Source organism: Aplidium turbinatum, chromosome 7, assembly GCF_918807975.1.
Source record: "Aplidium turbinatum chromosome 7, kaAplTurb1.1, whole genome shotgun sequence".
Classification (NCBI taxonomy): Eukaryota; Metazoa; Chordata; class Ascidiacea; order Aplousobranchia; family Polyclinidae; genus Aplidium; species Aplidium turbinatum.
In genome coordinates this window covers 21,298,807-21,415,971 of record NC_137478.1, presented here as the reverse complement: position 1 = coordinate 21,415,971, position 117,165 = coordinate 21,298,807, and the positions used below count along the sequence as shown (strand labels likewise).

At 37.6% G+C, this 117,165-nt stretch overlaps 4 protein-coding genes and 1 pseudogene across 5 annotated transcripts; 3 read left to right on the top strand and 2 right to left on the bottom strand.

Moving 5' to 3' along the window:
- Positions 1-17,129: 17,129 nt before the first annotated feature.
- LOC145774319 (transgelin-2-like) lies at positions 17,130-30,841 on the bottom strand. Its single transcript, XM_082585534.1, has 6 exons — positions 30,769-30,841; positions 28,047-28,249; positions 27,381-27,485; positions 27,042-27,131; positions 26,242-26,424; positions 17,130-20,035 (listed from the first exon to the last, which is right to left on the bottom strand). Exons 2-6 carry the CDS (start codon positions 28,227-28,229, stop codon positions 19,955-19,957), a joined length of 642 nt encoding a protein of 213 aa, XP_082441660.1. The 5' UTR covers positions 28,230-28,249; positions 30,769-30,841; the 3' UTR covers positions 17,130-19,954.
- A 6,866-nt stretch (positions 30,842-37,707) lies between these two features.
- Positions 37,708-46,058, top strand: LOC145774227 (testis-specific expressed protein 55-like). Its single transcript, XM_082585407.1, has 2 exons — positions 37,708-37,932; positions 44,530-46,058. Exons 1-2 carry the CDS (start codon positions 37,735-37,737, stop codon positions 44,662-44,664), a joined length of 333 nt encoding a protein of 110 aa, XP_082441533.1. The 5' UTR covers positions 37,708-37,734; the 3' UTR covers positions 44,665-46,058.
- An 18,839-nt stretch (positions 46,059-64,897) lies between these two features.
- Positions 64,898-66,494, top strand: LOC145773836 (uncharacterized). The gene is made up of 3 exons (XM_082584962.1): positions 64,898-65,027; positions 65,449-65,609; positions 66,242-66,494. Exons 1-3 carry the CDS (start codon positions 65,010-65,012, stop codon positions 66,492-66,494), a joined length of 432 nt encoding a protein of 143 aa, XP_082441088.1. The 5' UTR covers positions 64,898-65,009.
- A 5,629-nt stretch (positions 66,495-72,123) lies between these two features.
- LOC145774247 (cell adhesion molecule 2-like) lies at positions 72,124-93,840 on the top strand. Of its 2 annotated transcripts, XM_082585436.1 has the most exons (11): positions 72,124-72,293; positions 83,310-83,514; positions 83,863-83,993; positions 84,380-84,488; positions 84,735-84,937; positions 85,317-85,538; positions 86,015-86,143; positions 87,199-87,240; positions 88,338-88,370; positions 90,443-90,571; positions 92,838-93,840. In XM_082585436.1, the coding sequence occupies exons 1-11, from the start codon at positions 72,239-72,241 to the stop codon at positions 92,969-92,971; spliced, it is 1,392 nt and encodes a 463-aa protein (XP_082441562.1). In that variant the 5' UTR covers positions 72,124-72,238; the 3' UTR covers positions 92,972-93,840. The 2 variants fall into 2 exon arrangements, with proteins under 2 accessions (XP_082441562.1, XP_082441564.1); XM_082585438.1 differs by lacking the exon at positions 88,338-88,370.
- A 3,210-nt stretch (positions 93,841-97,050) lies between these two features.
- On the bottom strand, positions 97,051-102,065 carry LOC145774583 (poly [ADP-ribose] polymerase 2 pseudogene; annotated as a pseudogene).
- Between the last annotated feature and the right edge of the window lie 15,100 nt (positions 102,066-117,165).

The following is a 117,165-nucleotide window of genomic DNA, read 5'->3' as shown; positions in this document are numbered from 1 at the left end:
CAAATTTTCTGTAGATGGAAGGACAGGGGGAGCAGTGGTGCCCTTTAAAGGTCATGTAAGCAACTGTACATTTTGCAATATAACAATTTCTGCTATTTGCTTTTAGCCTAATTATAATCTTTCATTTTTGCCTCAAAATAATATTGACGCACAATCCTGCCCTCCCCAGTCAAAAATCGTTCCGGCGCCCCTGGTGCTATGGCAGTTGCAAACATGTTGACTGTGTGACCACAACGTGGAGTATGTTTCCAAACGCCTGGAAAGAACGTGTCCTTTTCGCTCTCCTTTACAAAATGTTTTCTGAATAAAATAAGTTATTTGTTTGATCTCACGTTGACATTTCATGCAAACAGTTTGCATGTAGGCTAACTTGTTTAACCTACCAGTAGGCCTACTGCAGGTTTTAGAAAAAAATTTTGCTTACCCAAAACGATTGTTTTTCCCCAAAGAAAGGTAATTCAAAACGTGTTTTTATTTCAAACAGACCAATTGCTTACAACAGGTAAGCTACAAAGAAAGCTTGATATATTTTGCAGAGCACCGCAATGTGAAGAAGTAAAGGAAGAGGTTGGACGAAAGTGTTTCATTTTTCAAATAAAAACTCTTGTTCTTGAGAGTGTTGAAAGTTGACGTGCGAGATCGTGCAAATTACTTGCAACATTAATGTTAAACAATGTCAAAAATATCCGCCAAACTTTTGTTGAGCTGAAAAATGCGGTAGGCCTACACGTTTTCAGCAAGGTTGCAATAAGCTGAAAGTGCTACAGTGGCTCAAAATTACTCATGTCGTCAGGAAAACGGAAAACAAGCTATTCAAAGCTTGCTCAAAACCCTTTCATATCGCTTAACATCTTTCTTATTGCAGACATCAATATACAATGTTATAAAACAAACGTCTGCATTCGTTGAAGCGATGTAAAAAGGAGACGTTTAATGGCTGAGATGCATTTCCCGCAGAGGCCTTTCTATGACAAACTACCTATTTTGCATTTACATCAAAAATAAAACCTTTCAGTGGAAAATTACTGGACAAAACATGTCTCAAACCTGAAGTCACGAACATTGCACGCTTCGTGAGCAAAATCAAGCAAACCGGTCCAAATGCAGGAAATGATTAATTATTTGACTAATGTCGGTTATGAAATATCGAATCGTTTTTGCAACTATCTCTTGTGCGCTATCTGGTCTGGTCATGCCACGCCTATAGCAATCAAACCAACCATACCACAAATCTGCTCTATGTTTGGTAAAAGCGAATTCTTCGCATGCCTTAACAACTGTGTCGATAAGCGTTTCAACTTTTCTCTTTGGTACATCAGCTCTATTCTGAATTGTTTCAAACACTCCAGGCCAACTTTAAATGGCTTACACAAGCATCGCTAACTTGTTTGAAGAACTTATAACTTTTTAGATAAAATGGGATGCAATCACAAACAAACAGTAGCGTATTCAGAAATACAAGCAAGACAACTCTACATACTGATATTCTTCCAGCTCCACCTGCCATATAACCACACTTGGACTACTACAGCATCAAAGAAACGTAGCACATTGGTATGATGGAACACTTTTAGCAAACTTGAGAGTCTACTTTGAGAACTGAAAAAGGTTTACCACAGCTAAGCTGTTTCCTTCTGACCATATATCGCTGTCCGAAATCATAGCTAGTAACAAACACTCGGTTACTGTTAAATTCCACAATGTTCAACTTCTTTTCACCAAAAGCGGTTAAAAAAGACAAATTACTGTATTCTAAATTGAACTTTTGCTATTTCTGGTCGGCACGTAAGTACTTTACTACATTACCTTTACTAGTTGGGGAAATTTTCAACTAGGCGTTTCTAGCTATGTTGGCTGCTTGGCTGTGCAGACAATATATCAACAACATGCCATCACTTCCCAAAATTACTTCGCACCATATTTGGAGCTCTGTAAAATCGGTTCTTTTTTCGTGAGGTTAGTTTTTGCCTCCTTTGCTCGACATGCACGGCTTAACTTCGAGCAAACGGTTCTGCAACTGAAAAGCGAAGGAACATGTACGTATGTATCTAACCCACTCTCACTTTAGATCTCATTATGGTAAATTTGCAGTAAAAAGCTTTGGCCAATTATTAAGTTTTTGAACTCAATCAAGCTTTGAAACTAAAACAATACTTTTTAGCGAGGGAAAACTATTCTGAGGTCCTGTGAGCTGACTGCAGTTTGTTGCACAAATTACGTCAAACCATGAATCACCTACAAACCGTGCTCTTAGTCAACATAAAGTTAGGTTCAATTATCAAAAAACTTCTACATCACGCTCTCGTATATCAAGAATTGTTGATAGGCTACTTGTCAACTGCAATATTTTTACCATAAGCTTATGCTATAAGCCTACCAGCCTACTACTGCGAAAGGTCAAATAATTTCAATCATCAGCCAAGAGGCTTCCAAATACCACTTCACTTCAGCTGGCTTCGTTTGCAAATTTAGTATCATCACCTTTTCATTTTATAGCAGAGTCATAAACAAAAATATTATTTTCTTGCTGTCTGCTCCTTATAACCCCACTACTGGTAACATTGAAAGCTGCAAATCCCCCTGCCACAACTAATTAAATATGGGAAAGTTTTGGTTTAGATTTAGTTCATAAAATTTCACAGCAAACATACAGCAGTTCATAAAGTCTCACAGGAGTTCATGAAGTTTCACAGCATAAAGTCTACAAATTAAAATTTTTATAATACTTTTAAAATATGTGTCAAAAAACCTTGCTGTATGCAAAACTTTGAAGAAAAATTTAGACAAAATCTAAACGCAAATAAGAAAAATCCCAAAAGCAGACTTTCAGGCATTGACGAGGGCAACTAAAATGTCGAACTTTTACTAAGAATGAGAAAAGCTCTGTTCCATTTCCCAATGCAGTTGTAAGCTTCTGCTTTGAAGCATATCTTGATAAAACTGTCAACCGCAGAAGGAAGGCTAAATTTGAATCAGTTAAGGTGAAACTAAAGCAAAGTTTGCGAAGTCTGGTTCTTGCTTCCATCTTTTATATAATGTAGCGTCTGCTAATTACTTTCACCCTAATTAGACTATTACTTGAAACGTTAAATATGTAATTTTCTAATTTGTTCTTCATGAGCTCACTTAGGTACAGGCCCACTCTATGCAAGCACTCCTTTGACGTCAGCAAAGCACTTCAAGCCAGACAATGTATAGCTCATTTCCTACCAAACATGGAAATTCGCAGCCACGATTTCTTTCATTACGTAATGCAAGTTATGCGGCATTGGACGTTCAAAGTTTGTAACAGAACCAGTAACATAAACTGCTTTAAGTAGAAATACTCTACCACTTTGTATGTTAGTCATAGGTAGGCACAATGTGCTTTTTGTAAACCTTTACGCTAGTTTAGATTTAAGTTTAACCACTGCCGTGCTTTTTATGTTTAAAATTATTATTTGTACGTTGTATTACGGTAAAAAAACCTTGCGATATTGCTACTGCTGTGTTGACTCGCCCCAGGGCTCTTATAGATACCGTATAGCTTGTTTTAATCTTGGACTTAAATGGCTTATTCAAGAACTTTCACGAATCACAAAGACACCAAAATCTACATTGGATGTCAATCTGTTCAGAAGGTTTGGACTAGCACGGCAGGTTTCCTGACACACATTCTAAAGTAAAGAATACCCTAATAGCTACAGTAGATTTCACATTTCATTGCATGATGCAATAAAAACGACAAACACTTTGAACCCTACAACAAACACATAACTCGTCAAAAGAATAAACTAAACAATACAGTACCGTACATATGATGAAAACATAGATAACCCTAGATAATATTATAGGCTACTAACATGAGAAATACCACTCACAAAATTCGCAAGCTGACTGCAACAACTTTAGAAACATACACGTCAGCTTCCGGAACTACTCTGTTGCATGTTATTTACCAAAAGGTAGTCAAAATTGTAAAAAAAAATGTAGCATTGAAACCATGATAGTTCGTTGCTGAGACCATAGCACTGAGACTATGTAGTAATGATGTTAGTTTATTGCATCGTTTGAATATGTTATTCAATCCCATCAATTTGTTGTCTCGTTTCTGTTTGTTGTAATGTAAAATTGCTTCTCTTCCAAAGGCTATATATCCAACAGACAGTACAAAGCATCAAAATCACTACAAAAATATTAAATATTGCAGTATAGCTTGCTCCCCCAGGTAAAGAAATTCTGGTCTAAGCAATAAGAATCATAACTGGAGCAAACACACCCATTAAAGCGACCAAAACAAAGCAAAACGTGTCAAAATTGTTTTGGTAGGAAAGGCCTTCCAAACCACCCTAGCGTACTTTATAATTGATTTTTAGGCTACCTTTTCAGAACTCAACTTTTCGATAAGCATCCACTGAACAATGGTGCAAAAACTGCTGAGTTATGTAATTCACATTGACAACTTTGCTTGCTTCAACATTTAAACAAACGGCTTTCAGTTTGCATAAAACGGAAAATTCGACGCTTCAGAATGCATTGAAAGATTTTTGGTAGGTCTCCAGAGTTATTTTATTTCGGTTATTTACAAAACATTGTGCAGTGCTTTGTGGATTGGAGAAATAGCCTACTTTTAATGCGTTTTATTTCGATAAGTAATTCAAATCAAGTACTACATTTTCATAAAGCATTTTCACGTTTTCCCAGATTGCGTCATTCTGAAAACGGAATAGTAGGTTGCTGGCACATAACAAGCATTATGTCATCGTGTTTATTTTTCATAAAATTAAGGCAGTGGGCTATTTATGTTTGTATGGATGAATACCCCAAGCACTAAGTAGCCTACGGTTGAGTATTTTGCAACGTTTCATTTCGATTACAAAAAAAACACTTCTCAAGCATGAAAAGCCACTTCTGCCAAATAGCGACAGCAAAAAGGAAAATGAATTGATAAAAAACGTGCGTACGTATGATGTTGGCGAGATACCGATACTACAACGTCTGTTGTTTTCTATTTAAAGAGCCAGATTGATTGTCATGCAGTCATCAATCTTTCACATACGTCAGGTTTTAAGTTAGTCAGATATGATGACGTAAAACCGTAGTTGACCTACACCACAGCAATTACTTCATCTGAGGTGTAACAGCCAGCTGAAGCTTTAAGTCCAAATAAGGTCATTTCCATATCATGATTTCATATGATTTCAACGTTTGCATACGTTGAATCAATGCAAAAAACTATTGATTTTGCTGTCTGGATATGCTATAGCTTTCAGGATTTATGCACAAACATATTTTTCTGATAAAGTGGAAAATTGTTTATGTGTGTTGTCCCCAGAATACTTTTTGTTATAGGGTTACGTCTGTAGTGAGCTGCTGCACGACCCTTATAGCAACATTATGTGTAAATGGTCTTCTTATACATTTTTAGTTGAGTTTAGTTTTGCATTGTACAGCAGTATAGTCAAGGACTAGGTATTTAACAGTTTTCAATAATCGGAAACCAATAAAAATTATTTATGCTAAAAAAGTGAATGATAATAATTGTCTCCATAAGAAACGTTATACAGTGGTCGAAATCTTTCCTACTGAAAATGTGCAGAAAACTTCAGAATGTAGTTCTTCCTCCATGGCACTGAGTTCAAGCCCTCCTCGCGGGCAATCAAATTACATCTAGGAACATAGATGTTCATTGTTCAAACTAAAACTCACTGTTATTGAAAGGCCTAACGTCATACAGTAGGCTATGTTGCATATGCGAGATCTAGACTTGGGGTTAGGAGGGCGAATATTTGGAGGAAAATCACCAAACAATAACTTATATCTAACTGACACATTGATAGAAATAGTCCAACCTTGCAAATCTGCAATATTTTGCACTGCAGCTTAGCCTATTTGTTGTTGGCGTAATCTTTTTTTCCAAATACAAGTCTTTAAATCTTACTTTATGGTTTGGTGCTACGGGATTGTTTATTGCTCATAAAACATATTTCAATATGCCCTAGGTAATGACATTCATAAAAAAGGTCCATCAAAAGCAATTACCGGTACTTAAAAAAGCGGTTAGCATAATTAGCACTTATAACTCTTCCTGCATTTACGCATATGTTTTTAGCTTCAACTTAATTATAGATGTTTGTAAACACCATAGCCTACACTACGGTAAGATTTACATACTGATCTTCATCACAAGCAATGCAATAAACGGTGAATTTAACAACCCTCTCTGTAAACGTCGGTATGTAGGCTAAGCTGCAGAAAAAAATTCAGTTTTAAAATAGTTTAGATTGATCACACAAATGCACTTATTTAGTTACAGATACACAACCCTTTCCCAATCAGAAGTATGTGATTTGAAGTATCTTACATAGTATGAATCTATTTCGTCTTTCGTATGAGACAGGATTGTTCAAATTTCAGGGCAGGTGATGGAAAGCCAGGTGAGTGTAGCTTTTCTAGTGTTGCTATGCCATGCTTTCCATTCAGTGCCTTGTAAATGGGACATTCAAGAATGACACGGTTAGCAGCTTGTTCCTCCGCGCTGCATTAGTAGGCCCATGAAGGAGGCCAAACCCCACTTGTAAATGTTGGAATGAAAGCGGCCTACTCTTGTTCTTATTCTGTTAAGCTTAACACAAGTCGGCAGGGGCAGATCCATACCAGAGGGGTGGGCCACCGGATGAGGTATAAAACCATGGAGTTTGGTGTCGACGGTACACCATACTGCATCCTTAGTGTCTTCCATATAATGTGCTGCGCAGATGGTATGATCGCTAAATGATTCTAATAATTTAGCGGCAGCTGGTACAAAGGGGTGTCTTGATTTTAGCCGTCGGAGGGATTCCTGAGATGGGACGACGTTGAGTTTTGAGTGGAGCAGATGGTTGAGATCTTCTGCCCCGCAAGCCAGATGTATAGGTCTACTGGCTTCCTTTCGGCGAAGCTCAGCAGGTTGGATGCTTGCATTGGATTGGTAGGTAGGCTACTCTGTTGGAGTTGGGCGCAGGCATCCAGTTACATTCGCAATGCTTCGTTGATTGGCAGGTCGATGAGGCAGGTGTGGGTACTGCAGCACCAGGCAGGGGCACAGTATTCAGCAGTGGAGTGAACCAGAGCCAGGGTTGCAGTGCGCAAGGTGTCAGCGCCTGCACCTCACGTTGTGCCTGCCAAGCATTTTAGCAAGGCGACGCGAGATGAGTTTTTTTGCATAGTAACTGTTAATGGTGGCGGTATTTGAGTGACCTGTCAAGGGTAGCTCCAAGGTATGTTGGCTCTGGAGTCTGGACGAGACGACAAGATCTTGCCGTTGATAGTCACTTTCAGGTCTCATTGAGCCTCACTGTTGTTGAGATGGAAGGCTGCCGTCACCATTTTACTTTCGCTGAGCTTTGGTTTTCATTGATGGAAGTATCCTGATATGGTCATCATGTCTTGGCTCAACGTCATTTCTAATAATTGCCTGTCTTTTGCAGTGTGAAAGCAGGGATATCTATAACTACGGGATTGGAAACACTATCCAGTGCTATACATCAGTAGGGTCATCACATTACTACAACTACAGAAAGATTAACAAAACAAAATACCGACTAAAAGATATACAAAATTCGATTTTACAATAATAATACAAAATGTACACTCATATTAAAACTTAATTGATTATAAAAGTACATTTACGCTGCTAGAAAAAAAACGATGAATACAAAAAAGGAATGAATGCAACGAGTCCAAAAACCGCCTACTGTTGTTCTTTAGCTTTTTGCGTGCTGCAAGTCCGATCAGAAATAAACGAGGAGTGTTCAGCAATCAGTGAGATATGCTGTTGTATCATCAACTTGTTCATAGACCAATCTAGTACGAAACCAATACGTTCAAGATGTCATCAGAACTATAACCAATAGTCATTCTGGAATTTTTTTAAGCAGCAAACAAAATACAACATGACTACGCTAATGGAATACGAACAAATAAACAAACCAGGCAAGCGTAGACCTTACAATTTACAACAGGTGAATTGATTGTTACACTTTTGGTCGTTCGTTTAGCCTACTACTTGCTGCCCTTTGTGGTCAATTTACGTGATTATTTATCACAGCAGCGCACAAAGAAAAGTGACCCTACTGGTGTATAAAATGGTTTTCAGTTCCACAGAGTTTCCAATCCCGTAGTTATAGATATCCCTGGTGAAAGTCAAGTCATCAGTGTATGCATATTTATCAGATGATGTAGATGGTAGGTCATGCATATAAACGTTGAACAGAAGGGGTGCCAAGACTGATCCCTGTTGGACACCGTTTATGAGACGCCCCAGTCTACTAGATTTTCCATTTCCGGTGGTAAGGGTTAAACTCCTGTTGTGGATGAGCTCCATGATCATTTTAACCATGTGTCTATCAGGGAGTAGCTAGTAGACTACAGGTACACTACGGTGCCAGACGGTGTCATAGGCTGCTGTTAGGTCAACAAACACAACCTCCGCTTTCTACTCTTTTCACCGTTTATTTGACATTATCGAGTTTTCGAATGTACAGTAACCTACTTGTGATAGTTTCTAAATTTTCTCTTTTTTCAACATTGAACGTTCTACCAGACCATGTGTTTTCTATTTTAAATGTAGTAGCCTAGCAGAAATTTTCAAGATATGCTAAACTTGAACCGATCTACCTGAATTCAAAAAATACAAACTACTGTAGCCTATGTCAAGAATGGATAGAAGCCCAGGGATTTATATCAAGTCGTATAAATTTTCATACTTGTATAGACTTTGACCACTAGCGCAAGCTCGGTTATCAAAGTGAAAGAGTAAATTTTTCATTTGTTGTGTGGCGTTGTCTATAAATTATTTCACCCACAAAGTAGCCTACCGATAAATGAAGTGCTATAATATTGTCGCTTCTTTCACAAAACCTTTAGTTCAGGCCCTTAGGGGAATCTTTAGGCTAAACGTGTTACACGTTGTTTTTTTGCATATTTTTGCAGTTGATCAACCCAACTTTGATTTTAGTGGGTGCCGCAACTTTTTGGGTCACGTGATCACCCCCAAATCGGGGATTTTCCCAGAAATCACGTTTCAGCTCTTTTTACGTCATTTTTGTGCAATTACATATTTGATTTTTGTATATTTTAACTTAAAAAGCACATACAAATAAGTGAGACAAAATAAACACAAAATAATTTTACTGATGACGTCATTGTGACGTCATCACATATATTTTTTTGCTTTTTTAACCTATTTTGGTCGTTTGCTGTTGGTTTTAGTTGGAGTACCGGTTACTAAAACCATTTCACAATTCCTAAAAGTAGTTTCGTCATGATTACATCTTTTATGACGTCATCATTACATTATTAAAACTAGACAACTTCAAATTCAGGAACCAAAGGTAAGTTTATTCCGAAAAAGGCGATCAAATACTCTCATTATAAGTTTTGCAAATGCTTAAAATTTTACAATTGCAAGCAATAACAATAATTCCAGTACAGTATGACGCAATAACGACGTCATCAAGGGAATAACCAGAAGAGCAGCTACCAGGGGTGAATTTCCCTTTTGGTCATGCCACTTTAAAATTTAAAATAATATGTAGGCCTAATTATGATCTACAAATCAAATTAATACACGACCCCAGATGATGCAATGTCAGAGTCTTAACACTGTTAATTCAAGATGAAAAAACTAGCGGTTTTCGATGTTAAATTTCTACCATACGTAATTTGATGTTAAAAAAATTCGTGTACGACAAGTTTTTTCAAGTTACAAGATAGAGTTTAGAAAGTCAAAAGCATTTCTTGAATGATCAGTGTGGATTGGAGATGAAACGTCAATGTGGATTGAAGATGAAACATCAGAGAGGATTGGATATTTTGTGGTCGAATTGCATGTTTCGTACTCGCATGAACAAAGACTTGTGCATTTTATGGATTTTTTCTTACAGGAACATCGAGAGCCACAAGTAGACTGACAAAACGGAACAAGCTGATTTGCATCATTATGCTTCCAACCCCAAGCTAAAGGAGAAGGTAGTTGCTGAACATTTACGAGGCTTGATTTCCGTATTTCAGCTTGATGTATCGCTCTGCGTGTATGTTGCATCAGAGCAGCTGACGTTGGTTGCAGCTTTTCAATAGTGCAACCATTGGTAAACATCAAATAACGGCATTCGTCTACATCCGTGATAGTAGGACTATTGCCTAAAGTGCTATGACATACTTTTGTATGTCATTTATAGAACTAGATGAGCTTGAGAAATTCAGAGTGTTAAATAAGCCACACATTGCGGTAAGATTAAGCTTCCAACAATCCCAAGCCTTTTTTTCCAAAGACGAAACAGTATCACAGATTGTGATAGTATAAAACAAAGGCAAAGAAGCGCAAATCATCGGAGATTGAGGTGAAGATGAAACAATATCATGGATTGGAATGAAGCGAGTTTTTTCTCCAACTCCAAATTCAACCCATAGTTTACAGATTTCTAACTTGTCAAAACACGAAATTGCAATAACTACCACATCAGTATCTACTGTTTTGACTATGGCATCGGATTTTTCATGTTTTACATGGAGAAACATACGGGTGTCTGCCTCTTCGTGATCACATGGGGAAACCTCAGACATGTCCAATGTTTGATTGTTAAGAGCTGTATCTAACGATGTTACAACAATCGTAAACAAGTTTGGATCGACTGGAGTTATCACAGCTTGTTGAACCAGTTGATATCACGTAGTTTTGTTGCTGTCATTTCCCAAAAACTCAGGCCAGTTGAGAGGAAGACGAGTATTACTTGTGACAGCCACGTAACACCCAGACCCTGTTTCTTGCAGAAGATAAGCCTCAAATACCTACTGCCATCACAGAACATGCCAGCAGTGTGATGTCAGCTGATTATGAAGTAGTGAAAGAATCTGCCTCGAAAACCGATCACTACGTCCTTGATGGAGGGTTCTTGTTGCATCGAGTGCCATTGAAACTGGAGACAGTTATGGGTCTATTGCACAGTCGTATGCAGATTTTACCATTCGTCATTATCGCTTAGCAACGGTGGTCTGTGGTGGATATGGTGGTCCGTCTATCAAAGACAATACCCATCAAAGACGCGGCATGAACGTCCACCCGGTTGTTCACTTTACTGTAGACACCAAGTTCATTGGAAAGAAGGAGCAGTTCTTGCCTCGAGCTTCCAACAAGGAAGGATTAACTTCTGCTCAACTGAGGAATAGAAGCTGCAATGTGAGGAACGCTCCAGGTGATGCAGATGTTGACATCGTCAAGACGGCAGATGGACAGCCCTCATCGACATAGTACGACTTTAATTGGTGAAGACACGGACCTTTTAATATTGATACTACGCTATGCTGACACTGACCCAGACATTAAAGACCTCTACTTCCGCTCCGAAAAGGCTTACGCAACCAAGATACACGACATCAACAAACTTAAAGCAATCATCGGACCAGACATAATTATGCTCACAACTCCTCTTCATTCATGCATTCACCGGTTGTGATTTAACGTCAAGGATATTTGGTATCGGGAAGAAGACGCTTTCAAGAAACTAGTGAAAAGTCAACCAATAATCAAAGAATGTGCAAATTGCTTTATTCTCCCAAATCAGACAGACCACATCATCTTGGAAACAAAGCTATGACCGTTACGTTTGGCAACGATGGCAGTAGTAACCTAGAAACACAGCGATACAATACATTGGTCAAGAAAATTAAAACAGCCAAATCCTTTGTTCACCCTGAACTTTTGCCACCTACATCATCCTTTACCAAATTCCACTGCCTCAGAGTTTACTACCAGATTATGGTCAGGATGGGTAGGTTACTGAAGATGGTATGGATGCTCTAGACTGGGGATGGAAAGTAGACAATAATCAGATGGTTCCAATCATGACGGACATGAAAGCTGCCCCGGACAACCTACTGAAAATGATCACTGCATTTGCGAATCGTGTTCACCTCACTGTAGTTGCCGGAGATATGTGCTACCATACCATGCTGGATGTGGACCATGCCAAACTGGTTCATGTGTCCATACAGCAATCACATAATTACAGACGATGACATCGAGAGTGACAGCGATGAGCATTAGTAATACTTGATCCATTTGCTTTCTTTACGCTGATTATGTCAAGAGTCTACATGACCACATCGTATGAGCTCTTTATGCCTGCTCAGTTAACACAAATAGGCTATACAGGGTCATCAGTATTTATCGTTACAACTTAAATTGGTTATATTTATGAAATGAAAGAAAATTTAGAATTTTGGCAAATGTATTATTGTGGAAAAAGCAATAGAGAATTAATACACAAAATATTATTCAATATGTCCTCCATCTGCGTCAATAACTAGTTGAAGACGTTTAGGAAAAGCCTTGCATGTGTCACGAATTACTTTCTAAGGGACTTTGGCCCACTCCTTCTGCAGTTTCACCTTCAGAGCTTCCAAACTTTGATGGTGAGTGGCCGAGACCTTGCTCTCAAGGTATGACCAGATCCCAAAATCAAGGGGATTCAGATCGGGAGAAGATGGGGGCCATTCCTCTTTGAGAATGAAGTGCGGGACATTCTCGGAAAGCCACTCCTGAGTATTTTTAGCCCCATGTGATGGTGTAGAGTCCTGCTGAAAAGACCCAGGGACGTTTTTTGAAGTGCTTGTGGGCCCAGGGCAACAATGCGCTAACGAGGATGTCATCTCGATAGTTTTGCTGGTTCAATTTCACCCCCTGGTCAACGAAAAAGAGGGGTCTTTTACCGGACTCTGTCACGGCTGCCCAGACCATCACTGAGGTGGCACATTGTTTCCTTGTTACCACTCGAGATGCTTCATCCCATCCCTCGACCAAACCCGATCGTTTTGGGTGTTAAAGTTGTAACATGTAGCCTACCATGTTTTAAATAACAAATTTATATTTTAACATTTAACCGAAATTTATCAGTATTGCAAAATGCATTTCAATGCTGCAAATTCAAAACCTATCGTTCTCACAGAACATAAGTCAAGCTTCCTGTTGACAAACGCCACTCACACAGAATCTAGCTCAACACATCTGTATTTCTAATGCGACATAACTATGAAACCGGTATAGCATTTCCCTTGATTCTTACGATAGCTATTATTGATGAAAAGGCTCTACCGGGATATTATGATATAAGCGGGGAATTGAAAAATGAAAACGCTCAGACATTGATTCGAAATTAGACTGGCAAAACGAACGGACTGAATTTTAGAACGAGAAGGTTAAATTCACGCCGGGAGAATGTCACTCATCCGACACCCGTCTCAATAAACTAGATTAGTTAGTCAAGTTTCTCAACTCCCCGAATACTAAAACTTGTAATATTGATAAACAATAAAATGTATGATTCTATTTAATTCGTTTGCCTTTTGTAGGAAGTCATACAAAGTGATGTTCAACATCAAATTTCTTCTCATCACTGAAAACGAGATTTGGTAGCATGCCATCCTGAATGCAGGAAAGACGAATCTGGGATCTTTGGAGTTGTTTATCAACAACTTGAGCAGAAAGTTGTTGTTTCTTGACATGCTTGAATGGAGACATCTTCAGGTCCTTTCGGAGTAAAGTTGACATGGTCCCATACGACACTCTCGACTCTTTAGCCAGAACCTCGATGGATGAAATAGATTGTAACGCTAAATATTGATGACCCTGTATATAGAAATCCCTGTGATAGAAATTTACTGGGTTGTTTAATAAACAATACATTGTTATTGTACATTTTTAATTGTTTTGGCAGCCATCTTGGATTGCCATATTGAATTTATAGGCTATCAGATAATTTAACAATTCTGAGAATGGTCTCATTGACTTCACAAGGTATAAAAACCTAGATATAGACACCAAAACTACACGTTTTGGTCATATGATAACCTAGTTATGGTCAATTTACTGTTATTTTAATGGTTTGGCGGCCATCTTGGTTTGCCATATTGAATTTATAGGCTATCAGATAATTTAACAATTCTGAGAATGGTCTCATTGACTTCACAAGGTATAAAAACCTAGATATAGACACCAAAACTACACGTTTTGGTCATATGATAACCTAGTTATGGTCAATTTACTGTTATTTTAATGGTTTGGCGGCCATCTTGGTTTGCCATATTGAATTTATAGGCTATCAGATAATTCAACAATTCTGAGAATAGTCTCATTGACTTCACAGGGTATAAAAACTTAGATATAGACACCAAAACTACATGTTTTGGTCATATGATGACCTAGTTATGGTCAATTTACTATGTTATTTTAATGGTTTAGCGGCCATCTTGGATTGCCATATTGAATTTATAGGCTATCCGATAATTTAACAATTCTGAGAATGGTCTCATTGACTTCATAGGGTATAAAAACCTAGATATAGACACCAAAACTACACGTTTGGTCATATGATAACCTAGTTATGGTCAATTTACTGTTATTTTAATGGTTTGGCGGCCATCTTGGTTTGCCATATTGAATTTATAGGCTATCAGATAATTCAACAATTCTGAGAATAGTCTCATTGACTTCACAGGGTATAAAAGCCTAGATATAGACACCAAAACTACATGTTTTGGTCATATGATGACTGAGTTATGGTCAATTTACTGTTGTGTTCAATGGTTTGGCGGCCATCTTGGAAGCTATCTTGAAAATAACCACTTTCCGGAAGTTGGATTCCTTAACATTTTGAATATGTTAGTACTGACACTCAATACTAATCAAATCAGTTGAAAAACCATTGGTAACTTATTGTAACCAAAAAAGTAACACCAACAACAAACAAGCGACTACAATAAGAAAAAAACAAGCAAAAAATTAATACATGACGTCACAATGACGTCATTAATAACATAATTTTGTGTGATTTTTATCTCGTGCATTTTTTAGTGGCAGTCAGTCCAAATGTAAAAAAATAACGTATCTAATTGCATAAAAATGCCGTGAAAAGAGCTCAAAATTGACTTGGGGGGGTGATCACGTGACCCAAAAAGTTGCGGCACCCACTAAAATTGAAGTTAGATTCATCAACTACAAAAAAATGCAAAAAAACAACGTGTAACACGTTTAGCCTAAAGATGCTCATTTTTGCCCCTAAGGGCCTGCACTACTTGCTAAGTTAAGCGACTCAGCTATCGTGGCAAAAAAAGAAAAAAGTTTGCTGAGACCAGTTTTGTGGAAGCAAAGGATTTTTGCCAGAACTATACGAAATGTAATCAGTGAAGAGGTAAAAACTGTTGGAAGGTTTAGAAGGCTCAACCAGAAACGTAGGCCTATAGCCTACTCTCATTAAGATCTAGACTTACTACTGAACCCAGCTAATATGTGATCGCACTGAAGTATATGAGTCTTTTTCACTGAGGAAACGTTAATGGGGCGGATGTCGGTGCCATAGATAGTCATGAAGCATGCTGCTTCCCATTTGCGGCAGATTTAATCACCCGCAGGATCCTTTTTCAGCTTTAGTGGCTGACATAACACAGTCAACGGAAACGCTCGTATGAAGATGAACTTTGGAGAAGAAAGGTTGGCTTCAGTGTTCGTCGCCCACGAAAAATTCTTTTACGTAAAAGTATCAATTTAGAAAGGTAGTCTAAGGTTTTGTTTGTCTTTGTTACACATTCCCCAAACTTGTAAATCTTCTGATCGCTCAAGCTCGCTACCTAGCGGAAAATTTTATTGAACAATATTTATGGAACAAACCAATCATCAATTAATCACTAGTGAATACAATATTATGAGTGTCATCTTGGCTAAATGCAGGCAAGAGAACACTAGTTTTACTAACTAAGTCAATCGCGTTGCTTTGGATAAATTATAAAAGTGGTGGCGACAGAGAAAGACAACAATTATTGCTGTTCCGATCCGGGACTTTTTCCGAGCTCCGATAAAAGTTAAACGACCAACAAGTTCAAGTGTTTATTGACTTTTATTTTGCTACCAGGGCCTCTTAAGGCCGGTGAGGGTGTTCATACCAAAAGCACGTCTTTCAATTTGTTTTTAGCAAAACTTCATAGCTCTTTGCATTGCTTTGGAAGCAAAGATGGTATTGGTCCCAAAAGATAGTGGAACCAAAGTAGGATGCTTTCAATCCGAATTCACAACCTGTGTATAGACCTTGCCTAAAGCACAACGGAAGTGCCATGAATAAGCTAAGTTAAAGCACATTGAACCATAAACACTAAAAAAACGGGTTATGGTTGGCAGAAAGTTACTGCCTTGTCTACATATTAACTACGGTATTCTTTTGTAAGGAACGTGAAAAAAAAATATTCTTTGTTAAATTTAAAAAAAAGCCTGGTCTTCATCACAAAACATCAGGGTAGACCAGTACCATGTTAAAAAGTTTATTCCTTTAAGTAAGGAGACAAGGTTTCACAACATGAATGTATCTTACTAACAAAAAAGGGATCAATTCATACTTGATCGGCGTAAAACAGGTCAGCTTTTCGTACAAAGCTTCATCATTAAATCGCAAGCACTAAGTATTCACAGCAAAAAGTGGATTTGGCGATAGTGAAGTTGGCACTTAGCAGTGCAGCTAACAAATCATGCAATAACAGGTAACTCGAGAAAAACATGCTCAATAGCGCAGTCATGCGGTCATGCAAATAACGAATTTGAAAGACAATGAGACCAAAAAGATAACATCCAATTAAAAATTTTTAATTTTTCCTACTAGGCCTACATTGAAAAAGTTTGTGGCTCTAACACAGTGCTCTTCAACCTTTTAGTCAACACGGACCCCTCGTGTACTTTCGCGTTTGCACCGGAACCCCACTAACAAAAGCCAAATTAGAGTTAGCTTAATGAAACAAGTTAGAGTCTAACCTAACCCTTCCGTTTCCCATTTTGAACAAGCCCATGGTTTGAGAAACACCATCGCAAATCATTATGGATGGCGTCACAAAAAATAGGAGCCCTCCCAGTGGGTTTCAGGGGAGGCTCGAGATGGTGCTCACACAGCACTGATTGTCAGCCAAGACTTTTCCCTGTCAACTAATGGTAAAACATCTACCATCTCAGACAGCAAACCAATGTACAAAAAGGTTGCTTTGCTGTCTGGGATGCTCTTCTTTTGAAGTTTGGAGGAATTATATAAAGTTCTATCAAGCTTTATAACCCCAAGACCGACAAAATTGAAACGGTGCAAATGGCTAGATGTGTATATTTTTTTAAACAAACAAAATACAAAGTAAGGCAACAGTTATACTCAGAAGCTTGAAGTAAACGTAAAGATCAGCGGAAAAAGCAGAGTCGCATTTCATTGGTGAGTTATATGGCGGAACAAAACTACAAGCATTTCAACATCGACCCATGTCTGTGAAATGCGAGCTAATGCCCAAAACAAATGGGCCAATATACTGTGTATAATCAGGAACCCCTGCCTTTCTCATAATTTCTTTTATAGTCGAAATAATGCTGTTGTGTAAATGGAAATAGCGGCAGCACACCGAGCAATTGACATAAGCCGACAAGAAGGGTTTTAGTTGTTAAGACTACACACGACGAACTACAAATGTAAAGTGTCTGAAAAAAAATCGAGATCAAGGTTAACTGAAAAAAGATTTGGCTTTAATCTATGTTGAAAAACGACTGGAACACATCACAATAGAAAATTAATTGTCAGATAAGACAGCCAACAAATTGAAAATTATAAACTAACAAATCAAAGATAATTTCACATAAACGTAACGTTTACAAAACCTAAAAGAGCAAGAAATGTTACAAAATGTCCAACTGGTGAAAATTTGGATGAAAAGGTGACTACATCCTTTGGAGCATATTTACGCACATATCTCCGAACACACAGTACCGCAGCTTAAATTCAAAATATAATGAAAGCTTGGAATAAAGAGATTGGTAAAGACGTTGGCGCAAAATGGATAGTTTTGCATAAATGGGAATGGAGTTTAGTCGAGGCAGCGACAAGATTTTGGTGAAACATCGTGAAAAGTTACAAGTACAGTTGCGGTACGACGCATGAACCCAGACAGAAAATCTGTCATTTTACATTGAATAAAAATGACGGATTTTGCTTTTTGGGAAAGTGATCAAAATACACTTTGTGCGAGTCGATTGTGCACCATACTTTTCCGGTTCGCAACGTCTGGTGACATTGAAACGATGTTGAAGTGGCGTCTTTGCTGGATGGAAAAGCTATGATTCCGTCTTCGTGAGCTAATATACTTCAACGGCTATCAACACATCGTGCAAATTATGTAAACCAGGTGATAAAGCATTGATTTGTGTTGCGTTGTACGGAGAAGTTGAGGCTGTGTCAAAATAGATTGATTTGTATCAGAAGTGATGTTGATAAAACATGAAATAACGTTGTTTTCGTGCTGTCAGTGCTAACCAACGTCGTTTCGCGTTCATTTTTCAACAATCGTGGAGATTTTGCATGCTGTGACAACCCAATAAACCTTTGGAGCGTGCAACACAATCATGGAGCAGATGACAAGAACTTGACACTGTTTTGGCCAAGCCAGTCGGGCATGGCTGAAAGATTTGTCAGCAAAATTCGTGGCTTGTCGTTAATTCTACATGTTCAAGAACAAAACTTCCAAACTAGTATCATGGCTGCACGATTTGAATTGGAAACCACAGCCTTCTGCCATTTCAACATCGAATCTCGGATGAGATTTTTATCAAAAATGTTGGTGACACTACGAATAAAAAATGATAATGAGAATAAAGAAAAAGTTATTAGTCGTTTCATTTTACCACACAAACGTTTGTAACCATGCTTTGACACGTTTGTTATAACTAAAGTACAAGTTTTAAATTGGCGCTTTAAATAAACTATTAAGATCAATCCAGCTCAAGACAAAAACCATAACATTTTGACAAATTTTGAAAATTAAGTTTTTCAAGAAAAATCCGATAAAAATACATAATTGTACTGACAAAAAATAACAATAGAAAATACACAAGAAATATCTCAAAATGTGATCTTGATACGTGGAATGTTCACGATATAGCACCATTGAAAATGGATGTGAAAACATTTGCAACAGACCGTTTAACTGCAACGTTTAACTGCCTTGTAAAAAGGTTTACTACTCGCTCAACTCGCAATTTCTAAGTACCACCAATCAACTCTTCTCTAAAAGGGTTTAGCCGACGCCCGACAGTGCAACCGAAGTGGCAAAATTGTCGCGGCATTTCGGGTTAGAAGATTTAATCCTCTTGAATGTTTTTTCTGTTGCATAAAAAGTTGAAGAAAGAAAACTTTGTTTTCAAGCATTGGGCAACAACTGCCATTTTTGTTCATGTTATTGTCAAATTAAAACATTTCAGAGACGTTGGTAAACGTTAATCAAAAATACAAAAAAGCAAGAAACGTCATGTGAAATAACAGCCATAATATTCGGCGTATCGTCACCAATGCACAGTAGGTGGGGCAAAAGGTCTCGGCTGTTACTTGTCTAATGTCTACTCACGCAAAAAGCAAAACACAATTTGAAACAATGCGATGATGCATTTCCAAATGGTAACAGTTTTACAACTTCAAAGCTTGTGAAAGCTAAATTCTATTGGGTCTTGAACGGCTTTCATAAAGGAATCTCGTTCAGTATAAAATTAATCTTCATTCAGCAAGAAAAAAATACATTTTTACATCATTTTAACATGACTAGACGTTGAAACAATGTAAAAACGGCATTTTTGTTGACAAGGAAGTTACACGTACACGTCAAAACAAGCCTAAATTCTAACTCAAACACAAAAGCTGAGTTTTGGATTGGAAACTAATTTACAAAAAGTCGTCCCACAAGGTCAATGGACGTGCATTACAAAAAATCAATCTTCTGTTTCAGTCCGTGCAAAGAAGTTCTAGTTTTCAAACAATCTCGCGTTTGCAAGGCCGCATTGCGTTGTAGTATATCAGTGAGGTATATTTGTGGTTACGAAATAACATTATGATGAAAAGGTGTCCGCCAGCTTGAAGAGATCTCCCTGATTTCCATCTCCTCACTCAATTTTGGTGACCATCTGCCTCCCCAGACCGTAAGGAGTCATTCCTCTCTGCGAAGCCACCTGGTTAGTTCCCATCTGAAGAAACGAAACAAAATATTTTTTTTTTGTTACTTACACAAAACAAGACGTGCGCTTGATTTCCTATCACATAATCCTGTATCGTCACCCGGTTAAGGTAGAGGGTTGAAAAAAAAATTGCTTCTTCTCAGGTTGTAAAAAAAAGGCGACAGGAGTAAGAAATAGGGTGTGCCACTTTGTAACTTTTTTTTCATAACCAAGGTCTCAACCCATTTTGGGGTTCCTTTTAGGACCAAAACTATCCCAAAAATTTTTGGGGAAAAATATTCGAATTTAGTGGCGCCACAGAGCACTTCGGAGCAAATTTGGCCAAAATCGCTATATCTGACTGACCGGTAAAGATAGAGAGTTGATTTTAGACTCTATTAAAAGGTAATCATCATGTTTCTATATGCTTTAAAGGATCATTTTTCTCTAAAACAAACAGAAATTAAGTTATTGCCAAAAAACTGATTTTCGCTGAATTTTTGGGCATTTTTACTGTATTACATAGTATTGCCTTACACTTTGTATAGGTTTTAGCAGATTGTTTTATTGGTAGTTTGGTGTTATACAATACATGTTAATAAGTAAGTTTATTCTTATCAATGTATAGTAATTTCGTTCTCTTCTCAAGATCATATCGCCCTTGCTAAGCTAAGGCTTGTCAACGAATGGTACTATGTAAATAAAAAAATGTGCATGTTTTTTACTAAAGAGAAATAAAACAAAGTAACTTCGTTTTATTTCTCTATGATTCAACAAAGCAAACTCTCTACCAAAGCTTTTTTTACTAATTAAAACAAAACAAGAAAGGATAATACAGCACAGACGATAAAGAAATTTACAGCAGAATCATAATATCTTAAATTACAGTCTAGATGAAGTGGAAGCAAGATCAGTATTTAGCAAAATTTCTTTCTTTAGGTTCGGAACCAATCTTCTTACTTCTGGGACTGTTTAAAAAAGTGCAGATTTCTGCGCCTTGTTCTGGGTTAATTTGTTATATGTCTTTGCTAATAAAATTGCCCTTTCTGCAGCGTCATTGACTACATGCATATGCTCAAGTGAATGTTTAGCAGCTATATAGGAATCATATTTGCTCCTTGTTCCAGCATGTTTTTCAATGAAAGCACAATCTATCTTGCTCCTGTGTGGAATGAGCCAAGAATCTGGTCCAAACAAGTTAGACTGTTAGACTAGTAATTAGACTGTTTAGACTAGTAACGGTTAGACTTGAAAATCATATTGGTCAGAAATTGTTGCATGTATATTGTCGTCATCATATTTATGAGAAAGTGATGGGTGATATTGCTGAAACCGTTCTTGGTAAATCAAGCTCTCCTGAGACTGGCCTTTACAAAATTATGAAAGATGTATGGCTAAACATCAGAGTAAATGACTAGTTTCCATTTTTAACATTTAGCAGAAGCCTTGACTCATATGTAAAACATTTTGTTGAATTTGCAACAAATGCATTAAAAAACCTCCCACTAAAGGATAACTATCAAGAGGTTCTTGAGTATTCTTTGCTATTTCTTGCATCATATCCCCATGACATGATACTGTAGCCCCTATGATCAAAAGCATTGGTGCAGTGAGCCATGCACGATGGATGGCCAAATTACTGTGTGAGTTAAAGCTTGCTCTGTATTTTCTTCAGTTTGTTCAACTCAATAAAATTACCGAGGAAGAAGCAAACGAGCATAGATCTCTTTCCTTGTTTTTGATATTATTTCATGTTCCTGCATTGATAACCGCACCTGTTCCATTTGATGCTCCATATAACGATCTCCATCTGCTTAAAACTCTTCTTCAACTTAAAAAAAATAATGACCTTCCAGAATCTTTTTCAAAGTTTATTGCAGCAATGATAAACCGTCTTATGCAACATCTGTGGTATCTTAGTGAACCATTTGTATTTTTGGTATTGTTTTCTGCATTATCGTCTGTGCAAGAAAAGGAAAAATGTCGTAAAACATTGCTAAAATATGAACCAGCTTCAGAATCATCGTTGAAAAACTTGAAAAAATTAGTCACACATGCAGAAATAACAATGTCAACCAACATGAATAACTTGTTTGGACCAGATTCTTGGCTCATTCCACACAGGAGAAAGCTAGATTGTGCTTTCATTGAAAAACATGCTAGAACATGGAGCAAAGATGATTCCTATATAGCTGCAAAACATTCACTTGAGCATATGCATGTAGTCAATGACGCTGCAGAAAGAGCAATTTTATTAGCAAAGACATATAACAAATTAACCCAGAACAAGGCGCAGAAATCTGCACTTTTTCAAACAGTCCCAGAAGTAAGAAGATTGGTTCCGAACCTAAAGAAAGAAATTTTGCTAAATGCTGATCTTGCTTCCACTTCATCTGGACTGTAATTTAAGATATTGTGACTCTGCTGTAAATTTCTTTGTCGTCTGTGCTGTATTATTCTTCCTTGTTTTATTTTAATTAGTAAAAAAACATGCACATTTTTTTGTTATTTACATAGTACCATTCGTTAACAAGCCTTAGCTTAGCAAGGGCAATATGATCTTGAGAAGAGAACGAAATTACTATACATTGATAGGAATAAACTCACTTATTAACATGTATTGTATAACACCAAACTACCAATAAAACAATCTGCTAAAACCTATACAAAGTGTAAGGCAATACTATGCAATACAGTAAAAATGCCCAAAAATTCAGCGAAAATCAGTTTTTTGGCAATAACTTAATTTCTGTTTGTTTTGGAAAAAAATGTTCGTTTAAACTATTAAAGCATATAGAAACATGATGATTACCTTTCAATAGAGCCTAAAATCAAGTCTCTATCTTTACCGGTCAGTCAGATATAGCGATTTTGGCCAAATTTGCTCCAAAGTGCTCTGTGGCGCCACTAAATTCAAATATTTTCCCCAAAAAATTTTGGGATAGTTTTTGGTCCTAAAAGGAACCCCAAAATGGGTTGAGACCTAGGTTATGAAAAAAAAGTTACAAAGTGGCACACCCTAGTAAGAAACCATCACTTCATTCCAAAACTGAAAGCAATGATGATCCTGATTATTTTGTCACCGCACACGTTCGGTAGCCAAGTATGAGACCATCTTTGCTGATGTGTTTCTAGATTATTTATTCAAAGGTGAATAAGCACAGATGAGCTGACAGATCACGATGCTCGTAGAAAGTTCACTATTTAATTATAAACAATGATTGATATTTGTAAAAGAGCCAGACTAACGAAAACGGAAAAACATGTTCGGTTTGGAAAAAAGAAATCTTTTTTTGTCTGTGAGGTGGTAGCAGTCATGTTATTCCACCCAGGCGCTGCAGTCATGGTTTTATTATTAAGAGGATTTTCTTTTGAGGTCTGTAGATAGGGCAGTGATGGATGATGTGTTGTGCGATTTGGGGTCTAATCTACATACACTGGGTGGCGATTCACTAAGACCTCATTGAAACATGTTATTGTTAACACGTCCAGGCCAGTGCGAAAGCAGTTAAGCTTTACCCAGTCTTTTTGGGGTAGCATTGATCCTGGAGGAAATGTGTTTTGGGGGTAATATCAACTGTCCTGGTTTTTTAGTTTCTTTTTAATTATTACTACAATGTCTTTGAAGGCTAAAAGCGGAGTACAAAGGTCTGTAGCCCACCAGGAAGAAGTGTCGATGAGATTACAGGTCCGGAGACCCTGCCCCGAGAATCATCTGATTTAGAGAATGTATATCGTCCAGTACAGCTTACTGCGTTAGCTGGTACACTAAATTGTCTCTTCGCATGTTGGATGGGGCAATCTCTAACAGCGCAGGTAGAAAGTCAGTAGGAGTGGAGCGAAGACAATCAAGAATCATCCTGATGGTGTCATTGAAGGTAACATTGATGGCTGCCACACCAGACCGAAGCAGCATATTCGGCTGTGCAATGGTGTAAGTTAAATCTATAAAGATTCCACTCCAGTGATGCACAACAACTCAACTGGCATAATCCGACCCTCAGACATTAATCCAAATACAATCAACACAACACTAATGTAGGCCGTGCACTAACGTATTTTGCTCGCTTGGCTGTAAGAACAGTTTTATTTGTATTCCAACGGATAAAGGAAGATTGCCATCAAAGAATTGGTCTGAAAACTATTAGAAAAAGTGGCGATTGTGAAAGTCACGGTTGGTACCCACAAGAAAGCGTCCAATAACAACCGCATGATAAGCAAACTGAATTGTTGTGATATGAATACTACTGTCATTTTTGCACCACAAACGCGTAATACTGAGTAACGAAGTCAACATTACGATGCTGACGTCATGTTTGTTCGAAATGTTTCAATGAATATCAAATAAATAAGATAATGTTAGGTTTGAAAAACTAAGTATCAAGATTCAAGGCAAGTTGGAATAAAAAGACATTTTCTGTACGGGCAGCGGAGTGTGAACGGTGTTGATGTGTCTGTGCATAAACAACTGTCAATCCAACCCATGCTCAATACTTTTCAAAACAACAACACGCTTTTACCACACGAACGCTAAAATTTTGAAAGTGCCATTGACAAGAGAAGTAAATACCATTAAACGCAAAATCATGATAAGACGCCATTGCGTGGGCGCACTCAATGCTTTCTGCAACTTACGTAGACTTGTCTGTCATGTCACGATGACAATTTAGAAACTAGATAGGGGCGAATAAATATATTGGGAACACCGCTCTGTTTGTAAATTAAGATCAGTACGGGAACATAAAGCCAGTGAACTGACGATGCTACAAAAAAAACTTGAGGATTGTAAACGTACTTGTAACAAATCTTAGTCTTAATATGTCGAATAAAACCAGGCATGTAATTACGAAACTTCTTGCGTTTTTTTGGTGCCTACATTAGGTTACTTACAGGCTAGGCTGCCACAAGATGATGAAATAGACCTGGTTATCTTTTTCAGCAATTCGTGTTGGTAGCCTTGTCTGAAGTCACCAGAAGAACGCAAGAACTTTCATAAGTGTCGGCAAAAGACGAGAAACTTGAATTTCCTTTTACTTCCTCCGCAGAAGTTCAACTTACAACAATTTTGTAAACGAATATTGACAGTGTATTGATTTTATATTTGAAAAATGACTTGGAAACGTTACTTCAAGCAGCTTCAATGTGAACATGATACCAGGGTATTTGATAGCAGATTATACTCTAATTCAAAAGAAACCTGAATTGGAGCTGTCAATGGGATTTTTCATTGTATCGTGCCAGCAACACGAGAGTGTGACGTAACCAGGATTTGAGTGAAAAAGCAATTTTCGGCTTTTATGGGCACGAAAGCTTTTGGCCGTTATTCGTGTGTGATCAATTAAGTACTTTTGTTACAGCATTTTGGGCACGGATGTCGTCGTTGTGTGGGAAAATAGCAATTAATAACTTGCTTTAGGACAAGGCAATGGGCCATTGATGAATGGCGCAACCAATGATATCAATGTTTGCTGAAACAAAAAGTTTTGTTGAGAAATCACTTCATCACAGCTGATTGCAGTCGACTTTGTGAGACCACACACCCAGACATCAAATTGGACTTTTTACATTCATTTAACGTTTGTTGACGCTAAATCAACATAAAATGATTGATTTGGTGGCTGTGACAGATTTCAAATCCATGAGCGGCAGCGGAAGTTGTTGACTTGAACAAGTTCCTTATCGAAGAGTTACATTCAGTCTGAGGTATCAATCAAAACCGAAAAAGCAATTCACGTGCTTGCCAAGCAAACAAATGTAACACGCGTTTCCACTGAAGATGACAAGGAACAAAAGCAAATATTGACTAAAAAGAACGTAACTGAACCGGTCACGGAAAAACAGGTAAATTTTTTTCAAAACAAAATTCCTTACAGTGTGCGTGGATTCTATAAATGTTTCGTTTGTGCTGTGATGACATTGAAACATTAGTGGGATGAAAGGAATTTCATTGATGGTGCATGGGGTGACTGAACTCAAACTTTCAAAGGTTGGCTCATAAATCAGAGAAGCATTTGATGATTTCCACAGATATGTATAGGTTCAGGTCACATTCTTTAAAGATACAGTAATTTATTACAGTTTATAACATCATAAACCAAAAACGCATGATTAAAAAGTTGATGAAACATTGGCAAAAGAACACAAACCTAGTTCTTTCTTTGTCACCAGCAGACGACTGAGGATATGATCTAAAGCTGCTATGGCACACAATCGTCGTTCAAGAAAAAAAATGCTACCTGTAATCCAATGATATTCTTTCCTTCCTTCCCTAATCGGTCACTAAACTTTCGAACATTCTTGTCAGCAACTTTGACGCCAATCACAGGGCCTTCAAAACCATTCTTCTGAGCAACGGAGCCGAGTTTGTAGAGGGTAACCTGGACTTGTGCCAAATCCCGAGACTCGTACAAGTCAATGGTCTAGGGAAATAAGTTGATTTTGATATTCAATTAAATCCAAGGTTAACCAAGCAAGGCCGACTATCCAGACAGAAAATCAACCATTTTTTACATTAGTTCAACGTCTGACGTAACTGAACTAATGTAAAAAACAGTTGATTTGCTGTTTGTATCTATGAACGTAGAATTAATGTAAAAAACGGTTGATTTGCTGTCTGTGTACCAGCATGTATTTAACAGACTAACAACAAGGACAAGTAGAACCATTTGAACAATAACGCAATTCCAATACAGTACATGCAATAACACAACATAAGGCAAAAAATTGAAAATACTAAAAAAATGTTATTCAGACACTTCTCGCCCTATCAAGCAGTTCAGTTGAGGTTTCAACGCCATTGCTACACTAATACAAGGCATTCCAACAAAGACATTAGTCATATTACAAAACCCATGGAAAAGGGGTGCAATAATCCAGATAGCAAAAGTTGCCGTTTTATATTATTGTTGTCACAGCAATGAAAAAACAGGCAACTTTTCCGCAGTGTGAGTTTTTCTACTTGGTGGTGAGCTACATCAACTGTCCGTGTGAAACAAAAGTTTTAAAATCTGTCTAGAAATTACAACTACAGGGTTACCTGAAATAAATCAATTACTTTCACTCCATAACGTTCAGCTGCTGACAAAAATATGCCAATGTTATTCATCTCAATGCTTTTCTTCATTGCCTGAAAGCAAATGAAAATGAAAGTTACTTTAACTTTTCAAACAATAAACAGACTTGAATCTTTGTGTACAAAAAATTTACAACAATAAAAAGAATTCAGTGTAAAGTTTAAGATGCAAACTTAGTGCAAGTTTTTTATATCCTAAAAAAAATAAGGTTGGATGTATTTTTTACTTCCAAAAGTGTTAATGTGACTAAGACTATTATCAGCAAGACTAGTCATGCAAATTTGAGCCAGATTTTGCCTTACCTCCAGCTTGACTCTGTTCGTATTTTGAAACTTACAACTTCCTGGACAGAGCACGTTCATCATGTCGCACAAAATCTTCCCATTTGAAAGCCATGCTTGAAAAGCCTATCAATGTACATCATGATTGCTTAGGTATGTATATATTATATAGCAGATTGTAATTATAACTAACTGTAATAATTGTAACTGTAACTAATTGTAATAATAACAGAATTGTATCTTGGTAACTTCAAATATGTATGATCAATAAAAGATAGTGCCTCAGACAAGTTTTTAGCACAAAGTAGCTAAGTGGCTAAATACTTACAATTTCACTTGTAATCTTGTATTATACAGTGCTCAATCACTAAACACAGGAAAATGTGACAAATCGGGCCAGATACTAGAGGGGGGCCATGACACTGCAATGTTGATTTTACTTGAGAAAACATTTATCTGAACATGTAGACTGTGCATAGAACTGTTGCACCATAAATTCTAAAATGTGAGCAAAAACACTGGCTTATGTCATAAATACATGACTTACCCAATCAAGCATCAAGACAAAATGCAATAACAAAATGAAAACAAACTTATGCTGTTTCTACAACTCAAAGTTACAATATGTTGATTTAAAAATTGAAGTTACTCATATTCTATCTAAGCAACACAAGGTATATATATTACTTTTTTTCCTTGACACTCTGGCACTTCTATGTCGCAGTCTTCAAAGTCTTGCTTTCCTTCTCCGTACATAAGCACAGAAACAATCCATTCCACAATTTCATTTTCATCATCAAGAGAATATTTTTGTTCAGTTTTTTGTTCAATTTCACGATCCATCCCCATCGCTCTCACACGGTAAGACATTTTAAAACAGGATCAACTAACTTCTCAAAAAAAAAAATGATATACTAATACACTGTAACAAAGAATAAACAATAATTATGTAAATTAAATGAGGCTGCTCATTAGGCATTTACTTTAATAATATGATACGTTTTTCTGGTGTAAACTAAGCTACTGTACTTTATAAAACTCCCAATGAAATCCAAAAACTAAAATCAACTACTGCCTAAAAATAACATTCAGCCTAGTCTAGTTTTTGCATGCTCATTGCTCATAGATACGGTACTGTGAGAAACACCATACTGTAAAGTGTAAAAATTACTACCCTAAAAAGTTCTTTCAAAAATTTTGTGAACATGATGTATACTTTTTATGCTATAGTTTATTTATCCTATCATATGAATTTCCTAGCCTACAGCTACCGCAAAATGACTTCAGACCTTTTTACCAAAATTTACGCCAGGTTTGTAGCTATGCGTTTTACATCAGATCATACCACTAACAATAAGCATTGTGACTAACAATGCAAAGATTGTGAAAAATATGAAGAAGGTTATAATAATGCAATATGACAAATTATTAAGAAAGGTCGACAGTTTTTATTAAAAAATTTCATTGTATACAAAATGCTTGTTTTTCTTGAAAATTTAGAAAGGTCCGAAGTCATTTTGCGGTAGCTGTATGTGTCACGATGCCTTAATCATGTTAAAATTGAAAACCAGGTCAAAATCATTGCAGTATTCAAGTTTTACAGGATGCTTTATTATGTGGTAGCCAATTCAAACTTAACTCATGCAAGTGTCTTAGGGTAAAGCTACGGTTCCTTAAATTGCTTGAGCATAACTCAAACATATATTTTTGTGAAACCTAAGTTCACGCATGCATAATTTAAATAAACATAAGAATAAACCAATAAAAGATAAAAAATGGCAAAAGCAAAAAATATATAAATTAGTAGGCTAGCAGTGTTTGTGCAGCTACTAAACTTACTCATTAGCCTAAGAGTGAAAATTACGTGAACACATCCACACAATCAGTTATTTCCTTGAGCTAGGCTAGGAGATAAGATAACTGTACTTTGTAAGTCACTAGTAACACAGCATTTGAATGACTGAAGCAAAACCAACAGTCGTGTGGTAAAGGTTGCATGCAATTTTGTTGAGCAAAAGTGATGACATCCCCTTTTGGCAGTGGAAAATTCACAACTTCCAAAACAGTTGAGAAACTTCAGCAATAGAATTATACTACTCACAATTAAAAAGTGCATTGAAACCAATTACGGTACCATTTAGAAAAGGTAGAATGAAATAATACCGTGCAAACATAAAAAACAATTACAAATGCAGCTCTAAACACAATCATCGAATGAACTGCTTCGAATTTGGTTCAAGTTTGCAAGGAAAGCACATTCTTGTTGTTTCAAAGGTCTGAGGTCCTATAAAACCCACTAGCTATATAATTATAGCAATCATAGCTAGGCTACCATATCAAACGGATGCAACCTAATTCGTACTATGAACAATTTGTACCGTCAGTTCGAACCTTAGAAAAAATTTAAAAAGCCGAAGTCGCCGATCGCGGTTTCGGCAAACATTTTAAAAGGGTTAGGTATCAGTATCCGCAAACAAACAAACTGAAAATATCGAGAGAAAAAATAGAACATTGGTGATCGCAGCTTCTGTTTTTCCGCAGTTTCCGCTAACAATTTAAAATTTCCGGTAATGATGGTAAAAGTTTGCCGAAGTCGCTGATCGCAGTTTCCACAAACAATTTAAAAGAGTTAAGGTTGATCGGAGTTTCTGCAAACATTTTAAAAGGGATAGGGTTAGGGTTTTACCGCAAACAAACAAACTGAAAAGATTGAGAGAAAAAATAGAACAATGCCGAAGACGTTGATCGCAGTTTTCGCAAACATTTTTAAATTTCCGGTAATGATCCTAAGAGTTTGCCAAAGTCGCTGATCGCAGTTTCCGCAAAACATTTTAAAAGGGTTAGGGGTTAGGGTTGATCGGAGTTTCCGCAAACATTTTAAAAGGGTTAGGGCTTAGGGTTGATCGGAGTTTCCGCAAACATTTTAAAATTTCTGGTAATGATCCTAAGAGTTTTTGTTTGTTTGCCGAAAATTTCAAAATGTTTGCGGAAACTGCGATCAGCAACTTCGGCTTTTTTAATTTTTTCTCCCGATCTTTTCAAGGTACGAACTGACGGTACGAATTGTTCATAGTATGAATTAGGTTGCATCCATGTCAAACAACATAAAGCTGTGCAATGTTCATGTCATTTAAGTGCTGTGGGCAGTTAGAAATGGTAGAGTAGCAGCTGCTTAGCTGCAACACCTCAATCTATTACACGCAAATTGAAATTGTGTATCATACAAAATACACTTTAGGAGTAGGCTAACGACCTAATGTTTCAACAGCATCATAAACTTGGCCTTAGACATTAGCCTACAAAATGCATGCAGTTGCCCAATTTTTAAGATATTAGCTCATCTCTTTTTTTTTCAAGTTATGCTAGAATGTCCCAAGCCCAATTGGCCTCAAATACACGATTAGCTCACCTGTTCAATATTCACAATTGAAGGCTCAGTCAAGTTGAAGGTGAGCCTATGTATGCCCTTCGACTCGAGGCGAAGTCAGCAGAGCAAAGAGCAAAGACACAGCCGTTAAGTGTTGCCAAATGCCGCCCGATAAGTTTTCCCATGGTGGCGCGCAAATTTTCCAAACACAACCTCATAGATTGTCCTTTTCAACAACGTTATCGAACAAGTTCTCGATTATTCCGAGATGACGGGATCTCTATAGATAAAAAGAGTGTTTACCTGTATTTTTTATATCTATTTCAACGTGTCTGTAGCGCCTTCTACGCTGTACGGGCGGATGCTCCAGACAATTCGACATGTCTTCTAAAATTATAAAAAACATTAATCCACTCTTACACCATGTCATGTCCTCTGATTGCTATTGTTATTATTACAATTCCACATTTTTCAATCACTGCAACAGTATTTTGTATGTTGTTTGACGTAGTCTGCATGGTGCTGGTTTTGTCTGATATTTTGTGTGATGGCTGTTAAGAATTTGAACTTCATGGACTTTGTGTCTGACGCAAATAAATAATAAAAATTAGGCTATAAATAATAGAAAAGTCCTTCCCTTCTTAGCAGCTAGTTCTGTTGCCCTTCCTTTGCTTAATTACTTTCCACTATTCAGTTCACATGCACTGCAGAGCAGTGGCTCCGAGAGGGGGGGGAAGTCGGGCCAGTTTCCCCCCTAGCAAAACATTGTAAAGGAAAGACGAGTAGTTATTAGTTTTTGCACTTTTGAGGGGGGCCCATTTTTAGTACTAAAGTAAAAATGTACCAACTAAACTAAACAATCAACAAATTCTTAAATGAAGTGCGTAGATCCAAGCATTTCTCAATCATTGTAAATGTCACTCTCGATGCTTCTCATCAAGAACAAATCATTTTCGTGTTAAAGTAGGCGATGTTGAACAGCTTCAAGACTAAAATCTGAAGCTGAAATGATTTATGTATCACTGAACGGTTTCGATTGTATTGATAGTGTCAACTTGAAAACTGGTGCTGTTTTAGCTAAGCGGGAACTATTCTTGCTTGACAACTGAACCTTAACTTCAAAATCTGCGTTGGCCAGGCATAGGATATTATATCCAACATAAGTTATCTGGGAAAGTTAAAGGTATCAGTCCAAGCACGATTAAAGAAAGTAAATCCTGTATATTTTTTGTTTATGGATCATCACCATCATCATCAGTCCTCATCTCCGCCTGCAGCAGATTGCGCATCAACATGAGTTATTTGCTTCCAAGAGTGGCGATTTTGAGCCAGCTCGCCCAGTGTCGCCAAGTTGAGTCCGGTCCATAATTGGACGTTGTTGAATTAAATCAGGGATGTCCAAAGTCCGGCCCCCGGGCCACCTCCGGCCCACGAGACGTTTTTGTATGGCCAGCGCCTGTTGTTGTACAATGTGTTATTTTTGGCCTGCAGACACACAAAAATCATATAAATTCAACTTGCAGTTTTCAGAAAAATTATTGTAGCTGTTGGCTCGCGAACACTTATTATCAAATCTGGCTCGCGTGGGAAAAAGTTTGGACACTCCTGAATTAAATGCTTAGTTGAACTATTTTCGTTGCCTGTAGGCCTATGGTGTGTTTACAAAGCTTTCTAGACAAAATACAGTAGTTAGCCTCAATGGCATTTTTGCTGCAAGTGTAATCCAGTGATTATTATGATTTTTACATTGAACGAAGTTCTTTTCATGCTGAGGAAAGTAGGCTAATTTCAGCTTAACACGAACATGCAACGCAATATTTGCTAAAAAATATTATGGGGCCCATTTTTCGTATTGTTTCCCGACCAGTGCTGACTTCTCTCGGAGGCTCTGACTATGACCTCACACATAGTGCATTGTGATGCGCATATTTTTGACAGGATATATAGTTTGGCCATAGATGACTTGGCGTTGTCTTGCAAGTCGGAGTTTTCCAAGCAAAAACCTCAAAAGTTGTGCAACAAAATAAAAATATGAAAATAAAACACAAAAGTAAAAAATATATTAAAAATGAAATTTTTATCTCTACATTAGTGGGGGGGGGGGGTAATTTTGCATTAGTTACCCCCCCCACTCCTATTGGTGGGGGGTAATCACCCCCGCGGCCCCCCTCTAACGGAGCCCATGCGTAGAGGGATGTTGATTCGTATGAACTTTGTAAACATATTTTTGTTTATTTCAATCCTATTCTTAGTTTCAAGATGTTTGTTTTGAAAATAAAAAGTTGCGTGAGCATAATTTTGTTTGGTAATATTAAAGCGTGATACACATCTTTTAAAGTGTCTGTATTGACATAATTTCTGAGTTGTAGTAACACTCATGAAGTTATTGCTACTTAATTTTTCTCAAATTTTATCTCAAATGTGAATAGCCTATACTCATTCTATCTACAAATGTTTCCAAAAGAGCTGCTCAAATCTATCTGCCTCCCTTTCGCCTTTTCTCACTTGGAACGTTAACGTTTTCAAAATCAAAATTCTAAGTTTTTTTCATAGGGGAAGCCTCCCGTAATCCCCCTCTGGGTGTGTAGGTTTTTGCCCGACAGAACATGTGCACTAACATGTGCACTAATAGGCTACTCATTTTCCTTCCAAAAAATTTGCTGGCTAGGCCCTTGTCTGCATGATAGTGAAGTCTTGGGTGTGAAAAGGATTGTAGATGCCCGCAGAAGATTTCGCTGTAAAACTTAAAAAAGTGTAGCAATTTCAAAGCTCAATCCGACCAACTATTGCTTTTTGTCACGATTTCTTTCTATCTCTTACCAGAAAAAAGACTTGGAAAGGTTCGATGACGTAGTTTAATGGGTTATAACCGAAAAGCAGTCAATTAAATGTCGAATATTTCTACTAGTGAAATGATAATCTGACTTCTTGAAGGACTTTAACGAACGGCTTCTCAAATAACTTTAATTTCGAACACAATTTATATCAGCACCAATTCTCATCTACTTGTATTCAATTACTTCAACTTTCAATCAACAATAATTTCTGCACCAACTACCAATCCACAACTCATAACACAACTCTCATAACCAACTCATAATAATCTCAGAATAATAATTACGCAAATTACGCCACTATTTATAGAAGGTGGCTTCGGTCTGGTAACATCGAGAAGGTTACGTAATGTCACATTGTTCTGTCAAGTTGCAATAAATGTCAACAAGCAGAAGCTTATAGAAGTCTAAAGAATGTCACGTTCGCAAGAAGATTCTTACATAATAACGATTTCGCAATCGGACATTTACTGATAAACAACCTTATGACGTCATGACAAACGACGCTCAGAAATCATGAAAAACAACAGAACCTTCCAGAGTTGCATATTTACAGACGATTCTAGAAATACGTTACATAATACAGATTTCTCATTCAAAGGTTACTTCAGGTCATAACCGATAATAACACATCGCACCAAAATTCTACAACCAAAACAACACGCTCGTTGAAAATACAAAGCTAGCCATCGCGAGGCATTGCACGTTGATTGTGACACTTTTTATTATTTTGTTAACTCCAGCAGGTTTTTTCGCAGTAGGTTACTGCACTTTTAAATAACCGGCAGATCGAAGCAGAGAGCAAAAACCACCATCAAGTCACGCTTGAAAGCCCATCTTTGAGCAAAGCCGCAAACCATAGCAACAATCCTTTCACTTGAACCACTTGAGACATGACGTAGTAAGAAAGCAGTTTTCGCTGTCTTGAAAGAAGTGAAGATCCGAGTGACTGTTTGGCTAGCCAGTAGTAACTACACACTTTTCTAAACATATTTAAACAATCAAGGATGAACAAAACTTAATATGTTTAAAACTCTTTGAGTCAACTAATGTAGGTCTATCTCTCTGAAACTTTGCAGCAATGTTCGTCAAATGTAGGCTAATGTTTCACCAAAAAAAATAATGATAGGCATGGATTGGTGAAGTTTCAGAAATTCATTGCGGTAGCCGGTAGCTGATGGCTAGTTGGATTATTCAATTGGAGTGCTGAGCTCTTGTGACTTGTGAGTGACTGTAGTAGTAGCTAGATAACTTTTTCTTTTTACAGCAGTTTCAATGGAAAAACAGAAGCGAAAAAGAATGAGAATCTTTTTGGAAAAAAAATCTGAGTGATTTATGTATTTAACTTCCGTCGATGAACAATATGGTTTGTGTTTTATTGTTGTTCATGGTTGCGGGTTGCGCAACTACAGAAACAGAGGAGTTGAAACAGAGCTTGGAAACGATATTTTTGCCCCAGATATAAACTAGCGTTTCTTTTCTCAAAAGAATTTAGTTCTTGCTTTTCTCTGATTTATTTCTTTTCACAAATGTGTTAGGTTTTGAAACTAAACTTGGACAACTAGAATTTTTGTAATCTTTCGAATTAGATTATAATTAGAAGAATTTAAGCTTTTACAAATTCCTCTAACTTAGGATTAGATTTAGAGCTACCCAAGTTTTCACAAATTAGAGTAGAATTTAAACTAGATTAAAATTAGTTGGACGCAGTTGTCACATATCTAATATTTTTTTTAGTTGGATAAAAACGCCAAAGGGCAACTCGGGATCAAAGTGTCATTCCACCATCACAGCGCCAAAATCACTTACGTGATTAGGCCCTACATCAAAATATACATTGTAACGTCAGTGAGTTGATGAATTAAACGACTTTTCATGACTTTGCTGCTCAAGGAATAAAATGACACTTTGATCTTGATCGTTTTATTGCATTTTCTTTGTATAATGTTGATAAGAGTGCAGTATCCTTCCATTTGCCAAAAAATAGTGTTGGACAAACTAATTTTTTTATCAAAACTGGAGATTGGAGAAGAACTACAATTAGAGCAAACAAGTTTTTACCGAATTAGATTAGAATTACCTACATTTCGCTCTAACTTATCGAATTAGACAACTAGAATTATCTATTGTAGAATATACTAGAATTATCTAGTTGTCCAAGTCTGTTTAAAACAGATGTTTTTTCATGCTAAATTGTTGTCCTTTGACATCGCCCCATTGGATTGAAACACGAGGCCTTTTGTTTTGTGAAAATGAGAAATAAAGCTAATCCATAGCCTATAAGTCAAATTGTATCCAATTTCACTTTGCTATGTTGTTGTTGTATCAGATACGAAACGGCAGTAAGCCCTTTGACTTTTTTGTACACTGACACTTGCTGTCTCCTTTTTGATTTGTCAATATTTGATCTATAAAATAACAAACGGCTATTTGTTTGACGAGACTGATGAATTCTCTGAAAGTACGGTAGGTTGAAGTCAAAAGCGATGTTGAAGCGTTTTATTTCAACCTACGAAACACAAAGATGCCCTTCCTATTTTCGAAACCCGTTGCTAAGTAGGGAGCAACACGTGAAGGCTATTGAAAGCTGATTGTCCGAACAAAAACAAAACTATTGCCAAAATCAAAACGCAAAGCTTTTGCTTCATACAGGGGCGCCGGAAGCGGGGGGCAGATGCCCCCCCTGCCCTCAAATTTTCTGCAGATGGAGGGGAAGGGGGGGCAATGGTGCCCTTTTAAAGTCATATAAGCTACTGCAAATTTTGCAATATAACAATTTCTGCTATTCACTTTTAGCCTAATTATAATCTTTCATTTTTGCCTCAAAATAATATTTACGGCACAAAATTTTGAAACACAGTACAGGCCTTAAAACTCGTTTTTTTTCGGCAGCCATCGTGGCCTACCGGGAGCTCCTTCTTGGTGACCAAATCTGCGTGCTTGGAGGTCAAAACCCAAAATAAAAATAACGATAGCACAAGTAAATAGAATTAAGCTTGCAACAATGCTAAAATGATCATTTAGCGTTGTTGAAGTCTGGGCCTGGGCGACGTCCTGCAATAGAATCGTTGTACCACGCAATAACTGCTTTATCGGGATTGTAATCCGGTAGGCTACTGCGGGACCATCTAACGACACTCGCACGAGTGTCTTAAATGTGGCTGATTTTAAAGAAGTTTGCCACTCCCCTAGAATTCTTTTTAGCAACGAAAAACAACGTTCGACATGTGATGACGATGACGGCAAGGTAATAAAATAAGTATTTCAATGATGTGAAGGACATTACTAAAAGAAGCATAAACTTTGCAATATATGATCAAAAAATGTTTTCCCCTCGGATGTCAACTAGCCTAGTTCTCCTTTATAACAACGATTCAATGTCCGACAACATCGAATCGACATAAAAACGACAATGCTGCCAGCCGATGTAAATTAGCACTTCGGATTAACACTTTGATAAAATAAACGTCGGGATTCCTACAAACAAGACTATACTACCGTACATATTTTCGACAGTTAATTCACGATCATTCTATTGCGAAATTAAATAATTGGCTAGAAGAGACCGGCGGCCAAAATTGGCCGATTGAGGAGGTAGCACCGGCGGTCATTCTAGCACTACTTACCGGCCATGGCCGCCGTCTGCTTTAAGGCTTGACAGTAGGTTACATCATTATAACACAGCATGATGCCCTTCTTTGTATACCGGACACTTGTAGGCTATCATTACTCAATACATAGTGAGCTAATAGATTAGAATTATCGCTATATCTTATCTTAAAACTTGAAAAAAAAAATTGGCCTTTTAGTAAACAAAAGTGCCCTTTTTTCGTAATCCTGCCCCCCCAGTCAAAAATTGTTCCGGCGCCCCTGGTTGCTTCATGATGTTGCAAGTAGAGCATCCCAAATAGCACTGTAAATTTCATCAATTTGCAAAGTCTGCTTGAGAAAGTGAACCTGATAGCCTATTCACGTAAGCTCGCGGTTTTATCTTGTTTTTTTAGCACACCTCGGCATTTTCTGCTTTTCTTTTTCTCTTTCTGCAAGTTCCGAAACTGTGGAGGAACTGATAGAGGATTGAGTAGGCTAATATAGGCTACAATGTGTTAAACTTACTATTTAGATTGCCGTTTGTTTTTTCAGTTTGTTGCAGTGCTGTAAGTTCAAAAAAAATATGACTTCTGAATCTTTTGTCGAAAAACCTGTGTTATTGACGGAAACCAATGACCCCGCAGCTGAAAGAGTGTCTCCTTCCAAAAGTCCAACTCATTTGGCCAACACCCCACATGTGGAGACTACTCCTCACTACGAAGATCCATACGATAAAGCTGTAAAGTACATGGAACAGCATCATGTGCTTCACATTTTCCGGGTATGTAATAGCCCGTGGCCGTGAGATAACTGTTTTTAGCTTCCTGTGTTAACCAATGTTTTGCTTCTTTGCTATTCTGTTGGGTTCCATGTTTTTATTAGCTTTGCAGCTTTAGTAGTGAAATCAAGGCAAGTTCTGAATTGCCGCTGTAGGCTGTAGGCTATACTAGTGTATAGCCCAGGGTTCCCAACCGGGGTGCCGCGGCACCCTGGGGTGCCAATTGCAATGCTCAAGGGTGCCGCGAGATATTTTAACTTTAACCCGTTAAGTGTGGAATTTATTTATTTATTTTAACTCTAATCCACGGTAGGCCTTTGTTTTCTCGCCCAGGAAAAACAGCGTGAAAGAGATTTTGACTCGTTGCTGTTCTTTCCACAAAAACGCTTGAAACGCATCATTATTGCCAGGTTTCCTGATTTTATTTTGCGTTTCACGGCGCACAAAGTCAAATTGCAGTGATGGATTATAGGATTGTGTGACCTAGCACGATTATAAAATTGCACGATTGTTTGCGAACCATTATAAAATAGAAACTTTTGCATGGGGAATACCATACCTGCGCATACAAACACGATAGCCTACATAGCTAATCGAGAAAAGGCTAATTTATAATTAATTTGTTCTTTATACTTATGAATATATTTTGTGAATTGCTTTGCGATTACAATTGGGTCTCCAAATTAGTGGATTTTCCGTACAAACGAACATTAAAACTAAAAACGAGAACGACTGCTTATAGTCGAGGTAGAAATGTGGGTGGCTTTGTCGAATGTGCCTCGAGATATTAAGGGACTTTGTGCAAGAAGTCAAGCCCAAATTTCACACTAACTTTTGAATAAATACATTTATTTTCGCACGCTATACTGTACAACTCATTCTGTGTTATTTCATACAGTTATTTGAAATGCTGATATCTCATAAAATTGACCCAGTTTTGCCAGGGTGCCGCAAACTATTTATTTCTTTGATAGGGTGCCGCAAGGTCAAAAAGGTTGGGAACCACTGGATAGCCAGGCGCGAATCTAAGAGTTTTTTTCGGGGGGGGGGGCCAGAAAATTTGAAAATCAATTAAAAAGAAAGAAAAAGCTAAACAGATATGAACAATGATACTACGACATATACGATATGCTAGAAAATAGACATTAAAACAACCATTTTCATCAATTGTGATGCCGAGGGACTAATATCAGCTGTTTAGAAGCATATCAAACCATTTGATGCGGAAACATACAATTTTTTACAAATTTTCGGGGGGGGGCCGGGCCCCCTGAGCCCCCCCCCCATAAATCCGCGCCCGGGTATAGCCTATTGTTCTTTAACAAACTTTTGTTGTACGATAACTTGTTTGGGTCGCTGTAGTGTACAGCGCAGCTTTTGCAGTTGATAGTGCGGTTTGATGTTTGTTTCTCCCATGCTGCGCCACATTCATAGAATGCTTGTTTCAGCCATCTCGCAGCCAAGTGTAACAATCTAATCAAACACCGATGCACAAATACTGTAAAGGCACTCTAATATTGTGAGAGCAAAATGTGGAAATCAAAAGCATGGCTTGCTTGAAGTTGCTTTGACTCTGTAATTCTTTGTGGCAACCATTTGAAGTAGCACCGCTATTAATCATTTTAAAACCTTTTAACAGATATTGTGTGGCAAGAACAAATAGCACTTGTTGACAGTTGACACTTTATTTTACCAACTTGTTGCAGTTTACTTATGTTCTTTGGCAGTGGCGGCTGGTGAGCTGTGAAAGTGGTGGTGCTGCGGACGGGCGCAGCCCGGCCGCGTCTTCGCCGAAGGCGAGTAAAACGGCGGGGGGTCTGGGGGCCCCCCCCCAGAAAATTTTGAAAAATGACACTTAATTTGGTGCATTCTGTGCGCATCTTCAGCTCTAAATTGCAATGAAAAGTTAAGATAAAACTTTCGCGATTTGAACTTTATTATGCAGATGCAAATGTAAAAAATTAAATTTCTGCACTTTGCATATCTATAATTGGCTAAATCGCTGCTAGGCTGTTAAAAATTACATACATACAGCTCAGAAAAAGTTAAGGACTTAAATATTTATCAACATATTCCCTGGCTAACTTCCTTTTCTCTTCTATATAACCTTGTGGTATGTTGCCTATATTGTAGCACTATATTAAACAGAACGCCAAAAAAGAAAAAGCAGAACATATGAAGAAAAATAGAAATTTATTGTTGCAGATCTTCTACTTGTGACAGCACTCATTTCACAGTGAAATACAGTGTTTTTTATGTCTTGAAAACGTCTTGTAATTAACTCTGGAGACGTAATGAATACGACGTAGCAACTCTGCGCGGTGTGCTGAGGGTCAATTTCGTATATAACGAATGAATATCGCTGGTCCCGACTTGTCCGTTGCTTATTTATTTGCTTCAGATATATATACAACATACATGTTACACATCCATGTGGTGATATAAGAAAAAAAGAAAAGAAAAATACACGTTCAGGTCAGAAAACTACAAACATAACCATAGGTGAAGCAAGAGAAAATCGCTGGACGATGACACTTAGTCTTTACCACTACTATGAGTACGAGTAGGCTGCATGTCAGTCTTCCTTGTACAACAAATTAGAAGCAACATCACAAAACTTCGATTTTTAAATGAACATCAGCATTTAGCATGATATTGAAATGAAATTATATACATTTTTTCTTAATATAATTGAATTCTTCACCCCTGAGAACATAGGAATAGACACTTTGTTTATCATAATTGGACAAGAAACTAGTGGCAAAAATGTAAAACTTTAAATTGCGATTACTTGAAAACGACACAAGGTATCAAAAAAATTCCAACAGTTATGAAAATCATTCTAAATTATGTACATACCAAATGTGTAAAAATGAAGAAAATCTAAGAGATGGTGGTGTTCACCATTTGTTGAATTATAATAGAATGACTCTAGAGCATCAATCGTTAGTACATTACAGCAAACTTGGTGAGTGCTCACACTTTCAAATCCACATAAACCAAATACACCTCTATATAACTTTTTGTAAGCAACTTTAAACTTTCTTTTCCATTTAACAGAGACATTGGTCCATAGGTGTGCGTTATAAAGAGGCATGCAATAAGCTCGAAATATAGCTTGTTTTATATCCACACTACAATGTTTGACAAACGAAGGCACATTATTAGCGGCACAATACAAAGCTCAGATTTGTTTTTTTACATCACTATTGTCACACAACATGTAATCAATAAGCACACCAATATATTTGGTTGACTGCACAAACTCAACGTGTTGACCTTGAAGGGTCACAACAGAATCACATTGTAAGTTCATGCGTTTGTTACTAAAGCAAATGCAATGTGTCTTTGATGCATTAAACATAATATCATGAGATTTAGCATATTCGGAGCAAAGTGACAAAATAGCTTGGAGAACTTTCAAACTCCGAGCAAAACAACACATATCGTTAGCAAACATAAGATTGTTTAAATCAAATATAGTTATTACTATCTGAATCCTTAACAGCCTGTTTCACCTCAAACGGATCATCAGAAGAGTCTTATTCAAATATAATCTTTCTATAATAGATTCTATTTGTATAGGACTCTTCTGATGATCCGTTTGAGGTGAAACAGGCTGTTAAGGATTCAGATAGTAATAACTATATTTGATTTAATTCGCTCTGCTTTGCTTTTTTGCTTAGCATTGAGCACTTTTTGTAGTATTAATAATAGTTTTCATTGTTTTAAGATTGTTTAAACATGCATGACCGATGTAGCAGCCTATTGATAATGCATTTAGTCGCTTTGTTAAGTCATCTACATAAACAGCAAAAAGATAAGGGCTTAGGATTTCACCCTGTCTGACACCGTGAGTAACTGTATGTGTACAGTGTACATGAATCAGGAAAGGTACCGTAGATCTCCAATGTTGTACTCGCATGTGCTGGTTGTGGAACCAGTAACTTACATGCAAGTTCTACTGTACAGTACAAGGTATGGTTTGTGACGGTGAGTGCATTACGTAGGTACAGGTACATTCACGCACTACGTCCTCAACATCAAGTCAATATCTTTTCTTGCTTTCAGTTTGCAATAGAGAAGGAAATCCTGATACGCAAACTCACTCAGACGCGAAAAGAAATAATAATGCGAAGAGCTTTTCTGTTGCTGCTGAAAAGAATCTTTCTAATCCAGAACTGTGAAAATACAAATTCCTCCAATAAAGTTTTTAAATTCCTCCTTGGTTACGTTTAAGTATCACAGTGGTATTCGGATACTGTATTATATTCATGATTCCGATATCCATCCAACTTCCAAAGTTCTTGAATTCACTCCAAATCCAGAAAAATTAGTATGATGGCATGCGTGTCAAGTTATTAGCATGTAGGCCTACTACATCTATGAAAAAATAGAGAAAATGTTAATGCATATTGAAATTGTACAGATCAAAAACGAACCAGAGTTTTATCAAAATTCACTGCACAAAAAAATTGCTTCTTTTGTAAGTCCTGTACGTTTCGTTTATTAGAGCAGCCCCTATTGCCTAGCTTACAATTTATAAACAGTTGAACAGCTTTGTGACCTGCATACATTAATTTAACAAACAATAAGAAATTTACTTGCCACATTTATTATGTATACTGTACAAAAAACTGTATGACAATAATAGCTTAATCTGCTGCTCAGCTTTTGTATCAACTCTAGCTAATTAGGTTGATCCATCTCAAAAAAAAAAACACATATTCAAATTCAAGTAGGCTTACAACACATACAAGTGAAACTGTCCTTTGCTGTACCAGTAGGCCTACAACCTACTGTTATTATTGGTCACAGCGGTAAACCATAATCTCTTCTTGGGAAAATTTTAACATAAAGTTCCCTAATCCGTTCGTCTGTATATAATGACCGAAGAAACACACACTTGAACTTCTTTTCAAACAGTGTATTCCTGTAAAATTAGCCCGAGGCTACCGAAAACGAGGGGGTGCAACGCCTACACCACTTAAACTGTCACTACACAACAGATTACTTGGATAAAAGACGGAACTTTTGTCCAGCTAGCAAGCACTAAGCCAACAGTTAAATGTGCGGCCAACTTTCAAACAATCATTTTACGAATGACCAGAATAGATAGCAATATCTCAAATTCACGTATGCAGTACTGTGACGCAATAATGAAAGACAATTATGAAGTCATTTCAACAGGTGTTTAAAGCTAATGTAATATTTCCTGTTTAAACAGGCCCAAACAAGTCCTAACAAGTTTGACACAAGTCTATGAACGATGGTGCAATTTTGGCACATTTTCTAGCAACTTCCATGACGTAATATTCAGTAGACTTGAACGGTTTTATATGACGTTTGATTTGTACAGAGATTGGCCGTAACAATTATATATATAATGTTTGGCGAGAGGCTCATTTTAAGATACATACGCAATATCTGTACCGGTGTGTAGATCAATGCATCATCACAGAATTTATTTTTTTCAGGTTTTCATTAAATTTTATATAAAAGGCAGCTCAGTCACAGAACTGAACAGTTTGGCCACAAAGTTCAAGTGTGCCCTGTCTCTAAATAATTGCCCAACCGGCTCACTCGCCCTAGCAGTTTGGGATATGCGCCTATGCCCATTGCCAGACTATCCACAGTAGGCCATACATAATACATACTTTTAATTTTATACTTTTTTCCAAAAAGCTGTAGCCCAGTAGCCCACTGCAGCCAACAACAGGTAAATCTCTCTACTTCGAAGTGTTGGTTTGGTGCTGAATCAAGGTTGCCAGATGTTTTTAAAATTCCCAGTCCAGTTGCTATTGAAAAGTAGCCCTCACAGGAGATGAAACAAGCCCAAAAGTAGCCCTAACTATGACAAATTCACGCAAAATGTAGTCAAAATCAAAAAGACATTAGTAAAAATATAACAAAACCAAGCAAAAAAAACCACAACTGCTAAAATTTTCCCGCGACTCTAAAACAAATATAATCCAATTCCGCGGGAAAACCGCAGAACTGGCAACTCCTGGAGCTGTCCTGACACAGCTCCAAGATCATCCCATCTTATCATTCTAAGGCAGCCAAACTACGTCATTGTCACATGACTTTCATTTGGTTCGTTTGCTTTGATGACGTCGGGGCCCTGGAGCTGTTTTAGTCTTTGCGCCAGCCAAAGCGTCATCAAAAAGCAGTCATGTGACAATGAGGTAGTTTCCCTATGTTAGAAAGCGTTTCCAGTTAACAAAGCGAAAAAGTTGGAAAGGTCTACAAATCTAAACGGATTCATAAAAATAATGAAAAATCACAACGTTTGCTACATTTCTTATAACGTGAAGAACGAGGGAAAAATTTGGTGGTGCTGCAGCGCCACAGCACCATTACACGAGCCGCCACTGTCAATCTTTGGTAATAATTTATTTAACTTAGATCCTTTTTCTCTGCAACTGTGCAGACTAAAATATGCTTTTTTTTAAGTAAAGACAAGTAATCGAACATTCAAGTGTTCTTTTTGTGATCATAAAGTTTGTCCATTGTTCCTTAACTTTTCTAAACTGCTGCAAAGTGCTCTCCACGTTGTTGCGTATCCAAGAGTTAAATTCTTGTCGATTTGCTTTTCAGGAAATTACTGAGCACATGGTTCACTCCAGACCGGATGATCCTTTGCGTTTCATGCTCAATGAAGTTCAAAATATGCTGAACGACCGGGAGAAGAAAGTAGCAGATATATTGAAAGCTTCTTCCAAGAAAGATTGATTGTTTTTTACCTTTTTTGCAATGTTTTGTTTAGCCTACATTCAAACTCTCAGTTATAAAAAGCAGTCTTAGTTAAGACTCTGATATAGTTCAAAAATGATTTTCAATTCATATTTAGAACAGCAACAAACAAAGCGTTTAGTAGGAAAATTTTTGAAGTATCGGTACATGTGTGCCCCATCAAATTTCATTACTGTACCGTGTATCATTGTTGTTGACCTGGTGATGTAGCCTAGCTGTGGATTGCATGAGCTAGGCTACTGCCCACGCAAACCAGTCGTTCATAACTGCCAAATTCATTTTTAACTAAATAAGAGAAATTTCGGCAATGTTATGTGTATAAACTGATGAATGCATGTAGGCTGCAGTAGCCTATTGTTAGTAACCCTATTGCAACCATGCAAAATCAGATTTGGAAAATGCGTAGCCCATGTGAATTTTGTTATCTGTTGAGTTGGATTTTTATACTTTGTCATAAAATTTTCTTAATCAAAAATGTAGCCGTGATTTTCCATCCGCACTGGGTAACTGAAGCCTATACATACGCTATGTCATTACACTATGTTGTGACTTTGCTTTACCTGGCTGTTGCATCATGACGCCTGTGCATATTTTCTGTTTTTTTTTGTGCTGTAAACACAACACTGTTGTTAATCAATTACCTTTTGAAGTCATATTTTAGTTCCACGTTCATAATCATTGTTTTTCACTGTATCTTAGCCTACACTGGTCTGAAAAATGTTGTTTCAAACGTTGTGGGTGAGATTTTTATACCTTTTTTGGCACTTTCATTTACAGAAGCTAATTTTTTTTTATTTACTGCGTGACAATTAGATAAAACTTAATTGAAATTTTGGCAAAGTCTTAGAATCGTAGATTATATTCTGCCACAAGGTGCTTTTGATGTGAAAAGTATTTTGCTGTGAAGCTATCACTTTGGCTTTGTTACGGCCAATCTCTGTACAAATCAAACGTCATATAAAACCGTTCAAGTCTACTGAATATTACGTCATGGAAATTCCTAAAGCATGTGCCAAAATTGCACCATCGTTCATAAGACCTGTTTGGACTTGTTTGGGCCTGTTTAAACAGGAAATATTACATCAGCTTGAACACCTGTTGGAATGACTTCATAATTGTCTTTCATTTATTGCGTCACAGTTACTTTCTACGTGAATTTGAGATATTGATATCTATTCTGGTCATTCGTAAAATGATTGTTTGAAAGTTGGCCGCACATTTAACTGTTGGCTTAGTGCTTGCTAGCTGGACAAAGGTTCCGTCTTTTATCCAAGTAATTTGTATTGTAGTGACAGTTTTTAGGTGTACGGCGTTGCACCAGTCATTTCGATAGCCTCGGGCTAATTTTACTGGAATACACTTTGAATAGACGTTTCGAAAGTGTGTTTATTTTTGGGTCATTGCATGCAGACGAACGGATTTGGGAATCTTACGTTACAATTTTCCCACGAAGAGATTATGGTTTACCGCTGTGACCATAAAAAATAAAAGACGATTCTCTGTCTAGTGTTTGGCACAGAAGCACTTAGAAGCAAAAAATAAAAGACGAAGTTGTTGGTTGGTAGGCTACAAAAGCAAAGAAATAATAAAAGAAGATCTTGTTGGTTGGTAGTCTAAAGAAGCAAAGAAAATTAAAGACATTTCTTCTCGGTAGGCAACTGAAGAACTTTAAGCTAAAAAGTAAAGACATTTCTTCTCAGTTTGGTACAGAAGAAAAAATAACTTTGACATTCATTGGCAAGAAAGAAGATTAAAGGCAATCCATCTGTGCTTGAAGATTCAAGTGGAAGAATCCAAGCAAGTTTTGTGGACGTTTGGACTTCACATACTCGTACAGCTACGGTATCGTGCATTTAAATTCTTTTTTGTATTTTTACGGTCTTGGCAGTTAAGTTTTTTATAACTACTGTAATTTGTGTGTTTGTGTAACTTAATTTTTTAATTGTTAAATTTAGCCCTAACATTTAATATGTCTACACTCGGTGGTGACAAGGACTCGACCGCCGTAGACTCGACTGAGTTTAAGCCTGATGATGTTCTTTGCGGTCGGGCAGGCCATTCTGGGGAGGGACCCATTAACGATGAGGCTAAGTCAGTTCGAGAGGCCCGGCATCTTAGACGGGATATTTTGACTCAAATTGGGGAACTTTCTGTAGCCCTAGGTTCTTTGAGTGATAAGCAGGAACTGTTAATTTTTCGATCTAACTTATCTACTTTAGAAGAGGAATTAAGGCATTTCCATGCTCTTTTGAGTAAAATTGTTAACTCTGCAATCTTGGCAGAACTTCGTGATAGGGTAGATCCCGAATTTAACTCGTTAAAAAATAACTTCGAACAAAAAGAAAGTGAGTTCTCAGATAGGTTGGATGCTGACATACATCCTGAGGATAGCGCCTCAAATGTAAGCACTAGGATGTCTGAGAGCTCGTCACGGATAGTTGCACAAATTAACCTACAGTTAAGACGAGAGGAGCTCCAGATCCAAGCTGAGGCCGAAGCAAGAGCTGCTGAGGCCATCGCAAGAGCAGAGGCCATACGAGCTGAGGCCGCACGAGCAGAGGCTGCCGCGAGAGCTGAGGCCGACGCGAGAGCTGCTGAGGCCGCACGAGCAGAGGCTGCCGCAAGAGTTGAGGCCGAAGCCGAAGCTAGAGCTGCTGAGTTCGCACTCAAAGACGCTCAGTTGAGGGCCGAACAACGTAAAGAGGCAGTTTTAGCTGAATATCGTTCTGAGTTGGGCTCCCGGCGTAGCTCTAGGAAGGGCTCTTCTAGGCATTCCAGAAGTGAACATCAATCGCAGTTTAATTTACCTAACCTTTTCCAGACGCCTGTTCAATCTGTAAGTGGACCAGTGCAATCCACACGTTTTCCAGCTGTTTCAGGAGGTCTCGGGGCCGCGGCTAAGGGTCTTCCGAAGGACCTAGTGCCAAGGCCTGCGAATTTTAGCCGAACTCTTCCCCCAGAGCGTACAGGTCACGGGGCCGCCATTAGCAGTAATGCTTTGCCCCCTTCAAAGTTTTCTGCGCCGCTAGTTGTTGATCGCCCAGCTACACGTAATTTGGGTGGTTGTGAGAGGCGTATCGTGTCTCCTGATTTTAACGTGTTTGAGGATCGTGATCGGGCTGTGCATGGGACTGAGCCCACTCAGCCCCTTAAGGGATATAGCTTGTCTTCTCCCGCTAAATCGAGTTCTCAACAGCAGGATTGCTTTTTTGAATACCAAAATAGTAGGACGTTCTTCGATAAGGCGGCCTTGATTGGTTACGATGGTAATAATATGCCATTTATTTTCTTTAAAAATCGTGTTATGGCCTTGATGGCAGCTTCGCCCTTTAAGGGAACTCGTTTGACTTTGTTACAAGCAGCTTGTGTTAGAACAGCTGCGCAAACGATTGCTAATTTGGTTTCCGACACTCCTGGCTTGTCAGAGGAAGACAGAATAGAAATGTCGTTAGCTCGCTTGTCCCAGCGTTTTGGAGTTCGTGGAGGTCTTTTTGCCGAACCAGAAATTAGAAAGTATCGCTATGGTAGCAAATTGAATTCGACCTCTTCCAGTGATCTGAAAGAGTTTAAAGATGAATTGTCGCAGTGTCTGCTTTACGCGCAAGCTTATGGTCAGCGTGACAAATTGGAAGGTCGTTTTGTTTTGGATTTGGCTAAGCGACTCCCGTTTGACGCTAAGCAGCGTTATCTTGACTTTTTAGGTGATCAGTATGGTGGCACTGATGAGCCTACTTTTCAGAGTTTGTTTGAATTTGTAGTACGGGAGGAAACGCGTAAGTCGACTGATTTTAGCATTATGCTAATGGGCGATTCTGGTGAGTCGCAGCAATTTAAAAAGTTTGGCAAAGGAAAATTGCCTTCATGTCCGGTTAGGCAGACGTCGGTAAAACCCCATGATAATGTGATTTCAGGGAGTTCGCAGTACTCGACTGCTGTTGGCGCACCGCGCGGCGGTGTGGCCAGACGTAGTGACATACCGGCATGTTTTTGTTGTTCATCACGTGGTCAAGTGGAATATCATTTTTTGTCTAATTGTAAAGAATTTTTGCGCTTGACACCTAAAGATCGGAGAGATGTCATTGTGAAAGCTGGCAAATGCTTGAATTGTTTGCGCCAGCATATGGTTAGAGACTGTAATCATGCAAATAACTGTCGTAAGTGTGGACCTACCAACGATAGGAAACACTATTTTCTTCTGCATGATTTTTATGTGACGTCACGTGATTCTCTGGATTTGGTCGGTAAAGATGAGGCTGGTGCTAGAGTTCCTGTGCGTAATGTTAAGATTGGAAATGTTAAAGCAGCCTTTAACCGCGTTACTGCTGCTCGTGTTTTGAATCCAATGACGGGCAAATCGAAGTTGGTGTATTGTCAGCATGATCCTGGTTCGCAGTTGACCTTTGTTTCGAGTGACTTGGTGTGCGAACTTGGTCTTAAACCGTATGATAAAGCGTCGTTTAAAATGGATACTCTGGCTGGTCAGAAACCTACTTGTGCTGACCTCGTTAAACTCAACATCCAGTCGTTAGAGACTGATGAACTGTTTTGTGATATAACCTCGGTGGTTAACCCAGCTTGGGCTGACGATGTTAAAACTTTACCCCATAAACAAGATTTAAGTGGTTTCCGTCATTTTCATGACGTGAATATGTTTCATTTGAATGATTGTAGTACTGTAGATGTACTGATTGGCAACGACAACGCTTATTTGATGTGTGCAAAAGAAGAGCGTGTTGGTGACAATCGTAGTGAACCGCATGCTTTGCTCACTCCTCTCGGTTGGTTGGCTTGTGGTGGTAAGTCACCCTTAGTTGAAAGCGTTGCTAAAGTGTGCAGAGTGCAGACGTCTTCAGAGTCGGATGTCATCTCTGGCTTTCAGCGTAAAATTGAGTCTCGCGATATGGAAATAGCAGACCTGAATAAAGTCATTCAGGATTTAACTTTGCAAAATGAAACCTGTGAATTGTCTCGCAATGATAATTTGGCTAGAGAACTTGTCGAACCGAATATTGAGTTGAAAGATGGTCGATTTGAGATACCTGTTCCGTTGAAGGAAGATATCGATCTACCTAACAATTTTGTGTTGGCGTCAGATAGAGCTGCTGCTTTAAGAAAGAAAGCTTTAAAACAACCTGAACTTCGTGATTTCCTTACTGACACCATGAAAGATCTTAAATCTAATGGCTATATTGAGCGTGCTGGTGAAGCAGGAAATGTCAAGGGATTTGAATGGTATTTACCATACTTTGTGACGTCACAATTAAAAAAGCGCATTGTTTACGATGGCAAGTCTGAATTTCGAGGAACTTGTGTTAATGATGTGATGTTTTCGGGTCCTGACTTGTTAAACCCTCTGGTAGATGTCTTGGCTAGATTTCGGCTTGGTAGATTTGGTCTCATGGCTGATGTGACTAAATGCTTCTTTCAAATAAAGTTACCTGAGTCGCAGAGGGATTTGTTTCGTATATTGTGGTTTGAAGATGATGACCTTGAAAATGGTAGAATGGTACCCTTTCGTTTTTGTGTACACCCTTGGGGAATAAAGAGTAGCCCATATATCGCTTGCTTGGCTATAAAGAAAATGATCGAGCAGAATCCCAGCGGTGCTGGTGACCTGACACTCTGCAATATTGCAAATAATATGTACATGGATGATTTTATATTTTCGGTTGATAGCTTAGAGGAAGCTCAGCAAATCACTCATGAATCAATTGCTTTGTTTGATAGCCGTGGGTTTAAACTTGTTAAGTGGAGTGCTAACAAGGAGGCTATGATTGTCTTGTCAAATTTGGATAATGAGATGCTCTCACCTTTGATTCGTGATGTGGACTTTCAGACTGAAAATATGACTTTGCCATCAGCGAAGACATTGGGTTGTGTGTGGCAAACCGAGTCTGACGAGATGCGTATCGCATGTTCCTTAAAGCCCTTAGCTAAACACACGCGCCGAAGTATGCTCAGTCAGCTTGGACAAAATTTTGATCCGCTAGGCTTTGGAGCGCCATTTTTTCTAAAAGCACGCCTTGTACTTCAGCAATTGGCGATAGACAAGTTTGATTGGGACACCGAGGTCCCTGATAGCTTTGTTAAAGAGTGGGAGTCGTGGCTTCGCTCTTTGGACCTGCTTAAGGATTTTTCGTTACCGAGATGGTATTTTGCAAACTCTGGTGTGTGCAGTCCGGATGATATTGTCTCATATCAATTGCATGGGTTTAGTGATGCTTCGAATCAAGCTTTCTCTTCTGTTGTTTACTTACGTAGACTGGTTAACGGAGTTCCGAGTGTGTCTTTCGTTCTGGGTAAATCTACCATTGTTGTAAAAAATCAGTTTTCTTGGCCGATAGCTAGGAAAGAGCTTGTTGCCGCTTTGAATACAGCAAGACTCGTGAAGCAGGCCTACGAGGCATTGAAGATGCCCGACTGCAGTAAGTATTTTTGGTGTGATTCTCGGACTGTGTTGCAGTGGGTTAAGAACCCTGATTTACGTTTGAATAAGTTTATTACGCGTCGAGTTGAGCATATTTTATTGTTGTCTGGAGCCCAGGATTGGCGTTTTTGCCCTACCGATATGAACCCAGCTGATGTTGGCACAAGGCCAAATCTTATTACAAAGAAAGAGTTTCGAGAGTTGTGGTTAAATGGTTCTAGTCTTCTCTATCAGTGTGAAGAAATTCCATCTGTAGAAAACCCCACTCCAGTACCTGTCCATAGCCTATATCTTCGTGACGAAGAGGGGTCGCTTGACGTTGCACAGGGTGGCCTTCACAGATTGATCGAGGCCGCACCTTCTTTGTATGTTATGAAAAAGAGAATTGCTTATTTGGTTGCTTTTGTTGAATTTTTGTGCTGTAAAACGAGAAAGCGTAGCTTTATGAAGCCAAAACTGGACGCCTCTTATCTTAATAGAGCCTTAGACTTAACTGTGAAGTTTGTTCAGAAGAGCGTGTATGGCGATGTGTTACAGTTAATGACCAAACGATCGCCGGATGCACTTGAGGAAGTGATAAAGCGGGGTAGTGTTGGCGCTTCGCAACGTGAGAAGGAACGCTTGAAGGAATTGCGTTCACTTAAGAAGTACAGACCTTGTGTAGATGATGCTGGTGTAATCCGCATTGAAGGGCGCTTAAGTAACTCTCCCGAGATTTCTCTAGAAGCAAAGCATCCGATTGTTTTGCCTTCGAAACACCCCTTCACTAGGCTTGTTGTACTGTCGCATCATAATCGAAATGCGCACTGTGGAGTACAGCACACTTTGTTGTCTACGCGACAGAAGTTTTGGATCGCTAATGGTAATGCTTCCGTGAAGAGGTATCTTAATGATTGTGGTGTATGTGCGATTGAGAAAGCTCGGCCTATAAGGCAGCTCATGTCTGATTTACCTTTGTCTCGCACAACTGCCCATAGGAAACCCTTTTTTGATTGCGGCTTAGACTATCTTGGACCATTGACCTTTGTTGAAGGTAGGAGTCACAAAAAAGCTTGGGGACTCTTATTCACATGTATGGCATCTCGCGCTATTCATGTTGAGCTGGTCACGTCATTGTCGCTGAGTGATTTTTTACTTGCCTTTACAAGGTTTACAGATTTACGTGGGCAGGTTAATGCTATCTATTCCGATAATGGAAGTACCTTTCAGGCAGCATCTAAGAAGTTACCCGAGTTGATAGAATCAGCTGAATTTCACAACGCCCTGAGACAGAGAGAGATAAACTGGGAATTTATACCTCCGTATGCTCCGGCGCAAGGTGGCGCCTGGGAGGCAATGGTAAAACAATTTAAAATCGCATTTTTTCACATTTTGGACTCTTCAATTCGTAAGCCCAATTTTATTGAACTGCTTACGTACACAGGCAGTGCCGTTCGGATCGTGAACGAACGCCCTTTGGTACCTTTGAGTGACGACCCTAGGGATTTTACTGTCATCACCCCTGCCTCACTTTTGACCCCATACTTAGACCCATACTGTGCTGTTGGGCAACCACATGATCGTGACCAATTAAGAAGGGATTATCGGTTCAATTTGTCACTTTCTCAGCAGTTTTGGAATAAATGGATCGATTTTTACTTGCCAGGTCTTCAGGGCCGGAAAAAATGGCTAAAAATGGCCGAGAATTTGGAGCCTGGTCAACTTGTAGTGGTAGGTTCTCTCCAAGACATTGGTAAACGTGGGAAGTATCAACTTGGGAGGGTGCATGAGGTAGTTCCACAAATTAGGAAAGGGAAGCCTGTGGTTCGTAGAGCCAAAGTTGCCGTCTGCAACTATGATGAGAGTACGGGGAAAGTGAAAGTAGACTACGTGTTGAGGGATATTTCGTGCCTCGCCCCCGTAAAGAACACCTAAGTGTTAGGGTTTGAGCCTGGTTTTGTCTGCGGTGGCCGATACTTGTCTGAGCCCAGAACAGTCGGTTATTATCGCAATAATTTATTGTATATAGCGTCATTTTAGCGTGTACCTATGGTACCAATTTCATGTATCGTCGCGTATTCTTATTGCTGTTCATTCTTTGCATGCCCTTTGTATTTGCGTATTAACTTAACGTGAGTGACTCAAGCAATTTGTGTATCATGTGTTTTATTCATTGGCTCACGATTGTCCTTCAATTCTTTTTTAGTTATGCCATGTTAGACTGTCATAACTAGGGGCCGCTATGTTACGGCCAATCTCTGTACAAATCAAACGTCATATAAAACCGTTCAAGTCTACTGAATATTACGTCATGGAAATTCCTAAAGCATGTGCCAAAATTGCACCATCGTTCATAAGACCTGTTTGGACTTGTTTGGGCCTGTTTAAACAGGAAATATTACATCAGCTTGAACACCTGTTGGAATGACTTCATAATTGTCTTTCATTTATTGCGTCACAGTTACTTTCTACGTGAATTTGAGATATTGATATCTATTCTGGTCATTCGTAAAATGATTGTTTGAAAGTTGGCCGCACATTTAACTGTTGGCTTAGTGCTTGCTAGCTGGACAAAGGTTCCGTCTTTTATCCAAGTAATTTGTATTGTAGTGACAGTTTTTAGGTGTACGGCGTTGCACCAGTCATTTCGATAGCCTCGGGCTAATTTTACTGGAATACACTTTGAATAGACGTTTCGAAAGTGTGTTTATTTTTGGGTCATTGCATGCAGACGAACGGATTTGGGAATCTTACGTTACAATTTTCCCACGAAGAGATTATGGTTTACCGCTGTGACCAGGCTTATACGGTACTAATAGACCAAGTTTTATGTTCTCTAGATGGTGTAAATGACTGATCTTCTTGCAAGATAAATTTTGAAACTGTGTAAGTTATTTTGGTTATTTATGGATCATGTCGAAAACAAGGCATTTGTAGCCTATGAGCAGTGGTGTCTATTTAGCTAACCTTTTCACCTGATGCAAACGTTTACTCAGGCAACTGACTAGGTCTATAGTTGTTGTTTGTAATGAATGATAACTTTTGACAGGGATTTTTAGAAGTAGCCTACGGGGTGTCAAATTACTTGCCAAGAAACAGCTTGGAGACTATAGGCCTACGCAGGGATGGAGGAACCATTTTAAAAGTAGGTGGGCCCAGAGGCGCAGCAGTCAAAGTCAATGCAACTTCTGGGGGGCAAAGCCCCCCAGACCCCCATAACATTGTTGCATTCCTAAAATTTGAAACCGTTCACACTAGCAGTCGGCAACCTACGGCCCGCCAAGAAAAATCATCCGGCCCGCCGCTCCTTTACAATTTATAGTAATATGTGGCCAGGCCAGTGGTTTATTACAGTATAATCTAATGGAAAAACAAGTAGGCTAAGTTACTTTTCATTACGGTAATCATTTTAGAAGGCCCACGTTTTTGATTTGCAGCGTTTCTGTTTGTATAAACAAAGCACTCAACATAAAGCGCCATTATGATACAAAACATATTATTTTTTCCAAGTTAATGAGTCAAACAAGGAACGGCAAAGTTAATCTACTCAAAAATAGCTTTAAAACAGCAAATTTCTCTGCTACAAAGGAACGAAAAACCAATGAATCAGAAAATCCTTTTGCTAGCTACAAGGTAGCACAATCAAACCAAAAGATAAGAAATCGTATAATGATGGAGAATTTGGGAAAAGGTGTAAGATGGATGTTATTGAAAACATATGTACAGAGAAAAAAACAAACCACTTTTTAGATATAGGCCTAAGTCTTTCAACAAGAACCATAACTCGACGAAAAGAAGAGATATCGGGGAACATAACATCTAGCAAAAAGTTATTGTATATCTACAGTTCTTCGCAATGGCAATAGATGAGAGCACAGACACGACAGATAAGCCTACAGCTGAGCTGGCAGTATTTGTGCGTGCAGTAAACAAATATTTTGATGTTTAAGAATTTGTTCAGCTGATTCCCGTCAACGATATTACTAGCCGATATTCTGAAGGCATTAGGCTACGTCAACGCCTTGAAATCATGCCTCTGAATCTATTAAAACTGGCATTAATAGGCTACGGCCCGCCAAGACCATGTAAAGTTTGGCTTTGGCCCGCTGCTAGAAAAAGGTTGCCGACCCCTGGTTTACACATTGCGTTTTCATAATTGCCTTTCGTGCCAACAGGTAAAATTTTTCATTTTTGGGCCGGATTTGGTCAAAAAATTTACAAAACTGTTGAATTGCTCTATAGCGCTGTACAAAATGTGGCGATGTACACACAAATAAAAAGGCAACAATACACACACAGTTATAATACCACCTGGGAGTAATAATATGCAGCATTATACAGTAGGCTACGTGCATATGTAATGATATCACCGTTCTAACCATAGAGAACATAAAGAATAATTATATTGATTGATAGGTTGCTCCACCAGTCACACGCAACCATACCCACACGTGCTGCACATCAATAATGGACTCAACAGAAAAGTTTGAAGATTAGATTTCATCATTGAGCTATCAAAGATAATCAAACCAGTGTGTATCAAATGAGTGACCTTTTTTTGGAGCTCCCTCTCTGATTTGGCGTTTTCGTTACCTTTTTAAAAAAAATTGTCTTCCAAAAGTGGGTGGGCCAGGTCCACCCAGAAAATAAAGTAGGTGGGCCCAGGCCCACGGGGTTCCTCCATCCCTGGGCCTACGTTATAAAAAAAAATTGCCAAATGTTTTTTAAAATCTTCGGCGAAAGTGTTATTTTACATAGTAGCCCTGAACTTTCTTACGTTCAGATACTGAGTGCATTAGGTTCTATAAACTTGATATTTCGGTTTTCACCGCGGCCTCTAAGCTTAAGAGCAACCAATGTAGCTTAGCCTTGAGACCCCTTTAAATATTTAAAGAAAGCACCTTCATGAAATCAGAATACAGCTTATTCGAAGCCAGTGCCTCATTGTGTAACGTAGCCTACAATGCATGCAGGGGCACCGGAACGATTTTTGACTGGGGGGGCAAGATTACGAAAAAGGGCACTTTTTTTAACTAAAAGGCCAATTTTTTGTCAAGTTTTAAGATATAGCGATAATGCTAATCTATCAGCTCACTATGTAAAGAGTAATGATAGCATACAAGTGTCCAGTATACAAAGAAGGGCATCATGCTATGTTATAATGATGTAACCTACTGTCAAGCCTTAAAGCAGCCTGCGGCCATGGCCGCTAAGTAGTGCTTAAATGACCGCCGGTGCTACCTCTTCAATCGGCCAAGTTTGGCTGCCGGTCTCTTCTAACCAATTATTTAATTTTGCAATAGAATGGTCGTGGATTAACTGTCGAAAATATGTAGTATCAAAGAGTGACGCAAAATTAGGTCAGCGAGTCATAATCGCCACTGTTGCATTGTGCGGGGATATTTGTTATTGATGGAATATATCCAGCTGCAATCACCAGCGCTGTAAGTCTTGTTTGTAATTCTCGACGTTTATCTTTAACAAAGTCTTAATCCGAAGTGCTAATTTACATCGGCTGGTAATATTGTCGTTTTTATGTCGATTCGATGTTGTCGGACATTGAATCGTTGTTAAAAAGGAGAACTAGGTTAGTTGACATCCAAGGGGAAAACATTTTTTGATCATATTTTGCAAAAATTATGCTTCTTTTAGTAATGTCCTTCACATCATTGAAATACTTACTTTATTACCTTGCCGTCATCGTCAACACAATCATGTCGAGCGTTGTTTTTCGTTGCTAAAAAGAATTCTAGGGGAATGGCGAACTTCTTTAAAATCAGCCACATTGGAGACACTCGTGCGAGTGTCGTTAGATGGTCCCGCAGTACTGGATTACAATCCCGATAAAGCAGTTATTGCGCGGTGCGACGATTCTATTGTAGGACGTCGCCCAGGCCCAGACTTCAACAACGCTAAGTGATCATTTTAATATTGTTGCAAGTTTAATTCTATTTACTTGTGCTATCGTTATTTTTATTTTGTATTTTGACCTCCAAGCACACAGATTTGGCCGCCGAGAAGGAGCTTCCGAAAAAAAACGAGTTTTAAGGCCTGTACTGTGTTGCAAAATTTTCTGCCGTAAATATTATTTTGAGGCAAAAATGAAAGATTATTATTAGGCTAAAAGCGAATAGCAGAACTTGTTATATTGCAAAATGTGCAGTTTCTTACATGACTTTAAAAGGGCACCATTGCCCCCCCTGCCCCTCCATCTGCAGAAAATTTGAGGGCAGGGGGGGCATCCGCCCCCCCCTGCCCCCCGCTTCCGGCGCCCCTGAATGCATGAAGGTGCAAGACGAGTTATACATTTTTCTTTTTGTTTGCTCTCTTCAGTTTATATCATAATTACACGAAATTTTCAGAGAATATGCCCATGGTCACTGTTTAATGACTGTATAAATATCCTGAGAATCAAACCTGTTTTTGCAAAGTTAGAGCTAATAACTGTCAGGGTTATTGACTTTTCACTTTTCATCACACACGAAACTTCACACAATTCAATTGGACTAAAAATCTTGATCCAAAGCCATAAAAACTAAAACTATTTATTTTAAAGTAGGAAAATGCAGCTCTGTATAACTTAATAGGTACTGCAACTCTTCTACGGTCAGAAGTAATCTTCTTAACATGCGCTTGAATTCCTGATTTATGACATATAGCTGGAGCACCATCCGTGCAAACTCCACACATCATTTCCCACTTAATATTATCTAGCCCGCAAAAAGCATCAATAATCTGGTAGCCTTCGGTCAACATCCTCTCCACGAGTTCTGATCACATTATTGTGAACGTAACACACGAATACAATAAGTTTGTGCACATGATGATTGGTTGTGGGAATCTTTATCTTCGGACTGAGTAAGCTTCTTTGAAAGCTTAATCCTGACAGTTTCGCACATTTTTAGAGGCTTCAAACCATTGACGTAGACCCAGTCACCAAGTTTGACAGATTGAAGTTTCCAATTGTTGAAGCGTTGTTGGTTGTGATCTATTCCATCCACTAGATGCCACTAAATAGAGAGCAATCTTTGAATGCGTTGCTCCATCGCACACCCCGGGATTAAAATTGACGATGCTTGATCTTGTGGTTTCTTTGCGAACAAAGCCAGGCGCTTAATCAACTGAGATATCGAGGCGGACAGTATGCCACTGAGCTATCAGGGCGAACAGTGAGCAGGAAGCATTTGTGGACTCGTCCAATTGCAGGACGAAAATCATAGCTGATTTCAACTGATCAATAACTGTAGCCTACCGTAGGCTACATGAAGTCCTCCGACGTGAACTCAATCTTTCATTGCACTGTGTTGTCTGAAAGAGGTAGTAAATCTTCTGCGTCTTTTCGAATCAATGTGCGCACGGTAGTATCAACTCTTCAGCAAGTGCGTGACTGGAACAAATTAATTCAACCGTTAACTGGCTGTGTAAGCAATAGGTTCACTTCGAAACACTGCATTAATCTGCAACGGAGGCATTGGCGTAGCCAGAAAATTTTTTTGGGGAGGGCCAAATATTTGATGAATTGAAGAGAACGACAAAATGTTTGATTTAAGACATCGCCACCTGATGTGCAGTGGCGCATCCTGGTGGGTTAAGCAAGGGAAACAATAAAGCTGGTGGGGGTTAGAGCGTGCCGAAGGCACGCGTATTCTAGGGGGTCCGGGGGCATGCTCCCCCGGAAAATGTTTGCAAAATTACACTTAAATAATGGATTATAACGCTTTCTGGAAACACTTTCAGGATAATATTTGTATGAAACTTATTAGCAGATAAACAGCTATTAACTTATTAAAGGTAGCTCTTATCTACACACAAGCGGGCAAAAACTGCGGCTAAAATTAGAGAACACAAAAAACTCAGCTACACAAAAACCCTACAAAGTAAGCGATTCTGAAATTGCTTTCACAGATTAGTTAAAAAAAGCGTAAATCGCGTAAACTTTGCGCGATTTACGATTTGCAAAATTTATTGGTGTCTTTCTGTGTGTCTAAAACAAGTCCTGGGTGGTGTTAATAGCCAGATGTCTTGGAAAACAATATAAATTTATACAAATTATATTATATTTTCAACAAAGGGTTCAACTTCGGAATCCCAACTTTAAAAATTTGGAGGGGCCATGGCCCCGTTCGCCCCCCTTGGCTACGCCTATGAACGGAGGTGGTTGCAATTGATACAAACCTACGTTTTAGGGATACAATAAAAAATATTTTTTTATAACCATCACTAAAGTACGTGTACTTTTTGTTGCTGACTAACTTCCTGAAACTGGAGTGGAAATTTGAAAAAATTGAGAGAAGATACATTTTTGGGGGGTCGTGACCAAGTGTCCCCCAGGATCCGCTCCTGGCTATGACCACGGGTGTAAAGAAAGAATAGTTAAAAAAATTCTCAGTGTGTAAAACAAAAATTGATGTTAACAGACTTTTTGTGCCGAAATAAATTTGGCTTTGCATCTCGAGAAGATGTGAGATTTTTCGATTTTGACGAAGGCTTTCAAGCATTATGTATCCTTAATTTCGCACACAAAAGGCAGTAAAGAGTCTCTTATGAAGTTTCCCAGTTGCGCCAGTTTTGCCTTGATTCAAACACAAAAGTTTGCAATTGAGGTTTCAGGAATCAATGTCACCCAGTAGCCCATGAAAAAACAAAGAAGATAGGTAGACAAACGAGTTCGGTTTTAAAAGTACTATCCTATTGACAGCAGTTTTATTTTGTTTTTTATGCATGTTGATGTAGAAATGTTTTTATCAAGCTGGTCGTTTTCACAGTCTGGCTTATCAATCAAAGTACTGTAGCCTATTACCGGTATATGGTACCGTACTATAGTAGCCTAATAATTTTATTTGATATTAAAACATGTGGGCTAGAACAATTGCATATAGCCTGGTTTAGTAGATAATTTGGTAAGTATATAAATTCATTACTTAAACTTCATCAAGTCAGCATAAACATGTTTTGGTGCTCTTGCACAAGACGCCCTGTTGGTCAACCGGAAAAAATGATGACGTCACACATATTGGAATAGACTATAATGAAAGAGGAAGAGCGGGGTGGAAATGCACTGAAACACACCGGAAAGAAATTGTCTCCCATTTATTGATTTGTTGTTCAATTTCAACAAATTTGCTATCGTAGGAAAGCACAAGCATAGATCTAACCAACTAAGTTAATACCAAGTCCCAAAATACTACTAGCTCTATCTAGTGGTCACCTAAACTTGACCATCAAAACTTCAACCAAAACTTCACCAAAACTTCATTTTAAATCATAAACAATCTAAATCAAATCCAATTAAAAGAACATGTTACTGTGTATTGAAGTACTAACTTTCATTTTTATATCTTATTTAATATGCGAGCAATCGTTGTTCGAAGACAGCCCCCCAACGAAGCTTTTGCCCAATGCATTTCAATGACGAATCGATCGTCTTTCAGTTCACGCCCTATGTGATCACGATAATTAATTGTCTCCCATTTATTCATTTCTTGCTCAATTTCAACAGATTTGCTATCGTTGAAAAGCAGAAGCATAGATCTAACCAACTAAGTTAATACCAAGTCCCAAAATACTTCTAGCTTCATCTAGTGGCCACCTAAACTTGACCAAATGCAAACCATCACCAAAACTTCATTTTAAATGATAAACAATCTAAATCAAATCCAATTAAAAGAACATGTCACTGTTTATTGAAGGGCTAACTTTCATTTTTATATCTTATTTAATATATGAGCAATCGTTGTTCGAAGACAGCCCCCCAACGAAGCTTTTTCCCAATGCATTTCAATGGCGAATCGATCGTCTTTCAGTTCACGCCCTGCGTGTTCACGATAATTAATTGTCTCCCATTTATTCATTTCTTGCTCAATTTCAACAGATTTGCTATCGTTGAAAAGCACAAGCATATATCTAACTAACTAAGTTAATATCAAGTCCCAAAATACTACTAGCTCCATCTAGTGGCCACCTAAACTTGACCAAATTCAAACCATTATCAAAAGTTTATTTGCAATGATAAAAACATTTAACGACAACCAATTAAAAGAACATATTACTGTTTATTGAAGTGTTAACTTTCATTTTTATATCTTATTTAATATGCGAGCAATCGTTGTTCGAAGACAGCCCCCCAACGAAGCTTTTGCCCAATGTATTTCAATGGCGAATCGATCGTCTTTCAGTTCACGCCCTGCGTGTTCACGATAATTAATTGTCTCCCATTTATTCATTTCTTGCTCAATTTCAACAGATTTGCTATCGTTGAAAAGCACAAGCATATATCTAACTAACTAAGTTAATATCAAGTCCCAAAATACTACTAGCTCCATCTAGTGGCCACCTAAACTTGACCAAATTCAAACCATTATCAAAAGTTTATTTGCAATGATAAAAACATTTAACGACAACCAATTAAAAGAACATATTACTGTTTATTGAAGTGTTAACTTTCATTTTTATATCTTATTTAATATGCGAGCAATCGTTGTTCGAAGACAGCCCCCCAACGAAGCTTTTGCCCAATGCATTTCAATGGCGAATCGATCGTCTTTCAGTTCACGCCCTGCGTGTTCACGATAATTAATTGTCTCCCATTTATTCATTTCTTGCTCAATTTCAACAGATTTGCTATCGTTGAAAAGCACAGGCATAGATCTAACCAACTAAGTTAATATCAAGTCCCAAAATACTACTAGCTCCATCTAGTGGCCACCTAAACTTGACCAAATGCAAACCATCACCAAAACTTCATTTTAAATGATAAACAATCTAAATCAAATCCAATTAAAAGAACATGTCACTGTTTATTGAAGGGCTAACCTTCATTTTTATATCTTATTTAATATATGAGCAATCGTTGTTCGAAGACAGCCCCCCAACGAAGCTTTTGCCCAATGCATTTCAATGGCGAATCGATCGTCTTTCAGTTCACGCCCTGCTTGTTCACGATAATTAATTGTCTCCCATTTATTCATTTCTTGCTCAATTTCAACAGATTTGCTATCGTTGAAAAGCACAAGTATAGATCTAACCAACTAAGTTAATATCAAATCCCAAAATAATACTAGCTCCATCTAGTGGCCACCTAAAGTTGACCAAATTCAAACCATTATCAAAAGTTTATTTGCAATGATAAAAGCATTTAACGACAACCAATTAAAAGAACATATTACTGTTTATTGAAGGGCTAACTTTCATTTTTATATCTTATTTAATATGCGAGCAATCGTTGTTCGAAGACAGCCCCCCAACGAAGCTTTTGCCCAATGCATTTCAATGGCGAATCGATCGTCTTTCAGTTCACGCCCTGCTTGTTCACGATAATTAATTGTCTCCCATTTATTCATTTCTTGCTCAATTTCAACAGATTTGCTATCGTTGAAAAGCACAAGTATAGATCTAACCAACTAAGTTAATATCAAATCCCAAAATATTACTAGCTCCATCTAGTGGCCACCTAAACTTGACCAAATTCAAACCATTATCAAAAGTTTATTTGCAATGATAAAAACATTTAACGACAACCAATTAAAAGAACATATTACTGTTTATTGAAGTGTTAACTTTCATTTTTATATCTTATTTAATATGCGAGCAATCGTTGTTCGAAGACAGCCCCCCAACGAAGCTTTTGCCCAATGCATTTCAATGGCGAATCGATCGTCTTTCAGTTCACGCCCTGCGTGTTCACGATAATTAATTGTCTCCCATTTATTCATTTCTTGCTCAATTTCAACAGATTTGCTATCGTTGAAAAGCACAGGCATAGATCTAACCAACTAAGTTAATATCAAGTCCCAAAATACTACTAGCTCCATCTAGTGGCCACCTAAACTTGACCAAATGCAAACCATCACCAAAACTTCATTTTAAATGATAAACAATCTAAATCAAATCCAATTAAAAGACCATGTCACTGCTTATTGAAGGGCTAACCTTCATTTTTATATCTTATTTAATATATGAGCAATCGTTGTTCGAAGACAGCCCCCCAACGAAGCTTTTTCCCAATGCATTTCAATGGCGAATCGATCGTCTTTCAGTTCACGCCCTGCTTGTTCACGATAATTAATTGTCTCCCATTTATTCATTTCTTGCTCAATTTCAACAGATTTGTTACCGTTGAAAAGCACAAGCATAGATCTAACCAACTAAGTTAATACCAAATCCCAAAATACTACTAGCTCCATCTAGTGGCCACCTAAACTTGAACTGTTACCAATGCAGCATTTTTCGTCGTAATATGCTTGAGCTTGGATTACAAAGCAAACAAAGCATTAATTATAATTGCTTAACCATGTACTTCTATACTACCTAGGTAGTCTAGAAGTACATGGCTTAAAGTCAAAATGTCTGACCCTTTCAATAATTTGGGCTGGCTACGCCACTGTCTCGACACTGACAATTTCCTCGCGATTGATCTGGGGCAGAATCATTAAAATCAGTCAGCTTCTCCACTTACAGTTCTCTCCAGGTTTTGCTTTTTTGCTGTCTACTGTAGGTTTGCTTTTTTGGGTGGGAAAATTGAGAGAATATCTAATTTTAAAAACACATTTTGATGGTAAAGAAACTTGCAATAGATTGAGTTTCGCTTTTAGCAGCATGATCGTTGTTAAAGATCGAACAAGGTAAATAGCTTGATTAATCTTTCTGTTGATATCACAGTTTTTCTTTTCATGTCACTTCAAAGACATCATGCAGCTTTCTTCCTAATATGACATCACAACCTACAAAAAAATTTTGAAACTTTAAATACTAAAGTTCGAGACTCTAATTATTCACTTGTGTTACTTGTTTGACGGCGCGATCATGGCTTTTCCCAATTTTAGTAATATAACGTATGACGAAATGCACGAAAGTGGAGTGTTTTTAAGCACTACCAGTGCAATTGCTTGGTTGAGGCAACATGGGTTACTTTCGACACGACGTACTTGTGGTAAGTGTGGAAGCGATATGGCGGAAGGAGTAAAGAGAAGCCTGGTGGATGGGAAACTTTGGCGGTGCAAAGAACAGGTAGTGCATGTTCAATTGATTTTAAAAATGGAATAAATTAGTTGGGCTGTTCGAAATGAAACGAAATCCTTCTAAAAGATGTTTTATTTCGAAACGAACCGAAACCAAGATAAATAATTTTCGGTGTAAACGATTTTTCGGCTATTTCAAATGAATGCTGCTGCAGAAGCTCGATATTCAATAGATTACATCAATAAAAATTTTTTTATTGTGGGTCATCATTTGCATGCAAGGCGTACTTTACCTCATCCTTGTATACTTCCTCTGGGATGGGGTATTTAACTTCATACAGTAGCCTACTTGAGTGATTAAATGTAGTGGTAAGAGGCATACTTTTGTTTAGGAAAACTGCATTGACCAAGTTTCGTTACCTGCGCAACTCCTCTACTAACTTTAAATATGCATCGATATCCAAGCTTGATATCATGTGATTGAACGAGTAAAAGGAGGAGACAACTTGACAAAAATATAAAACAAATTGCACTGCTTTAGGGTGGACGCATGACTAAGCTCCCCTTTGTCCTGGTACTGAGTAGGTCATGAAATTGTTTCAGCTCCAGATCACGTAACTTACTTACTGTGAATTGAGATTAATGGACTTACTTCTGTGGGCCTGTGGCTGCAGCCTCTTTACCTCTCGCCTTGATCCTGCCACAAGTTGTGATATCACATTTTTAAGGCGAATGTTTCAGTAAGCATTTGAAATTGTAACAATTTCATCAGCCGTTCCTACATATGTTTCCTGTAGACCTGCAGAACAACAACATCACTTCGGAAAGGCTCCTTCTTCGAAAAATCTCATTTGGATCTCAAAACGGGAATCAAATTAATTTTTCATTGGGCAAAAGACGCTTTACCGCAAAGAGGAATTCAGGAATACACGAAAGTTGGTCCTAGAACAATTGTGCAATAGATGGCGTTTCTACGCGAGGTTTGTCAGTTAATGTGGCTTTTACATGTTGTCCATTGCAAGGACGTGATCTCAATAGCAATAGTGTGTAAAGCAGCGTTTCTCAACCTGGGGGTCGCGAAGGTCATTTCACGGGGTTCGCAAAGATATTCATAAAATATTTTCGAAATCGCAAAGAATCTTGGAAAAGTGAAAAATCTTTGCAGCAATCACTTTAGTACACAGTAATGTAGCCTACCGTAGTCGATTGTTGCAGAAAAATTAAATCTTCGTGTTTCTTAATAGTTGCACTGAGGTCTCCAAGCAAAATATTCAAACACAAACGGTTTTGGAACAACAAATATTCGTGCTTGTACGAAAAGCATACTAGGCCTATGTGGTTTCAGGCCACACCATCACTATTGATGAACACGAATATTCGCCATTTGTTGATAACGTACAGATCTGTTCGGAAGATTTGTTGAGGAATCAGCATCAAATCGGTGGACCTGGCCACATCGTCGCTATCGATGAGTCCTTGGTGGCCAGACGAAAACGAGGAAATTCACAAGGGCGCCCAGTGCCACAGCAGTGGATCTTCGGTGGGATTGACACCACAACAAAGTAAGTTATATATTATGTGCATGTTTACGCACTACAACTAGGCCTACGCCCAGGGATGGAGGAACCACGTGGGCCTGGGCCCACCTACTTTATTTTCTGGGTGGGCCTGGCCCACCCACTTGTGAAAGCCAACTTTCTTTGAAAAGGTAGTGAAAACGGCAAACTAGAGAAGGAGTTCCAAAAAAAAGCTCTTTATTCATTTGATACATACTAATTTGATTACACACGCCAACAAAACGATTTTGGCCCAAAAGGTGAGAGTCATTTTAGAGTATTTCAGGGCTCCTGATTCCAAAAATGCACTTACTTTTTTCGAATTGTCAAAACTACCAGGAATTGAATTTCGAACCAAGGTTAAATTCTTCCGTAACAAGGATAAAATTCATTTCATTTTGTTTACACACACGGATGCCTTTGGGAAAATGACTTCATGTGGTTATGAAAGAACACGAGAATGCAAGCCCAAGTCATTTCATTACGGTTTCGTTACTTACCTTTGATCCATATTTAAGCCTAGGTTTATTCGGCTTAGCCTATGTGTTGTGAAAAAATTATTTGGCTAAGCATTGAACAAAACATAAGTATCCGCACCCACTGTATCGCTGGTTGTTGTTTCTTTTTAATATTTGCAGAAGTTTCTCCATCCAAATAGGAACAATTTTCTGGTTCCTGCACTTGGAGCTGACATCACTTGCTTCCTCAACCGAACTTTTCCAGTTGATGTCGACTGCGGGCCGAGTGACAAGAATTCTTCCACGACCTCACAAAAGATCAAAGTTCTACACCGCTCTAGAGCACACATCGCTTTCCTATTTATCAGTGTTTGTTACATTACTTGATTCGGACAAGCCATTACACCACCAATTAGGCTATTTGTGTGCCTGATCCTAATCCTTTCTATGACTTTAGCATTTTTTCAATATAAATGGGAGACAATTAATTATCGTGAACACGCAATGCGAATCCAAAAAGACGATCGATTCGTCATTGAAATGCATTGTGCAAAAGCTTCGTTGGGAGGCTGTCTTCGAACAACGATTGCTCATATATTCAATGAGGTATAAAAATAAAATTTAGCGCTTCAATAAACAGTAACATATTCTTTTAAATGGTTGTCGTTTAATGTTTTTATCATTGCAAATAAATTTCTGATAATGGTTTGAATTTGGTCAAGTTTAGGTGGCCACCAGATAGAGTTAGTAGTATTTTGGGACTTGGTATTAACTTAGTTGGTTAGATATATGCTTGTGCTTTTCAACGGTAGCAAATCTGTTGAAATTGAGCAAGAAATGAACAAATGGGAGACAATTAATTATCGTGAACAAGCAGGGCGTGAACTGAAAGACGATCGATTCGCCATTGAAATGCATTGGGCAAAAGCTTCGTTGGGGGGCTGTCTTCGAACAACGATTGCTCATATATTAAATAAGATATAAAAATGAAGGTTAGCCCTTCAATAAACAGTGACATGTTCTTTTAATTGGATTTGATTTAGATTGTTTATCATTTAAAATGAAGTTTTGGTGATGGTTTGCATTTGGTCAAGTTTAGGTGGCCACTAGATGGAGCTAGTAGTATTTTGGGACTTGATATTAACTTAGTTGGTTAGATCTATGCCTGTGCTTTTCAACGATAGCAAATCTGTTGAAATTGAGCAAGAAATGAATAAATGGGAGACAATTAATTATCGTGAACACGCAGGGCGTGAACTGAAAGACGATCGATTCGCCATTGAAATGCATTGGGCAAAAGCTTCGTTGGGGGGCTGTCTTCGAACAACGATTGCTCGCATATTAAATAAGATATAAAAATGAAAGTTAACACTTCAATAAACAGTAATATGTTCTTTTAATTGGTTGTCGTTAAATGTTTTTATCATTGCAAATAAACTTTTGATAATGGTTTGAATTTGGTCAAGTTTAGGTGGCCACTAGATGGAGCTAGTAGTATTTTGGGACTTGATATTAACTTAGTTAGTTAGATATATGCTTGTGCTTTTCAACGATAGCAAATCTGTTGAAATTGAGCAAGAAATGAATAAATGGGAGACAATTAATTATCGTGAACACGCAGGGCGTGAACTGAAAGACGATCGATTCGCCATTGAAATGCATTGGGCAAAAGCTTCGTTGGGGGGCTGTCTTCGAACAACGATTGCTCGCATATTAAATAAGATATAAAAATGAAAGTTAACACTTCAATAAACAGTAATATGTTCTTTTAATTGGTTGTCGTTAAATGTTTTTATCATTGCAAATAAACTTTTGATAATGGTTTGAATTTGGTCAAGTTTAGGTGGCCACTAGATGGAGCTAGTAGTATTTTGGGACTTGATATTAACTTAGTTAGTTAGATATATGCTTGTGCTTTTCAACGATAGCAAATCTGTTGAAATTGAGCAAGAAATGAACAAATGGGAGACAATTAATTATCGTGAACACGCAGGGCGTGAACTGAAAGACGATCGATTCGCCATTGAAATGCATTGGGAAAAAGCTTCGTTGGGGGGCTGTCTTCGAACAACGATTGCTCCTATATTAAATAAGATATAAAAATGAAGGTTAGCCCTTCAATAAACAGTGACATGTTCTTTTAATTGGATTTGATTTAGATTGTTTATCATTTAAAATGAAGTTTTGGTGATGGTTTGCATTTGGTCACGTTTAGGTGGCCACTAGATGGAGCTAGTAGTATTTTGGGACTTGATATTAACTTAGTTGGTTAGATCTATGCCTGTGCTTTTCAACGATAGCAAATCTGTTGCAATTGAGCAAGAAATGAATAAATGGGAGACAATTAATTATCGTGAACACGCAGGGCGTGAACTGAAAGACGATCGATTCGCCATTGAAATGCATTGGGCAAAAGCTTCGTTGGGGGGCTGTCTTCGAACAACGATTGCTCGCATATTGAATAAGATATAAAAATGAAAGTTAGCCCTTCAATAAACAGTAATATGTTCTTTTAATTGGTTGTCGTTAAAATGTTTTTATCATTGCAAATAAACTTTTGATAATGGTTTGAATTTGGTCAAGTTTAGGTGGCCACTAGATGAAGCTAGAAGTATTTTGGGACTTGGTATTAACTTAGTTGGTTAGATCTATGCTTCTGCTTTTCAACGATAGCAAATATGTTGAAATTGAGCAAGAAATGAATAAATGGGAGACAATTAATTATCGTGATCACATAGGGCGTGAACTGAAAGACGATCGATTCGTCATTGAAATGCATTGGGCAAAAGCTTCGTTGGGGGGCTGTCTTCGAACAACGATTGCTCGCATATTAAATAAGATATAAAAATGAAAGTTAGTACTTCAATACACAGTAACATGTTCTTTTAATTGGATTTGATTTAGATTGTTTATGATTTAAAATGAAGTTTTGGTGAAGTTTTGGTTGAAGTTTTGATGGTCAAGTTTAGGTGACCACTAGATAGAGCTAGTAGTATTTTGGGACTTGGTATTAACTTAGTTGGTTAGATCTATGCTTGTGCTTTCCTACGATAGCAAATTTGTTGAAATTGAACAACAAATCAATAAATGGGAGACAATTTCTTTCCGGTGTGTTTCAGTGCATTTCCACCCCGCTCTTCCTCTTTCATAATAGTCTATTCCAATATGTGTGACGTCATCATTTTTTCCGGTTGACCAACAGGGCGTCTTGTGCAAGTGCACCCATGTTTTGTGGTTTAAAGCAGTGGCGGGCGGTGATCATTTTTGGAGTGTTTACTTTTTTTCAGCAGGCTTTAAACACACTTAGGTTTGAAATTAGCTCAGTAGATATTTAGATATTATCAAACTAAACTGATATGACATGATATAAAAAGTCACTAAGCAAATTAAGCATGTGTTTAAAACTTCCTAAAAAATGTGAACACCCAAAAATAGGATCATTGTACACCACTAGTTTAAAGCCATCGTATTGTGATAGGTGGCCTGTTTTGAATGTTTGACATAGTGGAAAACTTAAACCTATCACACAACATTCATTTTTTGTTACGTTAGGCCTAATACTATTTAGGGTACAGCTACATATGTGCAGTATGTCAGCTTTTGATATTTTGTTTAGGTTGTGATATTGAGTGAGGATAGGAGTTATTTGGATGTGAGTTCAATGAATGACTACAAAGGCTGATTAGCCCATGCAGTGAATCTTAAAAAGGTAGAATTGTACCGAGCGTATGGTTGGTCTTATGGCCCAAAGGTTATAAGCAGGTTATTTTATGTATGATAGGTAGTATCAGTATCAATCTTAGATAGGCTACTCACAAAGAATCAGAAAAAAGATCCATATTTAACATACGGCAATAGAGATTAGAGAACTATACTATTGTATTACCATTTATGTCATCTGTAGTGGCTTTTATTGTCTTAATCAACAACAACTTCAAAACTGCTTGTAACATTTTTGTAAGTTTGGGAAAAGCAGTCAATGATATGTGGCGATAGCATATTTGGATCAGGTAATTGGTAAGAATGAAAAATAGTGGGTATGCAGTCAAGCAGATTATAGTCATGTGTACTTGAATGGAATTTTTCTTAAGTAACAATAACACTTTTCTGCATTTTTTGTATTGTATTTATGCCTACTTTTCATTTCTACTTTCAACTGTCTTTACAAGTTTTTAAATAAGTAAAATATAATAAATACAGGAAGACTGAGTATAATGCTAGAGTTTGTTATTTTACATTCAAAATAATAAAAAAACTGTGCAATTATTTTGAGAATTAGAACGGTAATTGAACTAAGGAAGTATGTTTAGTTTAATTGCTTTCTAAGCATGTGTTAAAGAGATGAGATGATTCAAATTAAAGAGATAAATCACAGATTAGCATTTAATTTGTAACCTCATTGCTGACCATGCTCAGTATAGAGAACACTGGTAATGCCTAGCTATAAGAACTCTGATGCAATGCTCAAATGGTGATAATTCAACATACAACACTGCTTAAAGCCAGTAGCATGTGACTGTGTTGTTGGCAGCAGACTTAAAGACATGCTTGGTGGAAACAAAGATTGGCTTTTTCCTTAATCTAAACATCTATCATAATCACTAGGCATAAGCTATCAACAAGTCAACATCACATAAAATTCTGTAATTTTAGTTGCTAACAGCCACATAACTTGCCAAATATATACATTGTTTGTTCAAAAATGAGTTTTGCTGTTTGAGTTAGTGTAGCTGACTGGCTGTTGTTTGAAGGCAAGGGAAAGTGTTTACATGTAACAATATGTTACTGAATGTTTAATTGATGCTTAAAGTGTATTGTGCTTGATCTGATACAGACTTGGCAATCATGGTCTTCCAAATTTGTCTGCCATTTGACAACCATATAAAATCGGTAGTTTTAATTGTTATGTTTGTGGACCATTGGTTCAAGCTGTTTAAAGTTAATCTTCGCTGACGTATGCTTCTTTTTCCTTGTATCATGCCCAATACGTTGTATTAATTTTTCCAAATCTCCATGTCTGTGAATATGCCCTTAAAACTCCATCTGGCGCCTTTTAACTGTTGTCATTAATCTCTAATCTGTTTTGACCAATTCGAGAACTTTCATTACTTTTTTTTTCCGCGAGATCTTCAACATTATTCTGAGAAACCACATCTGAAGGTGATCTTCAGTAAAAAATCGACGCCAATGGGTATAGTCGAGTACATTATAATATAACTTAAACCCTGAATCAATTCCTTTTTTTGATCTGACAAGATGTTGAACCCATGTCTGCCGATTCAAGAAGACACTCTTACTACTGAACTGCCAAGCCAGTTCATATCGTATACAATTTAACCTTTTCTAGTGTAGTGTTTTTTGTTATAACTGTATAAAAACACTTTTATTAATGTAAACTGAAAAACCTTGTAACACACAAACTTACAATAATAGCTGTTGTTCATAATATTCAAATCGTATTATATTATATATATTCCCTGCGTGAAATTTTGGTTGCAAATAGAATGTCATAGAGTTCATCATTTTATACTTTATTGTTGTTAGTTCTATAGCCTAATTAGTTATGAACCATTCTATACATTTTCTTTATATGTCAATCTCATGTTATGTTTTTTTCTTAATTTTGTCAATTTTTTTTGCATGATCCAGCTGAAAATACTATTTGGAGATTGATTCTTTTTCAGTAAATAATATTGAGATTTGATTGTTGTGTATTGTGTAAATGCCAGATAGACTGTTCAGTGCCTAAGATTTATATTTATGAATGCAAATTAATGGTACTGGGCTGGGAATAGTAATTCTAGAAATAATGTGTCAGAATAATAGAGTGTAAATTTGATTATGTAAATTTATTTTCTATGAAGAAAGTATTATATATATATAATATTATACATATACTTGACAAAATAAAAAAATGTTTTGCTGCTGTTGTATAGAATTGTAATAAAGTTTGTTTTTTTTCAATAAAAAAGAAATGAAAGACAGCATTTATCTTGATGTGTAAAAGATATTAATTTGTACATTTCCTAAACAATGTTTCATTTATTGTTTTTAGCTAATTATTTCAATAAAAGTATAAAATTTACTAACGCAGCCATTATACTGCATTGCTGCTCTTGAACTTATGCCCAGAGAACGTTTTTCTGAATATACGTTTTAGAAAGTCACAAAAGAAGCATGACAAAATTGAAAATCATTGCATTGCTTGCATTGGTTTTAGCATTAATACAAGGTATGTTGTATAATAAATACTTCTAATAAAAAGTATTTTTTGTAGGCTGCTGTAAATATGATTGTATATATGTTATATTAACAAATACAATCCAATGTTAATCCATATTAAATTAACAGTGTGTAGTTAGTAGGAGAACATTATTCATTAAAAACGATTGTTTGTATAGTCAAAAAATGCTGTGCGGGTTTGTGTTGACACATAGATATCAGTATAAATCTATCACAATTTTTTTGTATACCATGCTACTGGAGCAAGTAATACGGTAAGACAAAATCTGAAAAATCCTTGTAAACATTGACTGGACTTTTCTGAGGTTGTGGTTTGTGGAAGGCAATGCTATACATTTAATCAAAGTATCAGTTGCTACTCAGCATCAGAATTACGGTATCAGTTCTTAATGTACACTGTATATGCTAAATGTGGTCAAGTTTTGTTTTGTGCATTACTATATGGTTTTAATTTAATATTGACCGATGAACATCTTTAATTTTGAATGTCAGAACATATAGGCTACAGATTATAGGTAACAACAAAAACAAAGAAGCAAAATGGTAAAAAATATTCTGGGTTTACTGTTTTTAATTTCTTTATTTTTAAAAGCTTGATAAAAGCTTCCTTGCATGAAATACCACAAAACGTATATCTGAGCAATTGTTTTGGCCAACCCGGGGATTGTGAGTCTATGGGCCAAACAATCATGAACTATAAGCAAAAGAGAAATTAAATTTGAAATATGATAAGTCTTGCTGAAAGCGAATGCACCTGATATCATTGAACTATTTGTTTGAAAATGATTCTGCTGTTTCAAAGAACAACACTTTTTTTCGCTGGTTTGCCAAAGCCGAAATTATTCCCTCCCCTGTGTCTGGTTTCAAGGCATGTTACCCAATGAGCTATCAAACGTTTTTGTCTTTAACAGGAAACACGTGCTAGATTTCTGCTTTCAGCTTTGCTAATTTACTTACGATACTACTGTCTCAGTTTGTTGTTGTTTTGATGACATTGACTATGCGACTTTGGCCTTGAGTTAAAAAGTGCGTGGGTTCCTCAGTTGCCAATTCAACATTTTTATGAAGGAAAGTGAAAATCTTAAAAGATTATCTTCAATCATCTCGCAAAGACTTAGAATGCACGTTTTCAGCGCTTTTCAGATGATATGACATGATAGGAGTCCTTATCGCTCAATGGGATGATTATGTTATGAGTGGTCTATCATTGGATAATTGAATATAATGATGGGTTCTACAGAACGCCTAGTGAGAAATTATAATTTTGGTGTTTTCTATTCGCTGGTCACAACGACGATAGCACCAACTTTGAACAGTTTCAACTCGGAAAAGTTGCCATCTTTGCATTGGTCGTTAAACTGACCCATCACTCACATCACGGCTATAAAGTTAGAGTCGGAAACACTTTGGTGGGTCCAAAATCGCTTTTAGAAATAATGCGGAATCAAAGTCGCCAATTTTTGGCCAACAACGCAGTCTCGCATTGAATGACAGTATCGTTGAAGCTATCGCTCTCTGAATCCTGTACTTGTTGTTGTTTCTCTGGGCAAGAAACTTTACGATAATTGCATCTACCCAGTGATCGATTTCGAGTAATGGATAGTATATACCAAATTTAAGTCATAAGTAGAGTAGACAACCGGAAACAGACATTGCCGTCGGCTGTAGCGTGGGTCAGGTGTACGACGTACGTCGGAAGGCATACACACACACCGATGCATAGCGCTCAAGTCCGCTTTCCCGCAATGCAGGATAAAGATATGAAAAACAAAAACAACCTGTGTTTGAAATTACAGCTAAATGAAAGCAAAGGTGTGCTTCTCGGTTCTCGCCACACTTTGCCATTTTGAAGGGTCTACCGAAACCCGCTTTTTCGATTATTGTGAAGGAAGCCTCCAAAATTACTGTGACTATACTTTTAAAGATACCTAATCTTTCATAACCTTTGGCCCGTCATTATTTCAAACAACTGTGTATAGATTTAGTCAAAGACAGTTCCAATAATTTGGAATACTTATAACTAGATTTTGTCCACTCATAACCTCGCAAAAATGCATTTTGGTAGTTCTTTTTTTATGTTTGTTGGCTGTTTATGGCCTATTGCCCATAGTTCAAGCTGCTTGAACAATAATTATATAAAATCACTATTGTGCCCATTGTGTCTACAATAGAAAATTAAACTCGAAAATTTGAAACTCCGATCAAGAATCATGAAAAGAACAACCATCTTATCGATTGTCATAATTGCATAACTTGTCTAACTGTTGTCAAGATCATATCCAGACCGCCACAAAACCTCATCAACCGTTAAACCTCATAGTTTTTTTGCGTCATTTGATAGTTTCAGACAAAAACAAAGTTCAAAATTGCATTTTCGCGCTCTGAGGCAAACAAAAGACCACAGTGAATAGCAGAGTCACATCTTCACTGCAGCTGGGTATCGTTTTTGACAAAGCTTGAAATAAATAACCTATCTTCGCAAACGTTGATTTCACGTTGAAAGTTTAAAATTTGAAGTTAAGAGTACTTAGGCTTTGTCATTAATGACATCATCGGAATGTATTGCGAAATCTTTCAAGAGAAGCAATCGCGACTTCTCGCCTATTATTTCAGTTTTCACTCTCTCCGAAAATTTGCAATTTTCATATCGTTTCAACGTCGCCACGCAATAAAACGATGTGAAAACGACGCTTTTGCTGACGGGGCAAATGCTAGTTCATTAACCAGTGTTAATCTGGATTTATGTTGCGGTGCTGTTTTGCGTCTTACACGTTGAGTCAATAAAACAACACAAAATTTGAATTATTTGACACCAAACGAACTGTCCCCAACTAACAACAGTTGTCATATTTTCATCGTTTGAACGTTGAAATGATGCGATGAAGCAATGTTTCGCTTTGTCATTGCATATAAGCGTAAGTTCCCAACATCATCATCTATTTAATTGTCGGTTCCGACTCTTGGTCACTGTATAAACCTTCTTCCTCCAGTACCCAACACAGCCAACATATGTTGTACTTTTGTCTTGAGCGCTCCTTGAGTGTGTCCGAAGTCTTTTTAAGTCGTTACAACGCTGAAGTATTGTCTGTAAGAGACAAGTTTTGTTAACCGGACGAGCATTTTAATGTTGGACTTTCTCATCAGTTCGGAAGGAAAAATTAATTATCTCTGTCTTGATTATCCGGTAAAACAACAAGGTATGGTTAAAAGAATCAGCGAGGCTTCGGGTCAAACGCAAATCTAAAAGAGTGATAGTGTACAAGTTATGTATGATACTAGAATTGCACTTGTAATGACAGCACATAGTGCTTGAACTTGCGGTTTCATGATATGATCATTCATTGATCATACATTTAATCAAATTCAGGGTGGTCCGAACCGTGACCCGCCAAGCTCTGATGTAAAATGTGATTAATTACGCTCAATTCCAATCCTTCGTTTACATTTTTTTTCGTTCTACATACAAGTGCTTTCAGCCATTATCATCTGCCATCTCTGTGTCGAAGGTTTGCTGACACTTTTTGTAGAAGTCGCAATCTTCCACTCTTTGTTTCTCCGATACTTGACTATCGTAAGCTGATTGTTGTACAATTATCTCCCCAAGTTTTTCTTCCAATGTGTTCAACAATCCATTTATTTAGCTGGTCTGCCGATTCTCTCTGAAAATACGTCACGCAAAATTATCTATTAGATTGCTAATCATTTGCGCTTCTGCCTTGCACTCACTTTGTCTGTCTGATTTCTTCGCTCTAAGTGTATTTTTGTGTGATATTTTTTGTAGTAGCCTGATAGTGTTTAATGTGATTGATTTTTTTTTTGTGGCAAAAGTCTGCCATAGTCTTTCACTGACATTGCCAAATGCCGTAATTCATATCACATAGCATAATAGTAGCCAGCTTCAATTACATACGTAATACAGGAGAAGGTGCTTGCTTTCCAATCATGCTCCTGGATTGACTCCCCGCTTGAGCTTGTTGAAAAACACCGCTCACCTCCATACACGGTGTAATAAATTGGGTGGGCATAGTTGTTGAAAGAAAGGCGGGTGAGAGAAAGAAACTGGCCAGTGACCACCCTACTCTTGTTAGTGCCGAAGACCGAGTACAATAATAACCTTCTCATTTCCGATGCTTGGAATCAAGTATGGGACTACCTTTACCCTTTTTATACTATTTTTAATTTGTGAAGTTTATTGTTGCCCTGTGAAGTCAGTCAGAAACCCGTCTCAACCACGAATCGTTTCGAATAGTCCCAAATAGTCCTAATTCTCAGTGGCCTATTTGCAGCACACGAGCGTGCGCTAAAAGGTAATCCGACCCCTGCTACTCAAAATCTTTGACCACCCTGATTTAACATACAGTATAAGTCTCTATTTTTGTATTTGTCAATGTTTATTGTATTTTAAACATAAAACGGTTTATTTGTACGCTCAGACCAGCTGCTTAAATTGCGACTGTGTTAGGATCTCTGAAAATTCCTGGGAATTCGCAAGCAAGAGCAGCCTGAACGCTTGTAAAAGTTGTACCGTGGAGACGTTTACATTAATCTGCTATTAGCGCACGTCATTAAGTCAACTCTTTTCCGTTTCTACTTACTCTGGGCTCACTTTAGTAAAGATAGAAAATTGTAGTAAGATGGAAAATTTCAAAGGTGTCGTGGAGTTATTTTGGATAGAGAAGGGATGTCTGCATACGCTGATTCAATGCAAAAGGGATGGATTTTAGCAGCCAGGTTTATGTAGACATTTTTAAAGCCGATAAGCTGAAAAAATCCTTTGTAATTATTTTCGGATCGAAGCAGTGGTTTTGCGTTCTGATAAATGAATGAAAAGCCGTGCAAATTGAAGCTATCGCTGAGCACACAGAACACCTCCGGCTTCGGTGTCCTGATGGACTGCCATCACGACCAGTTAGAAACCCCAATGCACGAACTCGTCCATCTGCCACACGTTCGTAAAGAGCAGGGCTTCCCAAACTGAGGGTTACGACCCCGCAAGGGGCTTCGTAACAAACTTCAAGGGCCGCGGAGAGTCACCAGTTTTATGCAAAATATTGCATATTATCACTTCTGTGCAAGTTATTAACTGTATTGAGAGTCGTGCCCTCAGTACCCGTATTTTCGTAAATTGGTGTGGTAAAACGAAATCGGAATTTAAAACCCTTTTGCTTGTTGCAATGTGAAGTAAGATGGATTTCAAATGTCAAAGCTAAATAGGTTATTAGTGCTGAAAATTGAAGTCGTGATCTTTCTAACGAAAAAATTTCAAACGTGATCCACCATTTTCGAATGGTATCTGGTTCTTAAAATTAACCTATTTATCAAATTTGTTTATAAAACTGAACGAACTTAATTAGAAAACATTAATGGTTTTACATTGAAATCTAAAATTGAAGCGTTCATCAACACATGAAACATGTGGAAACAAAACATTGAAAATGATTCATTTGAAATGTTCTCATTTACTAAGGAGTTTTTGATTAACAATGATGTGAAACCAAACGTTGTTAAGTTCGTGGTTGTACTTGTTAACCATTTGTCAAACCTATTGAAACAGTTTCAAGAGTATTTTCTTCCAGAATTGGACAATACCAAATTATATTGGATCCAAATCCTATTTGCAACCGAGCACTTTTGTCAGGAAGAACTTACTTGAGTTATTCTTATCTTCTCTTGAAGTTTAAATTTTGTGGAAGTTTATAAATTTTATGCAAAAAATCTTCCCACGTTTTGGCTCAACGTTAGAGCTGAATATCTACCATTACTTGATTCAGCAGTAGTCGTAACGCACTCCTGCCGTTTGTTTTTGACGTATTTGTCATGAAAATTTCCAGCAGGGGAAACTGATGCTAATGCTGGGCAGTGGGCACTCGTTAAGACAATCGTCTCACGAACGACGCAACTACATGGATCACTTAAACTAAAGTCTCCCTCAACCAAGCGAACATTGATCTAGAATCGTGGATACAACTTGCCATCGTGGGTACAACCCGATAAGTCAATCTGGAGGAAGAGAACAAGGGAAGGCACGACAATTTTCGAAGAAAACAGGATACAAAAGGCTCAGGAAAAATGAAACATCAGAAAAAAGCTAAAAAGACCACATTCTTCACTCTCCATACAATGTGACTTTTGCCCACGCCTTTTCCACCATAGACTCGGCCTCCAAAGCCACATCCGACATCACTATCCAAAGCCAAATCCGATTTGAAAACAAAACCAATGCTCGGACGCGAACTGGAGCCGACGACGACAATTTGTATGAGTCAGCGTTTTTAACGTTGATGAACAGACGCCATCAAAACTTCAAAACTAAGCAACATTGAAACCGCCTTCGGACTAGCATTAACCAACATTGAGCCACGACTGAACTTACTTTGTAGCAGAAAGCGGTCTCATCCATTGCACTGACATCACACTCACATCCATCTGAATAAATGTGTTCGGTTCTTTGTTTTGTTTCCTGTAGGCTCCGTGTAAACTGTACAGTAGCAGTCTTTCAGTACCATTACTTAGTGTTAAGTTTTCAATCGAATTAATCTTTCTATGTCATAAATATCACAAATATAGGCTATATTTCCCACTGTTTATTACTTTAACTGTGAAGGGTCGCGGAAAATTTTAGAAGATTAAAAGAGGTCGCGAGCAAAAAGTTTTTGAAGCCCTGGTATAGAGCATCTGTTGAAAACCCCCAGGCGCCTGCGCTGATTCAACTCCAGCGCTTTAGGGATTCACCTGCTGGTTTCCAATATAGAATTTTAGGGAGATAGAATTCAATATAGAATTCTGCCTAACCTGCTGTTTTAAAGAAGCATTTCAATGCTGTTAAATAGGATTTTCTATTGTAAGAGCGGCCGTATCAGTCAGTGCAACTCATTACCACTTTGGCTGTAATTACCTAACATGAGTGTAACTTGTCTTTGGTGCTGGTTTGTAATGTCACTTGCTGTTCTGTCCCCAGTAGCCAGGGGTGGGTGCAAACTGACGACCTGGTCCCACTTTCCTGTTATCACCTCAGCAGCCGCCACCTTCCACGTGTTGTCACAAAATTTGTCTTGTTTTTAACAATGCTCGGCTTTTTAGCTGTGACCACCACAGTCTTTCCTTCCACAAAGATGTAGATCAACATCACTGGAGATTTCTCACAAAGGCAATATTTATGAGGCTTTCAACTTGTCGCAGTTGCCAAAGGCATTGATTAAAAACTCGCACCCATCTGAAAGTGACAATTGGACGAAATGAGCTGCGCCTCTACCATCTGGTAGGCGATAATTAGTGATTTTTACATTGACGCAACGTTTGTAGACATTGAATCAATAAAACTAGTTTTGTAATTGGGCTTCAATTTCCAAAATCAAAGCTGGATCAAAAGTTGATTATCTACTAGTTATTATTGTGAAACTCTGTTTTATTTCTATGTGTTCCGGGTTTGTTTCGTGACAAGATGGCACAATTCCAAATGCGAGAGGTTTCCGTTTGTTTTTTTGCCCAAAAGGCTGGTGCACCACAAAGAAAATTGACTACATCAAAACCGCTTTTATTCAACCTGACTTTTATCCATTTAGTTATTAGTTTTTTTTTAATGGCATAATTTCATTCTGAAACTGCCCAGGATCTTAACGAGCAATGGGTAAAGTTTCTATTCTTTTCAACTGTGTCACAATTTGTGAATGACTGTCTTCAGCTCCCCATGGTGCGTGGTTGATTTAGCCATATGGTATAATTCAATGTCATGATTCATTGGGTGTTTCTTCATGCGTCTTCTTCTCACAGTCAATTTTTTTCGTACTTTTTGCTCTCAAATCAAGTACGGTAAGTGAGTCAATGACTCATTAAAGGACCTATAAGCTCTTGTTTTATTTCTGCTGTTGAATGGACACTTTAACTCACTCTGTATCTGATTACTTCCTGAATGAATAGCTTGAACAAGATGATTTTTCCTGAGCAACACTTTCGAAACCATCTAAGCAGTGTGGTTGAGTCGTTAAAAGGTCTTTTTGTTGTTGAAATTGGTTCAATCGAATTAAATTAGAGCCTTCCAGCTTAGCGTTTTTATCTTAGGTACCGGTATCTTGAATGAATGCATCACATGAAAGTGACATTTCGCAAAAAGCGATGGAGTAACCCCTCCCGCTTCAAAATTGTCGCTATTATAGAATAGGTAGCTTTTGCTTCAAGCCGTGACCTACAGCTCATTGAGTACTTTAATATACACATTTTAGGTTGCTGATGAAATACTCAGCAAGGGAAAAATTGCTGTCAAATGTCGTTGAAGCGATATATCAAAAGGCTACTTTTGCTGCTTTCGTAAATGCTTTGTTACCACGTTTTACACGTTTTGTTTTTAAGAGTCTCTTCAACAAAAGAGACTATCGCAATTTGCAATTTTCTATATTATAATTCCTTTATTAACAATCGTGCGTTTTCACTTTACGTAGTGTTTGTAATTTTCACCAGGTGTTGATTGCAACATTTAGATTTGGAATAATCCACTTTATGATGTTTGTTCAGTGATGATATCACTTGTATGTGTTTTTGAAGTGAGCTTAAGACATTTTCTATACTGTTAAACACGTATTTCTTTAATCTTCAACTTGTGATCATCTGAAAGTTAGCTATCTACGTGGCCGTAAAGCCCCACTCTTGACAAACACGTTCTTTCTCATGATTAACTTTCCATAAGTATCGTAATTTGTTCGACTGCGGTAATCTGCGATAATGATGTGGTGTTGCTAGTGTAAGATGACGGGTTTGATGAAAATGTTCAACGTTATTTTTATGTTTCATTGTGATAACTAAAAACAAACGGAATCCCCCGTTTCGGTGAGTCCGATCCCTTAACGGGGGATTTTTTCAATTTTTTTTTTAAATTATCGGGTACCGTAGCCTAATTATCATTGCCGTTTTAAGGTTAGGGTTAAGGGTTAGAGCCTTAGAGGTTAGGAACTCACCGAATCGGACTCACCGAATAGTAGCAGACCCAAAAACAAAGTAGCTTGTTTAAGTCTGTCAAGCTCTTAAGCCTAAGTGTGTCGGCAGTGACAAATTTCTCTTTGCAATTTAGACATTTTTTGTGTGACTCATGCGATCAAACTGATAAAAATATCATCATACCGGATTGAATTCTATCCCAACAAAACAATACGTTTCCACCCAACAAAAATTGTTATTTTTAGATCAATTTAATTCCTTGATCGTTGCTACAAATGGAAACCTTTGCTGGCTGGGTTACGCAACTTGCAAAAGGTGCGTCGTGTCACATTAAAAAGGCAACGGTTGCTATTTTAATAAATCTGGTCGAATTTAATCCTTGGCCAAAGGATAGGTCTCTGTTTGCGTTGTTTTTTCACAAACAATCTTCTAAATTATGCAAAACATTATATCATTAAATGTCCGTGAAAAGCAATAACTGCAGACGTGACCTCAGTTTCGACCTTTTCGATGAGACCTCATCAGTGCAATGATTGACAACGATCAGACTCAGTAATCAAGAGGAATCACTGTATGTTCCTTTTATAAATGAAGCAACATACCAGCATCTGTTTGCATGCATTTCAGTATTTTTTTTTGAAGGTTTCTACTAGAAGCTTTTTAGCGCAAGCATGATGACTATGTGTCGCAGATTAAAATCACACCTGTCCCTTATATCCCAGAGGAATACTACTACCCTCACCAAACCAACCAAATATCCTTTTTCTTAAAGAAGTGTGATCGACTATTAACTTTTATGTGCCACTTGTGTCTTCAAGTTTGCAAATTTTATTAATTTTTCTCCATTTCAAAGTTGAACAGTTGATGCACCCTTCCCCAGCTAGTAAATCAATCCTGTTTTAGTTTGATGCAACGGCTACTAACTAAGGTTTGAATCAATGTAAAAAGGGATTTATTTGCGGGTTTGTGGTTGAGACAACCCACGTTTAACCGATGTCATCCTGATTAAGTTTTTCCACTATGTTTTGTGTAATTATTTTAATGGCTTTATCGCTTTGTTGATGGGATGATGGTGATAGTTCAAATATCACACGCTTGTAATCGTTTTAATGATAAAATTTCGCATCCATTGTTTTTGACCTTTTTGTTTTCCAATGGGACGCTGCCGGTGTGGATACAATAGCTTTAGAGGTAACCTGACTAACCTCTTCGTTTGGCAGTTACAGACCGTTTTATTTTATCATTGATTGAACGTCTACTGACATTATATCAAATTAAAAAATAACATTTTGTGACAAACCGGCGGTGTTTGGACGCATTGTAGTTTGGGAAAGCGTTGATTTTGATAAACAAGACATGCCTGGTTGCTTTATAATTGGCGTCTCTTCATTTTGTTTTAAAGACAAGGACTCGTGGCTTTTGTTTGTAGAGTTGTTAGTTGATCACAAAGAAAGATTTGAACTATTCTGTGCCTTGACGGAAAAGTAATGGAAACCCACGTGTTCTTTATGTTAAATCAACAGAAAATATTTGCCATTGTGAGAGTAAATTCAATGAAACAGAAATTGTGCAATGTGCATGTATTTCTTGATATTTAAATGCTAAGAAAATATCTGTTTTTTCAATTTGTGTGGTTATTGGGTATTGTACATGCGTATAACACTAGGTTGTCTCTGATCCACAAGAATCAGATCAATATCTGATGGGAGCAAGGAATGCGCCCTGGCAGTGGAAATTTATTTGACTCATTTGTTTATGCATTACGTCGAAAACACGAAATGTGTGTAAAAAGTACGGCCAGTAGACTTTTGAGGCTGCGCTTCCCGATCTGTTACAAACCTCTAGCTTTGCTATATGTTAAACTTTGTCACTTATACTATTTCGTTCTGAAGCTGAAGGTTTTTATGTAGACTACTAACTACTAAGGCTAAGACCGAAACTTATTATTGAGTTTTGAAACCGGTTTTAGGCTTTTTTAATGAAATCTTTCTAGTAATTTGGAGTTTTCTTTGAGCAGTGAGATATTTTGTAGCATCGTTTTTAATGCAAAATCTAATTTTGTTTGTCGCACTTTCAGATTGTCATTTTGCAAAGCTTGAAAGCTCGCCAAGCTATGCTGTGATACGGCCTGGCAAAGACACAAGCGTTCCTTTGAGATGCAGGCTGAATGTGGGAGAAGGCGACGTAGACCCAGGCGAAGACATTGTATACCTGTGGCTCAACCCTGACAACTTTGTGTGGGCTTTCAAGAACTCGTATCAAGATTCCCGCGTCACTAGCAGGTGATGTTGTCCTGTTAACAAAGTCGACTTTTTTACATTGATTCAACGTCTGCAAACGTGTCTTGTCTACATCTGTCCAGTTAGAAAATGAAATTTGGAAGCACAATGGCCTATCGCGATTGCAATTATATTCTCACCAATTTACAATAGGTTTGTATCGGCTTTGTGGACAGGATATAAATAATAGTTGCAAAACCGAGAGATATCGGTTCAAAACAACGCGACTAACTTTCCTGGCAAATTAATTTTTCAAGATAATCTCAAAACAATACTCAATTAGGTTCCTTTAAGAAATTTAATAATAGACATGCAGACACAGAAAGATAATTTAAACCCACAATGTTTCAGCTGGTCGAAAGGCTCGAACGAAATGGTTTTGGACATATCATCTGTTGCGCTATCAGACGCCGGGGTTTTTTCTTGCCAAGTCAAGACAGGCGCCATCTCGTACAAAGCCAGTGTCAAGTTGTCTGTCAATCGTAAGTTTGCAACTGGAAAAAGTTGTCATTTTTACTTCGTTTCAACGTCTCTGGACATTTCAATATTGCAACAATGCGGTTTCCAGGCAATAAGTGTCTTTATTATAGCACTTTAGTTCACCTTGTTCGCCTACGTGCAGAGACGCGATCAGTGTAGCGTCTTTGTGTCTTTGAAGTGCCTTTTCTGTTACGTGTCTGTAGTGTGACGAAATAAGTTGAAATTGAAAATGTTTCTATTTGAAGTAAGTAGTTTTCCCTTTTGTTCATGCGCACCTAATCAACTTGATATTTATCGTGTATTCTTTGGCAAGATTTACCTTCATAATTGACAGCAAAGCCAAAAAGAAATCTCTCTGCTCTCATGACACGATTCTCTTTGTTTCCAGAGTTTCCAACAGAAAGTTTAAAAAAAGAAGCAAGCGTTGTGGTGGAAGGAGAAATGTCAAGGGTGGCCACGTGCTATGCCAACTTGTCCAAACCCGCACCGGAGATGTGGTAAGTGTAATGATTTGGGTGAAAATACCCATGGCGTAATGATTTGGGTGGAAATAATTGCTGAAGGAAAGGCGGCCGACAGAAAGGAATTGGCCACCCTACTCTCGTTAGTGCCGTTTGAATGAGAACCTTAGTTTCTCATTTTCAATGCATGGATCAAGTATGGAACTCACCTTCACCTTTACACCTATGTTGCCTCACGCGTGTATTTGAAGCACGTCGTTGACCAAACACCTTCTCCATCAGGTTTGAGGATTCCGAAGGCAACAGAGTTGACAACAGCAAAGTCATCGAGCATAACGAGTGCGACAACGGCCTCACCAACTCCACTTTGTACCTTGAAAGAATCTTCCAACGTTCGGACAGCGCTGAGAGTTACCATTGCAGAATCAAGCACGTCAATCAAAGCACACCATCTGAACTTCCGGTTGGAAAAATCGATGTCAAATGTAGGTGGCTTTCTGTGAAACGTTTACTTAAAGAAGAATTGTATTCTGTTCTTTATTTTGCTTTTAATCGTACGATTCTGCATACGCTCCTCTCAAAGACAGGGTTATTGTTTGGTCGTCTGCATGGCCGTGTGGTAAGAACCTGAAACGACGCTCGGAAGGGCATCGGTTCTCGGTACTCACCGAAAGCTCACTAGTGTGGTTTTAACAAGACAATTAACTGGCACGCTTGAAGGTGGACACGAATGTAAGCTTTCACACTTAATCTAACTCTTCAATCACTAAGTATGACCGTGGATACGATGAAAACGTTTCTGCAAGTCATTTAGGCGTGACTGGTATATAAAAACTCTAATGTTGAAAATATGTCGATTTCTAGTTTCTCCTGTCGTCAGTTTTATTGATGAAGAAATAAATGAAATCCCCCAAGTTCACAAAGAAGGAAGTCCGTTTTCGGTTGGTTGTGAGGCTGGGGGTTTCCCTACCCCCACTATTACTTGGACGTTCACCCCTGCTGTCTCTCCCAATTCCGTCGATATCGAATCCGACAACACTGAAGCGAATAGTTTGCCCATTCCGAGCAATTTCATGATCACCGACGGTAAGTTGACGTTATTTTTTTGTTTATTGCCTGATGTGCAATGCTGTACTTAACCAGAAAGTAAGAGTGCTGCACACAGGAAGAGAACCTTGGCCAAGATGAAATGAATTCTAAGCAACTTTTGTCTGTTTGGACATAGTGGTTCAGCTTATAACGTCTTTACTTGACTGCTGGTGGGGTTGACAGTGCTGTACGTCAATCTAATGTTTTTTGCAAGTTGTTTTCTTACTATTATCATGTTAGTTGTTTGGATTAAATGGATTTCATCCTTAGTTTTGACTAATTTTTCGGGATGCTGATTCAAAACAGGAGACATGCAAATTTCAAACGTGTAATCTTTTCAGATATTAAATTCATGTTCAACGAACATGTCCAAAACTATACTGTTTGCATCTTCAGTGCTACAAATCTATTATTTTCGGCTTTAAAACATCACCGTTTCCATAATTTAACGTTGATTTGCGTTGTGTTTGCAGGCGGGTCCAGGATTATTACAACTTCGCTTAAAGTTACCGACGCGTTGGAGACCAACAACGGAACGTTCACCTGCAAAGCCTCCAATGAGATGGGGGCTGACCACGTTTCCTTTACGCTGCAAGTTTCAGGTACTTTCTAGCCAGCAAGTCAGTCGTTATTTACGTTAATTCAACATCTGCAGACGTTGAATCAATGTAAAACAACGACTGATTTGCTGTCTGGTTTAGGAAGTGTTTTACGACTCAGTGCAGCGCCACATCCTTGCTTGCAAATCAGTCACTTTTTACATTTGATTTAACGTCGTCTGCAGACGTTGAATCTGTGAAAATGAACTAATTCACTGGCTGGGATAAATATCAAATCGAGTTTGTTGCGTGTCAGCTCATAAATGTTTGGTTATTTTTATGTAGATTGAACATTTTATGACATTAAGTAGAAGTGAAAATTACTATTTTTGGCTCATTGGCCGTCGTAAAAAGCTGTAAAATGTTTAGAAGTAACGCCCCTCCAGCTGTTGTATGTGAAGGAATTTTCATGCTTGCCGTAAATCACTCACTTAGAAATGCTGTAACATGGCGACCTTTTTTAATCGTTATGTGCCGTATGTACCAGTTTGTATTCGTTGCCTCTAGAGAGCCCCAATGAGAACTTTTTGTTTTGCTTTCGAAATTAAGTTTCTACAAACACCTGGCTCATGTCAGTTAAATTCCACAGTCAGCCTACTTGTGAAATTCGAACCTTGGTTGAATTTCACAACAGTTGTAAAAAAAAATATGCGAAACTACCAGGAATAACCTATCAAGGCTTTGTCAGTCCGAGGATAAAGATTCAAAAACCAACCAAACCAAAATAAGCCTGCATTTCAGCTTAGGTGTAAACTGCACGTCGCCACAGTGATCAACATGCCGGATTTACACCAAATCGTGAATAAGTAACTTTATTACTGATCTCATTTCTTCGCCACAAATGTCTCGCTGCACAACTATTACTTGCAATATTATGGTAATGGCTAATTTGCCAGTAAATTTAAAGCAATTTCTAGCGTGTTTTCTTTTGTGAATTGTAAGTCATGATATGTGCCGAAAATGACAACTTCATCATCAAGTGTATTCTCAACCTAAAGTTCGTAAGTCTGCGTCGCAACTTAACTTGCACTCATTAAATGAGCATTGTTCTTTTGCAGAGGTTCCCACCATCACCACCCCAGATCCAACAACAACAGCAGGTACTGCAACGTTGTTACCAATTCACAATACCAGCCTTCACCAAGATGCCACTTGCTTGCTGTGTGTTGACGCGGAAGCCCAGACACAAAATCAGTTATTTTTACAATGATTCAACGTCTGCAGATGTTGAATCAATGTAAAAATGACGGGTTTTGCTGTCTGCGAAAGCTGGTCTTTTTCTCCAATTCTTTAATATGTGATGACGATGAGCCAGTTTTATTGCGTTTGAGTTTTACGTGTTGTGCTAAACTACTGACTTGAGTTCACTGTAACACTAACATTGATTTCATTGGAAACTATAGTTGTAGCAAAGACTAACTAACGAAGAACAGCTTGGTAAGATAACTTATTGTTTTGTGTTCGATCAAAGTTAAATTATATAATTTTTACTTTTGTGCTGTGTTAATGATGATGCATGATGTACAGAACTAGCTACTAGTACGTGATTAGTCTCAGTCGTCTTTGCATTAATTCAACATCTACAAATGTTGAACCAACGTAGAAGAACTGATTGACTAGCTGGGTTCTTGCTTTGAGCGTGGCGATTTCTATTCCTTTTAACTTTCCATTCAGTTACTCAATTATTTATCAATAAATTATTATTTAGTAATCAGTTAATTTTCGGGTTATTGCTTGCAATGTTTTTGGTGTCCCGTAATAAAAGGCTTGCAAAAAACTTTAACATTTAGCAAGAGCAGTAACTTCAAAATTCAAAGCGTTCAGAGACAACTATCCAACTCTAGCAATGTGTAGTGTAACACGCTTACCTAACGTCATTATTTGTATTTCTACTAATTTGGAGGCGGCTGCTTATGCCTTCCCGACAAGTAGAAAGCATTCAATCTGTGTTGGATTAAGAAAGCTTTTTTAGCACTTTGATTCAATTTACAACTGATTTTTGTTCATCCGTCGGTTGTAAATGCATGCACGTTGCTTGTTGTATCTTCCTTCTAACTCAATCCTGTTAACATGTCCAGCAACAGTATCTAAAGTGGAGTCATAGCTTTATCAAACTAACACATAGAAATAGTAATTGGTCAATATAATCATTGAAAATAATCCTACTAACTACTAACACATAACAATGTTCTTTTAGTTTGGCGGAATGAGAAAACCACTAAAACTGCAGGTAAAGTTCTCTTAACTACCTCTCTTTGGTGATTTCTGCATTGTCGCCTTCATTTTCTGATGGATAAGAAGCCACTGTGGTTAATAATCCTTTGCACTCATGCAAACAAAGTGATGACCTGTTACTTGTACTTTTTGTGTAAACGTGGCTTAACATTAATAGAAAGACTCAGTTGCTTGGTCAAGGCGCTTGTCTTATAATCACGTGACCTTTCAGCCAGCAAATCATTCAATATCACCGCGACATCGCATGAACGTTTTCAGTGCAAAAAGTTTCCTTGTTACTGTAAAAGACTTACTAAATACTAACACTAAGCATTTGCTAGTAAAATCGTCTTTCAGCTCTCAAAGAACGCTAAAGTACAATTGAGATAGCATTTGCATGTTTATCACTTCTTGCTTTTTCATGTCGCTGTCGCACCTAACAAATTCCCATGTCACAGCAATGTATTTCCTTTTAAAACAACCATGATCTTTAGAAATTGTTTTTCAATTATTGAAGATTGTCTGCATCCTAATGGGGACCTCTAGTCTACAAGGGCCTTATGTTGAGCTCTCAGCCACTAATTGTGAATTTATACTTCAACGATCAACATCCAATGTTTATCGTATATAATGTTGCATCGTTCTTACATAGGGTTGCAAAATTCCCGGGAATTTTCAGAGCCGAAACTTTCCATGGAAATTTTGGGAATTAACAGAAATTTTGGGGAATTTTCAGAAACTTTCAAAACAATCTTAATTTGATGTTGAAACAGGAAAATAATGGCCTTATATGTACTGTTTAGAATAAAAGTACTATGTATAACTAAAATACTTTAGAAATACAAACACCTGGTTTAGTTTAACAATTCCAAAAATGAATCATCACCAATCTGTTTTTTTTATAAAGAAAAACAATACTGAGTCAGTTACAATGTCATTGTTCTAGTTGCTGCCGGTTAGCGTCTCCTCCTGCTCGGCTTCTTCAGATGATGTACTAATGACTGTTCTGGCAGCGTCATCAACTTCAAAGTCAACTTCAATTTGAGTTGACTTGTCTTCACAGGGCCCAAACAATGCCAAGTTTGACCTGACTGATACCAGTTTTTCACCCTTTTGCTTGCGAGCCTATTGCGGACCTTGGTGTGAGTGTTCCCAAATGTGATCAGTATGTTTTTTAAATATTGAAAAAGTATGCATAAGCCTCATTCTTAATCAACACCAAATTAGTGTTTATAATAATTAAAGAAAATAAGAAATGCTTAGGATAGGTTTTTGATATTTTTTCTAATTGATGAAATTTTTAACAAACGTTTTAAACATAATAAACGCCAAATGAAAATTCCCAATATTCCCGGGTCCTTCAAAATTCCCGGAAACTTTCCACCCCTTTACAACCCTATTCTTACAAGAACTTTTTATTTCGGAGTTGAAAATTTCTCAGTCAGAAATAATCGAGCAGAACTCAAAATGAGGAAATAAACTGGTGATTTGAATGTTTTACAAACTGAGCTCTTTTCGTTGTCAGTAGTAAAATGAAACGTATTTGGCATAGATTGTCGGCTCCAATTTGCTTGACTAAGTTGGATAATTTCAATTCGAAATTACTGATTGTAAACCATACAAACATGTTCACTGGCTCTTGCTTATCTGCATGCATAAGAGTGCCTAGCTGACAAAAGTCCATTTTTGCATCACCGCCTGACGTCGATTATAAAAACATTGGACATTTTTTGTCGTTTAGTTGCATTGTAGTCTCAGCTAGCAAAATTCGTTCTTTGCACTGATTCAACGTGCGCAAATGTTGAATCAATTTAAAAAAGGCGGCTTTTGCCATGCAGTGGTAGATTAACAATTTCGTTTGAATATATAACTTACGTTCACTTGACACATGATTGAGCTTGCAGTATGGTCTACTGTAAAGTGGTAACCTTTTTGTCACCGTTTGCAACATACTTGAGTTTGAAGCCGGTCACAAGAGCTTCGTGAACGTATTAAAATCCGTTTAATCTCGTAATTCAGCAACAAAAACACAATGATAAAACTTGATAACCTTATTTAAAAATACAAAAATTAATATTTGATTTCCAGAACCGACCACCAAGGCTATCTTAAGGACCGGCCCTGATACAGTGCTGATCGTGATCATTGTGGCTGTGGTCCTGCTGGTCCTTGTCGTTGCCGTCATTGTGTTGCTGCGATATTTCATGTTACACAAAGGTGAGTTGTGAACAAAATATACAAACTAATAAAGTAAATTTGGACAAACAACAAAGGAGGTTGGCTGTTTACATGGTCATTGGTCACCACTGGGGCAACATTTCCCGGGATTAATCATCCGAACAGTCACCTCCCTCGTCATTGGTGGCATTTGAATTTAGATGGTTTATTGGTACCACTTCGTGAGTACGCGGCCCCTCTTTTCGCCATCCCTGCTTTGACTAACAGAACTAAGTCAAAACTGCAGTAAACTAATTTTTAGTCAGTTGTTCAGCAGCCTCCCTCGTCATTGGTGGCATTTGAATTTAGATGGTTTATTGGTACCACTTCGTGAGTACGCGGCCCCTCTTTTCGCCATCCCTGCTTTGACTAACAGAACTAAGTCAAAACTGCAGTAAACTAATTTTTAGTCAGTTGTTCAGCAGCTATAATTTTACATTTTTTTGTTTTTTTGCTGTGATTTATCATGATAATCATTGTATATTACAAAAATAAATGGAAAATCAACAGAGCCTTATTGGCATATGCATTTTGCTCTACAACTGTAGAGCATCATTAGTGCCTAAAAAGCAAACATACGAAGGCATACCTAAAATACCTCACTAAATTAATAAATCTGCAGTAGCCTAACTAAGATACTGGCCAAGACTAACTAGTAGAATATTGCGTAAAAATTTATACTGCGTAAAAATTTACAGGTTGCGTAAAATATTTATAGGCAAATTTAAACTAAACCACACGAACCTAACTACTATGACAAAATAATGATGACAATGCGCAAAAACAAACCAAGGTTTATTTTTGTTGTGAAAAAAATATTGGAATCAATTTTAAGATATTAACGTCTACCCTTTAAAGTACGTGTTAATTTGAAGAGAAGGAGACATTATTTATGGTCTCTGTTAAAGAAGGACCTTTAGTGCAAACTAGCACACGTTAAAATTATTTGGATTTGAACAGTCAATTCATAGAACTCACGACGTGATACATCTTCTTGTCCACCATACTATACTTCCAAGTTTGATCAACTAATAAATTGATAGATTTACAAGTCTTTCTAGTATTATTTACTTGTTTCTTTTTCTTGCTTTAGCCATCATAAAGTAACACACTGTTCACTTCAAACTCTGTTATTTATAATGAATACAAAGGACACAGCTTGATTAAACGAGGGCAAAGCATAAAAGTAAAAAAAAATTTTTTAATTGAATCGTCACAAACGAAATAATGAAGAATCATGTTGCCACGTAATGGAATTTTACAGAGTAGCCTAGGTATAATCCACTGCGCGACCAACATGATTTGCAAAACAGATTGCAGAACGCGTTTTCGGCTCTTAAAGCCTCATCAGTACAATTGTGGATTGCGAAAAGTAGTTTAAAAAGTATGAAATACATTAAAACTATTCAAAGGCGTGTTTAAATTCTAACAACAAGAAAGAGGGTCAGTCAAGCTGACATACACCCTAACCTGGGACCAGTCAAGCCAGCCTCTTGTAGAATGATCCACACAAGCGGATGCAAAACACTATAAATCAAATTAAAAAAAGGGGGGGTTTGCGACACTTTTTAATCTTGAATGGGCGTAAAGTCCACAAGGGATCCACGTAAAGCAGATGCTTAAAGCATCTAAATGTAGTGAAAAAATATTTGAATCAATTTTAAGATATTAACGTCTACCCTTTAAAGTACGTGTTAAATTGAAGAGAAGGAGACATTATTTATGGTCTCTGTTAAAGAAGGACCTTTAGTGCAAACTAGCACACGTTAAAATTATTTGGATTTGATCAATGAAATTATTTTTTTTTTTTTTTTTAAAATGAAATTTATTTTTGTTAGGCTACTTGAAAAAAATGATTGGAAATAGTATAAAACGAAACAAGCTGTCACAATAAGATTTTGAAATAATAGAAAGCAAGCGCAGCAGATCACTTCTAAGACATAACGGGTTGACATCACTGTTCTGGGCTGCAAAAATAGGACGTAGGTTCCTCTGAGATTTTTCTTGCGATACCGCTTCCTTCTATTCTACATAACGAGAATCGACAACATTATCGATTGGTTAGTCCCTGGTGTGGTACTCGGAATGGCGCTGATTCGACACCGCTCAAGAGCATGCTGCTGTGGCTTTGGCAGGACACTTGCAAGCATGCCTAAATCTGAACATAAAGATTGGCTTTCTTACCTTCCCGTCCACTTAATCTAAATCTTCAACTTCTGAGCGGTAGCCTGGATACAACGACAGACATAACGAGATTTCTGTTTAGGTGAGTACTACACCAATGAGTTGAGAGGGAATGATGATGCCAAGACTGAGTCTTCCGAGGACGACGACGATGACTTGCCACAAACGGAAACTGATTTTCTCTCCGAAAAGAAGAGAGCGGAGCACTTTCTTTGATTTGCTCCGGAGCACGTTGAAATGTTTTGCTTGAATCCCCCCGTGTTTTGTTTTATAAATTGAGCAGAAAAAGCGATTTTCTGCATTCTTTTCTGAAAAGTAGCTCCACTCCACAGTGTTTCAATTTCATGATTGTGATAAGCCTATGACCTTGCACACTTTTATTTGTTTGTAATTCATTCGGCACCTCGTGATAACGTGTGTAAAACCAAAATGCTATGTCTTATTTTATTATTGATACTTGTTTTCAGTACTTTAAACCGAAACAGCAATACAGTCCATTTTTACATTGATTCAACGCCTACAGGAACTGAATCAATGTAAAAATGACCGATTAGCTGGAGAGAAAAGCTAAAAATCTCCAACAAGTGACTTACTGTTTTTGTTATGAAATTTTTGTGATCGTGATACATGATAGCTTATTGACCAATAGAATCGATCATTATTTCTTTTTATCATGACATCTTGCTTTTATAATTTTTTAACCTCTTGCCCGCTATTGCAGCATCTCCAAATGATGTTGAAGACCAAATAAAATTAAGTTTTAATGTCTGTGTCTTTCATTTCTGTCACTGCTGTTAGTGAACTGTACTTGATTTTTGCAAGGGTCCCAAGCTTGGCCTTTACAATTTCTTTTGGGTTTTGTCACCTAACTTATTAAACTTCTATGTATTGGAAAGTTTTTTGTTACTGATACTTTTGTGCCTGTCATCAATGCGAGCATCCCGCGACCTGGGCTTTGGCATTTTAAAGGATGTATTGTTTACGTTGCTTGCAACTACTGCAGATGAGACCAATTACACTGTTTTTGCGTAGTTTTTTTTTGACAATGTGTGACGCTTTTTGTTAAATAAAATTTTGAGACCGCGTGTAGGCCTGGAATTTTTTAGTTATTTTTGTCGGAACTATTGTGGTTGTTTCCAGGTTTGAAGAAGGTATTAGAATAGGAGTAGCCTATTAACAGTGACTCCGGTAGAATTACTTGCATGGTTAGCTCACTCAGGTTACTGCTGGCAGAACAAAATTTGTACAATAAAGGGAAAAAACACAGATTGTTCTTGAGTATAACTCGATAATCTACGATTAACTCATAGAATATGTGGCGCTGTCAGTAGCGCATCCAGAAAAAAAGTTGGGGACACCTTACTGTAGTTCCGACGACGTAAAATATATAAAACGGAATATTATCATCTACAAGTTGAGTTTGGAAGAATGGCAATTGTTTGACCATAGAAAATGTTTACAAATTTTATTGTGTTTTTGTCGCTGTGTAGGCCTACTGTGTGTAGCCTACATAATTTGGTGGCCAATAATGCTTTTTTACGCGACATATTTACTATTTGGCCATGGTCTCAGTCATCATGGTTAGCCTACATAAAGGCGGGCAAAACTGACATCGGTTTTTACTGTAACTTCAAAGTGCTTTATTTGACAGATAGGCCTAAAACGGATTATCCCCTTAGTTGAATTCACATAATAGGCCACCTCAGGTCACCTGTTAAAAGTATAAAATTTATTGCAGGCCATTTGTATTTTTTTGGAAATAAAAAAATATGACATTTTGCTCTGTAGCCTACTTCATATTGATAATTAGCAGACAAAATAAAGAGATTTTTTTGTGGCCTAGCCTACCCCAGAAAATTTTGAAAAATTACTTTGAATTTGGAGCATGTTCAACGAAAATTTGGGTATGAATATTCCTGTAAAATGGTGCTGTCTGGTGGCATAACAAATGGATAAGATCTTGTTTTCTTTGGCATTTTTCGGAAATAAAGCTGAGTCTCTATGTTTTCTTGTTGCTGATTCCTGGCTGAGACATTTTTTTTTTTTTTGAATGTTTGGTATTGGCAAAACTCGCTCTTTTAATGTAGGCTAGTTTCGTTTACGCGACAATCTCAGCGCACTTGCCTCACTCTAAAGCCGCAACTGACTTCAAGGATACCGGTACTTGCTTGTGAATCGAATTTTTTCCATTGGAAGTGACAAAAATTACTGCATTTTCTGAGTAAGTTGCGGGCCCTGTGCAATCGCACGATTTGCACACCCCAAAGACCGGCACTGCCCTACGTCCACCAAATCAACCAGAAGGTCTGCCTGTTTTGGTCCACGAAACAAAAGATTGGCTGTCCTCCATCAGTGACGTAGTCTAATTAGACTAAAATCTTAGGAGGGTAGAAAACAATTTTGGGTTAGAAAATAAGTTATTTTAATGTCCAAAGCCAAATACATTTGAAATAAACTAGGATGAATCAGTCGACCGTATTGGCAATTTTCATAAAAACTTGGAGCTTATTAAATCCAAAAATCTTGCATCCGTTGTTAAAACTAGGTAGACTATAGCCTAGCGTAGTCTACTATACTTCAGAACAACGGACCTCGTCGTTGTTTAAAAAAGGTCTTGACCTATATTTGAGGCTGATCCTGTTGCCCGTTTCAGGTGTTCAGAATTTAGAAATTTCCTCAGTTTAAAGTGTTTGTCCTCAACGATCTCGAAATTGTTTCAAATTGAGGACAAAATTTTACAACAAAGCTAACAAGTACTGTAAGAATCAACTCACAACTGGACCAGTTACCCGCTACAGTGAAGTGACGATCACCTTTGCATCTAACACAAAGAAAAAACAAGATTGCAGATTTAGCTAAGGGAACGTTCAAATATTACGTAACGCTTTTTTTCCGAATTTTTGACCCCCCCCCTCCCCCATGTAACGCCAACGTAACGCTTTTTTCAGTCCCCCCCTCCCCCATGTAACGCTTTTTCACTACGAATTCAGCACAAAAAACTACCATTCCGTACTCGAAAGCGTTACGTAACGTTTTGCTTGAACCCCCTCCCCCCCGATGTGACGCTAACGTAACGCTTTGCATAAACCCCCCCCTCCCCTTCGAAGGCGTTACGTAATATTTGAACGTTCCCTAATCCAACTAATTACACCATGCCAATTTTTGTGTAAAGCTATGCGGGCTGACTGAATGCCTAACCAGAACTCTTGTTTGACTGACAGAAACAAACCTTTAAAATCTGAGATTGTCCAGGCTAAAATGAAAGAAACGATGTTAAGTCTAGTTAAAACTAACATTACTTCGGGGGCAGTTCTCGTGCCTACGTCACTGTTCTTTGGCAGCCTCTCAATGTTGGCCGGGAAACATTGCTACATGGGGTGGGAAAAGAGAGACCAAAGCTCAAGACTCATACAAATCCGCCTGAATAGCCTCAAAACAACATAAATCAATCACACAAATCCTTCATCTACTTGGTTGCTATATTGTGTGTAGAATAATTTGCAAGACAACAGTTGCATGCACGATTCAGTGATGGTGATAAACACAATATTAAAATAGGCTTAATTCTATAGCAAATGTTTGCCGTGACATTCCACTGAACAACATTCCGAGTTAAAACGTGCGTTCGAAATAGAGAATCATTTAAGAAAATGTGCCTGGCACTCGCATAAAAGATATGACAATTGAATGTTATATCGGTGCGGCCTGCAATGCTATATGGTAGCGAGACATGGATATTGAGAGAGAGTGAACTGGCAATCCTGAGAAGAACGGAAAGGTCAATGGTGAGAGCAATGTGTGGTAGTGATGCAAGCCGCGCCGCGCCGCGTACGCGGCCGCTTTTGACTTTTTCGCCGCGTGCCGCGCCGCGTGGAAGGTTGAAATGACAAAGCCGCGCCGCGCCGCTTGCCGCGTAAACTTTCAAGAAATTAATTTTTCGTAAACGTAAACTTTCAAGAAATTAAACTTTCGTAAACGTAAACTTTCAACTTTTCAAGAATCAGCTATGAAACTTCAAATTTAAATTGGAAACACGGATCAGTTATTTTTCCCTTCGGAAACCCTAAGATGGAAAGCTATGCAAATGCAAATTGCAAATGGCTTGCAGTTGACAGGGTTTTAGGGCTTGCTTGTCAGGGAAGCTGTACGAATGTTTTTGGTTAGTAGCCTAGCTGATAAGCTCAGTTACCAGGCTATAGGCCTAGCGCAACTACCGCATTATTTACTATATCAGTTAGCCCAGTGAGTTCAGGCTATAAGTTTTACTCTTGTGTGTGTAGTTCATATAGCCACTGGCATTATAATTGCATTATTGCTTACAAAAAGTGTTCAAAAGTCCTGATACTGGATCCAGGAACATTCTATTTGTCTTAGTTTGTATTATGTCTTAGAACTTAGATGCATTGCTGATAAGAGAATATGATCTGGTTAGCCTGGCCAATTAGTGCACAACTGTATTGGTACTAGGTTACCAGTTATATGCCATGGATGCTTTTTCCTACAATTGACTTTCTAAACAATAACTCGTTAAAATATTTTTTTTTAATTTTGTAATTTGCGGTGTGCGGTGCGGTGCAGTGTCAAAGTTCCAGATAAATTGCGGTGTGCGGTGCGGTGCGCGGATAGATGAGTCAGTTGCGGTGCGGTGTGCGGATAAAAATTTTGGGTTCGCTGCATCTCTAATGTGTGGGGTGAAAACGAGAAAGGAAAAAAGGACTGAAGAATTGTTGGATATGCTAGAGATGAGAGAGACCATAGACCAACTGGCAAGGGCAAATGGAGTAAGATGGTATGGACATGTGATAAGGAGGGAGGAAGGAAGTTTTCTTAGAAAGGCACTAGATCTAAAGGTGGATGGGAAGAGGAAACGCGGTCGTCCAAGAAGAACGTGGAAGTAACAAGTGAAGGATGAATTTAAAAGTCGGACTGAAGAAGGAAGATGCAAGGGACAGAGTGAAATGGAGAAAAGGGATTAAAACAATTGCTGCGAGGAAACAATCGGCCACCCCCACTAGTGGGGAACAAACCGACGATGGATTATGATGATGATGATCAATCGCTTTATTCTGAAAGGAAGAGTCCAGACTGAAGATTGACTAAACATTCAATAAAGTAGCCTACAGTACAATCTGACATTATCGATTAATTCAGTGACTTTCAATCGGTGTTCCACGCCTCTGCGGAACACCAATACTACGTGGAAGACTGTTAAGTGTTTCACAAATTGACGAAAAGTCTGGTCACTCATATTGTAATGGAGGCGAGGCTCAATAATAATAATACAAGAGTCTATGCTGGTTTCTTTAGCCTTGTAAATCTACTTAGTTTTATTTGATGTTTCGAGATATGTTCCGTGATACAAAAAAATTAAAGATCTGAATTAAGTTATGCGAACAATAATCCCGAAGCCATGATAGCATATACCGGTATACACGAAATGAAAAGGAGACACATATAATTATAACTATTTGAAGCGTTTTTCTGTAATCGTCCTAATGTACTGTAACAATCATGTTTTATTATTGGCACATTGCAACAATGCATTGCGATCACATATGTGATACAACAGCAACAGAAAGAGATATAAATAGCATCCCTGCGTAGGCGATGCTGCATTCCTTTTTTTACCATTTTCAAGTTCTGCATCCATCATCTTTTGTAAATAGGACTTCTGAAAAGATGCAGTGAAAACAAAGATGAAATTACCCTTTTCTGAACCTTGAAATTCCTCTATCGCTGACTTAGCGAACTGCGCACAGTTCAGAGCAGTAATGAGCACACAAATAACAAAAAAAAAAAACTCAACCTAACTACATACATGCAGCAGAATATTTTTACAGTACAACAAAAGAGCCATCACTGATAAGCACAAGGTTATTTAAAGATAATTCAAGTAAGTAAAATCACTGAATAAGTTAAATTAACCCAATTAAGTGAGATCTTCAAGCTTCTTATTGAAATAATACAATATATATAATACGTAGTTCATTCATGTATTTCTACAATCTACATGCTATTACACGATATATGGGCTACCATCATCATTCAACAAACTTTAAAAGATTTCACACAACTTAAATAGATCACAAATTGAATACGGCAATATAACAAACAAAAATAAATCTGGTTACATATTAAAAGTTTACACCAAGTACGCATTTATAAATGGATGCCAAACTGTTTTTTTTTCGCTGAGACTTTTGTCCGAAATGTCTTGAAAAAATTCGGTTATTTTTTCTGATGAAAATATTTCCTTTCAAGTAGCTGATACAAACCAAAATTTGCACTTTCTGACCAGCTACAACATTAAGTTTCGCGGAGAAACGTTGTTTTTTTCGGACATTTTGACCGAATTGACTATATTTTTTTGGGACATGTTGCTAAAAAATCGGTCAACGACCGAAAAAAAAAACAAAATTGCCAAATGCTGCAGTAGCCTGCAATGCAATTTCACCACTGGCTTTTATGCTGTAAGCCCGCGTATTAACACAAAAACAAAACATTTATATCTCTGTAAGTTTCGAACTTTCCAGCATAAGATAACTCTCGAATCAGTGCTGATTAGTTTCGATTCAAGCTAATCACCAATAGGCTATAAAGTTAATTTAGTTAGTTACGAGGTTACACCAATTTTACTACATAATAACACTTTTAGACAATGTCTGCATTAACATGTACAAGGACAGTAGAATTCGTCAGTTCTTCACATATTTGCCGGTCCCGGACGGATTCGTTATAGTTTTGACCTGTTTGCATAATTCGTCAGTTCGTCTAATCCGTCATTTTTTTTAAAATCCCGTTGAAGTGACGAATTCTACAGTAATACAAAAAACATCCTACAACAGCCTAATCTCAAGAATAGATCAATTTAATAAGAGCATGCACGCCAACTAGCCTATAAACTAAAAACTCCTTGGCCTACTACATACACCTCAACTTGCAATTTGATCAAATAGAAACAATCAGAAACAAAAATTAGAAACTGAGTTAAAGTGGGCACGCTACGTAATGTAGTATCATCTATCATGCGTTTACCATGCTGGTACTTGCGAGGTAAATGTAATTAGAAACTTCTACAAATGAAATAAACAATTGATGTTCTATCTAAAAAAATACATGGGAACATTATACACATCATGCAATTCATTATGCACATCATGCAATCGATTAAACACATCATGCAATTCAGGTAATTGTAATATAAACTTATATATTAGAAATTTGTTAAAGTGGTGTTGAAGAAACGAAAAGTAGGAAGAAAGTACTCATGCAGGTAACACAGTACATGCAAACTAACAATAAATTGAACTTGAAGCAAAGAATGAGCAACAAATACCAGCAACAAAATGATAATCAGCACCAGTAAATAGAAAATGTCAAGAGAGGCATTATTTTATTGTTAAAGGCTACCTAAGTATCTTTACAAGGTTGTAAATACAATAAAACTTAATGCAAAATCTGCCCATCAACAATTAATCATAATTAAATCGCAATTTCACAAGAAAACGTGGATTTATTTGAGCTGTGTCATACACAATATATTCGTTATGCTGTAACCAGCCTTCCGTGATATTAGTAAGCACTGGCTTTCCCAAAGGCATTACCGCTCCATCAGGTAATGCATGGTGTTTATCTGCTGGTGGTGCTTGTCTCCCCAACCCTTTAGTACTGTGCTTTCCTTTTGGCAAGTTGCTAGCATGGTAGTCAGAATTTGCTTTTTCATTCATGCCTCCAAGAGCAACATCACAAATTAACAGAAATCCAATTGGTTGACGAGAACTGGTAAAACAATAACCAGCAGATTTAGAAACCATGTCAGCAAAATACACTCCTTTTCCAAACATATACCCTGTCACTGGTGCTTCTGGTGGTGCAATTCTTAAACCTTCTTTCAGAATTCCACACCAATTTGTTAGGCGAGAACCATGCCAAAGCAACATTCTATTGCCAATACTCTTCTTAAATTTTTTGCTATTTTGCTCCCGGTGTACATCAAATACATTCTCAATCGTCAGCTTAAAATATCTGTGGAGTTTTGAGTGGCTATTTTTAACATAAGCTTCAACAAGTTTAAAATTTGGATCCTTTGTATCTAAAGGCTTGATATCACAGCCCAAAGAAGTGTAGTAGGAATCCAACTGGTTTACACTTTTCTTTCCTTTTTCTTCATCCATTAAACTGACTGCAATTTGGATGTCATTTAGTGTTTCCAATAATTCAACTTTTTCTTTTATTTCTTCTGGGGTTCGAATCAAGGGTGGTCTCTTCATGCCAAAATCATGGGGAACACGTGTATAAAACTCACTGCAGGCATCCACAAGACGACTTTCTGCAACTGCAGGCTTTAGACATTCCTCAATTTTTTTAAGTGATTCATACCCAGCTGTTATTTGTTTTTTTGTCAGTTTTCCAAGTGGAGCTTTCTTGATGTCAAACTTCATTTCTTTCACTGCTGCTTCCCATTCATTTGTGTTAAAAATCAATTGCATCAACTCTTGCACTTCTTTTGGTAGCTTTGATGGAACTATGTTGTTCGACGTTTCTATTTCTTTTTTTGTTTCTTCCTCACCATAATCAATGTGTACAAGTTTATATTTTCCTTTATGATCAACAAACCCAGAAGGTGAAACCCAACAATTGCCAGTTTTTGAATAGAATTTCTTAGCAAAATCCTTTTTGGCTGCAGTTAGATCATTCACAGCATCACTTTTTCCCGCAATCTTACCAACTCTTCCCCATCGACATAAGTTCACATATTCACTTTTGGTATCATGTTTGATAAGTTGCATTATATAATATTTATTGTTGTTTTCACCTATGTTGGTTTGATTCAACATGACATTGAAAACGTGATCCCCTTCCTCATACACATGATATGGTCCATTAACATATTTTGGAAATTCTTCATCGATTGGAATAGAACCTGTAAAATGGACTACTTTTTCAGATGTTTCTTCTTTGGAAGTTGAAGGCTTTGCAACTTCTTTCTTCTCTTTTTTCACTGCAACTGTTGTAGCTGCAGCAGTTGCTTGACGCTTTTTTGTCCCTGCTTTTCGTGGCATTGTAAATGTTGCTTTAAAAATTAAATTTGGTATGGTAACTGTTATTATTAAAGCTGAAAAGTACGTTTAGGAGCAGTTTAAACATCATATGATATTGTTTTGGCACAATAAAAAAAACAGAATTGGGGGCAACATAATTTCAGTTAACGCGAAAATTCCTCGCAAAATGAATACGGTAATGTAAATATTGGGACCAAAAAAATACGTTGAAAAGGGGAGGTGGGGAGCTTTGACTTATGTTTTGTTATGATTTTTTTCACAGCCACAGAATGTCACAAACTCTCTTGTTATAGGGTAGGGTGAAATGAGTATATTTTTCGTATATTTTGCACTGTGCATTCTTGCTATTGGTGGATCACCTAAATATTTTTTTGGGTTGTTACATTGGGTCTTTGGTGTAACTACTATTGGCTAATTTTCCTAAAATTGAATATTAAAGCTGTAGTAACCATTTTTTTTTGTTCCCCCATATACACATTTCCCCAAAAAATTGGGGGGAAATGGGTATACAAGCAATTTCCTGTAGTAAACCTATCATAAACCCTAATATACTTATTTTCGGAATGGCCCGTTTCGGCGAGTCCGATTCGGCGAGTCCGATTCGACTAGTCCGATTCGGCGAGTTCCCTATTCGGCGAGAGCCTTTTTCGGCGAGTGCCCTATTCGGCGAGTTTTTGAAATTTTTAAAAGGAAATTATCGGGTACCGTAGCCTAATTGCAATTGCCGTTTTTACATCGTTTTAACGTCGCTAAACGTTGAAATCGTGCAGAAAGGAATAAAAATAAAATGTTTGAACTATTAAATTAAAATTCGTCATGTCAGTTCAGTTATTTTTATTTTTGACCATCATATCAAAAACAATACACGTCAACATAGCAAAGGTAGAAGCGACAAAACGCGAACGTTAAAACGTGCTTGAATTCGTCATGTCAGTTCAGTTATTTTTATTTTCGATCATGATATCAAAAACAATTCACGTCAACATAGCAAAGGTGTAGAAAAAGGTAGACGCGACAAAACGCGAACGTTAAAACGTGCTTGTGACCGAAGTAACTTATTGAGTTGAAAGAAATTTGGCACGGTCGCAACACCTTCAGAAAAATTTAAGATATGAAGGAAAAATAAAACAAAGAAAATATTACAAAAAAAAAAATCATGTTTATGTCTATAAGTTAGTACTTTTGAATAGTTAAAATGATTAGTTTGGATCAACAAATGTGTGGCCTACAGCTTGGATTGAAAGGAAATTATCGGGTACCGTAGCCTAATTGCAATTGCCGTTTTTACATCGTTTTAACGTCGCTAAACGTTGAAATCGTGCAGAAAGGAATAAAAATAAAACGTTTGAACTATTAAATTAAAATTCGTCATGTCAGTTCAGTTATTTTTATTTTTGACCATCATATCAAAAACAATACACGTCAACATAGCAAAGGTAGAAGCGACAAAACGCGAACGTTAAAACGTGCTTGAATTCGTCATGTCAGTTCAGTTATTTTTATTTTTGACCATCCTATCAAAAACAATACACGTCAACATAGCAAAGGTAGAAGCGACAAAACGCGAACGTTAAAACGTGCTTGAATTCGTCATGTCAGTTCAGTTGTTTATCTTTCCGATCATGATATCAAAAACAATTCACGTCAACATAGCAAAGGTGTAGAAAAAGGTAAAGGCGACAAAACGCGAACGTTAAAACGTGCTTGTGACCGAAGTAAGTTATTGAGTTGAAAGAAATTTGGCAAGGTTGCATCACCTTCAGAAAAATTTAAGATATGAAGGAAAAATAAAACATAGAATATGTTACAAAAAAAATAATGTTTATATATGTCTATAAGTTAGTACTTTTGAATAGTTAAAATCATAGGCGCCTAACTATTTTTTTGGCCGTGGGGGCGAAAGCGTGTTTCATCAGCAGCAACGTAAATTCAGCGAAATGTCACGCAGATGGATGACGTAATTATGTCGCCACACTAGGATTGCTTTTATTGCCACACTCGGAGTTATCGCTACGTTCGACCTACCGTTAATTATTATAAACAAAGCTCGACCAAAACACATGCTATGCGTCTGCGTTGGCTAGCGGTTGATGGACTGCGACTCTTTAAGCTAAGCGCAACATAAAGTTTAGCAACAAACTAGATTTATTAGCATGAAACAAGAGACGAAAAGGTTTACTAAAAGGTATACTGTAAATGGAATGAAAATACTAACTTGATCATATGCTTGAAAATATACCTGTTGAAAGCAAAATCATTCATGTTTACAGCAATTCAACAGCACGTCACCTTTAATAAATTTAAAAGTTGCTGACATCCGTAAACAGCCCTTGAAAAATAGTTACAGAGAGACGTTTGATTAAGTTTTTGACATGACATTGCTCCCTTTTCACTACAATATCGCAACTTATGGCTGACCAGCTTTCAAGTTTCAATTCGCTGTAATACGCTCGTTTTCGTGTTGCAGATAAAACAAAAGATGCGCATATTCCCCGCCTTTGATCGGGTTTCTATGGCAACGGACGTGTGTGCGCCATGCAGTTTGCGCGAGTCCGTTGTTGTATTGATTATGCCGCTTGTGCGACTGTGGGCAGTGCGGTTTGTACCAGCCCTTGTTACGTTGGTTAGTGGTAACCTCGGGCCGAGACTTCAAGTTCATTTTCACAGCAACCGATTCACTGCCGCGACAATTCTCTGCAGAGGTTTCAACTTTTCAAAGCGACAGCGAGGCTGTTTGCAAGCGCATTAAGTTAAACGCACGCTGCGTCAACGTAGCAAATTATGTTGTTTTTGGGTGCATTCAACATCTGATGACATTGAATCGACGCAAAATGGTAGATTTTTGCTATGTCACAGGCAGCAAAATTAGTCATTTTTACATTGATTCAACGTCTGCAGACGTTAAATCAACGTAAAAATGATAGATTTTTTTTGTCTGGAGTGGGATTGTAGCATCGCTACTCGTTCTAGTGATTATTTACTGCGAAGCTGTTGCGGTTTGCATTTAAAAATGTTTTCCTGCTGCCGATCGCTAGTTCATCTATTGTTTTATGTATCAATGCAGCATAAAAAGTTGCTCCCACGCGGAAATGTGCGTGGGGGCCTGGCCCCCACGGCTTAGGCGCCTATGGGTAAAATGATTAGTTTGGATCAACAAATGTGTGACCTACACTCCTACAGCTTAGATTGAAAGGAAATTATCGGGTAGGCTACCGTAGCCTAGTTATCCCGACCAGCAAAAATTTGTTCCAAGAACCCAGTTAGCCTAACAGTTCATTTTTACATTGTAGTAACAGAATGAAAAGGCTAACTAAATGTGTGGCCTATCGTTTTAACGTCGCTAAACGTTGAAATCGTGTAGAAAAGGGTGCTTTTGCTGACTAGGATACTTTGAAACTGAGAAACATTCACAGAAGCCCTACGATACGTTGCATTTTTAAGATAATGTATTCAGACGTTGATTCAATGTACAAATGAAATGTTATGCTAAATGGGTTCTTGGAACAAATCGTAGGGCTTCTGTGAATGTTTCTCAGTTTCAAAGTATCCTAGTCAGCAAAAGCTCCCTTTTCTACACGATTTCAACGTTTAGCGACGTTAACACGATAGGCCACACATTTGTTTAGCCTTTTCATTCTGTTACTACAATGTAAAAATGAACTGTGTTCTTGGAACAATTTTTTGCTGGTTGGGATAACTAGGCTACAGTACCCGATAATTTTCTTTCAATCCAAGCTGTAGGCCTCACATTTGTTGGTCCAAACTAATCATTTTAACTATTCAAAAGTACTAACTTAGTTATAGACATAAACATGATCTATTTTTTTTTTTGTAACATTTTCTTTGTTTTATTTTTCCTTCATATCTTAATTTTTTCTGAAAGTGTTGCGACCGTGCCAAATTTCTTTCAACTGAATAACTTACTTCGGTCACAAGCACGTTTTAACGTTCGTGTTTTGTCGCTTTTACCTTTTTCTACACCTTTGCTATGTTGACGTGTATTGTTTTTGATATCATGATCAGAAAGAAAAACAACTGAACTGACATGACGAATTCAAGCACGTTTTAACGTTCGCGTTTTGTCGCTTCTACCTTTGCTATGATTGACGTGTATTGTTTTTCATATGATGGTCAGAAATAAAAACAACTGAACTGACATACATGACGAATTTTAATTTAATAGTTCAAACATTTTATTTTTATTCCTTTCTGCACGATTTCAACGTTTAGCGACGTTAAAACGATGTAAAAACGGCAATTATAATTAGGCTACGTACCCGATAATTTCCTTTCAAAAATTTCAAAAACTCGCCGAATAGGGCACTCGCCAAAAAGGGCTCTCGCCGAATAGGGAACTCGCCGAATCGGACTAGTCGAATCGGACTCGCCGAATCGGACTCGCCGAATAGTAGCAGACCCACTTATTTTATGCATTGTGGTGGTTGAAAGGGGTACAACAAAACCATTAAAAAAAATTTGAGCTTTAGGAAGAAACAAATTTTTCAGAAGGAAATTTTATACACACAGGAAATTGGTAGTTATGATAACTCAAAATTAACACAACGTTTGTACAAGACATGTGTGTGTACTGTGTTAGAGATAGCTACAACAATGTGTAGGTCTACACCAAAATCAAATCACAAGTTTTAGTTAATTTTGTCTCTGAGATGATACTGGAGGCATAAGAAAAGAAAAATTTCGGTATACCCAATTCATCCCATGTTTTTAATAGCTTAAAAAATATGTTTTATGAAAGTCATAGAAATTGACTTTTTTGTGTACTGATAACCTATTACAGGTCTGTTACAATAGAACAGAAAGACCCTTCCCACTGGCTTCGTGCAAAATAAAATAAAAAGTTTTTCAAAAATAAAAAATTCAGAAATAATTTTTTTCCTTTTTTACAATATCACCATGAAAAATGCAATGATATAAATCAAATTTTTGATCATTGATTGGATATTGCAATGTGGTATTTTATGGCAAAAAAAAGATCATTGTCACATCCTTAAAAAAGCATAATGGAGTAATTTGTACAACATACCCATTTCACCTCACCTACCCAATTCACCTCACATCACCCTAGTTTTTCACAGTTAAAACCATGTGTTTCCAATGCCACCAGTTAGGTTCATAAAACAAGATTGAATCAACGAAGCAAATAAGAATTTTTTGCAAACACCAAAAATTTTACATGTTTTGTTGAGATTTTGGGGAGGAGACATCACCAAGTACCACCTGGAAAATGGACGTCTGCTAATTTGGATATTTGAAAGCACTGTTCCAAAATTTTCAAATTAAACTTTGCATAATTTCTTTTTGCTTTTATAATCTTCTTTTTGTTTATCAATCCAAAGTTCAAATTTTTAGTGGCTTTAACCTAGAAGAAAAAATATATATATATGTAAAGTTTACGAGTTTGGGGTCAGTTTACTAAAATTTATTCCTCTGCCATCAGATAAATCTTGCTTTGATTCTGCTTGCAATGACAATGCATATGGGGCTGTCTAAAATAGACAAACAATTTGCAATATTGATTATGAGTTATTCCATTGACAAAGAGAAACAGCTAGCCTTATTGATGTACAATTGCAGTTGATGCCAAAATTGTTTTTGAGAATACCATACAATGACAAACAAATTTGAAGAGAAGTAAGTGAAGCATTCAACATAGTATTACAGTTTTGGTTATCAGCAGATATTACATCTAAATTTCCATGTTTAAGCAAGCTGGTGTTAGAAATGCTAAGTATACGGTACTTTCTTCCAATGCTACAAGCAGGGTATGGAAGATGTTTTTTTCCATCTTCCATCCTGCGATTTTCTCCCATTCTATCTCAAAAATTTCTTTCATCTGCAATATTTGTAGCTAAATTTCAGCTAAAAATTTTACCGCAATATTTTTCTGAGGATTATGTACTGTTAGGTGTTAGAAGTTAGCTTACAACTACCGGTACAAGAAGAATCCAGGACTGTGGAGTCGGGCAAAAAATATACCTCCAACTTTCGGTTTATAACTGGCCAACTCCAACTCCGGACATGTCAAAATCCTGCCGACTCTACAACTCGGACTGCACAGCCCTGAAAGAACCTGTAGTCTTGTTTCGGCATAACTTTAACACTTGTTGTGCAGCACAGTGCAGGGAACACAGCGAGGTGGAATGCGTTGGAGTGACTGTTATTTGTGTGAAACATAAGGGATATAGGTATCACATAGAGAAATGTTTGTTTTTTCTATGCTTGCAAATGTATGGTCAACAAGTTTTTACAGGTTGAGGTAGCGTAGGAGTGCCCATAGGCGTCGATTTTTTCTTAGAAGAGAGGAATTCTGGGTGGGCGAGAGTTTTCAAACAGATTTCATTGAATGTGTTTTGTATATGTTTGCAAATTCGCAATGGTTCAGTCTTTGAAATTAGCATATTTTTACTTCGGCAAAAACGTTGCCGAGGCTAAACGGCAAAAGTTGATATTGCCTCGGCAATTGCTGTGAACATTTAGTAGGAAAAGATTGTACTAAAACATGTAAAACGAGAAGCGAAAAATATACTAGAGTAGTCTATCACGAACGCATTGTTTGAGTTGTTGTGATGTAATAATACCAAAAGTAGTGATAAAGCGAGCAACGCGATTTGCACGCTGTTACGGTAATTCACGTTAAAAGTTAATTTTGGGTTGATTCAACGTTCGAGTTAGCACAAATCGATTTAATTTTCCCGGCGGGTTATATTGCGTAACAACAATGCCCAATAAGAAATTTATGTTTGTTTTACATTAATTCGACATCTAGCGACGTTGAATTATCATAAAATAACGTTAATTGCTCAACTAAGTACAGGTAACATATCAAGAGCTCCCTGCGAGAAGATTGCCTCGATTTACGTAAGCTTATAAGCCAAAATAATTTCTTCACAATTGGGACACTGCAAGCAACACAAAGTCTGTTTGATGAACTAGTCAGAATCGGTATCATCAGATGCTGTATCAGCTGGACGAGACAACGGAAAGCGAGGCGAGGCGCAACAAGGAGTAGATGCTTACAATAATTTGACGTCTACTGGAGTTAAATCAATGCAAATAGGGTGATATTTCTATAAAAGATTCTCCCAGCTGGACACGTGTCTAAGCGCCGGTGAAGTAGAAAGTAACCCAAATAAAACATCCAGCAATGGTAAGATTGAATCAACATCCTAGTCTGGTGTAGTCTAAGAAAATTATTTTTTTCTTGTAATCTTGTGGTCCTTACAATCACCTCGGCAATTGCCGACGGTAATTTCGAAGAGTGTGGTTAGTCTTTCTCACAAAGACTGCGTTTAGCGTCCCTGCAGCAATTAAGCTTTAATTGGTTGGACGTTTTCTTTCTTGCACCTTGTGATCTTATGAGCGCTGTTAAACTAAACAAACTTCCTTTATGTTTTCCTTTGCGACCTAAAAAGCGCGTGACTCGTGACCTGTTATCTTTAAAGTGGCGCCTTTGGATTTGCCGCATTTTAATTTGTAAAAGCGATTGTTTCAGTACGTCTTTAGTTTGTATCGGTTATGTTATTGTCAGTATGATGTCTTATTCACATTCCCTTACTCTGACCGGGAACTGAAGTTTGATTGTGACTTAACGAAAGTGAGACCATTCGGAGAAAAGATCAAACGTGGCTTTCTCTCACCAGGAATTGCCAGCTGTGGCAGTTGCCATAACAACAACAGTGCAGTGAGTATCCCTTTTTTCCACGCAGTGTTGTTGCGGAATTGCTTTGTTCTGTCGGATACTTAGCAAGAGACATAGCGTAAAACAAGAAGTTGCGTTGCAGTTGGTTGGATAATCCAGCGTTTAAGAAAAACGGAAATAATTGTAACGAACACTTCATAAGTGTCAAGAAAACAGGGTGGGCGAAACATATTTTGTCCACCCTCGTTTCATAGCAGGGTGGGCGTCGCCCACCCGGGGCAACAAAAATGGCTATAGTTGAGGGGCAACAAAAATGGCTATTACAAGTGGTGTTTCAAAGATAAAATACTTCGCGAAAGAGATTTAGATCATTTAAACGGACAGAATGCCGAAAGCAAAAAACAGCCTAGCCTACGTTGCTCTTGCCCACAAAACAGCAGCTGATCGCATGGCTTTCTCTGGAACGTGAATTACTACTGAGATGCGCACGACACGCACGCTCACACACTGCTTGTCTTCCGCGCGTGAGGAGCAGCTTCAAAGTCAAAACGCGTGGTAGCGAAAAAGCGAATGATTGAATGTTTATTTTCATTTCACGAGTTATCCAAACGTTTGTTAGATTTTTAAATCAATTTTAGCAAACTTTATCGAGTTGAAACTATGACACAACAAACAATTACGTGAATACAGCTTAAAAAAAATGTATTTTTCAAAACTGTCACTCAGTGTTTTGCTTCAATAAGCACTGTATTGATGTATATATATAGGCTATTGTGAAAATATATACATCTCATACACTCATCAATATACACTCATCTATATACACTCCTGCACTACCGTTTATACTCGTGGATAGATCGATCTCATGTATAAGTTGTTTGACCACCTTATTCCCGACACTACCATTCAATGGTTCATTCTAAGTATTGGCATTGACATACCATGATCGTTGAAGGTAAGGAAATTTCAAAGTTGAGTGTAGAGTAGCTTACGCTGCTGGAATAGTCATGTAACCATTCACAGCAATATTAAGTAAACCAGCTAAATTAGAGGCACTATTTTCAACGAGGTCTTCCCGTTTTGAGGTCAATTATGATTGAACAAAACACATTGTTTTGTTCACAATGTGTGAGAATTAAATCGAAAACCGATATAAGAAAAGGTGTTTAATGGTCTTGGTCGCAGATATTGCCTGCATTAACGACGTCTCTTACCGCTATTATCATCTAGCCAACCTGACATCATTGTTTTATGCGGCCGCTAAGATTTGACATCGACTTCAACAATCATGGAATGTTACGTAATAAGAACGATTATATCCTACACGCAAAAATAAAAAAATTGATCTCTTAAAACAGCTCTTTCTGCTGTTTTGTCTCGTGAGCTTTGCATATTGCTCAACAAGTGTATAAAATTTAAAATTGACAAGAAATCATTAAATTTGTAAATTAAGTTTGAATCACTGCAAATAAACGTATTCAAAACGTTTACTTCGGATGATGCCATTTCACACTCCGTAATCTACGTCGGCAATGATTTTGCCACAGTAAAAATGCCAAATGCGTTCATTATGAAAACTACCGAGCTGGAGACAACGGCTTGTCCCGTGAGTAAGTTGAACCTGTCTTTTTGAGGTGAAAATCACTTGCGCACATCTCGACCTATACTCGAGTATATACGGTATTCGATAAAAGACTATAAAGGCTTTCGATAATAAACAGAAGAGAAAACACTTCACCGTTGTTAACGCTTTGAAGGTAAGTAATTAGCAAAACAAGGTTAATAAAACTGATAGCGGGTTTCCACTCTGCTTGAGATCATGATTTTTTGCGTTATATTTTGATAACTTCACTGTCTTGATCGTTGTTATTCACTCGCACGAAAATGAAATGAATCGACTTGTTTTCCAACTGTTCCAATTATGAGCTAACAATATCAAAATTTTTACGACTGGGCGTATGCGTTTGCGTAAGTAAAACTTATCGTCTCAAGCAGCGATTCTACAAATTCGGAGTGCGACCTCGGTGTCAATATAAACAAGACAGTAAGCTTAATCAAATACTATTTTAATTAAGTAAAATAGCGTTATGGTTATGACCTCATAACCTTTCTCGCCCCCCAAGGTTTTTGGAAAAGTCGGCGCCTATGCACTATATAGTGTAATAATAGTCTCAATAGTGTTGCCAGATAAGGAATTCTGTCCTAACTTGAGAAAAGTTTAAAGCTGTTGAAAACAAAAACTTGTATTCTGGAAATTTTTTTTAGTCCTGAGCAAAGATCAAAACCCCAATCTTATTCCTAACTGTATCCCTTCCTAACTTTAGGCTAATCCTAAATCTGGCAACACCTGATTTTAACCATGGCATCAAGTGTGGAAAAATAGCCACTTCCTAATTTAATTTGCAACTGTTGTATGTCTTGATATGGCTTTGCAAACTACCGTACATGATGAAATTGAGATGGAACGATGGAAGATTGTCTTCTATCCCATCATTCAAATCTTCTATCCCTTTCCATCCTTCATATTTTCCATCTTCCATCCCAAATTGTGCCTTCCATTCCATCCCATTTCCTGGCTGCAAGAGAAAGGGCATTTAGTACTCCAGGCAACACCGTTTGTAAGAAGGGAACACGATTAGCATCAGCAACTGACCAAGTATTAAAGCAGCGGGCGGCCATGGCCGCTAAGTACTGCTTGAATGACCGCGAGTGCCTTTCACAGTTTAAAAATTCAATTAATCAAATCAGGTTCCTGACACAAAATTCGGCCAGATTTAAATCTAATTTCTATTTCGGTAAACACTAGAACATGACCATAGAATCTAGGACTCGACAGGGACGAAAGTAAAGCACAAACTGTAAGAAAAGTATGGGTTTTGAAAACTATAAATTAAATTTCTTCCTTGTCGATTTTATGCCTCCATGGTCGATTGGTCATGCTAAGTCTAAAGTCCAGGGTTGTCAAACAATTTTTGAGAAAAAGAGCCAAACAATGTTGAAAAAAGGGCCAAACTGGGTAAAAAAGAGCCAAATTGTTCAATAATGTTAATAACGTTGCAAATAAAACATAATAACGTTAACAACGTCAATAACGTTACCGTACTACCGTACGGTACAACGTTAACAACGTAACAACGTTAACAACAATAACGTTAACAACGTCAATAACGTTACCGTATTATACTACCGTACGGTACATTACAACAACACAGTCTACATTCTACAAGAACAATTCCAAATCGTCATCTTCTACAGTGTTTCCACTCGAATCTTTGGCATTGGCATAAACATTGTCAGCTAAACACTGTCTAAAAAATCGTAATACAGTAACACTTTTCAGTCTCAATTTCCGAAAGACATTTAGCCTACTTAAATAGCTAGTAAGCTAGTTTGATAGTATGTGCCAACTGCTTCCAAAAAGAGCCAAATATTGAAAACAAAGGCCCAAGGGGCCAAATAATTTTTTTTGGGGCCAACTACCTCTAAAAAGGGCCAGATTTTACAAATTTGGCCCCAAAAGGGCCAATCTGGCAAGTCTGCTATTTAAAGTCTAATGATGATTTTAAAAAAAATGATTATTGGCAGTTTGCTGCTTTAGTGTTGCCATATTTTTAGAGTTGCCAGTTCTTTTTAAAGTTGGGCCCTTTTCATTTCTTTAAAATTTAATATCGCAAAAATTGAGATCGACATTGAAATGACGACTTTCACTCAAAGTCACAAAAAAACATTCAGGGTAAAGTTGCAGAGCACAATACAGAAAGCAAGAAACAATATTTTGAAAAAAATTGTTGTAAACAAAAATTTTATTATTCCTTGTTTTGTATTATTATTTTATTTTTATTATTTATTTGCATCAGACCAATAAGTCCATATTAATTGCCATACATGCAAAAAGACAAAAAAACAAAAAAATACAAGAATTATCACAATAATCTGGTTAACAGATAATGCTGTTGCAGTATTGTACCTGTAGAGCTCCTTTGATTTGTAGAGATCCAATGTTAATTCACCATTGTTTTCTACACATTTTCTGCGTACCGTAGCCTAAAATTTGTGTCATTATACAGACAAAACAAAGTAACTTTCACGGGATTAACATAACGTATTACACACAAAAAAGTATCACATAATTAAAATAAAGTAAACTCTAACGTTTTCGACACGTAGCCTACTTAGGTCCTCATCAGGAAATACAAATCTGCAATATAGCCTACATAAGTTATAATGAAAACTATAAGATAAATCTGACTATGCACTAGCTTTGCTATATATATATATATATATTTTTTATTTGCATCAGACTAAGTGTAACGACATTCCGAATTGAAAAGCACAAACTCAACAGGTGATTCAAGAATGATTACGAGTAAATAACACGTCGGGAAACAGATCACATGAAGTGAATGAAGATCAGCATTGTCAGTGCACGTTCGATCAATTCATAATCATCTCTCGAGGCAGATCTGAATACCAGACCAAGATCATGAAAGCCCTAAGAATCAAACGTAATAACCCGTCTAATTTCAATAAGCAGTTATTTGCCTGTGGCTTGTCTTTCCTTCTGTGTGTATTCTAATTGTTGTCACATGCTTGCATTTTACATTTCATGTGATCTGCTGCCCGCCCTGTTATTTACTCGTAGGCTAATTATTCTTGACTCGCTTGTTGAGTTTATTCTTTTCAGTTCGAAGTGTCGTTACAGTTATTGTGCATAGTCAGATTTATTCTTATAATTTTCATTTTATGTACATTGCAGATTTGTATTTCCTGATGAGGACACAAGTAGGCTACGTGACAAAAACGTTAGAGTTTATTTAATTATATTACGGTAGGCTATACTTTTTTATGTTTGTAGTAGACCTTTTCCGCAAACAACCAATGAAGCGTGACGTGGAAAACAAACCACTTCACGAACTGGAATCGTAATAGTGAAGCACAGTTATTGAATGTTTTGGTTGTTGTTTTGATTGAACAATCGCTCATTTTAGTAAATTTTGCACTAAAAGTACTTTTTTGGTTGAGTAGGCTATTACAATTGTCTATTTTCAGAAAAAATTGAATTTACTGCAGGGCCATAGCCCATCGGCCTAACTTCAGCAGGCACAGCGCTATAGCCTCCTGCACCAGGCCACTCCCACTGAACGAAGGGATCTCGCATTGATAAATTTTATTTAAAGTATTTCAGTTAGCAACTAAAGTAGCCTACCATTTGTAGCCTAAACTTGTTACTATTTCGTTCAGAATCTACACTTATAGCCTAATCTTTTCGTGCAGCATTTTCGTTTATTACTTAATGTTGTTGTCCTACCTTGGCCTATGCTTAGGGTCACTCCAGGTTTTCAGCCACTTAATGTTTGTGTTTGGCTTCTTTTGCTTTTATCATCATCATTACGTTCCTTCATCGTATTGAGGGTTGGATACAATGCGCCATTGTTCTCGACCATAAGCTGTTCGTACTGCATTTTCATAACTTAATTTTGTCCATTTAGTGATGTTTGATGTCCAAATCATTCTTGGTCTACCTCTTATTGTTTCTTTTACCGTTTATCTTCCCTTCTATTAATGATCTTGTAACGAGTTTTGCCTTATTGTGTGTCCAAAATACTTTAATTTTCTTCTTTTGACTATTTGTAAGAGAATTTTGCTTGAATTAAATTTGGATAATACTTCATCGTTAGTGATCTTTTGTTTCCATGAAATCTTTAACATTTGCCTGTATGACCAGAGCTCGAAGGCATCGATTCGTTTTTCCATTTTTTGTGACACTGTAGGGGAGATGTTCCACCAACGGACAGGGTACGACCAACGGACCACCCTTCTATTTCTTAAAATAAAAGTTGGAAGCACGAAAAATGTTATTGTGGTATCAAGATTAACCTTTTTGGGTTTGGAAATCTTTGTTGCGGGGACGTGTGATTTTTTTTCATATTCAATCAATCAATCAATCAATGTTTTATTTGTCAGTAACAGGAACATAGGTAGATGTTTGAAATATGCAATTAATGTACACAATGCAAAGTTACACAAGTTCCCATACCGACTGGGAGACAACGAAACGACCATACGGTCTACAAGTCAATTGCCACCCTACGGAAATGACGATTTTGCCATTTAAACTAAGCTTACAAGAGAGAGAGAGAAGAGAGAGAAACCTTTTCTTTTGTCTGTTGCGACAATTGCGACAATACGAATAAAATAGCTATCTAAATACCACAACAGACAGGAAGCAGCGAAAGACTATATCAGTTCAGTTGTTTTTATTTCTGACCATCATATCAAAACAATACACGTCAGCATAGCAAAGGTCGAGAAAAAGGTAGAAGCGACAAAACGCGAACGTTAAAACGTGCTTGAGACTGAAGTAAGTTATTGAGTTGAAAGAAATTTGGCACGGTCGCAACACCTTCAGAAAAATTTAAGATATAAAGGGAAAATAAAAAAAAGAAAATGTTACAAAAACAACATATATTTAGGCTATAGCTTTATTAGCCCACATAGCTTTAGCTGATATATTTAAGATTTGTATGGACAGTTGCTATGAAGATCGGCCATGGTGCGTTATCAAGAGTGCTGATGGTCATAAGGGGAACACGTCTTGATGCGTTTAGCTCATAGCAAAGAAGAGCAAGGCAGGCAAAGAAAACCCCACAAAGAAATCCTACCACGGGCAAAGCCATTTCAAGCGCAACGCACCATAGGCCTTGCACGACTCACAAAATAGATAGGCTATAACTTGACGACATGAAAACAATGACAAAAACAAATAAAACAAACTAGCAAAAACAACATCATCATCTTGTGGAAATTTAATTATACCCAGGGAAGTTATGTCTTGAAGATATCAAGCGTGCTTTGATAAAAGTTGCGTTGATAAAGCGATAATTTTAGACCCCAGTCAGCTAAACTCGTCACCTCCACACTGATCCAACGTTAGCAAACGTTGAATCAATGCAAAAACGACAGGCATCGCCAGCTGGGATGTAGTAGTGGCATGACACAGTAATATGATAAATTTGGGTTACCGTATGTTTTACACGTTAAACCATAACAAAAGTGAAAAAAAAAATCCAATTCGGTATGTTAGAAAAATAGATAAACAATCAGACAATAGCATCAGTCATCGAGTCAGCTGCTTCCCAGTTCTTAATGTGACAAATGTCAAGCATCGGCAAATTACGTTGAAACAAGATAGGCTGATGTTGAGTAATATTAATGAAAGAAAAAAAAATCATGTGCTGCTGCGATCCTCAAGTGAAGTCCTGTGGTTTTTTATTCAAATATAAACTTTATTCCGGGTGATTAAAAATAGGAAAAACTTTTAAAATCAATAAACTCTTGTAGCAAGGGCGTTTAAACTTCAGTGCAACAGAGAAAAGTTCAAGCCAATAAATAGTACAAGACTATATGTACGAGTAAAAACATTTTTTGTAACAGTATTACAATACAAAAATAATCAAAATTTAAAAAAAGGTTATTGTTATATTGTTATGAAGGAAAGTATGTTTTACAAGGTAGAAAGTAAATTTTGAATATTTTTTTTCTGCAATTTTTTTCACCCATCGGTTTATTTTTTCAAGACTATTTTTTGTTTGCTGATTGCTTATTCATTGATTAATGAAATTGCAATGAGTTAAATGTTTAAATTTTATCTATCATTAAACTAGGTCATAAAATCCAAGAACTATCAT

Bases quoted from the DNA above. Each gene is read 5' to 3' on its own strand.
- LOC145774319 (XM_082585534.1), bottom strand. From the start codon at position 28,229: ATGTCTTACCGTGTGAGAGCGATGGGGATGGATCGTGAAATTGAACAA. The intron at 26,425-27,041 runs GTAACCCTGTAG...TTATTTCCCTAG, and splicing joins AAGTAATTGATTTATTTCAG to ACCATTGACTTGTACGAGTC. The intron at 20,036-26,241 runs GTAGCATTTTTT...TCGTTTCTTCAG, and splicing joins AGAATATCATTGGATTACAG to ATGGGAACTAACCAGGTGGC.
- LOC145774227 (XM_082585407.1), top strand. From the start codon at position 37,735: ATGACTTCTGAATCTTTTGTCGAAAAACCTGTGTTATTGACGGAAACC. The intron at 37,933-44,529 runs GTATGTAATAGC...TTTGCTTTTCAG, and splicing joins ATGTGCTTCACATTTTCCGG to GAAATTACTGAGCACATGGT.
- LOC145773836 (XM_082584962.1), top strand. The intron at 65,610-66,241 runs GTAAGTTATATA...TAATATTTGCAG, and splicing joins GGGATTGACACCACAACAAA to AAGTTTCTCCATCCAAATAG.
- LOC145774247 (XM_082585436.1), top strand. From the start codon at position 72,239: ATGACAAAATTGAAAATCATTGCATTGCTTGCATTGGTTTTAGCATTA. The intron at 72,294-83,309 runs GTATGTTGTATA...TCGCACTTTCAG, and splicing joins GGTTTTAGCATTAATACAAG to ATTGTCATTTTGCAAAGCTT. The intron at 86,144-87,198 runs GTACTTTCTAGC...GTTCTTTTGCAG, and splicing joins CTTTACGCTGCAAGTTTCAG to AGGTTCCCACCATCACCACC.